At 40.4% G+C, this 115,443-nt stretch overlaps 5 protein-coding genes and 2 long non-coding RNA genes across 8 annotated transcripts; 1 reads left to right on the top strand and 6 right to left on the bottom strand.

The window, feature by feature from the left end:
• Positions 1-1,304: 1,304 nt before the first annotated feature.
• Positions 1,305-17,105, bottom strand: LOC119744561. The gene is made up of 2 exons (XR_005273575.1): positions 16,392-17,105; positions 1,305-3,705 (listed from the first exon to the last, which is right to left on the bottom strand). It is a non-coding gene; the product is annotated as an uncharacterized LOC119744561 (long non-coding RNA).
• Positions 3,483-10,596, bottom strand: LOC119744557. Its single transcript, XM_038220532.1, has 6 exons — positions 10,581-10,596; positions 10,311-10,382; positions 7,445-7,672; positions 6,102-6,468; positions 5,425-5,493; positions 3,483-4,978 (listed from the first exon to the last, which is right to left on the bottom strand). The coding sequence occupies exons 3-6, from the start codon at positions 7,614-7,616 to the stop codon at positions 4,642-4,644; spliced, it is 945 nt and encodes a 314-aa protein (XP_038076460.1). The 5' UTR covers positions 7,617-7,672; positions 10,311-10,382; positions 10,581-10,596; the 3' UTR covers positions 3,483-4,641.
• A 10-nt stretch (positions 17,106-17,115) lies between the features above and the next one.
• On the bottom strand, positions 17,116-28,927 carry LOC119744559. Its single transcript, XM_038220535.1, has 5 exons — positions 28,882-28,927; positions 28,324-28,545; positions 18,773-18,980; positions 18,047-18,118; positions 17,116-17,586 (listed from the first exon to the last, which is right to left on the bottom strand). The coding sequence occupies exons 2-5, from the start codon at positions 28,487-28,489 to the stop codon at positions 17,325-17,327; spliced, it is 708 nt and encodes a 235-aa protein (XP_038076463.1). The 5' UTR covers positions 28,490-28,545; positions 28,882-28,927; the 3' UTR covers positions 17,116-17,324.
• A 2,923-nt stretch (positions 28,928-31,850) lies between these two features.
• On the bottom strand, positions 31,851-32,540 carry LOC119745047 (uncharacterized protein K02A2.6-like). The gene has a single exon (XM_038221271.1). It carries the CDS (start codon positions 32,538-32,540, stop codon positions 31,851-31,853), a length of 690 nt encoding a protein of 229 aa, XP_038077199.1.
• A 7,261-nt stretch (positions 32,541-39,801) lies between these two features.
• Positions 39,802-43,805, bottom strand: LOC119746537. Its single transcript, XM_038223519.1, has 5 exons — positions 43,655-43,805; positions 43,051-43,272; positions 41,819-42,143; positions 41,103-41,174; positions 39,802-40,650 (listed from the first exon to the last, which is right to left on the bottom strand). The coding sequence occupies exons 2-5, from the start codon at positions 43,214-43,216 to the stop codon at positions 40,314-40,316; spliced, it is 900 nt and encodes a 299-aa protein (XP_038079447.1). The 5' UTR covers positions 43,217-43,272; positions 43,655-43,805; the 3' UTR covers positions 39,802-40,313.
• Positions 43,806-45,107: 1,302 nt separating this feature from the next.
• Positions 45,108-49,143, top strand: LOC119746058. Its single transcript, XR_005273687.1, has 3 exons — positions 45,108-45,432; positions 47,503-47,615; positions 49,066-49,143. It is a non-coding gene; the product is annotated as an uncharacterized LOC119746058 (long non-coding RNA).
• A 15,516-nt stretch (positions 49,144-64,659) lies between these two features.
• LOC119746059 (serine-aspartate repeat-containing protein F-like) lies at positions 64,660-102,790 on the bottom strand. 2 transcript variants are annotated; one of them, XM_038222830.1, is made up of 8 exons: positions 102,697-102,790; positions 86,181-86,227; positions 78,455-78,532; positions 77,510-77,588; positions 71,243-71,310; positions 67,439-68,152; positions 66,654-67,206; positions 64,660-66,407 (listed from the first exon to the last, which is right to left on the bottom strand). In XM_038222830.1, the coding sequence occupies exons 1-8, from the start codon at positions 102,767-102,769 to the stop codon at positions 66,337-66,339; spliced, it is 1,683 nt and encodes a 560-aa protein (XP_038078758.1). In that variant the 5' UTR covers positions 102,770-102,790; the 3' UTR covers positions 64,660-66,336. The 2 variants fall into 2 exon arrangements, with proteins under 2 accessions (XP_038078758.1, XP_038078759.1); XM_038222831.1 differs by lacking the exons at positions 77,510-77,588; positions 78,455-78,532; positions 86,181-86,227; positions 102,697-102,790 and adding an exon at positions 74,211-74,401.
• Between the last annotated feature and the right edge of the window lie 12,653 nt (positions 102,791-115,443).

Consider the following 115,443-nt stretch of genomic DNA (forward strand, 5'->3'; position numbering starts at 1 on the left):
GTGCACGTATTGATTCCAAATTCCAATTGCGTCAGCACTGAAATGAGAGGCGTTTTCTCTCGACCTCTAACCTACATGGGTGGAGTTGTATAACCCCTGACCAAAGATTAACTTCAACTCCATACTACAGACGGTTTGCAGATAATGCATCGCTGACGGCGGGGAATAAGTATTTACCGATACAAACTAAGTGTATGCAGGATTCACAGAATGAACACTAGGGGGCTCATCCGCAATAGTGTTTGACATAATATTCCTTCAGTTTAACTTTATCGCAGTTCATCCGCTTACTCGAGAAATTTTGAGATTGCCAATCGTGAACTCTCAATGCGCATCAGAGGTAGGGTGTTCCATGCTAATATGTCCCGCTGATACGCGATGAAAAATGTCTTGCAGGGGTTGTGTGGGTGTCTCTAAGATTTATACATCACTGACTTGACACTCTTAAAATACATAAATATTCATTCCTGCCTACACTTACACAAAGTGAGTCAAAAAAAGCGGAACCCAAACCCCCCAAAATATATTTCATATTTAAAAAAAATATGTAGCATCAAAAATAATAATGAATAAGCTACTTTTAGATGGAAAAAAATACCGAAATTGCTCAATATGTTCAAAGAATATCACCATTTAAACGCAACGACCGTAAAACCTTTCTCGTCCAAAAAAGCAATTTATTGTGTGTTTTGACTGTTTGGAACAACAAAGAAAATGACACAGAATTTCCTTTTTCAACAACTGTCACCACCTGTAGTGCACAATATCTTTATTAACAACCCCGGTTAGGCAATAAGACTTTGTTGAATATTTAAACGTTCAAACTGAGATTTTATCGCTGGTGATATTTAAAGACAATTGTGACGACGATTCTTGAAATCGCATTTTTTTTGGACGAGACAGGTTTTAGGGCCATTGTGCTTAAATTACCCTGTACAAAGTCGAATCCAGTATACGCCACATGTACATTACATTTATTGACACAAGGCTGTTTATCAATGGGACGGGGAATTCCCCTGAAAAGACCCGAGGCTTAGACTTTAGTAGACTGGACACCTGACCTCATGTAAGTGAGCAGGTCCCTGTCGGGATGCGGCGGTAGAGGGCGCTATCAACAAGATGAGTAGACGGGAATTACTTTGTCACTATTTGATGTAGGCCGACACCGACTGGATTGCGCTTATGACACTACAAACGTGGTGAAATTAGCTTGGGAAATAAGAAAAACGGGATGTGGGGGGGGGGGGGGGGGGGGGCTGGACATGCGTTCTGCCTCTAGGGGCGCTGTTATACATGGAGGCATATGTTTAGATATACATGTACACATGTAAACATCATCATGTACACAGGTGCCGTACACTGTGGTATTTTTGATTTTTTGTTCATTGTGACATGAACAGGCTGACTAACAACCAATATCTTACAGTAACAATTGCCCAGATGCCACTAAACAGTCAGGCTGCTTGTGGACCCACAATTATAACGTGGTACGAATTATTAAACCAGTTGAGTGAAAGGCGTTTACATGGGAATTAAATTGGATTGTAATTGAAATAAATCATATGTGACCAATACTAAAACGATCAAATCAAAACTGGTACTTTGCACTGGCTAATTTTGTCTATAGACCATGTGCAAAGTGACGTCATGGCGACAGCCACCCGCCGGACAACCCAAACATTTAGCCTATAAGTATTGTTGGCAGGAACACTTTTAAACCTTCAAGAGACACGCAGTTCAGAAGAAGAACCGTTTGCTGAAAGTTGGCATCACGTGACCACAACATCCAATATTGTAAACATATGTCACATAGTGTGCGCCTCTCTCCGTAATTCTATTGCTATTTTTGAATGTGAAGGTTTGGAACCCGTCAAACAGTGAGTAAAATCGTAGCCACAAATTGAAACGTACAACAAAATGTTCGTGTTCCCAAACACCACCAATGCCCAACCGCTAATTTCAGACTCGCATGTAATGCCCAGGCCCCCGTAATTACTCTCTTTTCCATATCCACGAACTGCTCAACTACCCAAAGCTCACAGTTTTCATCAATCCCTTTCAATTGCTAGTTTCAATAAAAACATTGGCGCATAGTTGCTGGAATTAAGATTTGGATAGCTTCATTACATTTTGACCTCATTTTTCTTAAAGGCGTTTCCTTTTTCTTTTCTTTTTTAATAAAGTGCCAATGTAGAGATCCGGCACATGATGTACTGAGCTATTTTGCATTTTACAAGTAGTGCTCAGTTAATAAGTCGCTCTTTTCAATGTAGGCCAAGGCCTCTATAAGAGGAATTGAAACAGGGATATTCTTATGAAGCACGCGCGGTATGCGCGCTTTCTTATCGTCAACACTTTAGGCTTAAAGTGTATGATACAGTACCGCTGGCAGTCGTCGGAACTACAGAGGGACATGATGAACGGTCACCACGTTTTTATACTTAAAGACCTTCTCCGAGTTCCCATCCTTCGTGTTTTGGGCAACCAGAAAAGCAGTGGGCTTGAGAGGCGTAAATATCGGCAGATTTTGGATCAAAATGTTATATTTCGACCGTGTGAAAAAAACTCGAAAAACCATTTACAACCAAACTTAGTTTACAGATTTTCAGAAATTCCAACGACGGCCATTTGTTTCCTTGAACTGAAGTTGCAGCAAAACGAGTCCTTTTTGGTGGTTGTTTCTGCAATGAAGTAAAGATGTGAAACTGAAAATGTGTAATCCTCAGTAGCTTTACTTGTAGTGTTTTCACAGACATTTACCGATTGCTGGGTCATTGAGCATACATATCCGTCTGGAGATCACTGAAAGGCAGTAGGTCCGTTTGATTATCGTCATGTCTTACGTTGAAAAAGAACAGTTTTAAGCTCTGGCACGAGCTTCTACATGTCCCTTTGTGGTTAGTTGGTCGGTCGGTCGGTAATTCACCAAACACGAGCCCTCTAAGTTTCCCATAAAAATAAAAAAATTCATTTTTCACAAACCCCAAAATAAATGAAATACTTCACCGACATTCTTTGTAACAATTCGTGAAGTTGTTAATGAAAATTGTGTCAATGGAGGCATGATGTGTGCAGTAATGCTATAGTCACGTGGTACACATCGTAGTATACAGCGTTCGCTCGTTCGCCGGCAAACAGGACGCTGGGCCTACTCTGATGAATTCACCTCTGATTGGATAGATTTTGCATGACCTGTGACCTGCAAGTCAACCCGGCCATGACCCTGCAAGGTTTAAAAACGGCCGTTAAGACTGATTCAATGCTCTTTTATTCCCATTTATAGATGTTTTTTTTTGTTGAAAAACGTAAAAATGTAGGAAAATCTGTAAAACGTATCTGTGTTGTAAATTTGCAATTCCCTTCACTTGCTCAGGCTCCGTTTCGAATTCACGAACGGTCAATGATTGCATTATGCAACGCTCAAAATTTGCCAACATTGTCTGCAATGAAAAAGAAATCACATCCGGTATGGATTGTGTACATTTCTATGAGAACGTTTTCGGATAGCATTTATGCGCATTGGCTTACTGCGGTCTATGTGTAGGCCTATGTTTATTATAGAAGTATAAAAAACGAATGACATGATTGTAAAAACCAATACGGATGCAAGATGGAAAAACGAACAGTCAAGCACAGTATATGAAAAGAAAAAGCAAAGTAAACATAAAGAGCTGAAATACTAATTAGATTGGTTTAAAATATTGCCTTTAAAAGGGTTAAGTGTCTTCGTAAGGATCAAGTAAAATCAAAGTTTCGGATTGTTTTGAACACGTGGCAAAAAGCAAATGAGAGGTTTGGCGAATTGAATGAGAATTAAAGTTGAAAATACTTTAAAACACTGAAATGAATGGGCGTCCCCATGCATGCTATATACAATGACGCATAATAAATTGATATGAATCTCGTCAGTTTTAAGGATCTTATATACAAAGAAAGGTGCAGCTTAGTGAGCTGGAAACAGAATGGCTATGACCCCGTCTAACTTTTTACAAAATGAACAATTATTCATAAATGGTTTCGCCCTTCTTAGGTGTAAATATCAATGGCTTCACCGTTGGGCAAAGTCCTTCAAAACGTTGGTACAATTTTACTCAAGGTAATTGACATTAATGTTAAATAAAAATAAAAATTTGTCTTGTAGGATAGCACTACTGCACATTTATTTTCACCTCCTTTTCGACAATGTTAAATTGTATCGCTCAAACCACATAAAAACGGCCTCCGGTTTTTCATAATTTCCACATTTGTGTTATCAAAACCTACATGTACCAACACTAAAGTGCAAAAATGTAGTCTGCAGAAGTTTTCTGTAAACCTATGGAAAGTAAATAATTGAAGGATTAGTAAATGATGACGTATATATAATGGAAGGACCAGTAAACGAGAACACAGTCGATTATTAACTCATATTGTTATCTTTTTAAAGGCAACCTTTTTTTGTGGTGAAAGAAGAAATTAAAATAAAACCAATTTTGACGTTGTCTTTCCAACGGTCCAAATGCATTATTTTTTTTTTGAAAAAAAAAAACCCCGGAGAACAAACAGTACAAACACTTATTGAACGAGTAGTAAACGAGAACCTAGTCGATTAACTCACAATGTTATCTTTTTAAAGGTCACTTTTTAAAAATATGGTTCCGCCTATTTTGCAGCATCCCCCTTCGTACTAGTGACCTTTTTACGGCGTCTTTTACTACTCTTATCTTCAGTCTTTTCCTCAGGTGGCTCATTGTTTTGGTCAACCTCGACCTCGGGTTTGATGGCTTCTTCGGCTGCGCTCCCCGACCCTCTAGTTTCATCTTTGGTGGTTGCGCCGACTCCCTCACTACTAGTCGGGAGCACTTCCTCCATAGGATCAGCCAACTCAGCCTCGTTCACATTTTCGTATACTGGGTTTTTATGGGCGAGTGCAGGTAATTCGGCTGGATCTTTGTGTGGTTCATCGGCCTTTTCATCGAAACGGATTTTGTATTTACATCTAGCAAAAAGTAAATAAACCAAAGATGTAGTCGAAGAATTTCATCAAGACACAATCTTAGTTACAAGACGTCACAAAAATGGTTTTCTAAACTTGAGGGGGTTTTACACAGTGGCGTAGCCACGGGGGGCGTGGGGTCACCCCCCCCCATGAAACCTTGTCGCCCCCCCCCCAGTCGCCCCACTGAGATTTTGAGTTTCTAAAAATTGATCTACATGACGCCCCCCATGAAATGTTCCAGCCCCCCAGCGCCCCCCACTGACAAATTCCTGGCTACGCCACTGGTTATACACTGCCAAAAAATATTCAATTAATGTTTGCCATTAATTTATCGAAGTGGCGCTTTATGATTGCGATCAAAATCGCTGTAAGTTAACAACGCATTTTAGCACTGTAAATCAGACACAGTTGAATTCATAAAAGATCAAGTAAAATTCAATACTCACATTGGTGAAGTTGGCGGGTCGTTGGAAGATTCGGCAATGCTGTTTTCCTTGCGGTGGTAAAGTTGCCAACTGACATTGACAGATATGAGACACAAAATATGACCCGGTTAAATGCGTGGTGTCATAAAAAGTAGGACTGACAACATGAAGAATTATTTGTTCAGTGGAGTGGCACTGTTTGTTAGGTTTTATATTAAACAGAAAATACAAGCGTCACACAAACACAAGGTAAAACACCAAAATTAAAGACATGCTTTTATAGAAATAACACTTTTCTCGGAAAACCATCAAACATTTATTAAAAGGTCTATTCAAATATTTGATTATAGATATTATTATCTGTCATTTGTTCCTTTTGTTATTGATTATTTGATCAATTAATTAATTGATGTTTGATCAATTGATTGATCAACGAATAAGTTGACTAATTGATTTATTTCAGGGATGGCGAATGGGTTGGAGCTGGGCTGAATTGACTGGATATATTATCAGGACATTGTCCTCCATCTCTAAAAAAAACCACGAGTCAACTAATGTTAATCTTGAGTGTACCCCAACTTTCCCTAAAGAAATAGCATTATATAGCGGCAAAATCATTGGCAATTGGCTGCCTTCCGAGGTTCCTTTTTCTCCCAGCCAAGGCCTATTAAGACTCTGACAACTTTCTCCATACTTACATTCGGTACACGATGGCTGCAATCAGGAAGATCAGCAACAGAGGCAGAAACAATAACAAAGGACAGCCCGCTGTGGTGCAGCGTGGCTGGATGGTCACATTTACGGTGACAGGTGTCTGTGTCGATCCAGTAGCAATCTGTGGCGTTCCAGTAGCAATATGTGGAGTTCTAGTAGCGGTCTGTGGTGTTCCAGTAGCAATCTGTGGTGTTCCAGTAGCAATATGTGGAGTTCTAGTTGCGGTCTGTGGTGTTCCAGTAGCAATATGTGGCGTTCTAGTAGCGGTCTGTTGCGTTCCAATAGTAGTCAGTGGCGCTCCGGTAGTGGTTTCATTCGGAGGGCAAGGTGCGCAATGCGGAATCACCGGGTCTGATATGAAGATACATCGTACACAGAAGTATTTATAATCATTAGTTATATAGGATGGTTCTAGTCGTCGTCCAAGACTGGATTTGGCCTTTATTCCCCTTTATACAGCCGGTCCGTGACAAGCGGTCGCTATCAACACGATGAATCAAGTCCAGTCTTAGCAATATTGGCAGCGCTACCCAGGAGATTCCGAGCAGACCTTACGCGCGCTGTATTCAAGCTAATGCAGGCACGTGGGGGTATGCTCGGAATTTCCCGGGTTGCACTGTCAATATTGCCACGACTGAATTGGATTCATTTAGTTGATAGAGACCCCCATCGCAACGGCAACTTAACCGCGTTTGTCACGGTACTGGCTACAAAATGGGGGGGGGGGGGGGGGGGGGGGGGGGGGGGGGAGGCTGGGGGGGGGGGGGGGAATCCAATCTTAGACCAAGACTAGTTCCCGCCAAACAACTAGTATTGATAATGTATGGACCGGGGGCCAGTCTGCTCGCGGAGACGGATGTGTTTGTAAAACTAAAACCGTGTTTGAAATGGTTGCAGACCCAAAAATATAAAAATATAAAAGTTTGGTTGGAATAAAACGTAAAAACTGAACTTTCCTTAACAGAAAAGAAATTGAATTTGTTAAGAGCACGAGGAACGCAACTATAATCGCTTTGACTACAAATACAGACTTTTTTACTACAAGTTACAGACTCTAGGCCTATATACATAAAAAAGTTACTCAAGTGCAGGCATCGCAAAGATTATTAAGCGAGCACAGATAACCACAAGGAATTTAGGACCATTTTGGTCTGTCCATTAGGCCTATATATCCACATATCACTCTATATTCACACATGCACAGACATGCAACACCAACCCACCAGACACCCAGACAGAGGGTGTCAAAAAGGGTTAAACCTTAGACAGTCAGACTCAGAGCAGAGAGGGGACTGCATAGATTAGTTTCTCTGTTTTACATACATACCACAGGTCCACCCCGGCATGCATTTCGTGAAGTTGAACTTGGTAATATCTGGTAGCTTGGGTGGCAAATCGAGTAATGGTTCAGCAGTAGTAGTTGTGAGGTTGTAGTTTCGGCATGCACAAGAATCCTCACGCACCTCTGGCACCTTAACGCACGAAGTACTTCCAGCCATAACTCTCCTGGTCTTTTCGTCTTCTCCGGGCGTTCCTAGAAGAATGTTGATGGATTCTGAAAAGAGGAGCGTGCGTTGTTTTTTAGACGACACAGATACCGTGGTGTACAGTGGCGTACGCAGGATTTTTTCAAGGGGGGTGTTTCAAAATTGGATGTCGTCATTTATGACGCTAGAAATGAAGATGGTAAATTGTGTTGGCGCCAGAAATAAAAAATAGTATCAGTGGGCTAAACTTTACGCTAAAATAAAAGTCAGGAGTTTGTGTTGGCGCCAGAAATAAAAGAGGGTATATTTGGACGGGTTAAACTCGAAGGGCCGGGAACCCACGACCATCAGTTATCTTTTTGAGCTAAAGCATAGTAAATCGGGAAAAAAATGTTCTGTGTCTTTAGAGTATGATGAACATATGAGTAAAGGGGTCAATGTGGGCAGTCCCCTCCCTCAACAGCATTTAAACCAAAACAAAGAAGAAATTCAAGAAAAAAAGGGACACGGGCTGCGGAAGTGCTAGGATCTGTTCTTGTTATTGGCTAAAATCACTCAGCTTCGTCCCCTGGATCTCATGATTCTCATCCGTTGGGAATCTTCGTGTAAACCGCCCCCACCCCCAAGGCCAAACTTTAGATACATATGCGCTCTGGTCACAGGGGCGGATTCAGACTGCCATTTGCCGGGGGGCCTAGAACTATTGTAATGAAGGGTCCAGGACCTGCGAAGCCCTTACGGCGTGGGGTCCGGGGCCCGCTTAAGGGCCCCGGAAAAAATTTGGATTTTAGATTCTCTGTGGTGCAATCTGAGGCGATTCCTGGCCACTTCCACCTTTTAGAAAACATTTTAAACATCGAAAATTCCATTTAAATTTGTTAATTTTTGTTGTTGTTTATAAAGTTTGTTACGTACTCAAAGTTGAGAACCATGTTCCATCTCCGTATTTTTTCACAATTTTCTATTTTGGAAAGGGACTTATGCCACTTATAGAGCCATTCGCTGCTGAAGGTACAAAATGGTGGGGGCACCGCTAGGGTGAAATTATAGCATAGAGGGAATTTGAATCCCGGGACATACCGTTATTTCGTTTTACCGTTTTGGATTTCCTCAAAAACAAAAACAGTAAACGAATCATCGACCGTTTTGTCGTTTTACAGTGTTATAAAACGACAAGCGGTATTAAGATTAATACGGTTTCTCCGTTTTATAAGTTTAGTAAAATTCATTATAGCATAACGATCAATGATTTTTGTTTTACAGATTACACAAATACAGACTGTTTTTTTATTCCAGTGTCATGGTTAACAGTCCGTGGTGCATTTTGTGGCGGTGGGCAAGGGGGTGGAGGGGGACCATGTTTTACACGAAGAAGTGTTACCTCGGCATAATTAATGCGTGATGTGATTCCTGGCGCGGACCCCGACCCCTTTCTCATGCGATTCAGTCAAGTTGGTGGGGCTTAAAGAATTCCAAGCAAAATGGCGCTGGAAAACTTCAAGGGAGGACATTACTTTTCACAATGGAAACAGGATGGTAATAAGACGTTTGATGAAGTTGCAGACATTTTGAAGGAAACTGGGGTTCAAGTCGACGCGGCTCTTCAATAGCCAATTTGCAAATTTTGTCGTGAGAACGAAATGTAAGGAGCGGGGCCCAGGCAATGACTCGATCCCAAGGACGCATTAATTAACATTCCGGTGCATTGCTTAATTGCCGAACCTAAAATCAAAAAATGGTCGGCAAGACTATTGACCGTTTTGTCATTGTCATGATTTTGTAAAACAACACTCTAAAAATAAAGCAACTAACCGTTTAACGCTTTCTACAATTAAAAACAACAACAAAAAGTATTTTTTGTGTGTGACTTAATACCGTTTGACCGTTTTACAAAACTGTAAAACGAGAAAACGACCAATGGTTCGTTTACTGTTTTTGTTTTGAGGAAATCCAAAACAGTAAAACGAAATAACGGTATGTCCCGGGATTAATTTGGCCGGAGGACCAATGCGAGCGCGGAGCGCGAAGCACTTACGGCGTGGGGTCCGGGGCCCGCTTAAGGGCCCCGGGAAATTTTGGATCGTAGATGCTCTGTGGTGCAATCTGAGGCGTTTCCTGGCCACTTTCCCCTGTTTTTTTTAGCAGAAGTTGTTTAAATTATGAGGGGATATTTTGTTTCATTTGTTTCAAATACATATAGGCCTATATACTCTTGCTCTTATAAAGTGTCTTCTGTATTCAAAGCTTAAAGTTGAGAACATGCACATAATTTGTAATTGTTCCGCGCTCGGTCACATAACTCTCTTTTCCCTCCATATTTTTACATGGCAAAGGGGGGTGTTTAACAGCCAAAACACCCCCCCTGCGTACGCGCCTGGTGGTGTATGCATTACGTTCAACTCACACCTACCTCTGTTTTCGTCCCACCCGCGTTTCCTCCAAGGGACCATAATAATTATATGCGGGATACATAATGCGGCTTGGACAAAGTTGCTTGCTTAATCACAGTTTTGCCTGGTTATTTCATCTGGCACTATGTGCAATCTGCATTTCACATCAAAATGTTGAGATGTAATTTTTGTGGGTTTGGTGAAGTTACCACACAAAATGGTGTTAGAAACAGCCAGTTTTTTTCTGAGCCGCATGCGTATCCCGTAAGTACCCGCACCATTCAGTGGCAGTCCCTAGTTTCACGAGTGCACTCACATGAAAACCGCCGTCAGTCAGGACTTGACATGCAAGCTCGATGCGGAGAATGTACTGTAGCTATAAACACATCTGGAAACACGCAAAACAAAAGTTGAAATTGTCATAGGCATATGGTATTATATACACACTAATAATATACTGCTGTATAGGCGCGGCCCATATTTAGATTGCCGTATGGGCAACAGTTCAAACTAAATGTATTAATTGGCACTTTGTACTGATCATTATCGCCCGTGCTTGATACCATTACGACCCGTTGCAGCCTACCGTCTGATTTCACGACTGATTTGCTTGCTTGTATGTGCTTTGGTCAACTGTCAGCCTGGTTTTATCATTACATTTCGTAAACATGTTTGCACAATACACAATGCAAACCACAGTTCAGGGTGCACATACATAAAATACACTCTACTTATCTGATTATAATGTGCCCTCTGGCCTGGAAGAAAGCCAGTACCAACCGCCCTGCAAACAGGGTGCTGGGAAGGGCTGATGAGCTTCACATAATCTTGTGAAGGAAGTATGCATGGCATTCTGGGTAACTTATCATGACCTATATAAAGGCATATAGCTGCAGCCGTTTAAGACCGCGGTTAACCTCGTCCCCAGTGCTTACTTTCTTTCCAACCTTGCTTGCAAGAGTAAATCCTGGGATGGGAACGCCTTACATATCTTCCTCTGATTGGACAGTGATACTCCAATACACATGTACATGTATATGTTTCATAGTATTGATATTTATTAACAATGCAAACCATCCTTATTTAACAAATGGGTCCCTGTCTCTTTAATATTATTAATAGGATACTAACTCATGAGTATGCACATACGATCTCAATAGTTTAATAACGTCGTCACGTATAATTGGGTCCCTGTAACACTAGTAAAAGAACCTATTAAAAAAATCGACTCACGTACATGTCTGTATGACATAAACTTGCAATGCATGGATTTTCCAATCACATTTTGAAATCTAGTACCAAAGGGACTATGCTGTAAATATGACGAATTATGGATCTTAGTATTACCACCAAACTATTATGTGCGCCCAGAACACATCGCCCACAGGGAGCTTAATTTGCATACGTATCCAAATAATTTTGGATATGCAGACGATCCAAGGAAGTGGTGAAAGCATACTGCTCGACTCACTGGGAACGAGGTTGCAGTAAAGTGCTTGTACATACGGTACACTCTGACATTTGATCTGGGCGGATTGTCCAACTGGAGCCACGATAGTCTATATTGTACTGGAAGATGATAAATTTGTTAAACGGCAACAGTGTCAAAACACCCATCAGGCCTATCTCTGCAGACCTCAGCACTGCTTTTTCCTAACACACATTTTTTCCCTGTCAAAACTACCTACAAAGAATAGAACATAATTATCCCTACATGAATATCATTCACTACATGCTTTAATGTTTCGTTTTACTCGGCCTCCGAGATGATGTTTGCTCCTGAAAGGATCCGAGACCGCGGTCTCCCGCGGCGCCAAAATCGCTCCACGTCCGTCTTCACGTTTTATTGCATTATGATTTTATTGTAATTGTCAAAACTGTACAATCAGCCTTCGACTGTGCCAATTTAACAGACAGATGGGAGCATTTACAGACAGTTGCCATGGTGCACAATTATCATGTGCGTAAGTCGACGGTGGACAGGGGGAACCCCCCCCCCCCCATTTTAAAGCAGGGGACATTGTTTGGTCCCCCCACACTTTTTCTTCCCCGAATAAAAATTGTAGCCTACTTTAATGATTTTATTGCTCAAAATACATGTAGCTGATTACTACAAACTCAAAACTTTAAAAGATGATCTTTTGCCGAAATAGGTTTTAGTGGTCAGAAATTGCCTCAGATTACACCACAGAAATTGCTTTCTATAACTGCATGTCTCCTCAACTATATCCCCCATTTACATTTAACTCCCCACATTTTCATCCCCAACACTACGCCCTACCAAATCTATGATCGGGCAAATCAGCTTGTAAATCAATATAGATGAATATGCCAATCTTTTTTTTCCAACTTACATACAGTCCTAACAGTTTGACAAGACGACAACTTGAAGGTCTGAACATTTAATGACTTAGGCCCACTACGCATCTTTTATATTACTTACACGGAGAGAAAGCGCCCATGCAGTTACCACCTTTCAAACGCACCGGTCCTCAGCTGCTCACAAGTCACGTACAATCATGATTTTCCGCTCATTTTTCGTACCATATTTTGAAACCAGAATAGTTATCACTGGAACTAGAAAAGCACATGGCGACTGTGGAAATGTAACGCGAGCTATTTATAGCCACGGGATTATGTGCACGTATTGATTCCAATTCCATTTGCGTCAGCACTGAAATGAGATGCGTTTTCTCTCGACCTGTAACCTACATGGGTGGAGTTGTATAACCCTTGACCAAAGATTAACTTCAACTCCATACTACAGACGGTTTGTAGATAATGTATCGCTGACGGGGAATAAGTATTTACCGATACAAATTAAGTGTATGCAGGATTCACAGAATGAACACTAGGGGGCTCATCCGCAGTAGTGTTTGATATAATATTCCTTCAGTTTAACTTTATCGCAGTTCATCCGCTTACTCGAGAAATTTTGAGATTGCCAATCGTGAACTCTCAATGCGCATCAGAGGTAGGGTGTTCCATGCTAATTATGTATCCCGCTGATACGCGATGAAAAATGTCTTGCAGGGGTTGTGTGGGTGTCACTAAGATTTATACATCACTGACTTGACACTCTTAAAATACATAAATATTCATTCCTGCCTACACTTATACAAAGTGAGTCAAAAAAAGCGGAGCCCAACCCCCCCAAAAATATATTTCATATTAAAAACAAATATGTAGCACCAAAAATAATAATGAATGGAAAGCCAATCTCATAAGCTACTTTTAGATGGAAAAAATACCGAAATTGCTCAATATGTTCAAAGAATATCACCATTTAACCGCAACGACCGTAAAACCTTTCTCGTCCAAAAAAGTAATTTATTGTGTGTTTTGACTGTTTGGAACAACAAAGAAAATGACACAGAATACTTGTTTCAACAACTGTCACCACCTGAAGTGCACAATATCTTTATTAACAACCCCAGTTAGGCAATAAGACTTTGTTGAATATTTAAACGTTCAAACTGAGATTTTATCGCTGGTGATATTTAAAGACAATTGTGACGACGATTCTTGAAATCGCATTTTTTTTGGACGAGACAGGTTTTAGGGCCATTGTGCTTAAATTACCCTGTACAAAGTCGAATCCAGTATACACCACATGTACATTACATTTATTGACGCAAGGCCGTTTATCAATGGGACGGGGAATTCCCCTGAAAAGACCCGAGGCTTAGACTTTAGTAGACTGGACACCTGACCTCATGTAAGTGAGCAGGTCCCTGTCGGGATGCGGCGGTAGAGGGCGCTATCAACAAGATGAGTACACGGGAATTACTTTGTCACTATTTTATGTAGGCCGACACCGACTGGATTGCGCTTATGACACTACAAACGTGGTGAAATTAGCTTGGGAAATTAGAAAAACAGGTTGTGGGGGGGGGGGGGGGTCTGGACATGCGTTCTGCCTCTAGGGGCGCTGTTATACATGGAGGCATATGTTTAGATATACATGTACACATGTAAACATGATCATGTACACAGGTGCCGTACACTGTGGTATTTTTGATTTTTTGTTCATTGTGACATGAACAGGCTGACTAACAACCAATATCTTACAGTAACAATTGCCCAGATGCCACTAAACAGTCAGGCTGCTTGTGGACCCACAATTATAACGTGGGACGAATTATTAAACCAGTTGAGTGAAAGGCGTTTACATGGGAATTAAATTGGATTGTAATTGAACTAAATCATATGTGACCAATACTAAAACGATCAAATCAAAACTGGTACTTGGCACTGGCTAATTTTGTCTATAGACCATCATGTAAAGTGACGTCATGGCGACAGCCACCCACCGGACAACCCAAACATTTAGCCTATAAGTATCGTTGGCAGGAACACTTTTAAACCTTCAAGAGACACGCAGTTCAGAAGAAGAACCGTTTGCTGAAAGTTGGCATCACGTGACCACAACATCCAATATTGTAAACATATGTCACATAGTGTGCGCCTCTCTCCGTAATTCTACTGCTATTTTTGAATGTGAAGGTTTGGAACCCGTCAAACAGTGAGTAAAATCGTAGCCACAAATTGAAACATACAACAAAATGTTCGTGTTCCCATACATCACCAATGCCCAACCGCTAATTTCAGACTCGCATGTAATGCCCAGGCCCCCGTAATTATTCTCTTTTCCATATCAACTGCTCAACTACCCAAATCTCACAGTTTTCATCAATCCCTTTCAATTGCTAGTTTCAATAAAACCATTCGCGCATAGTTGCTGGAATTAAGATTTAGATAGCTTCATTACATTTTGACAGCATTTTTCTTAAAGGCGTTTCCTTTTTTTTTTAATAAAGTGCCAATGTAGTGATCCGGTGTGGCAGGTAATTCTGTCCCCCCTGGTAAATGTGTCCCCCCGGACAGATCTACCGGGTCGTGACCCGGTAAATCTGTCCGGGGGGGACATTTTTACCTAGGTAAACCTGTCCCCCTCTAGGTAAATCTGTCCCCCTGCACGACGTTAAATGTGTCCCCCCTGGTAAATGTGTCCCCGTGCAACGTCACAAGTCTAGCACCCAGACTGTATATTAGTGAAGTTATTAACTGTTTTTGCGCGGCGCCTTGCTAAATTCGGGAATGGTGCTTACGTCAAAGCACAACTCCCGTTTTGATGACGACTTTGTATGGTGGGCGTGCGCGCGAGTGTACTGCACCGTACCTACGGGCTGCGCCAGGGCGCCGGGCCGCGGTCGGGGACGGGGACAACAGTGCACCAGCAGCAGGCCTGCGGCGCGGTGACCCGTGTCGCGTATAATTTTGCCAATTCTCCTCATTGAAGTCCGCCATGACAGTCACACGCGTATCGGCGGCTAATGCGCGTGCGCGTGCAGCAGAGTCTTTTTTTGGTGGTTGTTTCTGCAATGAAGTAAAGATGTGAAACTGCAAATGTGCAATCCTAAGTAGCTTCACTTTTAGTGTTTTCACAGACATTTACCGCTTGCTGGGTCATTGAGCATACATATCCGTCTGGAGATCACTGAAAGGTAGTGTTTGATTATCGTCATGTCTTACGTTGAAAAAGAACATTTTTAAGCCCTGGCAAGAGCTTCTACATGTCCCTTCGTGATTGGTTGGTCAGTCGGTCGGTCCCCGGAAAATTCACCAAAGACGAGCCCCCTAAATTTCCCATAAAAAAAAAAATCATTTTTCACAAAAAAAACCCAAACCCCAAAATAAATGAAATACTTCACCGACATTCTTTGTAACAATTTGTGAAGTTGTTAATGAAAATTGTGTCAATAGAGGCATGATGTGTGCAGTAATGCTATAGTCACGTGGTATACATCGTAGTATACAGCGTTCGCTCGTTCGCCAGCAAACAGGACGCTGGGCCTACTCTGATGAATTCACCTCTGATTGGATAGATTTTGCATGACCTGTGACCTGCAATTCAACAATGCCATGACCCTGCAAGGTTTAAAAACGGCCGTTAAGACTGATTCAATACTCTTTTATTCCAATTTATGGATTTTTTTTTGTTGAAAAGCGTAAAAATGTAGGAAAATCTGTAAAACGTATCTGTGTTGTAAATTTGCAATTCCCTTCACTTGCTCAGGCTCCGTTCCGAATTCACGAACGGTCATTGATTGCATTATCCAACGCTCAAAATTTGCCAACATTGTCTGCAATGAAAAAGAAATCACATTCGGTATGGATTGTATACATTTCTATGAGAACATTTTTGGATAGAATTTATGCGCATTGGCTTACTGCGGTCTATGTGTAGGCCTATGTTTATTATAAAAGTATAATTAACGAATGACATGATTGTAAAAACCAATACGGATGCAAGATGGAAAAAACGTTTAGTCAAGCACAGTATATAAAAAGAAAAAGCAAAGTATACAAATAATTAATAATATTAAAATATTACCTTTAAAGGGGTTATGTGTCTTCGTAAGGATAAAGTAAAATCAAAGTTTCGGATTGTTTTGAACACGTGACAAAAAGCAAATGAGAGGTTTGGCGAATTGAATGAGAATTAAAGTGAAAAATACTTTAAAACACTGAAATGAATGGACGTCCCCATGCATGCTATATACAATGACGCAAAATAAATTGACATGAATCTCGTCAGTTTTAAGGATCTTATATACAAAGAAAGGTGCAGCTTAGTGAGCCGGAAACAGAATGGCTATGACCTCGTCTAACTTTCTACAAAATGAACAATTATTCATCAATGGTTTCGTCCTTCTTATGTGTAAATATCAATGGCGTCACCGTTGGGCAAAGTCCTTCAAAACGTTGGTACGATTTTACTCGAGCTAAGCGACATTAATGTTAAATTAAAATAAAACTTTGTCTTGTAGGATAGCACTACTGCACATTTATTTTCACCTCCTTTTCGACAATGTTAAATTGTATCGCTCAAACCACATAAAAACGGCCTCCGGTTTTTTCATAATTTCCACATTTGTGTTATCAAAACCTACATGTACCAACACTAAAGTGCAAAAATGTAGTCTGCAGAAGTTTTCTGTAAACCTATGGAAAGTAAATAATTGAAGGATTAGTAAATGATGATGTATATATAATGGAAGGACCAGTAAACGAGAACACAGTCGATTATTAACTCATATTTTTATCTTTTTAAGGCAACTTTTTTTGTGGTGGAAGAAGAAATTAAAATAAAACCAATTTTGATGTTGTCTTTCCAACGGTCCAAATGCCTTATTTTTTATTTGAAAAAAAAAACCCCGGAGAACAAACAGTACAAACACTTATTGAACGAGTAGTAAATGAGAACCTTGTCGATTAACACACAATGTTATCTTTTAAAGGTAACTTTTTAAAAATATGGTTCCGCCTATTTTGCAGCATCCCCCTTCGTACTTGTGACTTTTTTACGGCGTCTTTTACTCCCTTTATCTTCAGTCTTTTCCTCAGGTGGCTCATCGGTTGCGCCGACTCCCTTACTACTAGTCGGGAGCACTTTCTCCATAGGATCAGCCAGCTCAGCCTCGTTCACACTTTCGTATACTGGGTTTTTATGGGCGAGTGCAGGTAATTCGGCTGGATCTTTGTGTGGTTCACCGGCCTTTTCATCGAAACGGATTTTGCATTTACATCTAGCAAAAAGTAAATAAACCAAAGATGTAGTCGAAGAATTTCATCAAGACACAATCTTAGTTACAAGACGTCACAAAAATGGTTTTCTAAACTTGAGGGGGGTTATACACAGTGGCGTAGCCACGGGGGGCGTGGGGTCGCCCCCCATGAAACCTTGTCGCCCCCCCCCCCAGTCGCCCCCACTGAGATTTTGAGTTTCTAAAAATTGATCTACATGATGCCCCCCCCCATGAAATGTTCCAGCCCCCCCCCCCCCCCCCAGCGCCCCCCACTGAAAAATTCCTGGCTACGCCACTAGTTAAACACTGCCAAAAAATGTTCAATTAATGTTTGCCATTAATGTATCGAAGTGGCGCTTTATGATTGCGATCAAAATCACTGTAATTTAACAACGCATTTTAGCACTGTTAATCAGACACAGTTGAATTCATAAGAGATCAAATAAAATTCAATTCTCACATTTCTGGTGAAGTTGGCGGGTAGTTGGAAGATTCGGCAATGCTGTTTTCCTTGTGGTGGTAAAGTTGCCAACTGACATTGACAGATATGAGACACAAAATATGACCCGGTTAAATGCGTGGTGTCATAAACTAACAATTATAGTAGGACTGACAACATGAAGAATAGTTTGTTCAGTGGAGTGACACTGTATATTAGGTGTTATATTAAACAGAAAATATTCACCATATATGAAATAACAAGCGTCACACGAACACAAGGTAAACACCAAAATTAAAGACATGCTTTTATAGAAATAACACTTTTCTCGGAAAACCATCAAACATTTATTCAAAGGTCTATTCAATTATTTGATTACAGATATTATTATCTGTCATTTGTTCCTTTTGTTATTGATTGTTTGATCAATTAATTTACTGATGTTAGATCTATTGATTGATTGATTGATCAACGAAAATAAGTTGACTAATTGATTTATTTCAGGGAATGGGTTGGAGCTGGGCTGAATTGACTGGATACATTTTTAGGACATTGCCCTCCATCTTTAAGTTCGGTTCATCTGAAAAACCACGAGTCAACTAATGTTAATCTTGAGTGAACCCCAACTTGCCCTCAAGAAATAGCATTATAGTGGCAAAATCATTGGCAGTTGGCTGCCTTCCGAGGCTCATTTTTTTTCTCCCAGCCAAGGCCTTTTAAGACTCCGACAACTTTCTCCATACTTACATTCGGTACACGATGGCTGCGATCAGGAAGATCAGCAACAGAGGCAGAAGCAATAACCAAGGACAGCCCGCTGTGGTGGAGCATGGCTGGATGGTCACAGGTGTCTGTTGCGTTCCAGTAGCGGTCTGTTGCGTTCCAACAGTAATCTGTGGCGCTCCGGTAGTGGTTTCATTCGGAGGGCACGGTGCGCAATGTGGAATCACCGGGTCTGATATGAAGATACATCGTATACAGAAGTATTTATGAAGCCCAGCCAAAAAAAATGAAATAGCGCCCTCTAGTGTTCACACTGGATGCAGTCTGAAAAAGCATGATCACAACTGTCATGGAGGCATCCATGTTTTCTTCACGTTCTGCTGCAATCGGCATGTAAAACGGGCCCAAAACGCTATTTTGAAGGCTCAATTCGACAGATGAAATAGTCCTGTTGAAACTGTTGGCTCTCAGGTAAAGCTAAACCTTTTGTAATTTTCATAATACATGATAGTAAAGATTTAGTTGAGAACCACATGTGCTCATTGTGCATGTAAATGATTCATATGCAATGCTAGTGTGTTATATGCAAAATAAGCAGATAAGGGTGGTTCAGAGTAATAAGATTTAATTATGTAGGGGATATTAAGCAGACTATTTAGGTTAATTTTGATCTTTTAGTACACTGTTTTGGACTTGTTCTGGATACAAATGAAGCTTGGGGGATGCAAATGAAGCTTGGGGGGTATGCAACTGAAGCTTGGGGGGGATGCAACTGAAGCTTGGGGGATCTCTAGGAAAGTGTGTGTAGATAATGTCCTGTTTTAGGGGATATGCATGTGCTTACATAATTAGCTTATAGATGGGGTATTCTTACATCATCCTTTGGGTTAGATATGTACTATTATGTTTTATAAATTGTTTGCGGTTAGGTGAAAGCTAAGATGCTTATGGGCTAAAAACCAAGACGATTGTGTTCATATTCTTTTATAAAATGTTTATTTTTGTCATAAATTGCTTTATATTGTAAGATAAGTTTTAGAGCTGACCGAAGATTTATTGCCTTGGTCGGTATCAAATTTACAGTTGTGGATGCCAACTTTTGTCACTTCTTGTTAATTTTTGAACTTGACAACCTGTTTACTGGAGCCCAAGTCAATTATATTGATTACTCCATGGAGCCTTGGGTAATGTAAAATTAGCTATGCCTAAGCTATATTGATAATTGAAATTGTTATCAAAGTATAGCAACATTTGAAGTTGTTTACAAAGTAGCATGTATACTATATGTCTGCATGGTTTTCTTTGAATCTCAGGTTTGGATCATAAGATTCAGCTCTCAGTTTTTGCTAAGTCCCAGCTCTCAGGTTCTGCTCAGCTGAGATTCAGTCGGCTCTCCATTCCCGACTCACATCCCAGCCGTCAGGTGATGAGCTGCATGAAGTGCAGGCCCTGGTCAGAGTGCCCCTGATCCGGACCATCTTCAGAGAGATTAACCTGTTGAGGGAGAGTTCTTCCCCAGTCGATGGTACGGAGACAGTCTACAGTGGATTCCGTTCTCCAAGGAGCAGTACACCTGGACTGGAACTCGAGCACGCGTGCAAATATCCTTTGGAACTGTCTGTTCCTTGTTAGTGGAACACAGAGCGAGGACAAAGACAGAAAATCCAGGATCCTGGTTCGCATTATGTACATGTACATGTTTTATTAAAGTTGAGCGCTCATTTTTTTCTTGTTGTTCTTAAATATCTTAAATCTGTATTCATACGGTCTAAGTAGTTTAATCCGATTAATCAAAAGTAATTTGTTGTTCAGAAATCCGTGTTGAATTAAAGTGTTAAATCAAAACGAAACAGATAGAAGTCTTTGTGACACTGGTAGTTTGTTTAAGTGGGTTACATTTATAATCATTAGTTATATAGGATGGTTCTAGTCGTCGTCCAAGACTGGATTTGGCCTTTATTCCCCTTATGCGGCCGGTCCGTGACAAGCGAGATGTTACTGAGGCAGTACTCCCACCTGGAGGAGAAGTACGAGTAACAGTGCAGGACACTGAGATTCTTTTTACTGTACACCGCCTGAACGTGATGGCTCGCCCTGAAAGAGTCACCGTGGCTGATCTGGGTGCGCGGGGTCTGTTGCCTAGTTCGAGTGATGCCCCTCGACCTAATTCAGCTGACGGAACCATGACAGTTGGCACCTCACGTGATGTCCAACAACCCACGTCAGTAGAAGGAACAACAGCAGCACTAAAAGAAGCTCTCACCAAATGTAAGATTACCAGTTCACGTAGATTGAATGCATTTTCTGGTGACACTTCAGGAGAGAGTTTTGAGGCCTGGATAGAAGTTGTACAAGGTCAGCTCGATGAGGAAGAAGAGGAAACTGAGAAGAAGAAACGCATCCGAGAGGCACTGAAAACCCCAGCTGCGAGTATAATCACTGACTTGAGACGGGAGAATCCCCAGGCTTCAGCAAAAGATTATATTGAAGCACTCGAGTTAGCATATGGAGACACTCGCACTGCTGATGAGTTAAGCATTCAGTTCCATTCTCTCCACCAGAAGCGGGGTGAGAAGATTTCTGTATTCTTGACTCGCCTGCAAGGAGTTCTCAGGAAGTTGGCCAGAAAGGGAGGAGCTCCGACAGACACCAAGAGCATGTTGCTGAAGCAATTCCTAAAGGGTACGCTGTACAATGAGATGATTCTCATTAACCTCAGGTTAAAAGAGAAGATTGAGACCCCACCATCCTACCTTGCTCTCCTCAAACAAGTAAGACGGGAAGAAGCCGAACAAGAGGAGAAGGTCAGTCAAAGGGGATCTCATGGGGATCCAGTGCCCCGGCCACCAAAAGAGGCAAAGCACAACAAGGTCATGGCCCAAGGAGAGTCGGAAGAGAGACCAAGACGTCCAAACTTCTGCTTCAAATGTGGCCAAGATGGCCATTACCGCAACAAATGTGCAAACCCAACTGATGTAGTAAAAGTGAATGAGGGCTTCATGAAGTTGCACTTTCCGGGAAACGGGAGAGGGCATCCCATGGAGGCCAGTGTGATGCCCGTCCAATAAGGCCAAGTACTGATATTCCGTAGGGTTTGGTAGGAGACTTAACCATCCGATCCTGCTATGTAAAGGGAGTCAAGACCAATGCACTGTTAGACAGTGGTTCGCAAGTAACCCTAATATACAAAAGCTTTCATGAGAGTCTGAATCTGCCGCTCTATCCACTGGCAGATTTGGTACTATTGCATGGTGGAGATGGAATGATGCCCTATTTAGGATGGACAGAAATAGATTTGAGATTTGATCATAGCTTCTGTGGAACTGAAAAATTATTCCGGACTTTGGCCTTGGTTGTGCCAGACACAAAGAGTTCTGCAAACTACCAACTAGTCATCGGTACCAATACTGGTGTTTTCCGGGAATGCTATTCTGCAGTGCAGGGCAGTCGCCCAAGAGCATCAGTGGATGTAATTTGTCAGAGTATCTATGAGGACATCAGGAGCCAAAAGAGGACAGGATCAGATGGGTTGATAGGGCATGTTAGACTTAAGTCTAAAGGTAGAGCCGTTCTCCCAGCTGGTACTACCTGTCAAGTCACTGGAGAAATCAGAAATAGATATGGAAAGTCAGTGACAGGATTGCTGGATTCTGCCATTCCAAGGCAACTACCAGGAGGAGTAGTCGTCTCGTGCTCTCTTGTCAACATTGGCCATGGTTTTGGAAAAATTAAAGTATGTCTCACAAATCAGTCCCAGTGTGATATCACACTGCCAAAGAAGTGCATTCTGGCTGGTGCTTACCTGACAACATGGACGAGTGACACTACTGAGTATGAGAATCAGAGCTTTCATGATGCTTCTGCAAGGTTCTCAAGGTTTGAAGTCCAGGGTTCTGCTGGAGAGAACGCACCATCCCAAACCGAATCTCCCATGCCGGAAGACAAATTTTCCAACCTGCCATTCGTATGGGGCCCAGTGAGTAGTGAGGAAAAACAGCGAATCCTCAAGATGGCTTATCAAAGGGCCGAAGTCTTTGCTAAGCATGAGTGGGACATTGGAGCTACCACAGAGGTCTATCATGAGATCCACCTGACAAATGATGAGCCATTTCGTGAAAGATCACGCCGTGTTGCCCCAGGAGACCTGAAGGACCTTCGAGAGCACCTTCAGAAATTAAAAGACATCGGTGTGGTGACTGAATCAAAGAGTCGGTTTTCGTCACCCATTGTCATTGTCAGAAAGAAAAATGGCCAAATTAGACTGTGCGTGGACTACCGCACTTTGAACTCAAGAACCACTCCAGACCAGTACACTGTGCCATTAATCCAGGAGGCCCTTGACTCCTTGCATGGCTGCAGTTGGTTCTCAGTGATTGACTTGAAGAGTGGTTATTACCAAATACCCATGCAACCGGGGGATAGGGAGAAGACTGCTTTTACTTGTCCAGTGGGATTCTATCAATTTGAGAGGATGCCACAGGGGATAAAGGGCGCCCCCGCGACGTTCCAGCGACTAATGGAGAGATGTTTGGCCGGTTTGAATATGGTGGAAGCATTGGCCTACATGGATGATATAATTATATTTTCCTCTAGTTTGGAACAGATGGAGGAGCGCCTTGGCCGAGTTTTTGATCGACTTCCTCAGTATGGTCTCAAGGTGTCCCCTGAAAAATGTCAACTTTGCTGTACGTCTGTAAAGTATTTAGGCCACATCGTTTCAAAAGAAGGCATCCAGACAGACCCAGCGAAGTTGGAGGCATTGAAGACCTGGTCTCGTCCAGACAGCGTCCGTCAGCTCCGATCCTTCCTAGGATTTGCGGGCTATTACCGCAGATTCATCGAAGGGTTTTCTACCATTGCCAAGCCCTTGTTCCAACTGACTGGAGGTGTTCGGCAGAAGACCGCCCAGACCAAAACAAGTAAGGGGTCAGTTGATGACAGAGTTCCTTTTCGAGAGAAATGGACCCCCGACTGTGAAAAGGCATTTCAGACCTTAAAAGTGAAGCTCTGCTCAGCACCAGTGTTAGCATTCGCTGACATGACTCGTCCTTTCATCTTGCATATCGATGCATGTCGGAAGGGTTTGGGAGCTGTGCTGTGCCAGGAGACGGATGGCAAACTTCGTCCTGTTGCCTACGCAGGTCGTAGTCTGAATCGAACTGAGAAAAACTACCCAGCTCATAAGTTGGAGCACCTGGCCTTAAAATGGTCAGTGACTGACAAATTCAGAGATTATCTGTATTCAGCAAGGGGAACAAAAGTATTTACTGACAACAACCCATTGACTTACATTCTGACATCTGCAAAGCTAGATGCCACTGGTCATAGGTGGCTGGCAGCTCTCTCCACATTCGACTTCACGATTCACTACAAACCAGGATGCTCAAACCAAGATGCTGATGCCCTCTCTCGACGACCAGTCATGGGCTCTGATGATGACTATTTGCATAATCAGCACGAGAAGATGCGTGTCCTTGAAGCACGCATGCGAGGGGAGAGCCACACCCCTGACCAGACCTGTGATAGGGAGATGATCAGTGCTATCTCTGCTCAGCATTTTACAGACTCAACAGTCAAAGGGTCGTCGACACCTGTTGATTGGTCAAGGAGTGAACCCTTGGTGTACTCATTGGCAGTAAGTGCTGATGCAATCCCTGGTTCTGGGCCGATTAAGACACTTCACAGGAACATGATTCTTCCCATTGGCCTACTCACAGGGGAAACGACCCATGTCCAGTTCCTGAGAAGCCACAGCGACCCAAGACAAGACAGTCCAAGAAGTGTGAGCCGTCCTCATCCTCTCATAGGGAGGGCCAGAATGGTGACTCTGATTCGGATGAACCCGAGGTATTCACCATTTGGCCAGCCATTGAAAATGGTTCACCCACAGAAGGACAAGTACCCCAACCAGCACTTCAAGTGGGACAGTCTGTATTGGATGTAGTACCTATTGACCTCAGTGACTGTGGCTCTCGTGAGGCCACAGATGTTTCAGATGATATTTCAGTATTGGATGCCAATGCTGAAGAATTCATCCCCCAGTCTCAGCCTTTGGAAGCTGAAGGTGTTGGAAAGCAAGAGGAGCTTCCACATGCATCAGACAGTTGCCAGCTGAATAATGACCCGGTGGTGGATTCTCCGGAGACTGAGACAGAGGACCAGTTTGTTGAGACTGCTGTGAAACCTTCAGAACCATCTAGTTTTCCTTTTGACCAGGAGAGTGAAAATCAAGCGTATGTCTATGAAACTCAACCCGATACTTACCAAGAGGTATCTCCTTTGTTGGAAACTGTGATTGAGTCCAGCTTTGATGATAACAAAGTTGATCAGCACAGTGACTTGTTTTCTGAGGTATCACTGCAGACAGGCCCTGTAGTGGACGGGAGTTTACCTATCATTGATGATTGTGTGGAAGTGGATAGTATACAGCCTGGCAGCTCTGTGCAACCCGAGCATGGACTAAGTCCTCATGAATCTGTAGTTGATTCTAATGAAGCAGTGGAGAGTTACTTCCCTGACACTATAAGCGGACCAACTGAAGATGACGTTAGCCAGCTGTCTGTTTCACGAGAGCCAGACCCTGATCATGACTCACTTTCTTTGACTGATGAGGGTTTGGACACGACACGACCTTCTAGGAGCAGAAGACCACCGCAAAGGTTCACTTATGACACACTGGGCCAACCCACCCAGGATGTTGTGGTTACTTCTTCCTCTGTTGGGACACTTATTCCAACTCTTCTTCACACTCTCTTTGGGACTAGAAGAAGGGAAAGCATCGGGACGATGCAGCATGTCTAGAAGGGGAGAGTGTAGCCCAGCCAAAAAAATGAAATAGCGCCCTCTAGTGTTCACACTGGATGCAGTCTGAAAAAGCATGATCACAAATGTCATGGAGGCATCCATGTTTTCTTCACGTTCTGCTGCAATCGGCATGTAAAACGGGCCCAAAACGCTATTTTGAAGGCTCAATTCGACAGATGAAATAGTCCTGTTGAAACTGTTGGCTCTCAGGTAAAGCTAAACCTTTTGTAATTTTCATAATACATGATAGTAAAGATTTAGTTGAGAACCACATGTGCTCATTGTGCATGTAAATGATTCATATGCAATGCTAGTGTGTTATATGCAAAATAAGCAGATAAGGGTGGTTCAGAGTAATAAGATTTAATTATGTAGGGGATATTAAGCAGACTATTTAGGTTAATTTTGATCTTTTAGTACACTGTTTTGGACTTGTTCTGGATACAAATGAAGCTTGGGGGATGCAAATGAAGCTTGGGGGATGCAAATGAAGCTTGGGGGATGCAACTGAAGCTTGGGGGGGATCTCTAGGAAAGTGTGTGTAGATAATGTCCTGTTTTAGGGGATATGCATGTGCTTACATAATTAGCTTATAGATGGGGTATTCTTACATCATCCTTTGGGTTAGATATGTACTATTATGTTTTATAAATTGTTTGCGGTTAGGTGAAAGCTAAGATGCTTATGGGCTAAAAACCAAGACGATTGTGTTCATATTCTTTTATAAAATGTTTATTTTTGTCATAAATTGCTTTATATTGTAAGATAAGTTTTAGAGCTGACCGAAGATTTATTGCCTTGGTCGGTATCAAAATTTACAGTTGTGGATGCCAACTTTTGTCACTTCTTGTAAATTTTTGAACTTGACAACCTGTTTACTGGAGCCCAAGTCAATTATATTGATTACTCCATGGAGCCTTGGGTAATGTAAAATTAGCTATGCCTAAGCTATATTGATAATTGAAATTGTTATCAAAGTATAGCAACATTTGAAGTTGTTTACAAAGTAGCATGTATACTATATGTCTGCATGGTTTTCTTTGAATCTCAGGTTTGGATCATAAGACTCAGCTCTCAGTTTTTGCTAAGTCCCAGCTCTCAGGTTCTGCTCAGCTGAGATTCAGTCGGCTCTCCATTCCCGACTCACATCCCAGCCGTCAGGTGATGAGCTGCATGAAGTGCAGGCCCTGGTCAGAGTGCCCCTGATCCGGACCATCTTCAGAGAGATTAACCTGTTGAGGGAGAGTTCTTCCCCAGTCGATGGTACGGAGACAGTCTACAGTGGATTCCGTTCTCCAAGGAGCAGTACACCTGGACTGGAACTCGAGCACGCGTGCAAATATCCTTTGGAACTGTCTGTTCCTTGTTAGTGGAACACAGAGCGAGGACAAAGACAGAAAATCCAGGATCCTGGTTCGCATTATGTACATGTACATGTTTTATTAAAGTTGAGCGCTCATTTTTTTCTTGTTGTTCTTAAATATCTTAAATCTGTATTCATACGGTCTAAGTAGTTTAATCCGATTAATCAAAAGTAATTTGTTGTTCAGAAATCCGTGTTGAATTAAAGTGTTAAATCAAAACGAAACAGATAGAAGTCTTTGTGACACTGGTAGTTTGTTTAAGTGGGTTACATTTATAATCATTAGTTATATAGGATGGTTCTAGTCGTCGTCCAAGACTGGATTTGGCCTTTATTCCCCTTATGCAGCCGGTCCGTGACAAGCGGTCGTTATCAACACGATGAATCAAGTCCAGTCTTGGCAATATTGGCAGCGCTACCCAAGAGATTCCGAGTAGACCTTACCTGCGCTGTATTCAAGCTAATGCAGGCATCACGTGAAGTATGCTCGGAAATTTCCCGGGTAGCGCTGTCAATATTGCCACGACTGAATTTGATTCATCTAGTTTATAGAGACCTGGGGGGGGGGGGGGGGGGCGGGACGGGAATCCAATCTTACATCAAGACTAGTTCCTGCCAAACAACCAGTATCAATAATGAATGGACCGGGGGCCAGTCTGCTCGCGGAGACGGATGTGTTTGTTGCTTAAGCTAAAACCGTGTTTGAAATGGTTGCAGACCCCCCCCCCCAACAAAAAAGACCCAAAAAAATATAAAAATATAAAAGTTTGGTTGGAATAAAACATAAAAAGTGAACTTTCATGAACAGAAAAGAAATCGAATTTGTTAAGAGCACGAGGAACGGAACTATAATCGCTTTGAATACAAATACAGACTTGTTACTACAAGTTACAGACGCTTTATAGGACTACATGTACATCAAAAAGTTACCCAAGTGCAAGCATCGCAAAGTTTATTATAAAGCGAACACAAATAATAACAAGGAATTTGGGACCATTTTGGTCTGTCCATTAGGTCTATGTATCCACATATCACTCTTTATTCACACATTCACAGACATGCAACACCAACCCGCTAGACACCCGGAAAGAGTATGAAAGGGTTAAACCTTACACAGTCAGAGCAGACTGAGGGGACTGCATAGATTAGCTGCATCAAAAAGTTACCCAAGTGCAAGCATCGCAAAGTTTATTAAGCGAGCACAAATAATAACAAGGAATTTGGGACCATTTTGGTCTGTCCATTAGGCCTATGTATCCACAAAGCACTCTTTATTCACACATGCACAGACATGCAACACCAACCCACCACACAGCCAGACAGAGTTTGAAAGGGTTAAACCTTACACAGTCAGAGCAGACTGAGGGGACTGCATAGATTAGTTTCTCTGTGTTACATACGTACATACCACAGGTCCACCCCGGCATGCATTTCGTGAAGTTGAACTTGGTAATATCTGGTAGCTTGGGTGGCAAATCGAGTAATGGTTCAGTAGTTGTGAGGTTGTAGTTTCGGCATTCACAAGAATCCTCACGCACCTCTGGCAACTTAACGCACGAAGTACTTCCAGCCATAACTCTCCTGGTCTTTTCGTCTTCTCCGGGCGTTCCTAGAAGAATGTTGATGGATTCTGAAAAGAGGAGCGTGCGTTGTTTATTAGACGACACAGATACCGTGGCGCATGCATTCCGTTTAACTCACCCCTGTCTCTGTTTTCGTCCCACCCGCGTCCCCTCCTAGGGACCATAATAATTATATGCGGCAAACATAATGCGGCTTGGACAAAGTTGCTTGCTTAATCACAATTTTGCCTGGTTATTTCATCTGGCACTATGTGCAATCTGCATTTAACATCAAACTATTGAGATGTAATTTTTGTGGGTTTGCTGAAGTTACGACACAAAATGGTGTTAGAAACAGCCAGTTTTTTTTCTGAGCCGCATACGTATCCCATAAGTACCCGCACCATTTTCAGTGGCAGTCCCTAGTTTCACGAGTGCACTCACATGAAAACCGCCGTCAGTCAGGACTTGACATGCAAGCGCGATGCGGAGAATGTACTGTAGCTATAAACACATCTGGAAACACGCAAAACAAATGTTGAAATTGTCATAGGCCTATAGTATTATATACACACTAATAACACTGCTGTATAGGCGCGGCCCATATGTAGCTTGCAGTACGGGCAACTGCTCAAACTAAATGTATTAATTGTACTGACTACGGAGGCGAGTGTACGGGAATCAACATGTCGTTTATTATGATACGCAGGTCAAGAGTCAAATGTAACTACGGTGTTCCATATGTGACATCTCCTTTTCTTTCAATTTTTGTAACACACAAAAAACAACTATATGAAGTGTCTGGGAAATTGTTTAGAGTCCAAGTGTGATTTAGACACATTTCCAACTGTTCATGAAGAACTCAACATTGATAGTTGTTACAGCTTCAAACTGACACGTTTTTTGAGTAAGTTCAAAGTTCAATCAACGGAATTATTTTCCTCCTTTTCTGAGAAAAACATAAAGGGGAAAAAAAACAATCTGTTCGGTTTTGCCATTCGCTTTTTGGCGGAACAAAAAAACATGAAATGTGAAAACTCATCACTTTTTTTTTTTTTTTTTTTACACACAATTTTTTTTTGTTTTTTGATGTGACTAAATGTTTTTATTTAATCACTGAACCGAACTGTGCATTAATAAGTAATCTGAAGAAGAATCTGTCTGAAGAAGAATCTGTCTGAAGGAGAATCTGTCTGAAGGAGAACTTTTGAAGTAGATCCTTTATAAGTCCAGGCGTTTTGGTGGTTTGCTGAGGCGTCCGCTTCTCGTAGGTCGGTGGGGCTGCAATGCTGGTTTCCGTTGTGGACTCAGGGGGTTTGGGCATTGGCTTTGGAGTTGGAGTGGGGCATCCTTCTGGGGGTTTGGCTGCCGGTGTGTTTGCTGGAGTGGCAACTGGTGTAGTGACTGGCAAGGTTACGTGGTCTGGATCTGCAGGAGTGCGATGAAGAGGCTTGTTAGCTCCATGGGTGGCAAGACGAAGATCCCGTCTGTTTCTCCTGTATTTTCCCATTGTGCTCGACCACATAAGAGCGAGGTGTTGAGTGATGATCAACAACTGTAGCTGGGAGCCATGCAGCGGTTTGTACCAGGAAGTGGGGCCATTCGGACTGGATCTCCAGAGATGAGTGCAGGAAGGTTTTGACCAGCTTTCTTGTCGTAGTAGAACTGCTGTTTGGTTTTGTCGTTGTCGAAGCACAGCAAGTGCCCAGCTAAAAACCAACGATGCAGCAACTGTCACAAGTTGCACCACTTTGCAGCAGTGTGCCGCCAACGCCAGGCGACACATCAGGTGGAAGAGAACGAGATTCTCACATCAGATAACGACTCTGCATCAGACAACGACTACGCACACCTGATCAGCTCAGTTGGAGATCAGAACGCTGATGAATGGTATGAGAATGTGAAAATAGCAGGCAAAACACTCCGCATGCAAATAGATACGGTTGCTGCCCAAAGCATATGCCATACAAAATCTACGTTAAAAGCTTGGCTCAAATCAGAAGTTAGAGCCAACAAAGCAGAATTTTGAGACCTACTCCAGTCACCCACTGGAAGTAAAAGGATGTGTGATGATGGCAACTCAATACAAGAACAAATCAGTCGATGTTCTGTATTACGTTGTCAGTTCCAACAAGAAACCGCCACTCTTGTCCGGAACAGCCAGCCAGCAGCTACGACTCATCCACAGAATCTTCAGCATAGACCGATTTCCAGAGCTGAAAAAAAAAACAACTGGCACACTCCCAGGAACGTACTCACTGAAAATCGACCCGACAGTCACACCGGTAGTACACGGCCCAAGGAGACAACCACAGGCGCTGAGACAGAAGATTATCAGCAAATTAGCAGAGATGGAGCAAGATGGCCACAGACTGGGTCAGCTCGATGGTGACGGTGGTCAAGAACGGCAAAGTCAGAATTTGCTCAGACCTGTTTAACGTGTGGACTGACACAAGCATGTCACAGTAACGAACAGTGCTGCTTTATTGTATGCTCTAGAACGCATGGAACACAGGGATGACTGGGCTAAAACTACGGTGCACTATAATTGCCATGTGATCTGTCTAATGCCATAACATCTCCCTTTCTTTGGAGTTAAATGTCTTGCACATATATTTTTCCACAACTCCTTTTTTTTCTTTTTCTTTTTTTCTTTTTTGAACGGCAACAACAACATTTTGCAAACAGCTGGATAAACACTACAGCTAAGAGTCAACACTTAACATGCTAATAAGTACAGACAATGCTGAAAAAAGCATAGGTAACAACAAATGTCCGAGTTCATTTGTGGGAGTTTTTTAACAGTTCTCCTTATGACCGTGGTCGTTTTAAGGTCACGTAGTCCTTTAGATATTGAGGACGCTTGGATATTCTGCCGGACCTAGTAACCACCTGTGGCTCACTGTGAGAGTCTGATGATTTTGCCACTGGGTCAAGTGTTGTGGGAGCTATGTCCATGATCAGGGCTTCACTGTCAGATGGCTTTCTGGGCGTCGTGTGTAACCAGTGTGTCCCTGAGGTGAACTCTGTTTCTGCGGTACCGTCGCCCATCTACCTCAACAATGTAGCTTCGAGGGGCAACCTTGTCTTTGATGACCCCAGGTTTCCAAGGAGCATGGTCGACCTGAGGGCGGGTTTTGACCCTTACAGGTTGGCCAACTACCAGCTGTGGGAGTGGTTTGGCAGTGCGGTCGTAGAATTTCTTGGCCTGTTGTCTCTTTCGCGCTATCCGGTCTGGCACAGCTTCCTGGATTTCTGGTTTGTACAGTGTGTTGTTGCACGGCATAAGGGTTCTGCTTCTGCGTGACATGAGGCATTGGACCGGAGAGCTGTTCATCCCAGGTGTTGGAGTGTTACGCCACTCGAGAAAGGACTACCACATGTCTCCACCATCGCGTTTGGATCTTTTGATGAGACCTTTTGCGATCTTGACGGCGGATTCAGCTTTGCCATTGGCTCTGCTAAGGTGAGGGCTTATAGTGATGTGGCGAAAGTCCCATTCGCGAGCAAATTGGCTGAATTCACGAGAGGCAAGGTTTGGCCCATTGTCACTGATCAACGTAGCTAGTATGCCGTGTGTGGCAAAGACTGGTTTGGTTTTCTTCACCAGAGTCTCCGTGGTCATGTTCTCCAGTTCCACAACTTCTATGAAGTCGGAGTACAAGTCGACAAAGACACAGTACGACTGACCGTCTAGCTCGAAACAGTCAGTGGCAACAACTTGCCACGGCACTGTGGGTAGGGGATGCGTCATCAGAGGCTCTTTGCAGTTTGCTGGTTGGGCCTCCTGACAAGAAGGGCACTTCTGAATGGCTTCAGTCAGTTCCTGGCTCATATGTGGCCAGAACATTATCTCACGGGCTTTGTTGATGGTGCTCTGGGTCCCTAGGTGTGATGCATGGGCTCTGACGATAAGATCACGTCTCATATTGGTGGGTATCACAACTCTGGTGCCTCTGAAGATGATACCATTCTGTGTGGCTAGCTCATCCCGGTAGGGCCAATACTCGCGGATACATAGGGGTACCTCCTGCTTGTTGCTTGGCCATCTCGTAATGACCATGTTTGCCAACGTATAGAGGTTGTGTCTCTGAGAGTCTCCTCTCGGATACGCTGGAGTCTCTCGTCTGAGACAAACACGTCAGCCTCCATGTTGATTTCTGCCAACTCCTCCTGGAAATGTCATTCTTCTGCAACCTGGAAGATGACGTATGGTGGCGTGTCACTTGTGACTTCTCGTTGAGGCTGCGATGCTCGTGAGAGGGACTTTCGAAGGGAGTATTACCCCATCCCGACAGTTGAAGAAATAGTAGCGGCGGTTCCAAACACCAAAGTATTCTCCGTCATTGATGCCAAATCAGGATTTCTTCAAATCAAACTCGACTACGAGTCCAGGCTGTTGACAGCATTCAACACGCCAGTTGGACGCTACAGATGGCTGAGACTCCCATTCGGCATCAAAAGCGCACCACCCTTACAGAAATGTCCCATGAGCATCCCATGGGATTCCCATGGGGTCCCATGGGATTCCCATGGGACCCCATGGGACCCCATGGGAAACCCATGGGGTCATCGAGAACACCATGTAAGTTAAAATGATCACCATGGGAGATTTTATGCTCATCATGGGAAACCCATGGGAACACCATGGAGATTGCATGGACAACATGGGAACACCATGGGGATTTTACGAGCTCCATTGGAACACCATGGGAACACCATGGGGATTTTATGAGCTCCATGGTAACACCATGGGGATTTTACGGACACCATGGGAACACCATGGGGATTTTATGGACATCATGGGAACACCATGTGGAATTAAAGAACACCATGGGAACCACATGGGAATTTATGGACACCATGGGAACACCATGGGAACCCCATGGCGATTTTATGGACACCATGGGAACACCATGGGGATTTTATGGACACCATGGGAACACCATGCATTGGGATTGTATGTCACCATGGGAACACCATGGGGATTTACTGGACACCATGGGAACATCATGGGGATTTTAGACACATGGGTACACCATGAGGATTCGGACGCCATGGGAACACCATAATGTGGGTGATATAAATTATGGACACAATGGGAACACCATGGAGATTTAAAAGGCAGCACGGGGACACTGCCGGGTTATACTGGAGAACATGCATGTGCCATGGAAAACCATCATAGACCCAATTGCACTCCCAAGTTATAAGAAAACCTTTCTTTGATTAATTACTTATTCGCCGGCCTTGCTGTAAATTTGAATTCAATTAAAAATATTTCCCTTGTGGCCATAGAGGTTATCAAGAATTCTATGTGTTACGCTGACCATGGGAAACTCCTGTGGATGTTCACCAATTGAACACAATGGGATAAACACCATGGGACACCATAGGAACACCATGGGACCACCATGGGACATTTTTGTGAGAATCGCTTACAATAACGAGTGTTGTAATTGCACATTTTTGAATTTTTTCTGTTGATAAGTGAAGTAAAATGATGCATACAGTATTTTTTATGTGGAAAATGTGTCATTCAAACTTTGGATAATATTGATTCACATGTTATTATGATTGGAAACATTTGTGAGAAAATAAATTGGTAACACTGTGATAATATGGTACGACTTGACAAGTGGTATGGGAGCAATAATGTGGTGTTCGGTCATAGAGTGCATAAGCCACTCCATTTTAATTGAGTGGAACAATCCCTATCGGAGTTCCGTGATGTGCTTTACCTATTCGGTGAATAGCACTCAACACACAGGGTTAAAATGTATTAAGAAAGTTGTTATTGAAAAATACCATGGAGCAATAAATCTTTTGAGAAATGAAAGGAAACCATACTTGGGAAAAACCCATACAAAATTTCCCATGGGAAAACTCCCATGGGAAAAATCCCATGCTACATGGTGTCCAATTCACCATGCAATTCCCATGGGGTCCCATGGGAAAATTTCCCATGGGAATTACATGGGAGATTTCTGTAAGGGCAGAGATGTTCCAACGCATCATGGATACTATGCTCGAAGGCATAGAAGGTGCTCGTGCAGTGATGGATGACATACTAGTTGCTGGCAGATACGAAGCACACCATGACAAGATCATGAAGAAGTCGTCAAACGAGCAACAGAGTGGAACCTCAAGCTAAACTTTGACACTAAGTAAAACAACGGAGAGTGAAGTACGTTGGACACGTGCTAACAGAGAATGGTCTCCAGCCCGACCCTGATAAAGTGAGAGCAGTCCGAGAACTACCATTGCCCAAATCCAAAGAAGACATCCGACGGTTCCTTGGAATGGTACAGTACCTGGTTAAGTTCATCCCGAACCTTAGCGCTATCGATGCTCCACTGCGAGAGGTCACAAGCAAGGACACAGAATCCCACTTCTGACACCATGATAAGTACTGACTACGGAGACGAGTGTACGGGAATCAACATGTCGTTTTTTATGACACGCAGGTCACGAGTCAAATGTAACTACGGTGTTCCATATGTGACACTTTGTACTGGATCAGTATCGCCCGTGCTTGATACCATTACGACCCGTTGCAGCCTACCGTCTGATTTCACGACTGATTTGCTTGCTTGTACTTGCTTTGGTCAATTGTCACCCTGGTTTTTATCACAACATTTCGTAAACATGTTTGCAAACTACACAATGCGAACCACAGTTCAGGGTGCACATCCTTCAAATACATTATACTTATCTGATTATAATGTGCTATCTGTAACAAAAACTTGCAATGCATGGATTTTCAAATCAGGCATTTTGAAATCTAGTACCAAAGGGACTTTGCTGTAAATATGACGAATAGTGGATTTTAGTATTACCACCAAACTATTATGTGCGCCCAGAACACATCGCCCACAGGGAGCTTAGTTTGCATACGTATCCAAATATTTTTGGATATGCAGACGGATCCAAGGTAGTGGTGAAAGCGTACTGTCCGACTCACTGGGAACGAGGTTGCAGTAAAGTGCTTGTACATACGGTGCACTCTGACATTTGATCTGGGCGGGTTGTCGAACTGGAGCCACAATAGTAATAGTAGTAGACTGGACACCTGACCTCATGTAAGTGAGCAGGTCCCTGTTGGGGTGCGGCGGTAGAGGGCGCTATCAACAAGATGAATAGACGGGAATTACTTGTTCACTATCTTTATGTAGGCCGACACCGACTGGATTGCGCTTATGACACTACAAACGTGGTGAAATTAGGCGGTCGCTGGGGCATATTTTTTTCCTAGGAGGGTTAGGGGCAATGTCATGAATAATTCAGTTTTTCCTTTGAATCATTGCAAGACTTATGTTCTCGTTCTATTTTCCCCTTAATTTAAAATTATCTCAGTGATGAATTTGGAGAAGAAAAATAGCTGATGAAAATGAGCAGCGACGACGTGGATTCGAACCAGGGATCTTTGTATCCATAAGCTCATCTCGCTATCCACTAGGCTACTGTGTGGAAGCTCGACGACAACCGTTCTTTAAAATGCTTTAATGTATTGTAACTAGTTGAGTAACTAACAACAATGCTGTTGATGTCATTGTCCGTTCTCATGGATAAACATAATTTTCCCATCGAAACTACTGAATTATTCATGACGTTGCCCCTAACCCTCCTAGGAATAAAAATTACGCGGTTGGGGGATGGGGGTGTCGGGGGGGGGGGGTCTGGACATGCGTTATGCCTCTAGGGGCGCTGTTCATACATGAAGGCCAATGTTTAGATATACACATGTAAACATGATTGTGTACACAGGGGCAGTACACTGTGGCTTTTACATTAACAGGCTAACAACCAATATCTTACAGTAACAATTGCGTAGGTCTACCCAGATGCCACTAAACAGTGGTTGCTTGTGGACCCACAATTAACGAGGGACGAATTATTAAACCAGTTGAGTGAAAGGCGTTTACATGGGAATTAAATTGGATAATTAAATAATTAAATCATATGTGACCAAAAACGATCAAATCAAAACTGGTACTTGGCACAGTGGCTACTTTTGTCTATAGACCATGTGCAAAGTGACGTCATGGCGACAGCCACCCGCCGGACAACCCAAACATTTAGCCTATAAGTATCGTTGGCATGAACACTTTTAAACCTTCAAGAGGCACGCAGTTCAGAAAAAGAACCGTTTGCTGAAAGTTGGCATCACGTGACCACAACATCCAATATTGTAAACATATGTCACATAGTGTGCGCCTCTCTCCGTTTTGCACTTCTACTGCTATTTTTGAATGTGAAGGTTTGGAACCCGTCAAACAGTGAAATCGTAACCACAAATTGAAACGTACAACAAAATGTTCGTGTTCCCATCACCAATGTCCAACCGCTAATTTCAGACTCGCATGTAATGCACAGGCCCCTGTAATTATTCTCTTTTTTCCATATCCACGAACCACTCAACAACCCAAAGCTCACAGTATTTATCAATCCCTTTCAATTGCTCGTTTCAATAAAAACATTCGAGCATAGTTGCTGGAATTAAGATTTAGATAGCTTCATTACATTTTGACCTCTTTTTGTTTAGAGGCGTTTCCTTTTTTTTTTTTTTTTTTAAATAAAGTGCCAATGTAGTGATCCGGCACATGATGTACTATTTTGCATTTTATAAGTAGTGCTCAGTTAGTAGGTCGCTCTTTTCAATGTAGGCCAAGGCCTCTATAAGAGGAATTAAGACAGGGATATTCTTATGAAGCACGAGCGGTATGCGCGCTTTCTTATCGTCAACACTTTAGGCTTAAAGTGTATGGTACAGTACCGTTGGCAGTCGTCGGAACTACAGAGAGACAAGATGAAGTCACCACGTTTTTATACTTAAAGACCTTCTCCGAGTTCCCTTCCTTCGTGTTTTGGGCAACCAGAAAAGCAGTGGGCTTCAGAAGGGTAAATATCGGCAGATTTTGGATCAAAATATTATATTTCGACCGTGTGAAAAGAAACGAAAAAACCATTTACAACCAAACTTAGTTTACAGATTTTCAGAAATTCCAACGACGGCCATTTGTTTCCTTGAACGGAAGTTGCAGCAGAGTCTTTTTTTGGTGGTTGTTTCTGCAATGAAGTAAAGATGTGAAACTGAAAATGTGTAATCCTCAGTAGCTTTACTTTTAGTGTTTTCACAGACATTTACCGCTTGCTAGGTCATTGAGCATAAATATCCGTCTGGAGATCACTGAAAGGTAGTGTTTGATTATCGTCATGTCTAACGTTGAAAAAGAACATTTTTAAGCTCTGGCAGGAGCTTTTACATGTCCCTTCGTGGTTGGTTGGTCGGTCGGTGGGTTTCCGGAAAATTCACCAAAAACGAGCCCCCTAAATTTCCCATTAAAAAAAAAAAAAAAAAAATCATTTTTCACAAAAAACCCCAAACCCCAAAATAAATGAAATACAACACCGACATTCTTTGTAACAATTCGTGAAGTTGTTAATGAAAATTGTGTCAATGGAGGCATGATGTGTGCAGTAATGCTATAGTCACGTGGTATACATCGTAGTATACAGCGTTCGCTCGTTCGCCCAGCAAACAGGACGGTGGGCCTACTCTGATGAATTCACGCTCTGATTGGATAGATTTTGCATGACCTGTGACCTGCAAGTCAACACGGCCATGACCCTGCAAGGTTTTAAAACGGCCATTAAGACTGATTCAATACTCTTTTATTCCAATTTATGGATTTCTTTTGTTGAAAAGCGTAAAAATGTAGGAAAATCTGTAAAACGTATCTGTGTTGTAAATTTGCAATTCCCTTCACTTGCTCAGGCTCCGTTCCGAATTCACGGACCGTGTGAAAAAAACCCGAAAAACCATTTACAACCAAACTTAGTTTACAGATTTTCAGAAATTCCAACGACGGCCATTTGTTTCATTGAACGGAAGTTGCAGCAGAGTCTTTTTTGGTGGTTGTTTCTGCAATGAAGTAAAGATGTGAAACTGCAAATGTGCAATCCTAAGTAGCTTCACTTTTAGTGTTTTCACAGACATTTTCCGCTTGCTGGGTCATTGAGCATACATATCTGTCTGGAGATCACTGAAAGGTAGTGATTGATTATCGTCATGTCTTACGTTGAAAAAGAACATTTTTAAGCTCTGGCAGGAGCTTCTACATGTCCCTTCGTGGTTGGTTGGTCGGTCGGTCGGTCCCCGGAAAATTCACCAAAAAAAACGAGCCCCCTAAGTTTCCCATAACAAAATTCATTTTTCACAAAAAACCCCAAACCCTAAAATAAATGAAATTCTTCACCGACATTCTTTGTAACAATTCGTGAAGTTGTTAATGAAAATTGTCACGTGGTATACGTCGTAGTATACAGCGCTCGCTCGTTCGCCCAACAAACAGGACGCTGGGCCTACTCTGATGAATTCACGCTCTGAGCGAGTGGATAGATTTTACATGACCTGTGACCTGCAAGTCAACACGGCAATGACCCTGCAAGGTTTAAAAACGGCCGTTTAAGACTGATTCAATACTCTTTTATTCCCATTTATAGATGTTTTTTGTTGAAAAGCGTAAAAATGTAGGAAAATCTGTAAAACGTATCTGTGTTGTAAATTTGCAATTCCCGTCACTTGCTCAGGCTCCGTTTCGAATTCACGAGCGGTCAATGATTGCATTATGCAACGCTCAAAATCTGCCAACATTGTCTGCAATGAAAAAGAAATCACATTCGGTATGGATTGTGTACATTTCTATGAGAACATTTTCGGATAGAATTTATGCGCATTGGCTAACTGCGGTCTATGTGTAGGCCAATGTTTATTATAAAAGTATAATAAACGAATGACATGATTGTAAAAACCAATACGGATGCAAGATGGAAAAACGTATAGTCAAGCACAGTATATAAAAAGAAAAAAGAAAAGTATACAAATAATTAATAATATTAAAATATTACCTTTAAAGGGGTTATGTGTCTTCGTAAGGATAAAGTAAAATGAAAGTTTCGGATTGTTTTGAACACGTGGCAAAAAGCAAATGAGAGGTTTGGCGAATTGAATGAGAATTAAAGTGAAAAATACTCTCAATGGGCGTCCCCATGTATGCTATATACAATGACGCATAATAAATTGACATGAATCTCGTCAGTTTTAAGGATCTTATATACAAAGAAAGGTGCAGCTTAGTGAGCCGGAAACAGAATGGCTATGACCTCGTCTAACTTTCTACAAAATGAACAATTATTCATCTATGGTTTCGCCCTTCTTAGGTGTAAATATCAATGGCTTCACCGTTGGGCAAAGTCCTTCAAAACGTTGGTACAATTTTACTCGAGGTAAGCGACATTAATGTTAAATTAAAATAAAAATTTGTTTTGTAGGATAGCACTACTGCACATTTATTTTCACCTCCTTTTCCACAATGTTAAATTGTATCGCTCAAACCACATAAAAACGGCCTCCGGTTTTTCATAATTTCCACATTTGTGTTATCAAAACCTACATGTACCAACACTAAAGTGCAAAAATGTAGTCTGCAGAAGTTTTCTGTAAACCTATGGAAAGTAAATAATTGAAGGATTAGTAAATGATGACGTATATATAATGGAAGGACCAGTAAACGAGAACACAGTCGATTATTAACACATATTGTTATCTTTTTAAAGGCAACCTTTTGTTTGTGGTGAAAGAAGAAATTAAAATAAAACCGATTTTGACGTTGTCTTTCCAACAGTCCAAATGCATTATTTTTTTTTTGAAAAAAAAAAACCCGGAGAACATACAGTACAAACACTTATTGAACGAGTATTAAATGAGAACCTAGTCGATTAACTCACAATGTAATATCTTTTTAAAGGTCACTTTTTACAAATTTGGTTCGGCCTATTTTGCAGCATTCCCCTTTGTACTAGTGACCTTTTTACGGCGTCTTTTACTACTCTTATCTTCAGTCTTTTCCTCAGGTGGCTCATTGTTTTGGTCAACCTCGAGCTCGAGTTTGATGGCCTCTTCGGCTGCGCTCCCCGACCCTCTAGTTTCATCTTTGGTGGTTACGCCGACTCCCTTAATACTAGTCGGGAGCACTTCCTCCATAGGATCAGCCAGCTCAGCCTCGTTCTCATTTTCGTATACTAGGTTTTTATGGGCGAGTGCAGGTAATTCAGTTGGAACTTTGTGTGGTTTACTGGCCTTTTCATCGAAACGGATTTTGTAATTACATCTAGCAAAAAGTAAATAAACCAAAGATGTAGTCAAAGAATTTCATCAAGACACAATCTTAGTTACAAGACGTCACAAAAATGGTTTTCTAAACTTGAGGGGGTTATACACAGTGGCGTAGCCACGGGGGGCGTGGGGTCGCCCCCCATGAAACCTTGTCGCCCCCCCCCCCCAGTCGCCCCCACTGAGATTTTGAGTTTCTAAAAATTGATCTACATGACGCCCCCCATGAAATGTTCCAGCCCCCCCCCTCCCAGCGCCCCCACTGAAAAATTCCTGGCTACGCCACTAGTTAAACACTGCCAAAAAATGTTCAATTAATGTTTGCCATTAATGTATCGAAGTGGCGCTTTATGATTGCGATCAAAATCACTGTAATTTAACAACGCATTTTAGCACTGTAAATCAGACACAGTTGAATTCATAAGAGATCAAATAAAATTCAATTCTCACATTTCTGGTGAAGTTGGCGGGTCGTTGGAAGATTCGGCAATGCTGTTTTCCTTGTGGTGGTAAAGTTGCCATCTGAGACAGATATGAGACACAAAATATGACCCGGTTAAATGTGTGGTGTCATAAACTAACAATTATAGTAGGACTGACAACATGAAGAATAGTTTGTTCAGTGGAGTGACACTGTATGTTAGGTGTTATATTAAACAGAAAATATTCACCATATATGAAATAACAAGCGTCACACGAACACAAGGTTAACACCAAAATTAAAGACATGCTTTTATAGAAATAACACTTTTCTCGAAAACCATCAAACATTTATTCAAAGGTCTATTCAATTATTTGATTACAGATATTATTTTCTGTCGTTTGTTCCTTTTGTTATTGATTGTTTGATCAATTAATTTACTGATGTTAGATCTATTGATTGATTGATCAACGAAAATAAGTTGACTAATTGTTTTATTTCAGGGAATGGGTTGGAGCTGGGCTGAATTGACTGGATATATTTTTAGGACATTGGCCTCCATCTTTAAGTTCGGTTCATCTGAAATACCACGAGTCAACTAATGTTAATCTTGAGTGAACCCCAACTTGCCCTCAAGAAATAGCATTATAGTGGCAAAATCATTGGCAGTTGGCTGCCTTCCGAGGCTCATTTTTTTCTCCCGGCCAAGGCCTTTTAAGACTCCGACAACTTTCTCCGTACTTACATTCGGTACACAATGGCTGCGATCAGGAAGATCAGCAACAGAGGCAGAAGCAATAACCAAGGACAGCCCGCTGTGGTGCAGCGTGGCTGGATGGTCACATTTACGGTGACAGGTGTCTGTGTCGTTCCAGTAGCAATCTGTGGCGTTCCAGTAGCAATCTGTGGCGTTCCAGTAGCAATCTGTGGCGTTCCAGTAGCAATCTGTGGCGTTCCAGTAGCAATCTGTGGCGTTCCAGTAGCGGTCTGTTGCGTTTCAACAGTAATCGGTGGCACTCTGGTAGTGGTTTCATTCGGAGGGCACGGTGCGCAATGTGGAATCACCGGGTCTGATATGAAGATACATCGTATACAGAAGTATTTATAATCATTAGTTATATAGAATGGTTCTAGTCGTCGTCCAAGATTGGATTTGGCCTTTATTCCCCTTATACAGCCGGTCCGTGACAAGTGGTCGCTATCAACACGATTAATCAAGTCCAGTCTTGGCAATATTGGCAGCGCTACCCAGGAGATTCCGAGCAGACCTTACGCGCGCTGTATTCAAGCTAATGCAGGCACGTGGGGGTATGCTCGGAATTTCCCGGGTAGCGCTGTCAATATTGCCACGACTGAATTTGATTCATCTAGTTTATAGAGACCTGGGAGGGGGGAGGGGAATCCAATCTTAGATCAAGACTAGTTCCCGCCAAACAACCAGTATCGATAATGAATGGACCGGGGGCCAGTCTGCTCGCGGAGATGGATGTGTTTGTTGCTTAAGCTAAAACCGTGTTTGAAATGGTTGCAGACCCCCCCCCCCCCCCCAACAAAAAAGACCCAAAAATATAAAAATATAAAAGTTTGGTTGGAATAAAACATAAAAACTGAACTTTCATTAACAGAAAAGAAATTGAATTAGTTAAGAGCACGAGGAACGCAACTATAATCGCTTTGAATACAAATACAGACTTGTTACTACAAGTTACAGACTCTTTATAGGACTACATCAAAAAGTTACCCAAGTGCAAGCATCGCAAAGTTTATCAAGCGAGCACAAATAATAACAAGGAATTTGGGACCATTTTGGTCTGTCCATTAGACCTATGTATCCACATATCACTCTTTATTCACACATTCACAGACATGCAACACCAACCCGCTAGACACCCGAAAAGAGTTTGAAAGGGTTAAACCTTACACAGTCAGAGCAGAGAGGGGACTGCATAGATTAGTTTCTCTGTTTTACATACGTACCACAGGTCCACCCCGGCATGCATTTCGTGAAGTCGAACTTGGTAATATCTGGTAGCTTGGGTGGCAAATCGAGTAATGGTTCAGTAGTTGTGAGGTTGTAGTTTCGGCATGCACAAGAATCCTCACGCACCTCTGGCACCTTAACGCACGAAGTACTTCCAGCCATAACTCTCCTGGTCTTTTCGTCTTCTCCGGGCGTTCCTAGAAGAATGCTGATGGATTCTGAAAAGAGGAGCGTGCGTTGTTTATTAGACGACACAGCTACCGTGGTGCATGCATTCCGTTTAACTCACACCTGTCTCTGTTTTCGTCCCACCCGCGTCTCCTCCTACTCCTTGGGACCATAATAATTATATGCGACAAACATAATGCGGCTTGGACAAAGTTGCTTGCTTAATCACAATTTTGCCTGGTTATTTCATCTGGCACTATGTGCAATCTGCATTTGACATCAAAATATTGAGATGTAATTTTTGTGGGTTTGCTGAAGTTACGACACAAAATGGTGTTAGAAACAGCCAGTTTTTTTTCTGAGCCGCATACGTATCCCGTAAGTACCCGCACCATTTTCAGTGGCAGTCCCTAGTTTCACGTGTGCACTCACATGAAAACCGCCGTCAGTCAGGACTTGACATGCAAGCTCGATGCGGAGAATGACTGTAGCTATAAACATATCTGGAAACACGCAAAACAAATGTTGAAATTGTCATAGGCCTATGGTATTATATACACACTAATAACATACTGCTGTATAGGCGCGGCCCATCATAGCTTGCAGTACGGGCAACTGCATGCTCAAACTAAATGTATTAATTGGCACTTTGTACTGGATCATTATCGCCCGTGCTTGATACCATTACGACCCGTTGCAGCCTACCGTCTGATTTCACGACTGATTTGCTTGCTTGTACTTGCTTTGGTCAATTGTCACCCTGGTTTTTATCACAACATTTCGTAAACATGTTTGCACGATACACAATGCGAACCACAGTTCAGGGTGCACATCCTTAAAATACATTATACTTATCTGAATATAATGTGCTATCTGTAACAAAAACTTGCAATGCATGGATTTTGCAATCAGGCATTTTGAAATCTAGTACCAAAGGGCCTTTGCTGTAAATATGACGAATTGTGGATTTTAGTATTACCACCAAACTATTATGTGCGCCCAGAACACATCGCCCACAGGGAGCTTAATTTGCATACGTATCCAAATAGTTTTGGATATGCAGACGGATCCCAGGTAGTGGTGAAAGCGTACTGTCCGACTCACTGGGTACGAGGTTGCAGTAAAGTGCTTGTACATACGGTGCACTCTGACATTTGATCTGGGCGGGTTGTCCAACTGGAGCCACGATAGTCTATATTGTACTGGAAGATAATACATTTGTTAAACGGCCACAGTGTCAAAACACCCATCAGGCCTATCTCTGCAGACCTCAGCACTGCTTTTTTCCCTTTATACATATTTTTTTCACCGTCGAAACCAGGCTCTAAAAATAGAACATAATTATCCCTAGTGAATGATATACATTATCATTCACTACATGCTTTAATGTTTTCTGTTCACTGGCGAATCTCAGTATAAATCAATATAGATAAATATGTAAATCTTTTTTCCAACCTACATACAGTCCTAATAGTTTGACAAGACGACAACTTGTCTTTATACCATGTGCCCATTAATGCAATCTACGCATTATGTGCCCATTGTACGGGCTTGCGGGATTGGTTTTCATATTTCACGTTCAAATCCGACTCTCTAAACCATTTTGGGAAATGGTTACTGACAACAAATTATCCGAAATTTTAGGGCCAGTTTTGTTTTCACCTCAAAGGGGCACATTTATGCTCGAGGGGCACTTGGTTAAAGGGGGGGGGGGGAGGGGGGGGGGCAAGCGCTAACTTCAGACTTGCACGGGCGCTGTAATGCGCAGCCCCCCTAAATTGTCTATTCCATATCCACGAACTACTCAACTACCCCAATCTCGCAGTATTTAATCTCTTTTTATTGTCCGTTTTAACAAAAAAAAAAACCAACCGCGAATAGTTACTTGAATTAAGATTAAGATAGATTCATTACATTTTGGCCTCGTTTTTCCCCCTAAAGGTAAGTAGTGCTCAGTTAATACGTACGTCGCTCTTTTCAATGTAGGCCAATTAAGGCAGGGATATGTATTCTTTTGAAGCACGCGTGGTATGCGCGCTTATTAGCCTCAACACGTAAGCAATTAAAATGTATGGTACAGTACCGTTGGCAGTCGTTGGAACTACACAGAGACATGATGAACGGTCACCACGTTTTTATACTTGTAGACCTTCTCAGAGTTCCCATCCTTCGTGTTTTGGGCTACCAGAAAAGTAGTCGGCTTCAAAAGGGTAAATATCGACAGATTATGGATCAAAATGTTATATTTCAACCGTGTGAAAAGAAACGAAAAACCATTTACAACCAAACTTAGTTTACAGATTTTCAGAAATTCCACTGGCGGCCATTTTCCCCCTTGAACCGAAGTTGCAGCAAACGTGTCCTTTTTGGTAGTTGCATCTGGAAGAAGCAAAGATGTGAAACTGAAAATGTGTAATCCTAAATAGCTTTACTTTTGAGTATTTTCACGGACATTTACCGCTTGCTAGGTCATTTAGGTAAAACGTACATATTCGTCTGGAGATACTGAAAGGTAGTGTTTGATTAGGCCAAAAAAAAATAGTCGGTCTCTGGTCAGACCAAAGTTCCGGTATTGATGTGGTGACGCGGTTTTTTTATTTGGCTTTTTTTTCTTTTTAAGCATGGATTGTACAGACAAGGTGGGTACTATTTTTTGCTTTTTTGTGACCTCATATACATTGGTGTCCTCCATAATTTGCCTTGGTGTCCTCCATCAGGTGCGGTTTCCCCATTCCTTGGTACACAAATTTGAGAAGTTGCGGCAATAGAGGGCGCGGTTGTAGCTACCGCGGACAATTTGAAGAAAAGAAAGGGTTGACGCGCATGATTAAAATCGACGCGCGTGCTGACCAGAGACCGACTTTTTATTTTTTTTTGCCTTATCGTCACGACTTATTTTTAAAAAGAACATTTTTAAGCTCTGGCAGGAGCTTCTACATGTCCCTTCGTGGTTGGTTGGTCAGTCGGTCAGTCCCCGGAAAATTGACCCATCCCCCTAAGTTTCCCATATAATACTAAATTTAAATTTTTCACCCCCCCCCAAAAAAAACCCCAAAATAAATGAAATACTTCACCAACATTCTTTGTAACAATTCGTGAAGTTTTTTTTAATGAAAATTGTGTCAATGGAGGCATGATGTGTGCAGTAATGCTATAGTCACGTGGTATACATCGTAGTATACAGCGTTCGCTCGTTCGCCCAGCAAACAGGACTCTGGGCCTACTCTGATGAATTCACGCTCTGATTGGATAGATTTTGCATGACCTGTGACCTGCAAGTCAACACATCCATGACCCTGCAAGGTTTAAAAACGGCCGTTAAGACTGATTCAATACCCTTTTATTCCAATTTATAGATTTTTTTTTTGTTGAAAAGCGAAAAATGTAGGAAAATCTGTAAAACGTATCTGTGTTGTAAATTTGCAATTCCCTTTACTTGGTCAGGCTCCGTTTCGAATTCACGAAGGGTCAATTATTGCATTATGCAACGCTCAAAATTTGTCCACATTGTCTGCAATGAAAAAGAAATCACATCCGGTATGGATTGTGTACATTTCTATGAGAACGTTTTCGGATAGCATTTGCGCGCATTGGCTAACTGCGGTCTTGAACAGCTGCACCCAATGCTTTATACATAGGTCATGATAATTTACCCAGGATGCCATGCCCACCTCCTTCACAAGATTCTGTGAAGCTCATCAGCGTATCCCAGCGTTCTGTCTGCACTCAGTTTTTCTGCGCGAAAAAACACGCAATATTTTATGGGAGACTTCGGGGGCTAAGTTTGGTCAATTTTCGGGGACAGATTGGCGCAGTGTGATTTTCGCGTGGGAGGCCTGGGGAGGATATATCCCCCGTCCACGTTTTGACCAGGGATGGGCCATTAGATCATCCTCCGATTTTTGTGAAGAGAAACAAAAAATGCTGATTTTGATAATTTCCAACTGTCCAAAAGTCCAAAATGTTAAGGCTTAAAAAAAGAGACCAAACAGTACAAAAAATTAAAATGCGCAGTTTCAATGTAGGTGAAGAGACGTAGGCCTAAGCGCGCAAGTTTGTTCATGTGGTATCCACCCCCACCATTTCCACGGCCAGGCATTTTTTTTTCTTTGTGGCAACAGTGTTCCGTGTAAGAGTGACATCGTTATCCTCGCATTTCTCAGTGGGCTGTTGTCATGTCGATTTCCACTGCCACTCGAATGTCATTTTCAGTGCCTTGAAGTTCATGAGGGTCTTTACTGATTGTTCTCTTTGTTCTCATGTTCATTTTTGTTAGCCAGATTTTGCATCCCTGATTTAGCTGGACCAGTCGCTTCAAATGTTGGCAACAGTCTCCAAAGATCTGCCGACTTGGAACGGGATGTCGGGATTGGCAGTCCGTCTCCACTCCTTGGTATGTGGTATTTCTGTGTACAGTTTTGTTTTGTCAGTGTGAAAGCCAAACTTTGTGCAGGCTGACTACAAATTCCTAGCGCCCCCAGGTCCCTCCCCGCAAAACCCAGAGATTTTACGCTTGCCAACGAAGTGCCTTTCTAACTTAGTATCTTTTTGAGTAATTAAACAGAAAAGGAATGTAGAGGCGATTATTTTTTTCTCGATTCTAATCCCTTTTATTTCCTTAAACGTATACGGCTGCATATAATGTGAATGAATTGTAGTCTGGTCCCTGATCTTTCCGACGCCTTCCCCGACGCCCAGCTAGACGTCTAAATTGTAAGTCAGGAAATCGCTGGGGCTAAAACAAAAATGGCGGCCCTTTTGCAAAGCTCTGCTTCGTTTCCGGGTTGTCTTTACATTTAAAGCTTTTAATGTTCCGATCAAATTAAAAAAAAAATCAATTGCTTTTTGATCATAATGGTTATGATATACAGTATGATATTTCTGTAAGAAAACATTGACTACTGTTAACCTGGAATCTTTCAAGTTAGGGACCCAAATAGCGCTGTTAGCAGGCGAAGCCGAAAAAGAGACCATGCCAGGTAAAATCCAGGTAACCGTCGTCAGATTCAAAATCGATCTGAAGGCATTCTAGATGCACAAAATCATCATTGAATAAATTTTTGTTTTTAAATGCAAACAATAAATATTTATTAGCAATTTATTTATAATTTAAAAAAAAACATGCATAAGGTAAAAGAAACCTATTTTACTTCTGGAAATAACTGGGCGCTATCCGAGGGTATCGATGACATGCATTCGGCAAGACATTTTCGGACAATATACACAAATTGTACAGATACTACCGGTTACCTGACCTAAGATTCATCAGAAATAGCTAGAATCTTTTGGTCTGGGAACAATAAATTGGTGAAAAAAGCCGCCTTCTAGCGTCAAAACAGGTACAACCCCCTTCTTTTTAAATTGACAGCACTTGCCCCCCTCCCCCCGGGATCCCACTAAAAGATTCCTGGCTACGCCACTGCTCTGCATCTCAGATTTGTTGTATTCCCAACCGTTGATGCTTTGTGGGATAAAGCAACATCTTACTTTTTTAAACAACCACAAAAGTGACATAGGAGTACTGAACTTTCACAAAATTGTAATTGAAAAAAAATACGTGTTTCTATGATGTTGTGAAAGTTTTGGTACATTTTGGAAAATACTTAATATAAAACAGGCAGAAACGCCACAAGTTGCTGCGATTCCTAGGAAAACTGTTTGATCAAAATGCCAACATAATTTTACTTGCACAGTTGGGGAAGTAAACTCCGAAGCCAAGGTTCACTGGTTTGCTATTTGTCGATAGTGTGATATTCTTGACTCTTCTATGTGTCCTTACACACAAGTGTACCCTTAACGTGAAAGCAACATATTTAACACAAAATGGATTCTTTTCGTGACAGATATGGACGAAACTACCCCTTTTCGGACCAGCAACACATGAAGACTTTTCATTAAAGTCGGAGACGGGAGGTATTAATGCGGTGAGTTTCAGTTCTTTGCATGAATCACAGTGGGGACAAATTCAGACCTTTGTTTATTCAAGAGATAAAATAGGAATTCAAAGTAACTGAATTTTTCCTCACTGTTAAACAAACTTGGCTGCACCGATGAGAGACCTCCAGGAGGATTTCTGCCACGGGATCCCGTCTAACAGTCATCGGGCACGTGAAGCTTGAAAAAGCTTGAAAGATTCAATTAAGTGAGTAGACTCATCAGTTTTGGAGAAGATGTATTTATTTTAACCCCCTAGTTTCACTTTGTGCAGTAAGTCTCATAGATAGTCTTGTCAGAGCCGCGTACATCGGTTTCGTATATCGCAATAAAAATGCCTTTAAAAATACTATATTCCCAACAAATTAAACATGGTTGCAAGCTGATGAGCAGGGCAACAAGATGCACCAACAATCAAGTTCGTAGACTCACTAGTGTTGGAAAAAATTGAAGATGTATCTATTTTAACCCCCTAGTTTCACTTTGTGCAGTAAGTCTCTTAGAAAGCCTTGTCAGAGCCGCGTACATCGGCATGATATATCGCAATAAAAAAGCACTTAAAAATACTATATTCCCAACAAATTATACACGGTTGGACAGCTGATGAGCAGGGCAACAAGATGCAAAAATATGTTTCACACATATGTTTGACATTTTGAGCTATTTGTATTTGTATTCGATGTTTCATCGGTATGTTTGCATTCGATCTTTTGCAATATGCATTTGATATTTCATTCGATGTTAAGAGTCAAAGTCTGGTTACTAGACCGCGAAAGTCTGACTATTGTGCCTAAAGTCAGTGTATGAGACGTCAGGGGATCGCGTAAAGTGATTAGAGCCAGACCTAAACGGTAAAAACCGGAATTGTGGGTAATTCTTTAAGCATACGCAATGCGTTCATCGTTGTTTGGGCAGTACCCCCAGCTGTGCCTGTACTACCCATAGTGTTATGTGCATCATATATGCATTGAGGAGTGCATGACACATGGTGTGAGCTCCAAGGCCGATGTGCACCTGTCCCGTTTAATGATCCAGTTACCTGATAATTTGTTAGCATAAGCTAATGTAAAATTGGGCAAAATTAGATGTTTATGAAAAAAAAATCAAATTGTAAGGGGTTAACCTTGCATTTTTTAAAAGCAAAATCGGGAAAAATCAGATTTTTCTAGAAAATTGCAGATTGTATGGGGTTAGATGTTTATTAAACATTTCAAATTGTAAGGGGTGAACATTGCATATTTTAGCGAAATTGGGCAAAATCAGATGTTTCCGAAAAATTAAGGCCAAACAAAAATGTCTCCAGTTTCTGGTATGCGCGCGCGTCGCCATAGGTATGCGTGTCGGCAAAATGAAAAAGTTTTTTTTTTCAATGAACGATGATGTCTCAAAACCGCCAAACTCACTCGTTTGCCTGGAATCCTGCTGCTGCAAAATTTTAACGTGTTTTTAGATGGGGTTATGATCGAGAATAAGCTTTATGTGGCCTCTCTGGTCTCCCATAATATTTGCACTAAGTTTAGTCGGGCACCATTTGCAGTCATCAGCCGACATTTGAAGCAAAAAAAAAACAGGTAAAAAAAAAAAAAGGCGTGTCGCCGCACCACTTTTTGAGCAAGCTCCATACCAGCAACCGGAGACTTTGTTTGGGTCTAACCTTGCTTTTTCAGTAAAATTTTGCAAAGTTAAGATGTTACGAAAAATTTCAAATTGAAAGGGGTTAACCTCGCATTTTTTTTAAAGCGAAAATCGGAAAAAATCAAATGTTTCTGGAAAATTGCAGATTGTAAGGGGTTAACCTTGCTTTTTGAATAAGATTGGGAAAAATTTGATGTTCATGAAAAAAATTCAAATTGTAAGGGGTTAACCTTGCATTTTTTTTAAGCAAAAAAGGACACAATAAGATGATTCTGGAAAATTGCAGATTGTTAGGGCGTAACCTTGTTTTTCTTGCAAAATTGGGCAAAAAGAAATGTCTATGAAAATTTTTAAATTGTATACCTTGTATATTTAGAAAAATTTGGCAAAATCAGATTTGTATGAACAATCTAAGATTGTAAGGGGTTAACCTTGCTTTTTTAGCAAAATTTGGAACATATTTTACTAAAACTGGGCAAAATCAGATGCTTCTAAAGAAATCCAGATGTAAAGTTTCCCCAAAAACAGCTGTTGAAAAAGAGCCCAATGTTGAACTTTACTGAGTCTGAGGTCTATCGAGGGGACGATCCTTATTTCAACTCCCGGAGATTCACTGACAGTCTCTATTTTTCTTTTTAAGAAAGTCGACATAGCTGAAGAGGGAGGTGAAAATCTATATGTGCCCAGATACAAAGAGTAGAAACCTACGCGTCTGCCTTTTGAAAATACACAATTGCGGTTTTCATTGTTGCGTAATGATCCGCCTAGCACACGACTGTTTTGCACATTAGGCTGTGTTATGCAGCTTCCTAACAAACCAAACACACTGGGCTCATTATATCGACTTTTACCCATGAAGGTAAAGCAAATGGACCCAGTAATCTTCCTGGCGCGTTTGCTCACCTATAAAGACAACTTTTCTCAGTTTAAGGAAAATTCTAAGGTAACGAAATGGCCGAGTGGTTACGATTCGTCGTCCACGGTTAGCGGAGTCCCGGGTTCGAATCCCGCTGGTGTCTTTTTGGTTTTTAACGTATGAGTTCAATTATTCACTATAAGAGATTTAATTTCCCGTCGTAAATTACCAACAGTACCTTAGCTTAATCGGTAAGCACTGCTGCTGGTACTGTCCGCGAGTTCCAGGTTGGCGCCTTCGTACAGGTTCAGGGCATGTGGTCCACTCGGAGGATCAGGGCTTAGGGGCCGCCCTGTTCCTCCCTTAGCTCTTTGCTTTTACATGGTGCCTGGCCCTCCGGGGTTATATGGATGGATAGGGAAGGAAGTGTGTATTGGTCGGGGACGCCGAGACCCCGGAAGAGAACTAAGGGATCGGCTGGGGCATTGTTATGGCTCAGACCGATCCCTGAAAGCTTGACTAGCACATAACTTTTTGATTTTTTTTACCCTCTATCTTTTATACTTTGGTTTAGTTTGATATCTACAGCTGCTCGGCAGGTCTACGGGTAGTATTTAAGTTGAAACAAAGGTGTATGTCATAAATCAATGAATATTTCGTAATTGACTGTAATCAAAACGGAGTTTCGTTTGATCAATTTGACTATCAATATATAATGACGCGATTGCCAATTGACGTAAGAAAAGCCATAAATTATACCGGGAAAGAATAAAGATGTACATTGTAATATGAATATATTTATACATCTTTCAAATAACGTGTCTTTAATTGTGAGCATTCCAAACAATACAGTAATTCGCAATAGTAATAGAATGGTATATGATAGCACGATCAATGCGTTTCTATTAAATTTAAAAAAATATATAATTTAGGCGCCTATGTGTGAAATATTCTACATAAATTTATATTTATATGAAAAATCTCAAACTGTAAGGGGTGAACCTTGTATTTTTAGCGAAATTTGGCAAAATCAGATCTTTCAGGAAAATTTCAGATTGTAAGGGGTTAACCTTGTTTTTTTTTTTAGTGATATTTGGCAAAATAAGATGTAAATCAAAAATTTCAAATTGTAAGGGGTTAACCTTGCTTTTTGTAGTAAAATTGGGCAAATTTAAATGTCGATGAAAAATCTCAAATTGTAAGGGGTGAACCTTGCATTTTTTAGCAAAATAGGGCAAAATCAGGTGTTTATGAAAAATGTTAGATTGTAAGGGTTAACCTTGCATTTTTAGCAAAATTGGGAAAAATCAGATTGGTATGAAAAATCAAAAATTGTAAGAGGTTAACCTTTGCCCAATTAGGGCAAATTCAGATGTTTCTGGAAAGTTGCAGATTGAAAGGGGTTAACCTTGCATTTTTAGCGAAACTGGGCAATATCAGACTTTTATAAAAAATCTCAAATTGTAAAGGGTGAACCTTGCATTTTTAGCAAAATTGGGCAAAATCAGATGTTTCTGAAAAATTTCAGATGTAAGGGGTTAACCTTGCTTTTTTAGTAAAATTGGGCAAATTTTAATGTTCATGAAAAATTTGAAATTGTTAGCGGTTAACCTTGAATTTTTTAGCAAAATACGGCAAATCCAGGTGTTCATGAAAAATTTAGATTGTAAAGGGTTCACACTGCATTTTTAGCAAAATTGGGAAAAATCAGATTTGTATGAAAAATAAAAAAATTGGAAGGGGTTAAAGGGAAAATACAACATTTGCAAATGTCAAAAAATAAAACTACCAAATCATTTTGAAATACCTTGCTGGACTGTTAGTGAATGACAGTGTAAAGCATCCTGTAAAATCATGGCACCTGGTATACCGTCATTTTCAAGAAAAGTGGTATTTTTGTATCAATTTCCAACGCTGATCGGCCGATCAGCGTTGGAAACAACTGGCTTTTTTTCAAATACTGGCCCCAATTGACCTTTGCACTTGTTTGCAATCTATTACAAACCTATGAACGGGTACGAGCCAGCTAGACTGGTTCCCTGACCTTACAATTCCCCAATGTATGTAAATTGCTCTGTTTCTTCTTATATGGAGTCAGGGAACCAGACTACAGGAAAACGATCGTTTTTCTTGGTTTTTATAGCATTTTCGAACCCAAAACCTCAAAAAAGTCAGTGTAACTATATTTGCTATATATTTCCAACCCCCAATTCCATCCATTTCTGAAAATTACAGCAAAAGCAAATGATGTATATTCCTTTAACCTTTGCCAAATGAGATGTTTCTGGAAAATTGCAGATTGAAAGGGGTTAACCTTGCATTTTAATCAAAATTGGGCAAAATGAGATTTTTATGAAAAATCTCAAATTGTAAGGGGTGAACCTTGCATAGTTTAGCAAAATTGGGCAAAATCAGATGTTTCTGAAAAAAATTCCGATGCAAGGAATTAACCTTCCTTTTTTTTTGTGAAATTTGGTAAAAATTAGATGTTTATGAAAATTTTTCAAATTGTAAGGGGTTCAGCTTGCATTTTTTTTTTTAAGCGAAATTGGGAAAAAAAATCTGATGTTTCTGGAAAGGTAGATTGTAAGGGGTTAACCTTGCTTTTTGGATAAGATTGGGAAAAATTAGATGTTCATGAAAAAAATTCAAATTGTAAGGGGTTAACCTTGCATTTTTTTTTAGCAAAATAGGACACAATCAGATGATTCTGGAAAATTGCAGATTGTTAGGGCTTAACCTTGTATTTCAAGCAAAATTGGGCAAAAAGAAATGTTTATGAAAAATTTTAAACTGTAAGAGGTGTACCTTGTAAATTTAGTAAAATTTGGCAAATAAAGATTTGTATGAACAATCTAAAATGGTAAGGGGTTAACCTTGCTTTTTTAGCAAAATTTGGAGCATATTTTACTAAAATTGGGCAGAATCAGATGCTTCTATAAATCCAGATGTAAAGTTTCCGCTAAAAATACAAGGTTCACCCCTTACAATTTGAGATTTTCCATATAAATCTAATATTGCCCAGTTCTGCTAAAAATGTCAAGTTAACCCCTTACAATCTTCAATTTTTAAGAAACATCGGATTTTTCCCAATTTTGCTTAGAAAAGCAAGGTTATACCCTTTCAATCTGCAATTTTCCAGAAACATCTGATTTTGCCCTAATTTGGCAAGGTTAACCCCTTACAATTTTTGATTTTTCATACCAATCTGATTTTGCCCAATTTTGCTAAAACTGCAAAGTTAACCCCTTACAATCTGAAATTTTCCATAAACACCTGATTTTGCCCTATTTTGCTAAAGATGCAAGGTTAACACCTTACAATGTGAAATTTTCCATAAACATCTGATTTTGCCCTATTTTGCTAAAAAAAAATTCAATCTGAACCCCTTACAATATGAAATTTTCCATAAACATCTAATTTTTACCAAATTTCACTTAAAAAAAAGTAAGGTTAATTCCTTGCATCGGAATTTTTTTCAGAAACATCTGATTTTGCCAAATTTTTCTGAAAATGCAAGGTTAACCCTTTCAATCTGCAATTTTCAAGAAACATCTGAATTTGGCAAAGGTTAAACCTTACAATTTTTGAATTTTCATGAAAATTTGATTTTTCCCAATTTTGCTAAAAATGCAAGGTGAACCCTTTACAATCTGAATTTTTTTGTGAACATCTGGTTTTGCCGTATTTTGCTAAAAAATGCAAGGTTAACCCCTAACAATTTGAAATTATCAGATGTAAGGAGGTTAACCTTGCTTTTTTAGTGCCCTAATTTGGCAAAGGTTAACCTCTTACAATTTGAGATTTTTCACACAAATCTGATTTTTCCCAATTTCACTAAAAAAGCAAGGTTAACCCCCTTACATCTGAAATTTTTCAGAAACATCGGATTTTGCCCAATTTTGGTAAAAATGCAAGGTTCACCCCTTACAATTTGAGATTTTTTATAAAAATCTGATATTGCCCAGTTTTGCTAAAAATGCAAGGTTAACCCCTTTCAATCTGCAATTTTCCAGAAACATCTGATTTTCCCCTAATTTGGCAAAGGTTGACTTCTTACAATTTTGGATTTTCATACAAATCTGATTTTTTCCAATTGTGCTAAAAATCAATTTTATCGACTGAACGATAAAATATCTTACACGCAGCGCGAATGGTTTTTTTGTTAAATGATTTATTGGAGATCATGAATAATGCATTAATGAGCGGATTGGCTATCCCAGCAGCAACGTGGTTTGACAGAGGCAAGGTGTGGGTTGTTGTCACGTGGAGAAGACCACTTCGTTGCAGTAACTGAATGTGGAAACATCGTTATCCCGCCTCCTCCCCTTCGCTGCCTTTTTTATTAATTATCCGAAGTATTCGGAAGTAAGTGCTCTGAAAACTTTTGCTGCCACTTAGCGGTTTCTCGGCGCTTCTTTGCGGGTTTTTTTCCCAACGGAATTTTGACTCTTTTCATTTTGGCAAGCAGGTTGAGTGGGTTTACCCTGAGGGTTTTTTCACTCCGCAAAAAGTGTGGGAAAGCGCGACTGTGGTCGTGGGACAGGGTTCGGCAAGCCATATTGCAGGGTCGCTGAGCCTGTCCAGTGAAATGTTCTGACATTGATTTATAATTGTTTAATTCCAAACCTTTACAACAATAACCCAGCCTGTGCCGGCTAGGGTTTGCTTCCACGAAGTCGGTTCCGACCGCGAAGCATTCCAGTTATTCATGCCAGCGAACTTTGTGTTTCAATTAAGGAAATTACTTTAAAAGTTTTTACAAGTGTCCTATCAATTCGGAGCAATTTAGAAGGGGCGTGGATATACCACAGATGGTTTTCGGAGTGGGGGACCGTTATTACCCCAGGTACGGTTTAAAGTGGATCCGGAGAGGGAGCCCGGTTATGTACCCCAGGTTCGGTGGGCCTGATCAACCCAATGGTTTGTAAGAGCCAGTTTGCCCAAAGGATTTCAGCAATGAAAGACTGGTATCTGGCCGTCTATTTATATTGGTGGTGCGTATGGTAAAACGGAAAACAAAACATGCTTTGATTTGGCATGAAGATTTAATAAACACATTCAGGCTGCGGCAAATCCAATATTTTGGTTAATGATGTTTTGATTGTACATGTATTCGTGTCTGAGTGTAATGCAAGGTGAACCCCTTACAATCTGACATTTTTCATAAACACCTGATTTTGCCCTTTTTCGCTAAAAAATGCAAGGTTCACCCCTTACAATTTGAGATTTTTCATAAACATTTAAATTTGCGCAATTTTACTAAAAAAGCAAGGTTAACCCCTTACAATTTGAAATTTTTGATTTACATCTTATTTTTCCAAATATCACTAAAAAAAGCAAGGTTAACCCCTTACAATCTGAAATTTTCCAGAAAGATCTGATTTTGCCCAATTTCGCTAAAAATACAAGGTTCACCCCTTACAATTTGAGATTTTTCATATAAATCTGATATTGCCCAGTTATGCTAAAAATGCCAAGTTAACCCCTTACAATCTGCAATTTTAAAAAAACTTCTGATTTTTCCCAATTTCGCTTAAAAAAGCAAGGTAAACCCCTTTCAATCTGCAATTTTCCAGAAACATCTGATTTTGCCCTAATTTGGCAAGGTTACAATTTTTGATTTTTCATACAAATCTGATTTTGCCCAATTTTGCTAAAAATGCAAAGTAAACCTCTTACCATCTGAAATTTTCCATAAACACCTGATTTCGCCCTATTTTCCTAAAAAATGCAAGGTTAACCACTGACAATTTGAAATTTTCCGTAAACATTTAAATTTTCCCAATTTTACTAAAAAAGAAAGGTTAACCCCTTACACTTTGAAATTTTTCATACACATCTTATTTTGCCAAATTTTACTACAAAAGCGAGGTTAACCCCTTACAATCTGAAATTTTCCAGAAAGATCTGATTTTTCCCAATTTCGCTAAAAAATGCAAGGTTCACCCCTTACAATTTGAAATGTTTCATAAACATCTAAATTTTACTAAAAATGCAACGTGACCCCTTACAAGCTGCAATTTTCCAGAAACATCTGATTTTTCCCAATTTTGCTAAAATGTAAGGTTAACTGCAAACTTTTAAATCAATACATGAAGTGTCCCATTTGACTTTTTTAAAACAAATTATTTTTCCAGTTTTTAGGGTAAAGGAATTTTCTCTTTTTCCTTTCTCTTTTGTTGTTGCTATATTTTGCGAATTAACTCATTCGTATGGAATGCTCATAGTCGATCAAAGAATATTTCACACATAGGCGCCTAAATTATATATATTTTTTAAATTTAATAGAGACGAATTGATCGTGCTATCATATACCATTCTATTACTATTGCGAATTACTGTATTGTTTGGAATGCTCACAATTAAAGACACGTTATTTGAAAGATGTATAAATATATTCATATTACAACGTACATCTTTATTCTTTCCCGGTATAATTTATGGCTTTTCTTACGTCAATTGGCAATCGCGTCATTATATAATGATAGTCAAATTGATCAAACGAAACTCCGTTTTGATTATAGTCAATTACGAAATATTCATTGATTTATGACATACACCTTTGTTTCAACTTTAATACTACCCGTAGACCTGCCGAGCAGCTGTAGATATCAAACTAAACCAAAGTATAAAAGATAGAGGGTAAAAAAAATCAAAAAGTTATGTGCTAGTCAAGCTTTCAGGGATCGGTCTGAGCCATAACAATGCCCCAGCCGATCCCTTAGTTCTCTTCCGGGGTCTCGGCGTCCCCGACCAATACACACTTCCTTCCCCATCCATCCATATAACCCCGGAGGGCCAGGCACCATGTAAAAGCAAAGAGCTAAGGGAGGAACAGGGCGGCCCCTAAGCCCTGATCCTCCGAGTGGACCACATGCCCTGAACCTGTACGAAGGCGCCAACCTGGAACTCGCGGACAGTACCAGCAGCAGTGCTTACCGATTAAGCTAAGGTACTGTTGGTAATTTACGACGGGAAATTAAATCTCTTATAGTGAATAATTGAACTCATGCGTTAAAAACCAAAAAGACACCAGCGGGATTCGAACCCGGGACTCCGCTAACCGTGGACGACGAATCGTAACCACTCGGCCATTTCGTTACCTTAGAATTTTCCTTAAACTGAGAAAAGTTGTCTTTATAGGTGAGCAAACGCGCCAGGAAGATTACTGGGTCCATTTGCTTTACCTTCATGGGTAAAAGTCGATATAATGAGCCCAGTGTGTTTGGTTTGTTAGGAAGCTGCATAACACAGCCTAATGTGCAAAACAGTCGTGTGCTAGGCGGATCATTACGCAACAATGAAAACCGCAATTGTGTATTTTCAAAAGGCAGACGCGTAGGTTTCTACTCTTTGTATCTGGGCACATATAGATTTTCACCTCCCTCTTCAGCTATGTCGACTTTTTTAAAAAGAAAAATTGAGACTGTCAGTGAATCTCCGGGAGTTGAAATAAGGATCGTCCCCTCGATAAGACCTCAGACTCAGTAAAGTTCAACATTAGGCTCTTTTTCAACAGCTGTTTTTGCGGAAACTTTACATCTGGATTTTTTAGAAGCATCTGATTTTGCCCAATTTTAGTAAAATATGTTCCAAATTTTGCTAAAAAAGCAAGGTTAACCCCTTACCATTTTAGATTTTTCATACAAATCTGATTTTGCCAAATTTTAGTAAATATACAAGGTATACAATTTAAAAAATTTTTTTTGCCCAATTTTGCGAGAAATACAAGGTAACGCCCTAACAATCTGCAATTTTCCAGAATCATCTGATTGTGTCCTTTTTTGCTTAAAAAAAATGCAAGGTTAACCCCTTACAATTTGAATTTTTTTCATGAACATCTAATTTTCCCAATCTTATTCAAAAAGCAAGGTTAACCCCTTACAATCTGCAATTTTCCAGAAACATTTGATTTTTTCCGATTTTCGCTTTAAAAAAAATGCGAGGTTAACCCCTTTCAATTTGAAATTTTTCGTAACAAGGTTAGACCAAATAAAAAAGTCTCCGGTTGCTGGTATGGAGCTTGCTCAAAAAGTGGTGCGGCGACACGCCTTTATTTTTTTTTACCTGTTTTTTTTTGCTTCAAATGTCGGCTGATGACTGCAAATGGTGCCCGACTAAACTTAGTGCAAATATTATGGGAGACCAGAGAGGCCACATAAAGCTTATTCTCGATCATAACCCCATCTAAAAACACGTTAAAATTTTGCAGCAGCAGGATTCCAGTCAAACCAGTGAGTTTGGCGGTTTTGAGACATCATCGTTCATTAAAAATAAAAACTTTTTCATTTTGCCGATGCGCATACCTATGGCGACGCGCGCGCATACCAGAAACCGGAGACTTTTTTTTTTGGCCTTAACCCCTTACATCTGAAATTTTTCGGAAACATCTGATTTTGCCTAATTTCGCTAAAATATGCAATGTTCACCCCTTACAATTTGAAATGTTTAATAAACATCTAACCCCATACAATCTGCAATTTTCCAGAAACATCTGATTTTTCCCGATTTGGTAAAAAAAAAATGCAAGGTTAACCCCTTACAATTTGATTTTTTTTCATAAACATCTAATTTTGCCCAATTTTACATCAGCTTATGCTAACAAATTATCAGGTAACTGGATCATTAAACGGGACAGGTGCACATCGGCCTTGGAGCTCACACCATGTGTCATGCACTCCTCAATGCATAGATGATGCACATAACACTATGGGTAGTACGGCACAGCTGGGGGTACTGCCCAAACAATGATGAACGCATTGCGTATGCTTAAAGAATTACCCATAATTCCGGTTTTTACCGTTTAGGTCTGGCTCTAATCACTTTACGCGATCCCCTGACGTCTCATACACTGAGTTTAGGCAAAATAGTCAGACTTTGTAGTTTTGGAGAAAATTTAAGATGTAATCTTTTCAACCCCCTAGTTTCACTTTGTGTAGTAAGTCTCACAGATAGTCTTGTCAGATCTGCGTATATCGGCTTCGCATATCTCAATACAAATGTCCTTAAAAATACTATATTCCCATCAAATTATACATGGTTGTAAAGCTGATGAGCAGGACAACAAGATGCAAAAACAATCAAGCTCGTAGACTCACCATTTTTGGAGAACATCGAAGATGTATTCATTTTAACCCCCTAGTTTCACTTTGTGCAGTAAGTCTCTTAGAAAGCCTTGTCATAGCCGCGTACATCGGCTTGATATATCGCAATAAAAATGTACCTAAAAATACGATAATCCAAACAATTTTGAATGGTTGGAAAGCTAATGAGCAGGGAAACAAGATACAAAATTAATCGAGGTCATAGACTTAACAGTTTTGGAAAAAATCGAAGATGTATTCATTTTAACCCCCTAGTTTCACTTTGTGCAGTAAGTCTCTTAGAAAGCCGTGTCAGAGCCGCGTACATCAGTTTCGTATATCGTAATAAAAAGACCCTTAAAAATAGTATATTGCAAAACAAATTGTACATGCTTTGAAAGCTGATGAGCAGGGGAACAAAATACAAAATTAATCAAGGTCGTAGACTTAACAGTTTTGGAGAAAATCGAAGATGTATTCATTTTAACCCCCTAGTTTCACTTTGTGCAGTAAGTCTCATAGAAAGCCGTGTCAGAGCCGCGTACATCGGTTTCGTATATCGCAATAAAAAGGCCCTTAAAAATAGTATATTGCAAAACAAATTATAAATGCTTTGAAAGCTGATGAGCAGGGGAACAAGATGCAAAAATAATCAAGTTCGTAGATCCATAAGTTTTGAAAAAAATTGAAGATGTATTCCTTTTAACCCCATAGTTTCACTTGGTGCAGTAAGTCTTATAGAAAGCCTTGTCAGAGCCGCGTACATCGGCTTCGTATATCGCAATAAAAATGCCTTTAAAATAGTATATTCCAAACACATTATACATGGTTGGAAAGCTGATGAGCAGGGCAACAAGATGCAAAATCAATCAAGTTCGGAGACCCAATATTCTGAGAAAAAAAATCGAAACTGTATCCATTCTAATCAATGTAGTCAATGTTTGCATAAAACCTGGCGATATAAGTCGTACTAAATGAACCTTATAAAATGGAATATCCTGATAAACGTTGTATTGTCGGGAAACGGGTTAGATATGATTATTTGCAAAAAAGTTTCACAAAGTAAGATGAGAAGTCCTCAGACGTAACAGTTTTTGAAAAAAAATCCAGTTGTAGCTAATGTTAACATCAGATATCTGTTTTGTGCGCTAAACTCAATTATTTTTTTTTTTGGGGGGGGGTTACATGGATTTCTTAAGAAAATAGTTTTCCAAAAGGCCTTTCTAGAATTGTTACTTACTTGCATCTCAATTCATGAAAACTGATATATCGCTTGACGTGATAAAGAAATATCGTGCTAAAAATTGCGGCAACTTTTCACTTCCGAATATCTACAACACATGTGAATTGTAAAACTCGGTGCGCTCGTACAAAGAGAAGAAGGCTGTTGTTTTGTGGCGACCACTTAAAAATAGGAAACTAAAATGTTTCTTTGGCAGTGGCGTAGCCAGGAATTTTTCAGTGGGGGGGGGGGGGGGGGCGCTGGGGGGGGGGGGCTGGAACATTTCGTGGGGGGCGTCAAGCAGGGGCGTCAATCGCTTCTCAAAAGTGGGGGGGGGGGACAAACCTTTATCATAACTGATGTAAGCGCGAAGCCCTTACGGCGTGGGGTTCGGGGCCCGCTTAAGGGCCCCGAAAAATGTTAATTCTAGATGTTCTGTGGTGTGATTTGAAGCAATTTCTTACGACTTTCCTCCATGCTTTAACTGATATTTTCTTGGCAAAAGATAATTATTTAAACATCGTTTTCGAGGTTCGAGACATGGAATCAGCTATCGGTATTCTGAGCTATTGGTGTGGGGTTCGGGGCCCGCTTAAGGCCCCCCCCCCAAAAAAAAAAATTGGATTTTCGATGCTCTGTGGTATGATCTGAGGCAATTTCTTACCACTTTAACCAATAATTATCTTAGCACAAAAGATAATAATTTAAACATAATTTTCGAGGTTTTTTCTCAGTTAAAGGCATAAGAAAATTTTGTGAACCTTGTTTTCGAGGTTGGAGTCATTGAATCAGCTACCAGAATTCTGAGCTATAGGCGTGGGGTTCGGGGCCCGCTTAAAGGGCCTCGAAAAATGTTTGATTCTAAATGCTCCGTGGTGCTATCTGAGGCAATTTCTGACCACTTTAACCAATATTTTCTAAGCAAAAGATACTCTGTAGTACATAATAGGGCCCATGGCGTCATGTAGATCAATGATAATTTTTTTAGAAACTCAAAATCTCAGTGGGGGGGGGGGGGGGGGGCGACTGGGGGGCGACAAGGTTTCATGGGGGGCGGTCGCCCCCCCCCCCCCCCGCCCCCCCCCGGTTGCTACGCCACTGTTCTTTGGCCTATACATTTTTTTGAATTAACCGGAAGGAATCATTACCATTTACAAAAACATCTCAAATGACGGCGGATAAGGACTGCATTCAAGCCAGGTCGACTGAATCTAGAACCCATTGGCCGTGGGTAACTATACATTTTCGTTCTCATGCAAGTACGCGATGTGAAAACAGACGTCAACATAAAAATTCTACCTAGGAACGAAAAAGCAGGATGTGAAACGCAGTTTGTAACTAATTTGTTCACCTATCTTCAAGTGATTTTTTATGTAACGAGTGCCTTCTTTTAAACGAGTCCTCTATTTTCACAAGTGCTATAATTTTTACGAGTGCGCACCCCTTTTAAATTAGCACTCTGTTGCGCAAAATTCTGCATTTTTGCCGCCATAAAAAGCGCCATCTATTTGCCGATGATGCACATGACCGTCCACCTTCAACAGCGCCCCCGTAGAAAGGTGATGTCCACGCTTGCTGTATCCCGACACGAGCTGATCTTTAAAATGGAATATTCCTGACAAACTTTACATTGTTGGAAAGCTGGCTGAATGGGCAACAACATTCAAAAATCACAATGTCTTAGACCTAATAGTTTTAGAGACAATTACAGGCAAAGCCAAAAATGTTTACATCCGAATTTTTTCCCGATAAACCCAGAAACAACCCCCGTCAGCGGCGCGAGGTATATGCTTGACCAAGGTCGACCTTAACCCTAAAGGGGCCGGGTTATTTTGACCATCTCTCAGCCGGGGGGGGGGGGGGGGGGTGGCGGATTCCGCCCCCCCCCCCAAGATCTCGGCCATCAAATGACAAAATTTTTGGAAACTCAGCACATGCATAGAGCAACTCTTCCTAAACATGCCCAAGAAATTTCATGACTATAGGTCAAAGGGTTTTGGAATTATGGCTAATTAATTATTCATATGTATGAATGGCAATTCTGCTCGGTGTGCACAACATATATGCGAAAATTCAGTTTTCACGGCGCGTAGCGCCGGAAAATATTTCGCTACGTGCCAACCCGTGGTCCGATTTTTATGTTTTTGTTATCAAAAGATGCGCAAAGCTCGAGGCTAAAAAGTCATAACAGCTCGGGTCGCGAAATTTTTTTTTTAAGAAGCTATGGCGGAAAATGTTGAGGGGGGGGGGGCGGATTCCGCCCCCGGCCCCTTTAGGGTTAAGGAATTACTGATTGGAATAGTCAAGACAATTTTTGCATTGTGGGAAACTTGGTGTGATTGGCAACAATGTTTGCACAAGTTCTCAGACCCAATAGTTTTTGAGAACATTCCGTTGAGGCCATTTTGGTTTCATCTCCAGGGGACACATTTATTCTCGAGGGGGCACACAAATGTTCACAAGAGGGGCACTTGGGGAAATCTTGGGGTGCCCCCCCCCCCCCCCCCCGTTCAGCCGCCCCCTGCCCTGAGCTTTACATTGTGAGACATCCGGAAATATGTTGGGTTTTTGTCGACCTAAAGCAACTTTAAAATGTAATATTCCTAACTTTCTTCGGCAAAAGAATATGTGTATTTTTTTTAGGGGGCAGGGGATTTTGTCCTTTTTTTTTTTACATAAGAGAGGAAATGTTACTAACCTCAAATCATACGGCAGTTACACGCAAATTGAAATATTTAATTCGAATTTTGCCAATATATCTTTTCACAACATCTGACAATAATTGATGATTTAACGCGATATTTTGAAAAACACCGTTTTAAAGGACACAAGTCAAAAAAATAACACAAATATATTTCGAAATGTCATTTGAAAGAGAATACTGCATCCTTAAGTTATCATTTTTCCATTTTATCGAATAATCTTCCATATCAACTAAATTAGAATAAATACGTTTTTGTTAATTTGGTACAAGAACGACAGTATTTTTAAAACAAACATTATTCCTGTTTCCTGATTTTAGAATTATGACCTTTTCAAACTTTTATTCAATCATATCGTTAGGAATGAATTTCTCAATATATTTCATAAGTTGCACAAAATTAATTGATAAAGTTGAACGTTTATAATACGTAGGAATTTCTGCTCTTAATATCCTATACTTAGTAATGACGACAAATTATACACAACAGAGATAACTTTTATTGTTAAACTAAAGCTTCAACTGCAAGCCTCAAAACAACTCTGAGTAAGAACATCATCAAGTAGGTTAATTAATATCACCAATTAACGAAAGAAAACTAAAAAATGATGTGAGTAATGCCTTAACCTTATTTTTTTGTCTGTATATTTTTGAAATTTAATGAAACATGGCATATCTAATGGCATTTTCTGTACATTACAGCAACCCAAAATCTTCATTTTTATTTTACGGGATTTTTTTTTCTATACAATCTCAAATCTATGAGGACTTTAAAAGCACGATACATATATCGTCAAGGTATTTTCTTTCAATTTCTAGCTTTTAATTTTCACTTCAATTGCCACAAGGGTATATTGGTAATTCTACGAGTTCATTGACCCCACATCAAGAACACACTATGAAAATATAAAAATAAGAAAAGGTTGGTGAAGGGAAAATGTTCACTGCCAATCCACAAATATTACGAAAACTGTACTGTACATTATTGCGATGAATACAGTGATAGTGCAAAATGTTCGATTTGTGCTCCACACAGTGCTTTTAAAATCACTCAAATATTCGGTGACATATATTTACATAAACTTCCGATCAAAAGTTTTAGAGAACTCTTTCACAACCAATTCTATTGTGTGCAATGAACGTAATATAATCGTGCCAAACATTGTGGACCTACTACAAAATAATAGCATTGCACAACAATATAATTTTAACTTTCCTAGACTGTTTTGAAGTTTCGTATGTATTTCGAGAGAAAACAATTATCAGTTCATATGTCACGTGCAGATTTCCCTCTACTAACCACAGTGCCTGTAAAATAATCAAAAGAACTTTAAAGTGGTTTTTACGTGCAATGTCTATATCATTGAAACTGACGTTATAACACTATTAATGCAGGGCAGTGAAGAGCGATTTCTTGTGCATATTTTCAAGTTTACATCCGGCACATTAAATTATCATCATAATGTCGATTTTAGTTCACTCATATAGAAGCAGTCATTTTTCATTGCAGGCAGAATTTAACCAATTTAACAACACCATAAGTGATCGTCTTCAAACCATTTAAAAATAATGCTTGAAATATTATATGTTATACGATGACTTTGTCATGAATCGTTTTGTTAATAATTCCGTGTACATGATGCCGTGCATCTCCGGCCGCGAGGTGGCGCTGTTCAGTCATTATCTGTTGGATTTATCTGCTACGTGCTGCAGCTGCCCGATGAAGTCATCTTCGTCCACCACGTCCTGATCTGTATAAGAGGAAAGAAATACAAAGAAAGCGTCCGTTTATTTTTATTGTTTTATAATGAACGTTCTCTCAGAGTTGTTGTCAACCACTAGTCAAATCACAAGTCAGTCCACGACCCAGTGTTGTACTGGAGTTCATCACAAGTCGTACAAAAGTCCTTTCATTAGTCATCACAAGTCCAGTCACAAGTGACAAGGGTGAACAAAAACAAAGGAATGCTTTGTTACAATTCTTGTCAATAGCTTACCGTTTTCAGTCTTGGTGAGGGCCTCCAGCAGTTCCTTCTCGAGATCGGTTATTGTTTGCTTCTTTGCCTCTAACTTATCCTGATCATCGTCATCTTCTTCTTCGTCATCATCGTCTTCGTCATCATCGGCGGCGGCGTCCTCAGTGTTTCTCGCCTGACCGATATCTTCCAGCTCTTGCTCCATGTCCGTGCCAGAGTCCTTGGCATCCTCTTCTTCCTTGACACCGATTCCAGCATCATCATCCTTCTCCTCCTCCTCCTCGTCTTTTTCGTTATTCTCGTTGTCGTCGTCAACATCTTCAACTTCACCTTCATCACCATCGGCAGCGACGAAATCTTCTTCATCACCATCATCGTCGTCATCGTCTTCGTCGTCCTTGCTAGCTTCCTCGAGGATCTGGCTGATGACATTTGCACCGTCATCATCATCTTCGTCGTCGTCATCGTTGTCTTCAGCTCCCTCGCCGAGTTCATTTGGATCTTTGAACTCTGTTTCATCGTCGCCATCATCGTCACCATCGTTGACCTTTTCCCGGGTGACAAACGCCTGCAGCTGAGGTATCAAAAAGGAAGTATACACAATGAAAATTATTTTTTGTATAAAAGCAAGATTTTATTTTTGAAATGGAGTTCCCAATATTTATGATTGCCAGTGCTCGTTTGTTGTATTGGTTTCGTGAATAATTCTTGTGGCGTTTGGTGTTGTGACAATGATGGTTTTGTGGGTGTTGTTTTGCTATAGTTGTTAACGTTGTGAGATGATGGTGATGTTGTATCTCACTCACCATATTGTAGATTTTGCTCACGAGTGTTTCTGTCTCCTCTTCGACCTCTTGTGGTGACAGTGCTGCCTCCTCACCATCGTCATCACCGTCGTTGTCATCGTCATCATCCCCGATTTCAGCACCATCTGCGGTGCCCTGTTTGTCATCATCTTCATCAACTTCATCATCATCGTCGTCATCATCGTCGTCGTCGTCAGCCGCCTGGTCCTTGAACTCCCCAATGACTTCCTTCTCAGTCGTGTTAACGTCTTCTTCGTCGTCATCGTCATCCTCGTCATCCTCGTCATCGTCATCACCATCGTCGTTATTGATGACTTCCTTGGCCACACCATCACCGTCTCCCTCTTCATCGACATCGTCGTCATCTTTGTCTTCCTCTTCATCAACTAACTCTTCTCCTTGCTTTAAAAGTTTCTCTTCAATATCATCATCCTCGTCGTCATCATCTTCGTCGTCGTCATCATCGTCTTCATCATCATCATCAACGACCTCTTCTTCTCCGATGTCCTTCTCCTCTTCTTTGACATCACCAACATCCCCATCATCCCCATCATCATCCCCATCATCGTCATCATCACCATCCTCGTCATTGTCTTGGTCAGTAGTGACATCAGCATCGGTATCCATAATCTCGACTTTCACAGGTGGGGAGTTTCTTGACAGCATGCGCAGATCTTCACCCAGCTGATCATTAACGTCAGCTATCTCCTCAACCTGTGGAGCATGAATAAATCCCATGGTTAACATTCTGCAAGCGTGCATCGATCATTGTAGTCGAGTCCTCACAAATCCTTTTGGTTCATCACAAGTCAGTCACAAGACTTAGTCGTCCAAAGGTCAAGTCACAAGCCATTCAAATGAACAGGGACAAAGGCCTTCAATTGTTATCGTTCACCCCTTGTTACCTGTGACCAGATTTGCGATTGACTCTACGGTGCGACATTGTAAATGTGTCAGTGAGTCGAATTAAACAAAATGTGGCTATGAGCTGTGAAACTGAGCGTGACCTGCAGTGAGCTCTCTATGAAAAAGCTTAGGTGTTTGGTAAATATTTTGATGGTTTCAAGTATAAAATAATAATCTATTTTTTATTTTCGAAAACGAGTAAATCGTTAGGAAGGAGTGCGGTATATTCATTGCAATGTGAACAGCACCTCATTCCCATGTTTGAATGCATTATTCCATCGATTTGCCCTCCATCTTTCTGGGCGCACCCGATTGTAATCATTAAAATGGTTTAATGTGACACCATTTTCACTTAAAACAAACAAAAAAATGTGCGACTCGCTTGTGCCTCGCAAAGATTAAATTTAAACTCGATTCGAGTCTGCTGCTGCACTTAGCTCCACTCTTAAAAGATTTTACGATTGGATTTGGAAAGATCCATGAGCACTTTTTGGCATATGATACCTTAATTATAAGCACAAGTTCACTTTTCTGCATTCATTGCTAACTCTCCAAACAGGCATGGAACGTGCAACAAAAGAGTAAAATTGTCGTCTGATTGTGAACAGAAAATCTATTTAGTTATAATGTGTACAAGAGTCTCCTTAAAGGCATATATGATCATTTGAGTTTCATGCATTTTTATTCGTTTGCAATAATAACGCCGCTCAAAATCCAAAGAAGAATAAAAAAACCTAACCTGTTGAAGTTTCAGCTCAGTAGATATTACAATTTTCGAGATAACAGTAAAAAACAATGCACAGCGTTTTCTTCACGATGCATGATTTCGTCCATGTAATGTTATTTTCAAAAATCCGTAAATTGACTGATTGTTGGAAATCACCTGCGTTTCTAGATTTCTGCTTATGAATGACTGCAAGCAGGCGGAATACTTTCACGAGGTCGTTAGCACCATAACAACCCCGTCTTTAATCCAAGCAAGCTTTTTTAATACTAAAACGGAAGGTTACTTTTTGGATAAATGCAATTGATCCTATGTTCCCGCACGTTTTAAGAAATAAACTCAAATTAACTTGCAATTCATAATATGAGATGGAGGTTCTCATTTTGTAAAAAAATAAAGCTGTTGAGGTTGAATAAATCTTAACGGTAGCCATTTAGTGATTTCCATAAAAGTGCATGCTGTTTTAAAACAACGGACGTTCAACTTTTAAAAATAACAAGTATCTTTCGAGGCACTGAAGTTACTTTTGCACATGCACAGTAGGCACATGAAAAAAAACCATTTTTTTTTATCCTTGGCACAAAAAACATTCCATGTTTGTACTTCATAATTACATTTGGCATGGCAGTTAATGAAAGAAAACAAGGAATTATGTACGAAGGGCGATTCTCTGTTGACTCTATCATTTCGGATATAATTTTTGGGAATCCTGTCTATCTGCTATTCTAAAAATGAATGTTCAATTTCCAACTTGAGATTTCGAAGTTTATTAAAGAAAAGCACCTTTCCCGCAGGGATGTAACGTCGGAGAATACGTCTACGAATTCTGGAGTTTGTATTTTCATGAAAAAGGGAATCCCATTTGAACAGAGTCTGAAATCAGCGCTGAAATCAACCGAGAGTGCCATCTTTTCAGCTTTCCAAGAGAGCTTTTGCTCGAAAGCAATCTCTCAGTCATACGGATTATTTTGGCCCGACAGTATCGCGGTGATCTTTTCAGAGTTTGCCATCGACCTCTGAGGACTTTTGTTTGGGTGGCGACAACGCTCGCCAACAGTGCCATCGGGCCCCGCCGAGACACCTGTCCCCCTTTCACCGGACAAGGACGAAAATGAACCCGGGAGAAAAGGGGGCTAATGAATAGGAATCCTCGTTCCCTTCACCGGAAAAGTCTCCAAAATACGGTCTGAGCTACTCCATTGAAAGTGTATCGTATCGTACCAGTTCATAGAATATTTCATGTTCAGGGAGTTGAATCAAATTTTTCTAGCCTCCAGCTTTAGACAATTTCGAATGAGGTTTAGGGGGATGTTGACTTGAGTTTAGGCACGTATAAACATCCGCTAATATGGAAAATTTATGAAATTCGGGAAGATGGATGAAATTCGACGATCACAGAAAATAATATTCTTGCATCAAATTAAACGCAAATTGTAATAAACATAGAGTAATACGTATGTAATATGTATGTAATATACACGATACATTTTGATTGCGTTACTGCCGGAGCTGGTTTTGAGCTTAATAACGGTTGGATTAGTGTGACTTGCGTTGGGAGAGTACAACTATTTGTTTTTACAATGTTTTCGGGGATGGTTGAAGTCAATGTAAAGTTTCTGTTCTCGATGGCAAAACTAACAGTTTAAATAGTTACATGATGACGGCCTGAGAAAGATATGACGACGTATCTTTTGTTTATGCAACGTTTTGTCCTTTTTAAAGTTCTTTTGATTGCAATTTTCGGCGTTCCACTTTTCCTCCATTCAGTGTTGATTATTTTGTCAGAATCAACTTGAATTTGTCTTCTGTTTTTTTAATTATTTTAATTGCAAGACATTAATTGTTACAAAGTATTTGACATGACACAATTCATACAGCTTCAAGTAATTTAAAAAAAAATCCTGCTTTCGCCGAGGTGTACTTGTTGTTTAACATGATCAGAAACATAGATGGGCACAAACAGCACACGAATAAAGACAAGTAGAGAACATCACCACGAGAAAAATAAATCAGTCAGAAATGAAGATGTATCGGTACGAGATGCCTCGACAAGACAGATAAACGACTCTCCGTAAGTGTCACCGTAAAGACACTTAACAGTCATTTTGGACATAATGTTTGCATGGAGTAACTAATGACGTACTTTAACATGGCGATTAATCATGATCGCTTACCCTTTTAGAGGGGACGTTGACATCGTTATCTACGTCTTCTTGCCCATCAACGACCTCTTCATTTTCGGCTGTAATTCGCAAAGAAAAAAATGGAGATAATATCAAATATACCATTTATATTAAACAAGTTCTTGGGCCCTTTGCACGTGTGAGTTCAAAAGAGCGAGGGCATGCTATGAATAATAGCTCAGTAATACAAAAAAAGGGGATTTTTTTTTTTTTAGAATCCCCGAGACAAGGCATATTGTTTCTTAGATAATTCAGAAGATTCAAAGAAAAGGTTAATTTAAGGAGCCCCAGATTGCGAGCACGGTTAAAAACGTTATTAATCCATTTTCCCATTCGCGTACAGGCCGCTAAACTTAATCGAGCACTGAATCTGGGGTCAAGTTAACTGTATTGAGAAATTGACAGAATTTCCAAAATATCCTAACATTATGAATTCACTTTTCGAAATGAAGCACATCAGAAGGGTGATTCTGCTTACTCGGCCTTTTTTTTCTTGTTTTACGTCCAATACTTTTTTTTCACAACAAGTCTGTTACTTCATTTCCGTTAATTCCTGTGGAATTTGTAAAAGATAATTTGAAATACACAAACTAAACTGTTATCTGTGAGGAGACAAATAGATTGCTGAGGTCAAGTTAAAAAAAAACAACGAAAAAAGAACACAAGCAGACGAAAACACATTCATCTAGTTGAATAGAGAAACAGGCATGCATGTGCAATAAATGACCCGAAAAATATACCGGTGCAAATACACTACATTCTCTCAATGTACATGCTTTTTTATTTCATTTTGGGTTGTGCTAGAATAGAAATAAATGTTGGGTTGGGTTGGGTTGGGTTGGGTTGGGTTGAGTTTGTTTCCGCACTCAAAAGGGGACGTTGAACAATAGAAGACAATAGGGTCCCCAATTCCTGAGAGGTCCCCAATTTGGATTCGTGTACAAAACATATGGGGAGGTCTTCAAGAGTACAAACAAAAAAGGGACAATAGGGGGTCCCCGATTGCAGGCACACTTGTGTGGGTTGGGTTGGGTTGGGTTGGGTTGGGTTGTTGGGTTGGGTTGGGTTGGATTGGGTTGGGTGGGTTGGCTTGGGTTTGGTTGAGTTGAGTTGGGTTGGGTTGGGTTGGATCGGTCTTGGACAGTCGTTTGCAATGTTAAAGAGTCATTTGCAATGTTTTGAATGATTTCCCCTCACTATACACTGTTTATTTCATCACTATGGGAGGCTCGAATATTATCCCAGTAAAACGTGTTAGCATTCTAGGTATCAAAATGGATTCCACAATGTCATTTCAGCCACACATTTCACAATCGCCTGCAAACAATCTCAGAAAATTCGTAAACACCTCTCAAAACGCAGAGCAACTGGTACATGCCTTTGTTACCTCTCGCTTTGACATGTGTAACTCTCTTCTCTTTGATATTCATCAATAACAATTGAACCAACTCCAACGCAGACAAAATACCGCAGCACGCCTTATTACGTGCTTATAATTATGCCTATCATGGTGGGAAATAATGTGCACCGCGCATGGAATCGAATAGAACACAGGATGAAATTCAAAACGGGAAGACTGTACATATCTCGATGAAAAAAACCCAGTCTTGCGCTGATGGTTATAGAACGAACGAATAAAGTGAGCACCCTCCACACTCCAGAAATACTTTCCGGTCAGACATTTCGAGCACATAGCCACAGCGATGCCGGAGCCATTTTGTATGGCAGTCAGCGCCAACACAACCCGACACTGCATTATTCCCAGGGTGGCGTACGTACCAACTGTAAATGTCACACACATCCATTATCTGTCTCCTATAGTATCTTTGACGTGATGCCAAAAGTGTAGTACTGATACATCGCTTTGAATAATACATAATGCATCGCTTGGATTCAATTTCAAAAGGCAGCTCAACTCAGGCATTAAGTTTTACCACAAAATGAGCTCTTCAAATCATACATATTACCGGTTCTTAATTCACCAAGTGAAACATCACACCCTAATTATTTTCAAATGAGATTGCATCTCCTCTTTCAGGAATGCACACACTGGATTAATGTGTATTGGAACTGTTGGATGGATAGGCAAACCATCTGTTAAAAATATATTTTCAGCTCGTTTTATAATACCCCTTGAACGTAGCAAGTAGTGAAACGCAGACGAGGCTTTCTGTAATTTCACTCTGCAACAAAATACATTTGGAAGAATATGAAGAAAACTAGGGGGGGGGGGGGGGGGCTCGTGCCATATTTTCAATGGGAAGCGCTGATAAAATCCTACAATCAGGAACACTATATTAACTAAAAGTGAACAAATCCACCTTTCTCATTATTTTAGGGGGAGACTGTTCCCATGTACGTCCAATTCTTACATTTTGCTAGTGCATTTTTTTTAATGGAATTTGTTTTTTTGGGGGGGGGGGGCTAGACAATTTTTTGGGGGCTGAAGTCCACCAAGCCCCCCCCCCCCCCCCCCGTAGAACCGCCACTGCTTATACTTTGGTTTCATCACGTTTTACATGTTTAAATCATTAATTGTCAGGCCATTTTTTCGCGGGTGCGGCCTCAAGACACGACAGGGAATGTCATTTATTTCGTCATTAACAATGATCGGTAAAACCAGCAGAAATGAATCATGCAGCAGAGATATAGTCGAGCCGATCACAAGTCTACTCACAAGTAAATCACCAGTCCAGTCTAAAGAATTCATTAACGAGCAATTACCAAGAATGACTTTGTCAAAGCTCATTTGAATAGCTTGTTATTTCATAACAAGCTATTGGGACTAGAGGACTTATTGGGACTAGAGGACTCGTGATGGACTCGACTTCATCCCTGTTCGTCAGTTTATTCTATTTCCTAAAGGCACCTTGAACGAAAACCAGTCGTAGAGCGCTGAGTAATTGCGAATCTTGAGAATAAATCCAAACGCCCTTTAATCAAATTACAGCAATCTTACCTGCTGCTGAAACCAAAGCAACTGCCACCAAAAAGACCAAACCAATCTTGACCACTCCTCTAAGCGTCATGACTACCATTCTCCTCAAGTCAACAACGCAGAACCCGTCTTACAAGAATGATTTCAGATCAACATAAACACAATTTCTAAATCCATGATCTTGACAAGACACACCAGTGACAACAAGATAGACAGTTAAGATGGCACAGGCACACAGTCTGATAATGCGTCAGCCTAGCGCGATGCGTACATCACCACTTCCTAAAGGTCGCTGACTTCTAAGGATTCCAAAATATTTCGTTCATCAGAAAAGCAAAGGGTTCGCTCAATGACGGCCATCTCTGTAGGAAAACTGCAACTGCGTATTTAAAGCTATAGTCCATCATTTGCAGCCATCCGAAAAGTAATTGGCGTGATTATTGTTGAAAAACAAACTTGGTTGAAAGATAGTAAGGGAACTAAACTCCCTGTGAAATTATTCTTTCTGGCAAGCTGTTATTTTGAAGTAATCAACGAAAGAAGAGCTTTCCAACGGTGCGTGTTAAGACGCACCGTAGGAAAATTTAAATTAGTAGTTCGTTTTGTTATTCGGCGAAGCGTGCGCAAGCATTGGCACGTCGCTTGTTGCTTGCAATGTGTTCGAAATACGACGCAGCCGATGCGCGTTATGCAAGTTCACGCTCAAAATGCCGATGCACGTGGCTGGTCTGTAGGAAATGTCGTCATTCGAACGAGCCCTATGCAATATACAGATACAAAATTGATGCAAACGATGCATTATCTTTTGAAATTCAATCCTTCTATGCCTTTCAATCATTTCACCATCCAAACCTTTTAATCATTTAGTTATTGTAATCGTAAAAAGTGTATTCTATCACTTCACTATAATGTTGATTAGTAATGGTCGGCAGAGACTGTTCCACTGTTACTTTATTTTCACGAGTGTGTATGCCCAAAATGTACTGACATTGTCACATGGGAACCTACGAAATTTGAAAACATTAATTTCGTGGTTTTCAATCGAATGAATTCATCCCCTGACTTGAATCCCGCCAAGACCTGCACGTGTAGCCGCTTCATGCATGTTGCAAGTCTAGTTCCAGAGACCTACATCGCTATTTGACTATCACTATCATCATCATCTTCTTCTTCTTGAGTGTTGGTATGTGGATCTTAGACCGACGTGCAGGACGGAGGCAGCGAGCACATTGCTGGCATAGCAGGGGAGGTTGGGGTTCTCCCAACGGCGGTTTGATACACCCGGGTACGGTCAGGGCTAACCGTGTGTGGAGATGAACCATGCCAGATGATGACTTCAGTGAGATGCTAAGTACATAACTGTGCTTGGTCATGACTACTATGGCGTATACTGCCAGACACTGTATCTCCGCTGGTAAGCATTCAAATCAAATTGAACCGTGGCCAAATCGCTGCAGCAGAAAAGCATCGGAGAAGTTGGGCTAACAGTATGCGTATTTCACGTGGGGGGGGGGGGGGGGGAGGCGGGGCGGGGAAATGTGCTAATATACAGTAATGGTTCTCGAATGAAGGTCCTGCTTGTCACAACTTTGTGGGGGAAACCCTCAATTCATCAAATTTTTCATGTGCCATGGATTTATAATTTACACTCAATCCGATTGCCTTAATTTGGAAATAATTTTTTGTTTTCATTTATGTATTTTTTTTTGTTAATGGGGTTCCAGACAATGTTGGCGGTAATATAAAAAAGGTGTGTTTTTTTTTTGGGGGGGGGGGGGTCGGTAGCTCAAAATAGGGTCAGTCGGAAATGAAAACCAGAGAATTAAACAGGGATGCCCTAATATAAAAACAAATCCAAGTTTTGCCCGTTTGATTTGAAGTTTAAACAGAGATATTCAACTTCAAGTGATATTTCATAACTACTTGACTCCGATGTGATAATATACACGATGTGCATATATTACAGTGACTGGTTGTTTGCTCAAGTTCATTCAGTACCGTATTGCGCAACATCAGTGATATCATTTCAAAAAGACTAGTGGCACCTGTGCGTAAGAGAAAATATTGCATTTAGTGCTACAGCTATATAGAATAACGGGTGAAAAACCTTTCCATGATGTCAGTAACCGCAGTCACTTGACGCTAGACAAGTAACATCAGCACAATCACTTAATTCACGTCTGCAATACTTGCGCTACATATTGTCTGTCGCCTCTTGGCCGCGTCACCCCCGGGAAAACGCGGCTAAGCGCACATGCGCATTCTCTCCTTTTCACGGACAATAACAGGAAACATTTCTGTCCCTTGTGATTTCTTTTTCCCCTTTTTTTGGAGACAATTTTATTCATTTTTTAAAGAAATAATATTAATCACCGTATACTTAATTCAGTCGTTACTTGCAGATCTGACGATAAAACAAGTTCATCTCATGATATGGTCCGGATTTCAAGTAATGAATATTGAAATATTCACGACCGATAACAAAACCCTCTTGGATTTTCTTGTGTTTACCAACACAACGAAAGGCAATGGTAAACTCGAGATATTCCTACTAATAAACGATTCGACAATGATTCGGATTGCCATTGTTTAGGCCAAGTTGCAAATTACGACAGCCGAATGTCATAGTTTCCATTGCTTCTTATTACTTAATAAAATGATTCTCCTGCATTTTGCTCGATTTCTTTTGCCACAGACAAGCAAAATACAAGCGCTTTTCGACCGATCAGTTGCAGCTTAAAATCTTCTATATGGTCCTACCCATACATATCGACTAGATTGTGGTAATGATAAATAGGGCGCCATCCAAATGCAAACAAATGTGATTTAAAAAGAATATAATATAGCTTCGTTTGCGAGAACAAAGTGCCCAAACATTTGATTTCATTTTCTGAAAAGTTAAAAAGACATTCTGCAAACACTTAAGCAATGAAGAAAAAATCAGTTCCTCAAAATAAAGTGCTACCATTTCTGTAGGCTCTGTATTTTGTAGTCATCCCTTCAACACTCAATCATGATGGATAGCTCAGAAAAGTGTGCGACCAAAAGTTAGTGCTTAAAGTAAGGTCTGAACAGATCACTGTCTTTGGAAAACATGCATGAAACATGAAAGCGGTCGAAATAGCACATCTCACAGGTTAACAAACAAACACTAATGCATGCGCAATACGACCGATGAGTCCGTGTTTCATATTGAGTACACAAATCACACTACACCAGTACTTCAACAAAATAGATTCTACACGATCACAACATGCCCATCATTATCTTGCGGGTATCTAGCAATAACATATATCCAATATAATGATGATTTTTAATACCTTCTTCGTTGGACTCGCTCTGTGTGAGTTCTTGTCGGAGGTCCGAAATCATTTTAAGTGAGTCCGGCTCTTTGAAGAACTGGAAAAAGTTGATACAAGAATGGAATAATCGAATTCAATCCTTATCATAGAGACAACTCACCACGTTATGCACCTATCAATTGACTCCCCCACCCCTTCTCCTCCGGCCTGCCCCGCCCGAGATGTAGGGATTGCCACTTTTGAAGGTAAAATTGGGGCAAAATACAAGCGTCTATCTCGACATGCTGCTGCTGCTGCATGGGTTGGGCCCCCTAAACTGGTTGCCTGCCCATCTGGTATGCCAATGATAACAAATGGCCAATACTCCCACCCTAGGGTTTGAAAAACCTGACCAATGCCCGACAGAAGACCCGGGGCAGCGTCGAGGGGGAGGGTGTGAAAAACAAGTTGATAGGTGCATCACGCCTTGGCAAAGTGATTTTAGGGCACGAACAATCGTAACAATACTATAGCGCCCCCTCTTGATCGGTTATCAAATCAAAGATATCAGTGTTTGGATCGACATGCTTCTCCGTCTCGCGCCATTTCTTGACTATAGTTTGTAAATTTGGTTACTGAAACCTCTAGTTTGGCAAAACGAATGGTGTTAAAATGACACTGTTATCTGATTATTGGCGACGTTCGGTCTCGGCGTTTGCTCGAATTTTGTTTTTGGGTCATTCTAGTGTGACATTTTTCCTGTCCCTGTTACCTTGGTACTTTGTAAGTTGCCAATCAAGTGTCACTAGAATGACGTCAAACCTTTTGGTGTTAGTTAGGTATAGCTCGGTATTCATAGTCACCCTTGAAAGACGACTGCTTTAATGAGTGCATCAGAATTATAGAATCATAGATGTAAGATGTGACAGGGACAGGAAACAAAAAGTGGACCCCAAATTTCTAGAATGACCCGTATCATCTTACCTCATGGACACAGTCGGGGAGTCCGGTGGGATGCTTGAAGATGAGCAGCACGCAGCCATACTTGGTCATCTTCGGAACCTTCAGAAATAAACCACAAATAGTATATAATTATATTATGGGGCCGTCAATATGATTTTTCTTTAATTTAGTCCTTGAAACGCACTATAAAGTGTTTCACTTATATTTTTTGGTTTTGCATTGTCATTTAAAACGGTGTTTCAGTGTATTTTTGGTTTTATTCAAATACTACGACTTGATAAAACAATTCTGTTAACAGGAAGGGCTGAAACGTAATGTTTTGGTTACTATTAAGTCTTATTTGATAAAAAGGGTGTCTAAATACACGGAAAGAAAATAAAAGTATCCCACTTTGTATTTATTTTTGGGAGGGGGGTTGGAGTAGACCAAACACTTTAAACAGCACATCGAGAGAATTATAGAAACGTAAATGACAATACAAATTAATCACAGATCTCAGCAAGTTTCAAGATATTATTGCATAAAAAACAGGAAAAGGATAAATATTTATGTAACACTCCTCGTGCACGCAAGAGACCATAATATTACTCTTTTGTTCATAATGGCCTTGATTCCATGAACTGAGAAGAAATGAATTCACTATCGAGACAATTAAACAACAATAAAAACCATAAAAAGCTGTAGTGAGAGGGGAAGCTATAAATAACACGGCCTTTCTCTCATCAGACACAATCGGCGCGAAGAGTCGGCTCGGAATCGATGAAAAGCCGCATCGTTGACTTCAATAATAAATTTATGAGGACGGCGGTATCAGACTTCGAACGTTTTCGTTGAACTCTGCACTACATAGCCTGGACCCCACTCTGAATATCGCAAGTTCCAAGATTGTCTCGCGTGAACGAGATGCGCCCAGGCTATAACGGAGGCGTGGCTTGGCAGATGGACTTCATTTAGCAATTTTTTTCACTAATGGGTAACGCATGGATTAGTCTCTTCATCACAGCGTATAAAGCTTTTGTATATGGCCAATAATTATATATTAATGGTTTTCACTTGTAGGTTTTTTTTCCGGTTCTTTTATCTATCGGCTAAATTAAAACATATTAATCTTATGAGTGTAAAATGCTCTTAACTCCTACGCCATGATTTGAGCTTTTGAATTGTATAATTAGTCGTATCCAATAGTTTATACTTGAAGGCTTTTCGATTCATGTGTGAGATTATCCTTCCCAGCAAACAGAGGAACTAACTCATTAAAGAAATGTACTCGTTGCTATAGAAGATGGCTGGAAAAGACAATTGCTCATAATATTTGATGGTGTCCATTCAAAGTGTTTGAGAAACAATATTATCATTATCTGAATCACTGAGACAACGGATTTTTATTAACTGCACATTTCCCCTGAACAATACTGAAAAAAAAAACCGCTCTGGGTGCAGGGCTTTATGATAAATAAAAACAAGAAAAGGTACTCGGGAAAAATGAAGGTAGGAATTAACATTCTTCGTTAAACAGACAAATCATAAGTTGGCGAAAACAAGCACTGGTGCTAAGAGGAATTCCTAAGAGATGCAGCAAGTGGGAAAAATGAATATTATTTTGTTCTACATCTAGGTAGTGCAACATTTTATTGATAAGAACGGGCAGAAAGCCGAGGTTTCTATCTCAAACACTCTGATTGGAGGAACCAGGTTGGCCAGACTAGTGTCGCAATGACCATGAAAATATCTGTACAACAAACAAAGGGTGGCAACAGACCTACGGTGGAAAAGAGGCCAACTCCACACCAACCAGATTAGCTACACGCTTCTGCATCCTGTCCAATAAAGATAGGTGACAGGCAGAAGCTCCTGCCAAGATGTGGCAGCAATACTCCTTAAGGGGACGAATTGTTGTGATGAGAATTCAAACTATCCTAACCAAACGGTGAAATCAAACTGCATTTTCCGCATCTTATTTTTTACTGGGTCCAACACCTTTCTTGATTGTAAGATACTCTCCATACATCAATCAATTGCATTCGGCTAGATTTCTGCACTTTTACCTCACACCTCTTTCGCAAGTCACTGTTATGAATTATGAAGAAAGGTTTCCTCTGATGTGTGAAGTACGAATCGAAATGCAAGCCTATTTCACGCGTAATCATTCATATTTCAAAGGGAGACAGTAAGAAATTGATAGGAGGATTTTCTCGAAGGCCGAAGATCGAGTGCGTGTCGAGTCAATGTATGCGTCTGCCTATTGTTGGTAGAGAGACCCGTTCGGGGTGGGGAAACGATCCAAGGTTAGCTATTAAAGCCAAAGGATTTGAGGCTGTGGCCTTAAACTTGGCTGGAATAATTAGTTCTCGTCGCCCGCAAGTATGTTGGAGCTCCGAGTTTGGTCTTTGATTGATAAAGGCTAATGAACCATATAAATTTATGGATGAATGGTCATTCAATTGATGAGTGCGTCACAACCCAACAGGAGTTGTGAGCTGCACGTGGCACTTACATAAGAAACACAGGGAACAAAGCAGAAAGCTGAATGCCAGTTAGTACGTGGTTACATAACCATGAAAAGGCAAATCATAAGTACAATGGAAAATTCACTGAAGCCTGTACAACCATGACGTTCAGGGAGACATGTGAAGCTTCAGTAATAGTTGTGCCAGCAACAAATTGAGACAGCAACCATTTTTTTGCATGGCAGATTCAAATTTTCACCGCCACTGCCCCACCATCCACTCACAAAAGCTATTATAATCAGCATCACCCGGGGTAGGAGTTCTTAAGGTGTAAATTTATAATGAATTAAGTTGCAATGAGTATGCGAGGAAAAAGAAGATCAAAGGAAATGACAGATAAAGGTTAACTTAAATATTATGAATACAGCTCACGACAATAATTACTTGAATTAAAACGTTTTGGTAGTTGACAAGGCGTAACGTCAACAGGTCTTCAACCAAATAAAATTGTCATCTGATATTTTCTAACTATCGAGATGAAGTAAACAAAAGACACTTGATTATTAACAAAGGTCAATAATCTTATAAATCAGATTAAATTGTGTATGTATTCTATGTATTAAAAAAGCTAAAGCAAAAGATGTGATAATTTTAATTTATTAATAAAGTAAAAGTTATATTTTAGAATTATGAAAGGACTCCTTAACCCCACAAGTCATGCTGTGATTCAACATTACTTATTTGGTGAATAAATGACCAGTAAAGACATAAATTAAACTAATGAGGGCGCTAGTTTTGTAGTGTGCACAAACAAACGTGAATCAAAGGTTGAAGTTGTAAGTTTACAAATGTTACCACTATTCAAAAAATAACTTTTACGATCTGTTTTTTTTCCAGATTGAATTAAAGATACTAAAATCATTCAATTAGCGATTATGTTTAGCTGTTTGTGCCTTGAAAATTGCGTCATACGGCGCCCCTATTTGTTAAAAAAAATTGCCTATTGAGAATTCAGTGCCCGTCTTCGGATCATACATTATGATCCACTGAGGAAAAGCAGCTTTTGACTCGAGGCTCACAACCCAGGCCAAGATTTCTAAAACATGATAACGTTCCATTGAAGCTGGTATAACCATGCTCGAATTAAAATTAATGTATTATTCCCAATGAACTATTAGGAATTAAGAAAAAACCTGTAGTTTTTAACAAAACCGAAAAGTGAACTTTGCATTTGAAATGACCATACACACAGTTCACAATGTATTTGGTGTTCAAAAATATTGCTTTGGGACACATGTTTTTCACACTTTTAAATGAATTTTTACCTATTAACCAATTGTTATGTGCAATACCTCATGAAGCCTGTAAGGCAGCACTTCCAGTTTTAACCCATTTTAGTTGTACCACGCCCTAAGAACACAAACTATACCATAATTTTGAAGAGCACTAAAATGAAATATAAATATAACGATCTTTTCGCATACGTCTCGCTTCATGGAATCCATACAACAGAGTGATATCACCATCCATCCCAAGCATGAAATATGCAAACCGTCGCGTCCTCTGCAATGGCATAGGGATAATTAACGTGAGATATCGTTGTTGTGTTTCGGCTATTTTAGTATCCGTTGCTAGGCAGCCGGAGTGTGGAGACGCGTCGCCAATACGCTGTTGTATCGATTACCAAATATCCTGTCCATTCAACGTCGGTGTCTGTTGGTCGGTTCAGCCCATGCAGAGGAAATAATTTGATTTTACGCGTATGCCGTTGGAGACACAACCACCAAAAACCTGACGCCCACGCTTAGTCAGGGGAAAGGGGCGGGGTCAGTGGAAAAAAGGGAGGGGTAGCTTTACTAGCGGGCAGCCTCTTTTAAAGGAAATAAAACATGCACACAGTTCTGTTTTGAAAGTTTTCCAAAATGTGTTTGCATGAGTAAGTGATAGTGGTAGTCAGGGTTATTTAAGTAAACTTGTTGCCAAGTTCGGCATCTGTTTTAAAATCATCTGAAGACAGATTGTCCTATTTATTTCGTTAGGGCTTACACATTCTGTGGTACGAAGTGTTCAGGTTTCCCAACCACTCATTACACTCTTGCCCTTTCCACTTGTTCAGCTTTTTGTATATAGCATTAAATTGAGGTTCATCTATTATTAAAACGGCCAATTTGCAAGATATAGGGAGCATCTAATCACCTCAGGAGGTATTATTACTCTTTATTTCACCATCTTCAATGAGGAACATGTCATTTCGCCTGTTTCTGCCTCGGGGTGAGTCAAAACATCAAGCCGCATTTATGCATTATGATTATTATGCTCTCTGCTAAGATATATGTCGTGTTGTTGCAGGAAGAAACATGAACACGATGGAGACAAATATTATATTCTGTTCGCTCAAAACCAACAAAATCATTGCAAGATAAAGGTGCATCCACAGCTTCACAATGCAGTCAATCTTTCCAACTGACCGCACATAGGCGCCAAGGCGGGATGCGAACCTCACAAAAGCTTGAAGAAAACAATTCCGAGTGTTTTAAACTTATGTTCTTCCGCGGATCCGGACCGCTTTCACAAGGGTTTATACAGTTGCGTCTCCCTTAATGCTATTCGTGTTTTTGCTCGACCAGGGGCCAGCCCAGTGTCTTCCTTGTACCTATCTCACTGACTGACCGACTGACTGGCTCCCCGACTCCCCGACTGATTGGCTCCCCGGCTGTGACTTGTGACTAAGACGGTTGTAGAATGATGAAGAGAGCCGGGCAGTGCTATCTTATAGAATGACCCCCTTTTGATACACCAACTGACTGAGCTAAACCTGGCCCATTGGACGATGCATGCAAAGACTTCAAGTGAATAACCATTCCGAATCGATTGAGCACCATGTTGTGCACTCTGGTATCATCTTTACTAGGCTTGCCATCTTTTGTTATGAAGAAGAGAAAGAAAAAATACACCCCACAAGGAATCAGTTCATGCGCACTTTTTTTAATTCAGATTTTTTTTATGCGGAAGTCACGTTCGTTGTCGAATGTATATGGAATCCGGTACCGGACAACACAAATGTTTTTAATCATGATTATTTTGTTCTCATCATGACTCCGGTAAAAAAGAAAAAAAAAAACAAGGATCACCATGACGATGATCTTGGATCGGAATTCAACGGAGAATAATGGAGCACCTGGTTTTTTTTCCTTGGCAGTTCACAATGCACTGACGAAAAGGATCAAAGGAGAGAAAGAGCGGACGAGGGGAGAGAGGCATGACAGACATGCTGACTCGTTCCAACAAATACGAAGTAGGGAAATCAATTACCAGTGGTGCGACACGCAACGGATGCACCATCGGATTGGACTTCATCCAGGCAGCCCTCGGTTTTGGAGTCCACACTTCAGCCCGAGTCATTAAAGGCATGTAGGATCATTTAAGTTTGCTTTTCATTTTGTTCGTTTTCAATAACAACACCACGCGAAGTCCAAAGAAGAGTATACTCAAAGCCATCCTGCTGAAGTTTCAGCTCAGTTAATCGCACTTTTCGAGAAAACAGTGAAAAACCATGTACAACATTTTGATCGCGAAACACGATTTGATCAGTAGCACTCTTTATGAAAAAACCCCCAGCCAATTGACGGATGGTTAGAAATCTAAATTTCTTGATATCTTGATCTTCTACATGACAGCAAGCCAGACGGAATATTTTCACGGGGTATTTAGTTCCGGTACGATCTTCTAACCAAGTAAGTATAAGTTTCTTGGTAATATTTCGGTAGGTTACTTTTGGGATAAATGCAAATGATCATATGCTTTTTAAGCTAAGTCCGAATGCAGCCCATCTCGAGGCTCACTTATTCCTTACCTAATCAGCTTGGACATTAAAAATTAATAACACGGATTGGACATAACTCTTCATAGGTGAGCTCAATTATTTATGCCAGAAAGGCATATAGTGTGGGAGGTATCAATACAATTTTGTGATGGTTTACCGCACATGACTGCTTTCAGTACTGACATTTTACCAGTTTCGGTTCAAGATACTCTGTTACCTGGGTAACCACGTCCCCTCTTAGGTCAGACTCGATTGCAAGTCGGTAATTGGCCGTGTTTTATTCGTTTGTTACCGCGACCGCGTCGCATTCTCGATCTGGACCAACTGTCACGCTCAGTCACATACACGCAAGTGCGGCATATACTATGCGCGTTTGCCGACTCCAGAACGAACTATAACCTGAAGTTATGGTGGTGAATGTGGGGGTGGGCTAATGAAACTTGTGACAACGTTGACTAAACTCTTCTCCAAGTGTACATTTAGTATTGTCATCTTTCCGGACCGCAACCATAACATTCATTTGGTGCTGTGTGCTGCATGGAAATAATAATTGACGCACAAACCAATATAGCGCTTGCCGCCAAAACGGGATATTAAACAATCCCATGCAAATACCCTGCCGAGCTGTTAGTCTTTTAGTGAATTGCGTTCGTCTCCGGCTCCCCAAAATTGCTTGGGATGATTGATATTCCTGACGTCACAGAGTGTAATTTGGTTAATTACAAGCACAGACGGGCGATTATTTTCGATTGGAAACGGACAATTGTCTCGCTGAAATTGTTTTAAACCTCTGCGGGGGAGGGAACAGTGTTCGCCGTGCGCATATTGTACGCCGTGAGATCATTTAGAGTTTAATTAATTAGTTCGCCCACCCACCGCAGATCTTGGTATTGTGTACTAAGCTTTATGCGAGTAATTCAGATCACAAATGGGTCATTCAATAAATTCTGGGTCCAAAATGTGACATTTTCCCCGTCTATGTTACCTTGGTTCTTTGTAATTTGTCACTCACGTATTATCAAGGATGACTTCAAACGATTTTTTATTTGTTGGGTAGGCAGTTTGCTTTTCATAATCCCTCTTGGAGGCTGACGGCATTAAGAAGTGCATTAGAATAATAACATTATAGACGGCAGGTGTAACAGGGACAGGGACAGATTTATCGAATGACCCAAATCTGTCCGGATCCGGCATCGCGTGTGGTATCGCCCGAGAACACTCAATTCAAATGGGGATGATTGAAAATGAGGAAAGAAAAGAAATACAAAACAAAGGGGATGCATGGGTTTGATTGAGCACATGGCAGTATACGAACGAACTACAGTATTGCAATAGTCTGCACTTCAGGTACACACAATCCTGAAACTTTCGAATGTTAGAGTGGACGTGCCTGAAGTGCCTTTACTGATAAAGCGCCCTAAGGTGTCAGGAAATAGAAAATGGACATTAAATAAATCAAACGGGAGTTTGAACCTACCTCATTTCCAGCCTCGGTTTCAGGATCATCGTTGAGTGGCAGCGACCCTGTTAATAGAGATGGAAACAAGTGTAAACAAGTGTTCATTTTAAAAGGAACAGGAGAAAAATCTGAATTGTAGGCCTACTTTGCCACGGGACAAATGAAGAATGCTGATAAAACGCGATATCATAAAAATGTTTATTCAGAAGTATTACATTGTAGCACTAAAATGTCGTTCATTTCGTAAAGTCAAGCAAGATAATTTTCTCACAATTTGAGGTCAATGGAAATGGGAAGATTGTTTTTACAAGAACGAGAGACTTTAATCACACACAGCCTAAATAAATAAAGAAACAAACAACCCAACAAACAACCAAACTAACTAACTAACAAATAAACTAATAAACAAACATTTGACGACCATTTTTAAAGAAATATTACATAACTGATGCAAAAAACTTCAAGATTGTTGCATCCTACGGAATTCATGATCTCCCTTGATTTTATTTCAGAAATGTCATGAACTGTATAAATTTGTTCTTCTTATCATAGGATTATTCAATTTTATGGTACAAAATAAGTCATCTCCACCGGCATTATTGTTATTACATGAATATTTATATTTGTGATTTATGATCTAGGAATAAACATTTTACGTTGTCACAGGTATCCCATGCCTTAGGCTGAATCACTTAAGCCATTGATATATACATTTATTTCCCACTTGTTTGTAGCAAACCATAATATAAGGATAATGAACGACTAACTTATATTGAATTAAATGCGATATTAAGCCCTCTCGAAATGAATAAATTTGAAACACTCAAACCTGTCACAGCATTGGAAATGTCATCAACGATTAATAGCTTACCGACATATGGCATAAATACTGGGAGTTTTCAGTTTCGTGTTTTGTCTTTAAAACGTTTAAACACCCCAAACAATATCCGAAATCATCACTGACACATACACGTACATATGCACATTGTATAGCATTCTACAACTTACAAATGTCAAATGACAATGACATAATGTGCATACTTTTTGGAAACCGAATTACGAAATGGCAGACTCGCAAAAAGACACACGAGGTGATTATCAGACACTGATCATTTATTCCCACGCATGTAATCCTTTTGTTTAGGGAACAAAGACTCTCTGATAAGACACAGAGAAACAATGAAGAACCCATCCACGCAACGCCTCTGTAGAGCTATATTTGTAGCGTAATTAGACGATGATTAAAAAGCCAATTGCTCTTCTAATTAGCTTGATGCCCTACTGGCTGATCAGTATGGTAATGAAACGGGTTGCAATTGCCTGAAGGGGGGGGGGGGACCATTACGGAGATGAAGCTCCGGAATATGCATGGAAAGCCAGACAAGCAAACAGGCGGGTAGACGAACAGACAGAGTCTCCCATGTGGGCTTTTAATGGTGGTTTTGGGAAGAAAAGTAATGAATGTTTTTTTTTTAACCAATAAATTTCATGAACTACTAAAAGAGAAAACGGTTCTTCGATTCCTTTATGGATAAATACGTGATGTGGTTTCCCTAAAAGGCATAACGAAATAAAATGAGAATGTTTTCTTTCGCTGTCGACAAAATGCACTTGAAAAAAGGGGTTATAGTCTCTCTCAACCGCATTCATGCAATTTGTTTGAAGACCCTTACACGTTAGCTAGCTCGCTTCACTGACAGCGTAATTGCCATGTCTCACCTACTTTGAATATAATGTTTAGTTCCTAAATGCATCAGTCTGGTTCTCATTCAACAACATGAGCATATAGTGCACGGCTCTTCTATGGTTATAGGTCTGAAACACCCATCAGTACCTTTCACACATTTGAGAAGTACAACAACCCTGATCGTTGACAACTGAGATTGCCTTGCATTTATAAGGCGCTATCTGGTTTGCACTGAACGAGAAATCCAATTTTCCAAAACCACCCAAAGCGTGTTTGCACATTTTGCAGTGCAAGGGCAGACAAACAGGTTGATGGTGTTTTAAAGCTTCGTTTACCATCTCATGATTATCTTCTCAACGTAACAGCCGGTATGTTCACACAGTAGATGAGCCATGCAAATGTTTCACCCTTCTTGTCATCACGCGTCATACCTGTGCCCATGCACAGCCGGGTTGAGACATAGGAGGCCCTGGGCTTAAGATATGCCGATCCCAGTCTCACAAAAAACAAGAACTCTTTTTTCCCTGAACTTTTGTCGATGAGCTTCAAATTCGTTAATTTAAATATTATACTATGACCGTTTTATATCTTGCTATGGAAACCATGTAAACAATAATTTTAGTGCCATGAATGGAATGTTGTCTGACAGTTAAAACAAAAATGTGGTGTCTGGAAAATCGGGCAGGGGGTTGCATAACGTGGCGTACTCGAATTAGTCCGGCAGCTCGGTAAGACTATGGTACATGTTTAATCGATTGTTTTTCTTCATAAATCAATTGATATGTTTTATTTATGTTACCAATTTCGAAAACAGGATTTGGTGCAGTACATCAATTCGCGATGATTAGTATCATCATCAATTTTAAGAATTGAACCCAGGGTTGCGGGTTCCTGAAGTCCTGGCTGTTCGAAAAGGGGGACTTTTACCTATAAAGATGAGTTGAACAATAAACTTCAAATTATTCGAAATAAACGGGACGATGTAGTGATGAATTTCTGCTTAGTTTTTCTCTACTATCTCCAAAAAATTGAAAATTCACTCAATGCAATCCCACTAAAACGAGGAACAAGAAGAAGACTTCGGGTAAAATTCATAACATCAATTTTTTTCACTCGAGTTTGCACTGCAACTTATTCTTTCCATCGTATTCCAATCTCATTTTGAAAGTGATTTTCACTCTAGGGAGGTAGAGTCAAATTTGTTATGTACACCTGCAAGGCCATATTAAGGTTATGGGAGGCCCTGGGCCCAAATTTGGGAGGCTCAACGCAACGCACAAGACATTTTCTCCCGAGTTTCCTCATAGGCCTATGTCGCCGAACCTATTTGCCGATGAGCTCAAATTCATCAAGTTAAAACTGGAACTTATTAACTTCCATAACACTCACTATAGAAACCTTGTGAAGAAATTTGGTGTCATGAAATTTACGGCTCAAAACAAAATTGACAAGGGGCATGATGTAAGAAATTACTCCACAAAATCGGAAAATGGGATGCCTATAACGTGTCGCATTGACCGGATGTCCAATTTACACCAGTAAGGATTTCTTTGAAATTGAGAAACTATGATGGACCATTATTTTCTATACAATGACACATCCATCGACATGTTTTGTTTGGGGCCGCAGTTTAAATGGGCTCACTGCGCACTTTAAAATATTTCGCGTCGGAAATAATATAAATTCAACTTTTATGTGTATACTATAGGTATATTTTGAGCTTGCCGGAATTTTCACATCCCGTGATTTGGGGGTAAACCTTTTGCACATGTATGCAAGGCACTAGAGAAGAAAACATTCAAATTGGGCTATACTTAGGAGCTCAAGTAGACTTGCTATCAGTGACGTGAACACATGTAAGTAATTGAGGATACACGGATTTCACAAATTGGCCAAGCTAAGGTGCGTTCTCAAATTATAGCGACTTGTTTGTTCCTCTACCAAAGGAGAAAATGTGGGAAGCATGTTGTGAGAGTACAGTAAACCCCTCCGCCTTAAGTGTGGGTGGCCCTGGGCCCTAGGCCCGATAGGACCGTGTGGTAACTAGTACACCCAAGGATACAAATTTGAGCACACTATACTGTGCCCACGAATGCATTCGCGCATGCGCAGTCATTCTTGACATTATTATTTGCCAAATGCAATTGGCAAAACCCAACAATACGTGCACCGACGTAAGAATCCCATCAGAAGCGAAAATGAATTCATCAGAAAAGCTATATTGCGTGAAATAACCCGAGCTAATTCCGCTTTTGCTCCTCAAAGAATTAATAAGATCTGCCATTGAAAAATCAATCCGGCCTGTAAACTGGGCAAATTGAGCGCAGAAAGCCAATTTAGCTTGTCTACGAACCTCGGTCTCTGTAATGAATAGAAATATCGCGTGTATATTAAAGTCGTTGGTTACCTATTTTTTTTTAAGCTCGGGTGGACTCGTTTGTGCAGTCAACGAAACAGTAACCGTAAAAATATTGTTGATGAAATTAACTGCTATGTGAAGTGGATCCATGACTGTTGTGGTCGTTCACTTTTATGGTACATTAGCTGCATTTGTCCGATGATATAACCAGAAAAGGAACAAACATTTTGAAAAATGTGGCACAATTTAAACATGGGATGTGAAATAGTATATACTATACGCCGAAATACTAAGCTGAAGGATAAGAGGAAAGAAGAATCTGATTTAACGATGATAAGTTATGCTATCTTGATCAATTCATGAGATGTTTAAAGTCTCAAAAAGTAAAAAGCAACTGCAAAACACCGTTCTGAAGTGTGGTGGGTGAAAAGATGAACAATTTTTGCCATTGTTTTTCCATCATTGGTTTGTGAAACAAGACAATCGTGAAATATGAGCATAGAACTCAAAAATAAATTATTAATTAACGATGATCAAAGAAAAACGCGTCAATGCGCCGAGAAGTATAAGCTTAATGGTTGAGGACAATATTAAGGGGACTTAGAGAAATTGGAAGTGAACAGCAATTGGCTTAAAAGCTCGGCAAGCCGACGGTGCGTTCTGCTTGGTAAACTGTGCGAGCAACGTACACGCAGAGAAAAATGTCAAAGGCCGTAAGTCTACATATTCCAGCTTTAGTTCCTTTTCCTGGGAATTTGTTTATTGGTATTTTTTTCCGAAGGGACTTGCAAAACAAAAGAAAAGGCAAGAGGGCGTAGGTATCACATAAATGTCAAACGTGGATGTCGCACTTGTGCAAACGTCTGAGGGGAAATGGTGAATTTTGTTTTTGGGGGTGGGGGAGGAGACGATTTGGGTTGTATTTTTTTTGGTAGGATTTAAAGATGAGTTCGATAAATCCAACTTTCTATCGAGTGAACGTTGTTCTGCCGTGCCATGGCCAGTGCCTTTTATGCTAAATAATTCGACTTTACGTCTTTCTCTGATATAATTAAACATATTACATTTATTGTTTTCCCTAGGACATCCTTGGAATTCGAGTGACCCTATTACCTTCAAAATTAAGCTCTCTATATAAAAGGGTGACCAAAAAAACCCCAAACCCTGAAACATTTGCCTTGTTTTTCAAAAACGTGATTGGTGAATTTATATGTTTTGGATATCAGATTGAAGCTGAAATATTTTTCTCTCAAATTCTGAGAAAAAAAATCATGAAAACATCACACTGGGTTACTGTGATATCTGTTTATAATCCGATATCCAAACTAGACAAATTCACAGATCACGTTTTTTAACAAAAGGCAAATGTTTGATGTCGGTTGAATTTCTGGGGGTCATCCTGTACTAACAAGAGACCCCTTAATTCGTGTGTCACCCTCTTCCCAGGTTTTAAAAGGCGAGGGAGTCATTCATCTTCCTAACAATGTGATCCGTGTTAATATCACGTTCATCTTTCTCGGACATTGTGAGCCTGAGCTTCACTAGCGCAATGGCGCACAAAGCAATGTATTACGTTTCATTATCATGTGTCTTGGCAGCAACTACTTATGGTGTTGGAGACTTGATGTGTTTTATTAGTCGTTGGTTAGCAAGGAGGCTTTTGTTTCTTTTCCATTTAATCACTTTTTATCACCAACTCTAGACTGGTGTTTGATAATCAGAAACGATGCCATATTCGTCGCACAAAGTCATGTTGCTGTATACCGTGTCACTTGCCGTAAATGTATCTCGCGATTTATACTTGGTCTATACTTATAGTTCGTTTGTACTTTCCCTACTCAAATGCTCGCCGTAGAGTCTCGATTAGGAACTTCAGACATCTTTGTGAATCCTTTCATTAACTTGATGAAAAATGACGCCAGCAGAAAAGTAGCCTTAATTTAAAATGATTGGGTTTCGTTACAAGCGTCGAGCCCAAGTTTGATCATCAGTAGCATTACGTGCGAAACGTAACGAAATATAGTACCTTGCAGTGTACTGTGGGACTCGTTTGCTTCACTGAAAAAGGAAAGTAAGATACCATTTTGTTGTGGTTATATAATTACACATTTTATACACATTTCAAAGTGCATTTTCCTGATGTTAAATTAGCACTCCTTCTTCTCCTCCTTCTTTAATTGCCTTAAATTCTACTTTCTATGTCAAAAGTAGTCACAATATGCGGCTGAATGGAAGGTTATCTATTTAACATGTGGCTGATAATTATAGATTGTCATAACAGTTTGCCACTCATATTTCCTCAAAATTGACATTGACGACCAAATATGATGAATTGAATTAGAATTTGTTCGTTCACGCCATGAAATTAGCTTCCAGGTCAAACCAACGAGATAATATAACCATCATCTCCGGTAATGGCTCACCCACGGAACGCATCTCCCTGTTCATTGACAGTTTTCTCAAACCCCTTGTCCCACAGATTTCGTCATACATTCACGACACCCCAGACTTCCTACGCAAGCTTGAAGGAATTAAGGACCAGATTCCCAGCACAGCCATCATTGGGACTTTCGACGTCTCATCTCTGTACACCAACATCCCACATGAGGAGGGTGTTCGTGCTTGCTCCTTGGCTCTGGCCAAGGCAGGACACACGACTCCTCCCATCAGTGATGTTGGCACCCTCATGAGACTTATACTAACGAAGAACAATTTTTCCTTCCTTGGTGAACACTATCTACAGGTACACGGCACTGCAATGGGCACTCGCATGGCCCCGTCGATGGCTTGCCTCTTCATGGGCGACCTCGAAGAACGCATTCTTGCCTCGGCCCCATGTCGCCCTTGGATCTGGTGGAGATATATTGATGATGTTTTTTTCATCTGGACCAGTGATGAGGACAGTCTCTTGACCTTCACTAACCACATCAATTCCTTCCACAGAACCATCAAATTCACATCGGAGTTCTCGGCTCACCAAGCCCACTTTCTGGATGTCACCGTCCGCAAGCAAGGCAACTCACTAACCACTGACCTGTATTCCAAACCCACAGACACCCACCAGTACCTCCACTCCTCCAGCTGTCACCCCAGGCACTGCAAAACTGGCATAGCGTTTAGCCAGGCACTCAGACTCAGAAGAATTTGTTCTAATGATTCCGATTTCTCCCGCCATACACAGATACTGAGGAACAACTTGGTGGCCAGGGGTCACAGCTCTCGCCAAGTTCATCGTGCCATTGCCAGAGCTAAAGCTATCCCCAGAAATCTAGCTCTCACGGGAAAGGCCCCTGATGCCATGGCCAAACCCATGATTCCCTTGGTTACCACGTTTCACCCCAATCTCCCTCCCCTTCGCAAAATCACTAATGACAATCATCATATCCTCCATACTTCAGATCGCCTTGCCCGCGCCATCCCCAACGGCCCCACATTGGCTTACAGGCGTCCTCGAAATCTACGGGACTTGATTGTTCGAGCTGAAGTCCCTTCCTTAGATGCATCCCCTCCCACCCAGCATGGTACTTTCAAGTGCAGTTCCAGATGTGTTGTCTGCCAGATTCATATCCAGGAGTCTGACTCCTTTTCTGGCTACTCTTCTGTCACTACCCACAGAACCATTGGTAACATCACTTGTAACACCTCTAATGTCATATATCTCATTTCTTGCAGGGTCTGTGGAGTGCAGTATGTAGGTGAGACTAAGAATACGCTCAAGAAGCGTTTCTATGCCCACCGGTCAACGGTCAACACCAAGAAATTAGACACCCCTGTTGGTCATCACTTCAACCTGCCTAACCACTCCATTTCTGATATGATTTTGCAGGGCATTGAATCTCTTGGCCATCGCAAGGACTCAGTTCGCCTCAGCAGAGAGAAAGTGTGGATGAATCGTCTTCGAACTATTCAACCACATGGTCTCAACATCCAACTTGGAAATGACTAATCCTTTTCTTCCTCCATTGTCTTCTGTTACAGATAATCCACCTGGTCTTCCTTGTTTGTGTTTACCCATCTTCCCCCATCTTTCATCCCTTTCCACCTCCATACTGTCCGCCCCCCCCCCGCATCATCCCTTCACTCTCACACTCTTTTGTCCGCTCCCACTCCCTGTGACCTTTGATCCTTCCTCTTTCTGGTCCCTCCCCTGTTTACACAAGACCCCTTGTGGTTTGCCCTCTCCCTTTGTTTCTTTGTTCTCTCATCCACCCTCCCCTGCATCTTTCCACACCTTCCACACCTAATCCTCCTTTTGTGTTTCTTCTTTCAGCCCTGCATGTTTGTGTGCACCCCCATGTTAATGTATGTACCTCTGTCATTTCTGTTTTAGCCTTCTGAAGAAGAACTTGCTAAGTTCGCAACGTCAGGCCACATTAATTTTAAGATTCATTATGAGAGCTCTGAAAAACTGTCACATTTGTTTCAACCAAAATTCAATCCCTTGCTCAACATTGTTCATCTTCTTTTGGGCAACCAGTCGGCTTTCTACTTGTTTCTGTTTGTATTACTGTTAAATATGCACAGAACAGAATTTTATCATGGCAGTAACAGTAACCTATAGGAGGTGAATGGCTCGATAACGTGTGGTCAAACCAGATGTACTTGTGACCCGTGCGCACTTTCCACCGCGTAAAAGTGGCCTTGTCCGCCGACAAAATAATCCAATCTTCGGCAGGCCGCTACGGCACAGACGGATCGCGCAATGTGGTTTATACACGGAATTCGGTCGGTATATCTCCCCCAAACGCGACTATAAGATAGCAAATATTGATTTATGGGGAGGAAGGGGTCGATGAGCGCATGACTACACGCGGGGGGGGGGGGGGGGGGGGGGGTAAGCAGAGAAACCTCCCGCGGTTGACGGGACTGAGAAGGGATGAAAGCCGGGAGCCGGGGAGATGGTGGGATGTGATTAGAGAAAAGACGGGAAAGCTTGGGAGGGAAGACAGTAGGCTATATACAGGATAATGAAGATGATCGCATCGGGAACGGCCTTCAACGCTTAACTGGTTGGGACGGCAATGGCATAGAGGATGCGAATAAGCCAAAGTGGCCTATATAACTTGGAATTGGGAAGACCGTGAAATTATTTTATTTGAGGGGTAAAGCGCCACCAAGAGTTAATACTGAACTTATGTCCCGAAGGGGTACACATATTTCTTAATCCAATATACACTAAGACACAAGCGAACTCTTGCATTATTTCAACTCCCCTCATTGGATTACTACACGATTTCCAACAGAGGATTTCCAACATGTTGGCATTTAATTTTAGACCCAGCCTTCCGTTGGTGCACTACATCAACTATAGCCTGATTCGATTTAAACACGTTTTCCAGCTAAGGAAACGTTTCTAATCGGGGACCCAATATAGTCCCCTCACGTCCTTATTTTCATTTGTTCTGCCTGATCGAATGTACACCATAAACACACATGCATAGCCTACTCGTCACATCAAGGAGCGACGTTTCCACGAACGAGCTGCATTTCCTAATATCCCGTTATCGAGCCAGAGAAAGTTTGTCCCATCTTATTTGATCGCCGCGAACTAGAAAAAAATCCCTGATCTGATTACCTCGATCTCCGCAACAAACCGTAATTCAATAAGCGAGCCGCTGCACGCTTTGTTTCATTAGATTGGGTCCATCACCCCGCCGTATCCACATCGTTGCTAAAATAGTCTGGTCTCCCCGCAAGTGTATTATATCAATTACCATTACGGCACTGATGAAAACGGGCAGATTAGATTTATGCGCTAATTAAATTTCTAACATGGTTATGATTGTAAAAAAGAAAAGAAAACAGGGATACAAATTTAAAAAAAATACGGTTGGCCTGACGTGGAAGCCGGATTTTTTGGCATGAGAGAGGAAATGTGATAAAACAATACACAGATTTTGTCGTCAATGTCAATTTTGGAGAAATTATGAGCGACAAACTGTCAGTATGTTTAAATGGCAATTAATATTATCAGCTACATTACGGATATTCGTCCATTCAGTTTTTACGTGTGGCATATGCCGCATGCTTAATCACGACTACTTTGGACACAGAAAGTGGAATTTATGGCAATTAAAAAAGAATGACACGCCAGTAAAAAAAAGCGATGATTTCACAAAATGTGTAGTTATATAATAACAAGAAAATTATTTCTTCGATTTATTTTTTTCAGTGAAGAAAATTAGTCTCATACAGTACACTGCAATGTTCTATATTTCGTTAAAATTAGCACGTAATGTCCAATCTTGTGTTCCACGCTTGTAACGAAACCCAATCATTTTAAATTAAGGCTACCGCTCTGCTGGCGTCACTTTTCATCAAGTTAATGAAAGGATTCACAAAGATGTCTGAAGTTCCTAATCGAGAATCTGCGGGAGAATTTGAGTAGGGAAAGTATAAACGAACAATCGCGTGATACATTATACGGCAAGTGGCACTATACACACGGGAACATGTGCGATGAATGTGGCATCGTTTCTGATACATGATCAGCGACCCGTCTAGAGTCGGTGATAAAAAGTGATCAAATGGAAAGAAAAAAAAGAAGACGAAGAAGAAGAAGAAAAGACGCGTTGCTAACCAACGGCTAATGAAGCACTCCAAGTATCCAACGCCATAAGTGGTTGTTGCCAAGACACGTGATAATGAGACGTAATATATTGCTTTGCGCACCATTGCGCTAGTGAAGCTCATGCTCACAACGTCCTAGAAAGATGAACGTGATATTAACACGGATCACATTTTTAGGAAGATGAATGTCTCCCTCCCCTTTTAGAACCTCGAGAGAAGGTGACACACGTTTCTATGGCCTGGTGAATGAAAGGGCATGAGAAACGGATAATGTTTTTGCTTAATATTCGGGGAAATGGCATGTCAAATTTTTGCAGCCGAAGGGGGGAGATTGTTGAATATCATCCTGCCAAAACGTAATCTTATTTAAATGATGTCCCAGAAACGAGTTTGGAGGAAAACAAGTGTGGAAAATACCAATTGTAAAACAAAATTCCCAAGATAGTTAACGTTATGCAAGCAATCTTTCAGTAAGCTTTTTGTATCATCATAAGCCTTAGGGTGATTTTATCATGACCAAAATAAACAAACGACATTATTTACTACAACATCTAACAAAATGTAAACTATTGGTAACATTTAAAATTGGAATATATTTTCGGTGTAGCGCCACACAACGAAAATTGCAAGGGATTCCAGTTTAGGAATTTAGAATATAAGTGTGTGAGTTTATTTTCCCAAATACACATCACGTTCGCCTTTAGAAATTACATATTTAGACACACAATAGTTATTTGTTCTTGAAAGAATACTTGTTCAGTTGAAAGATCCCTGCACCCTCAAAAAACAGCCATGAATCATAAACAGTATTGAAACAAACGTCATCAACTATTACCGAATGTTGAGATATAATAGTTTTTGCAATTCGGTCAGAAGTACCATTTTCCTCAACATTTATGAAACAGTCGTCTGGCATTAATTAATTTATTAGTGTCAAAGGACACTGCACGATGAATTTCTTCTTTAAACTCACATTTTGATATCTCGTCGTCGAAGCAGCAGTATTTGAGATATAACTATGTGAGTGTCAACTGTACTGAATCAATGAGGCAGCGAGTGCCTTTATTGGGCACGGGCCGCTCATCATGTCAGGCATATTCATGCGTGAAAGTGATGCTGAGGTCATGGCGAGCGAAGAATTTCCATCCACAAAATTATAAGAGAACATTTTGCCACGATACAGCCAGGGGCTCAGCTGGCTAGCGGGCTTCGCGCAGTGCCAACGGCTGAGAAAAACGACTTAGTCGCGGTTGTGCGCTTGCCTTAAATGAGGGCAACTAATCTTGGATTACATCCGTTAAAGTGAAGAAGGCCATGAATTGTTTGACAACAAAATGACCCCTCATGTTCAGAAATTGCAATGCTTCAGTCGTCGGAAAAGGAATCGGTCACGTGGTTTAACTTAGGTTTTGTCATCAAACTTAATTTCTTCCTCATTTTGTTTCAAGAAAAGCAGACAAGAAGTGAACGATTTGAATTGAAGGATAACACAGCCATCTTGGAAATTATACGGGATATGGTACTGGTTAGTTTTTTACACGTCACTTTTGGTTATTTTCGTTTCTTAAAATGTACTTACGAAACTACACATGATCAATGACACTTTTAGTTGGTAGGACTGATTTAGTGATGTTCCTTTTTAATAAAAAAAATAAATTGCGTGCAGCAAATATCTACAGTGTAATGGTGACGGGACGAAAGCCACGGTTTATAGATAGCCGCGTTGTCGCCAAGATGAAAGAAAAACGGTTTACTTCGTGGTTTAGACGTCCCCTCATAATGCCTTTCCTTTTCCTGTTTTCCTGACTTCCGTGAGCTGATACCTAAGCCTAACTTGACCACTCTCCAGCGTGTTCCTACACCGTGGCAAGCTCTTCCTTGCTCCGGGCAAGGTAGTAAGGATGGTCGCGCATCACTAAAGAGCGGCATATCTCCCGTATCACTTCCGACCACTCTCGCATGCATGGGTATTGCTTTATCCATAAAATACTCTAAAATGCAGCCGGGGGCAATGCAGGCTTATGGAAGACATTTCGCATATTCATACCTGATGAAAAATTTGTCCCATTCTTGATATTAATAACTTATTCATAGACAGAGGTGGCTTACAAGGAGGGGCGGATCTAGCTTTCAGGAATAGAGGGAGGGTTGATCTTGGGAGGGAGTTGAGTGAAGGCGGGCATTTCCCAGGAAAACTTGGAAATATAGATGCTTTCTCCTACATTTTAAGGCAATTTGATAATAAATTTATAGGAACTTTAGCATTCCATTTGTTATTTTGGTCCCATATTATATAGTATCATAACTTTAGTCTGCGGCTAACGGGGGTGGGGGGGGGGGGGTGGGGTGGGGGGGGGGGGGGGGTTGGCAGCAGTAGCACCCCCCTCCAAGCGCCCCAGATTCGCTACTGGCATGACAAGGGTTGTATGTCTTCACTTTAAAGCAGCATTCTATCACTTATTTCGTGACGCACGGCATGTTCAAAAGAACAATATAAGCTACTTCAAAATAGCACTTTTGAAATGGTAGAGAACATTTAGGGGAATAACTGAACAAGTCCCACCGTGTGTTCTTATTCCTCCATGGGCTCACAAGTCAAAAAAACGGGAGTCTCGTTCTCATCAGTTCGCTAGTATAGACAACACGATCCAAACGACGCTATATAACTGGTGAACTGAAAGACGAAATGGGAATTGTCACACTTTTATCTTGATTCATGGGGCCATCACAGCCAGGGACTTTGAGTTCCGTCTTGGGCATCGCATCAGACCATCTCCCTCAGGATATCTGAGGAGGACTGGCTTTGCAGCCTGGAACGATTATGCAAGGGGATAATACTGATTGAGTGTCTTGTCCCTTTTTTTCGCGCGGAACATTATTCGGGTGATAATTTCAGATTGAATGTCATGGGGTCGTAAATAATTTACGGACGAACTGCTTGGCTGGGTTGATCCTCTGTACTCAAAGTGAAAACCATTCGCAAGCTATAGCTGATTCAGTCATGGGGTTAGGGATCCAATTCAGATTCGCATTCAGCTTGCGTCAGTGAAGGACAAAATCCGATTTCAATTTACACCTCTAGGGCGCAACAACATTTAACTACACTCACATAATTGCTTTTTGCCAATTCTTTTCAAATAATGAAATTCAGAAGATACCACTCCGAACAACTATATTAATGGCCTATAACTTAGTGTAATCCAGTGGCGTAACTACGGGGATGGGGGGGGGGGGGGGGCACTGCCAGCTGAGGTCCGTGGCCCTAGGTTGCCACCCCCTCCCATTTAAAATCTTGAATTGCACTAAAATAATGTATTCGTTTCCTTCAGTGCCACCCCCTCCCCCCCCCCGGAAAACTGGTGCACCCCCAGGTTCCCCCTAGAAGTTTAACCATAGTTACGCCATTGGTGTAACCCACAATGAACATTAGGCCTACATGTACACGATTTTATGCATTTTCTTCATACCAATCATATCTGTATAGACTCTTTAAAAGAAAAACCGCTCTCCAGCGTTGTCAAAAATATTGAGAACGAGATAGTTCGATTTACAATCCTCCTTTTTTTTGGGGGGGGGGGGGGGGACACCACCCAGTGCCAAAATAGAGTCCGCAATCATGCCCCCGCTTTTCCAATTTTCAAAGCTCTTTTTTCAAAGCTCGTCACAGTGTAGCATTCGAGGTACCTGTGATGGCCAATCGATTTATCATCCGCTTTGTAAATTTTCGACAAAAAAGTACAGCCTAGAGTATTATTGCTGTGGTATGGAATACAGGGGCAGTATCTTGTAAAAAAAAACCCATCATTTTCAGTGTCATTGATGACATGATTTTCATGATATGCCCATGCAGGGAAAATATTTGAATGGGGAAGGCTGTAAGCATCATAGATAAAAATCCAACTTGACCAACATAGTGTATCGTCCATTTTTTTCCTGTTTATATATTATTTTCCCCTTGAGAGCAACTTACACAAGATTGCCCTTCAATACGCAGATAATCAATGTCATCCTTCAAATTATTTCGATCCTTGGAGGCCCTTTGTCGCCTTCGCGTCCGCATTGCGACTGTCGCTAATGAGGCCCGAAGGTGACTCATAAAATTGGCAAGACAGCTTAAATGGGAATCGGGTTACCTATAACGTTATAAACATACGTTAAACCATAGAGCAAGGGAACGGTACCGCGTTAGTTATAAATGGATGGATGTAATAAAATAGACCGAGAGATTATTCGAAAAGCGTACAGCATACAGCATTAATTAGTGAAGTAGAATGTTTGGTCTCTTATGTGATTTCGAATAATCCAGAAGGACGCATCAGCCGCAACGCTATCAGAAAGTGTGTGGCATGAATTTTGTTTATTTATTGCAAATTTTCAGGCAATACAACAATTATTCACTTTTAAATTAGACATTGAACCATACAAAATCCGCCTTCGTTTACTTTTGAGTAGCCCAAAATAAAAAGCACTTATGTCAGAGGGTTGATGAAGTCCAAAATATTGGGTTTTTTTGTTTAAATAAATCATACTGACTGTTTTTAAAAGAGCGAATTGAACAGTGACTTAATATGTGTGTCATGCCTTACCTTTACATTGACCCAAACCTAATAGTTTTTAAATTTCAAGTACTACGAATTTATAACCGACGCATAAAACACAGAATTGTATTGACAAGCCAGCCGATGAAATATTCATCTAAAAGCTCTAATATCTTATACGGACTTTAATTTGACTACAGCAGATTGTATCAAATACTCATACCTCGACTAAACAGGTCGTGTTCACTTCTTAATCACGAATATAATGTAAATTAATGCAAATATATCATATTATTTGATTGATTCGCAAAACAACATAATAAAAAGACAGAATAATTAATTCAAGATAATAATAATTATACTGGAGTCTTATATAGTGCACTTATCTACCAACAATTAGGTACTCAAGGCGCTTATTCTTCTGGCAGTGCGGAAAGGGGGGGGGGAGGGCGGGTAGCAATAAATGTGTTTGTTCAGGAGCGGGTCTTCATTGTTCCTCGAATAAATTTCCATCGGTGTTCTCTGTGTGCAAAATTGGCAAGTTTGTGATTGTTTGATAACATGAAGATGTAAGTAATATCATTTTATAGCATCAGCGTTAAGCATCGATAAGTTAACAATGATCCATGTTATATATAATAAAAAGAAACATGTGCAAATGTGATATGTATAAGATTACTGTAATTTCCAATTTAGTATATTGTGCATCTTGAGAAAGGTTTGAATTTACGTTCACCGTTTGAAATCTTGTTCAGAAGATATGCATATTGATGTCACCCTGGACAATAGAGGCATGTAATTATGATGAATTCTGTTTTCCGAAATGTAAAGGCTGTGGCACGAGGCTTCAGTATACCTCAAATATTCTTATATTTCAAATGCTTTGCAACATACCCGTGAAAACACTCTAACAAAAAAAACACGATTGTGCACTGTTACAATTACGAGGTTTTTTTCCCCAGAGTGTGACTAACGTTGAGCCTCTAGCTACCTGAAGCCTAATGCTTGCGCCGACTGGTTCTTTCACGTTCCATTAGGGAAACTGAGGAATACTCCTACTACATGTAAAGTCTCTTGGTGGGAGGAGGGGGGGGGGGAAGCAAATGTTTATTTAAGCCCTCGCTAGTCGAGAAAGACGGCACTGATCCATCCGATTTACAAAACCGATGTATTATTAGACCCAGTAACTAGGGCGCTACAACTCAGCCTTTTTTTCGAATTTTGACTTTGGTCGGGAAAAAAAGGGTAAGGGAAAAAGAGTTAATTCTAGCGCCCCAGTTACTGGGTCTAATGCTGGCTACTAGGTTTATTGCCGTCCATTTAGTTATCAAACTACATTTAATCAGATCAAAATCATTTTTTTTTAAAGCCTGTACTTACGGGCTCGGGTCCAGTGCACGGCCAGCAGCAAAATCAAGACGAGACTGCCGAGGGTCCAGGGAAGTCGACGCATCGTGGGCCACGGATGAGGCAAGACTTACGACCGGGGATCAGCAGACGTGGGCGTGCGGCGGTGCGCCGGTGAAAGCTGCAAGCAGGCCAAGCGTCAGGTAAGCTGGTGAATCCTTACAAGTTGTTGAGATTCAAGGGATGGCTGGTGTGAGGGTCTGAGCAACGCAACACCTCAGTCGTGGCTCGTTCTAGACAAAGTGTCACAGTCACCACACGGACTGCATTTGCATCTCAACCCGACTCGGCCCAAGGGATGCAATGCAGACCAGCCTGACCATGCTCTCCATATATTATAAGATGCGTCATACATAGTACAACCGCCGTTGCCATTGCAGACCGCTATCACCCTCTGCTCATCTCATGTTTATTCCAGCGAGCATAATTGTGTTCCAAAGCTACGCGCATGTGCTATCGGTCTGAAAGATGACGGTTGCTAGGCGACAGATTGCTCCGGTACCTTCGTGCGTAAGTAGGCATTGTGCGCTAGGTGACGAAAGGCGAAGCGGTTGGTGAAAGGCAAGCAGATCAGGTGTCGGAAATACATCTTTTTTAAAAATAATTTTCCTTCTTAATTCATAATTAACGTAGAATAAGAAGTGTTTGGTCTAATAAGGTTTAGACGTAATCCTGTTGCGTGATGGGACTGAAACCCCATCTTCCTTTGGTTTTGTCTTCGTTCTTCTTTCGTGTTCGTATTCGTATTCTGTGTTTTGTTTCAACCTAAACCCATGGACAAAAGGAGGAATCCTGTTCACACTTAATGATCTGGTAGGCCATGCTCTGATAAAAAAATCCTGTCGCTTGGCGCATGGCCTTTACTTCCGAGGTTAATGGAAGGTTCAAGTTGGATGTATTCAATAATATCGAAAGCAGCGTGAATATTACCACAAACGGAATTTCTCCTTAACTATTCAAGGGATGACGATTAAACTTTGTACAAACATGCACTATTGTTCCAAGATGTAACAAAACGTGTGGCGTTATCATGACGTCATCATATATCAAATTGCAAGCGATTTAAGGTCACAACTTGACAACATACTTTCAAATATAATAACTTGAACTGAATTTATTACTTGGTTCAGTTTTGTTTGTGAGGTGGTAGTAACTTTTAAACTTTATAACCGTTTAAGTTGTTTCAAATTATTGTTTTAATTGTACGTTTTCTTATCATGTTAATGTGTACTCAATTTTATTGTCTTCTTTTTTTTTCTGGGGGGCGGGTGTTTGTTTGTTTGTTGGGTTGTTAGGATTGTTGGGTGCTTGTTTGTCTGTTTGTTGGCTTGCTTGCTTGCTTGTTTTGTTTTTGTTTTTAGCATGTTAGGGATGCATGTACTTATTTTTACTGTTTATATTATTCACAATAGTTTTTTTTAACTTCGTTTTCGTTTATATTTGCATGTAGGACTTATTTTGTGATTTTATTCTTAAATTAAACTTCTTAATCTGCACTTTTGTCTATCGTCGTTTTCATATACACATTTATATTGTTTATGTTAAACCCGTTCATGTCTCTTTTATTTAATGATTATAATTTAACGGTTATAGTTTTATATGATCTTATTTCCTATCTGTTTTGATAATTTTATACACTTTTAATCCTTTAAATTGTTAGTTTTTGTTTTTATTAATTTTTAAATTATATGCTCAGGGCCCCGTGGAAGACCACATTATTTTGTGAACGGGCTACCCTGGTAAAAGATCAGAAATAAATAAATAAATATATAAATAAATAAATTTAAATACTCCAAACTCGAAAAAGACGTTTAAATGATGATCTTGTGCTAAAACTTTGGCAGTTGTCAGAAATTGCCTCAGATCGCACCACAGGGCGCCTATAATCCAATTTTTTCAGGGGCCCTTAAGCGGGCCCGAACCCCACGCCGTTTGGGCTTCGCACTCATATAATTAGTACTGATCATGATACGCATGTATGTACCACCCCACTTTGAGAAGCTTTTCGAATGTCAACGGCCGGACTTTGGTCATCCGCCATCCCCCACCCCACCCCCACCCCCACTCGCCGCCACAGATTTACTCCACTGCCCCCCACTGGCTGTCATTGCACTCGCGTGGTCACGATTCTGATCATGCCACCGGCTGACGTTAATGTGACATTGTATTATAATGGCATCATTCGCTAGACTTAGCGTAAGTACAAGAAAAGATGAATTTTCCCAAGCTAGCTAAGGGAGCTGAATTAGAATCAGACAAACAAAGTTCCCTCGTAAATGTTTCTAAACGGGTCAGTAGTTTGATATAAATAAAAAAAGGTAGGGGAAACTTGCTAGAATTTCACTCAATCAGCCCGATATGTCAGTGCCGGCCGAAAGACACGCGACGCGAAACAATGAGACAGAATAAGGACGAGCTCGGTAAGATAATTGCTCGTAGTGACTCTGAATAGTCAACTGCTCGGTACATAAGAATGATTGTAGAAAAGAGTTACGTAACAGCATTATGTGTATAGCACGGGATGCTGATACATCTTTCGTGCAGCTATGAAACACAAAGTAACTCTCCCACTGCGGAAATAAGGATTATGTTTTAAACGCAAAGAGAAAAGCACCAACTGAAACAGCCTAGTTGTTAGGCTGTCTGACAGCGGACCCAGGGTTAGGGGTTCGAAACCGCTTGGTGTCATTTTTTGGTTTTCGATGCCCGCGGTTCTGTCATTTAAAAGTATTAATTTCCCGTCGTCATATACCAACAGCAGTTAGTTCGGTCGGTCGGTAAGCTGACTCACAAGTTGGGACTGTCTGCGAAGTCCAGGTTGGCATCTGCGTATAGGTACGGGGTTCTTTTGCTGACTCGGCAGCAAGGCTTAGGGTGCCACCTCGTTCCCTCCCTTTATGGTGCCTGACTTTCGAGTTACATGGATGGACAGGGAAGGAGGTGTGGTGGGCCGGGTACCGAGTCCCAGAAGAGTTCTATATGGAAGTCGGTAAGGGGCTCATTGAGTTAGGGTCATAAGTCCGACTCCTGAAGACTTGGCCATCGCCACATAACTTTTTGTTTTATTTTCTTTCTTTTCTATCGGAGGACAATGGCAAGAATGATTAATTTGTTATACTGAGAGCTGGTAGTGTAAACGTTCGAAATTAATTTTTAAAATTGCTCGAAAAAATACAAAATTCAATCCACCTATAATGTTTTTATTTCATTATCGCAAAACTGCATGAACATGCTCAGTAACTTTACGCATACCTTTTTCAGGCCTGTACCCTGATCCCAGACTGCATGGGGGGGGGGGGTCTTTAAATCCTATATAGTGAAATGTTTTATATGCGAGCGCAAAACCCTCCAAGGCGTTTTGGATTGCAGATGCTCTGTGGCGCAAATATCAAAATTGTAGCTTGACTCTCTATCAAAATATGCTCTCGTCATTTTGAGTCATCACCAATAAGAATCAGCTCAATTCGTAACTGTACGAGCGAGCTTGTGCTTGTGTTTTGCACAGCTGTAGCTGTCAACCCCCGTATATGAAGCGACTTCGCGCGGCAGATTGTGCCGACATGACAGAATGTACAATCTTTTGCCATGGGTTGCAGAACCTGATTTTAGCTTCGCAGAGTTTTGAGCAGCGGTGTTTATTATTTACATTCTCCACTTTGATTTTATTCCCTCTTCCTTTCCCCTTCCTTCTCCATTCTTCGGAACACTGGTGCCTAGGGCCTACGAAACACTTAATCCGGGCCTGAATGCCAGACGTAGAATGTCTAAACAACACCAAAATGTATGGTTTTGAAGATACGCCTTTCCACTTTAAATTAGACATCAAACGTCCAAATCTGATAACTTTTTTACATAGTTATGAGTAATTTTCCAAGACCGGTCAAATTGACATGGGGACAAAGTTTTCAATTTTAGGCATTGGACAAATGCAGCCTTATTGCCTCTGTGTGGATATTTGCCTAGACAACAAAAATATGTTTAGCGAGTAAACACAATTTTAAACACTTCCTTGCTATCATCTCATGCTAAATGTTTAGCATGTAAACATGTTTACAAACTGATAGCAAGAAAGTGTTTAGAATTGTGTTTACTCGCTAAACACAATTTGTGTGTAGGCCAGGCAAATATCTACTCAGAGGCAGTTAGGCTACCTTTGTCCCATTGCCTAAAATTGAATACTTGGTCAAAATTATCAGATTTTGAGGTCCAATGTCTCATTTTAAACTTGAAAGGCGTTTCTTTCAAACCATACCTATATTATCTGTGTTGGTTACACGTTCTACGTCTGGCATTCCGGTTTTTTTTGGATAAACACTGTACATCTATATCCTGAAGAGCGTCCCTTAGTGTAAAGCAGTGTCCAGACTCCCCCCCCCCCCCCCACTCCCAGCTTTTCGAAATTCCATAGCCGGGCAATTTTTGGATTTTGGTCATCCCCATCCCCTCCCCACCACTCGCCGGTACAGATTTACGCCACTGAACAGGTTTTTTTGTTTGTTCAATAGTGAGGCATCCGTGTTGATGCTTTGTCAGTAATTGGGACCACTATTTATGTGGCGCGCCCTCTATTGAAAAAAAAATGAGTTGACTGTTTGGCCCAAAAAAAAAATATTAGGTCTCTGGTCAGACCAAAGTTCCGGAATTGACGCGGGGACGCGGCTTTTTTTTTTTTTTTTTTGCTTTTTTTTTTTCTTCAAGCTTGGATTGTACAGACAAGGTGGGGTACTATTTTGCTTTTTTTGGTGTCCTCATGTACATTGGTGTCCTCCATAATTTGCCTTGGTGCTCTCGATCATTTGCCTTGGTGCAATTTCCCATTCCTTAGTGCTCTTTGGTAAAAAAAAATTGAGGAGGGGCGGCAATAGAAGGCGCTGTTGGAGCTACCGCGGAACATTTTGGGAAAAAAAAGATTGACGCGCATGATTAAAATCGACGCGCGCGCTGACCAGAGACCGACTTAATTTTTTTTTTGGCCTTAGGCATGCTTGTTTCCGTTCGAGCCCACTATTTTGTTTAGCAGGCTCTTTTTTTGACCGACAAACGTTTGCGGGTAAATATCCTTGCATTAAAGTGAAACAAACGAATTTCCAATTCAGTAAAACAGTTATTTCTTCCTTATTTCCTCCTTTGCAAGTGGAATGAGTTGCTTTTGTTCTATGAAATTTGACCTTCTCTCGGATTGTATTTTTCGCGTTTAAAACACTATATTGTTTTAATTGGTTTAATTTTTTGACGATTTTTCACCAAATTCAATCTCCTGATGTTACGCATCAAGACCAATCACTACAAAACATTTCAACAAAATTTTAATTCGTTGATTGATGATTCTTTTCCCACTAAAAGAATGTCTGCATAGTGTGGAAAAAAGTCTTCTTTTTTGACCAAATTTCATTAAAAAAAAGCAATGCTTTGGTGTTCTTTTTAAATTTTGGCCAAAAAATGAAATTGCTTCAAATTGCTGGAAAGATTCCTGAAGGACCCTAGGAGGCATTCCAATTTGATTTCTGGACAGATAAGCTTTCAAAAGGATATTTTGACAAAAGTTTGCACTAATATCAGTCAAAATTTCATTGTTTTCTCCGAAAATTGATGACATTTGCCAATATCTTTAACATATTTGGTGTTTCAATGTTGATTGATGCTCCACTAACAATTAAAAAAAAATCTGCATAGTTCGGAGAAAAGTAATTTTTTTGGCCAAGAGAAGCTAATTAATACCTGGTTTTGGGGTTTTTTTTTTTTCAATTTTGGCCGAAAAATGAAATGCTTCAAATTTGCTGGAAAGATGCCTGAAGGACCCTAAAACAGATTCAAATTTGATTGCTGGACAGGTAAGCTTTTAAAGATATTTTGACAAAATCTGCAGTAAAATCAGTAAAAAAATGTTACTCGTTTACCAGACAATAACTCTCGAAATACCTCATGTATCGAACTAAAATTACATCTGGTGATTTGACATTCGGTAAAATCGTTCAAAAAATAAAATTCTTTCTCCAAAAATGGGTGATTTTTGCCCAAATCTTCAATATTGTGCATTTGGAGAATTGAGTGATGTTCCACTTGCATCCAGATGAATTTCTGCCTTGTTTTGAGAACAGTCCATTTTGGGCAAATTTTCACTGAAAATGTATGGCTAACCCCTTGCATTTTGTTTTCAATTTTGGAAAAAAATAAAATTGCTTGAAAATTGCTAGAAATACCTGGCACTAGAACGCATTCCAAATCGATTTCTGGACCGATTTGTTATTCAAGAGAAAATTCTGTCGAAACTTTAAGGTAAAATCGCTCAAAAAACTTTTGTTTTTTCTCCAAAAATGGATGATTTTTGCCCAAATCTTCAATATTATGGGTGTTGGAGTATTGAGTGATGTTCCTCTTGCATCCAGATGAATTTCTGCCTCGTTTTGAGAAAAGGCTAACCCCTTGCACTTTTTTAAATTTTGGCCAAAAATGAAATTGCTTGAAAGTTGCCTTAAGGGCCCAAGAATGCATTCCCAATCGATTTCGGAACAGATATGCTATTGACGGGAAAATTCCGTCGAGAATTTAAGGTAAAATTGCTGTAAAATTAGTTTTTTTTTCCAAAAATGGTTGTTTTTTGCCAAAATCTTCAAATTGTTCGTGTTAGAGTATTGATTGATGTTCCTCTTGCATCCAGATGAATTTCTGCCTCTTTTTGAGAAAAGTCAATTTTTGGCCAATTTTGACTAAAAATGTAAGGCAAACCCCTTGCATTTTTTTCAAATTTTGGCCAAAAACTGAAATTGATTGAAAGTTGCTAGAAAGATGCCTTAAGGGCCCCAGAACGCATTCCAAATCGATTTCTGGACAGATACGCTATTAAAGGGGAAATTCCGTCGATAATTTAAGGTAAAATTGCACAAAAAACTATTGTTTTTATTCTCCAGAAAAGGATGATTTTTGCCCAAATCCCCACAATTGTGCGTGATAGAGTATTAATTGATGTTCCTCTTGCATCCAGATGAATTTCTGCATCGTTTTGAGAAAAGTCAATTTTTGGCCAATTTTGACTAAAAATGTAAGGCTAACCCCTTGCATTTTTTTCAATTTTGGCCAAAAAAATGAAATTGCTAGAAAATTGCTAGAAAGATGCCTAAAGGGCCCCAGAACGCATTCCAAATCGATTTCTGGAAGAACATGCTATCAAAGGGGAAATACCGTCGAAAATTTAAGGTAAAATTGCACAAAAAACTATTGTTTTTATTCTCCAAAAAAGATGATTTTTGCCCAAATCCCCACAATTGTGCGTGATAGAGTATTGATTGATGTTCCTCTTGCATCCAGATGAATTTCTGCAATGTTTTGAGAAAAGTCAATTTTTGGCCGATTTTGACTAAAAATGTAAGGCTAACCCCTTGCATTTTTTTCAATTTTGGCCAAAAAATGAAGTTGCTTGAAAATTGCTAGAAAGATGCCTAAAGGGCCCCAGAACGCATTCCAAATCGATTTCTGGAAGGACATGCTATTAAAGGGGAAATTCCGTGGACAATTTAAGGTAAAATTGTACAAAAAACTATTGTTTTTATTCTCCAAAAAAGGATGATTTTTGCCCAAATCTCCACAATTGTGCGTGATAGAGTATTGATTGATGTTCCTCTTGCATCCAGATGAATTTCTGCATCGTTTTGAGAAAAGTCAATTTTTGGCCAATTTTGACTAAAAATGTAAGGCAAACCCCTTGCATTTTTTTCAATTTTGGCCAAAAAACTGAAATTGATTGAAAGTTGCTAGAAAGATGCCTTAAGGGCCCAGAACGCATTCCAAATCGATTTCTGGACAGATACGCTATTAAAGGGGAAATTCCGTCGATAATTTAAGGTAAAATTGCACAAAAAACTATTGTTTTTATTCTCCAGAAAAGGATGATTTTTGCCCAAATCCCACAATTGTGCGTGATAGAGTATTAATTGATGTTCCTCTTGCATCCAGATGAATTTCTGCATCGTTTTGAGAAAAGTCAATTTTTGGCCAATTTTGACTAAAAATGTAAGGCTAACCCCTTGCATTTTTTTCAATTTTGGCCAAAAAAATGAAATTGCTTGAAAATTGCTAGAAAGATGCCTAAAGGGCCCCAGAACGCATTCCAAATCGATTTCTGGAAGAACATGCTATCAAAGGGGAAATACCGTCGAAAATTTAAGGTAAAATTGCACAAAAAACTATTGTTTTTATTCTCCAAAAAAGATGATTTTTGCCCAAATCCCCACAATTGTGCGTGATAGAGTATTGATTGATGTTCCTCTTGCATCCAGATGAATTTCTGCAATGTTTTGAGAAAAGTCAATTTTTGGCCGATTTTGACTAAAAATGTAAGGCTAACCCCTTGCATTTTTTTTCAATTTGGCCCAAAAAATGAAGTTGCTTGAAAATTGCTAGAAAGATGCCTAAAGGGCCCTAGAACGCATTCCAAATCGATTTCTGGAAGGACATGCTATCAAAGGGGAAATTCCGTCGACAATTTAAGGAAAAATTGCACAAAAAACTATTGTTTTTATTCTCCAAAAAAAGATGATTTTTGCCCAAATCTCCACAATTGTGCGTGATAGAGTATTGATTAATGTTCCTCTTGCATCCAGATGAATTTCTGCCATGTTTTGAGAAAAGTCAATTTTCGGCCGATTTTGACTAAAAATGTAAGGCTAACCCCTGCATTTTTTTCAATTTTGGCCAAAAACTGAAATTGCTTGAAAGTTGCTAGAAAGATGCCTAAAGGGCCCTAGAACGCATTCCAAATCGATTTCTGGAAGGACATGCTATCAAAGGGGAAATTCCGTCGACAATTTAAGGAAAAATTGCACAAAAAACTATTGTTTTATTCTCCAAAAAAGGATGATTTTTGCCCAAATCTCCACAATTGTGCGTGATAGAGTATTGATTAATGTTCCTCTTGCATCCAGATGAATTTCTGCCATGTTTTGAGAAAAGTCAATTTTCGGCCGATTTTGACTAAAAATGTAAGGCTAACCCTTGCATTTTTTTCAATTTGGCCAAAAAAATGAAATTGCTTGAAAATTGCTAGAAAGATGCCTAAAGGGCCTAAAGGGCCTGGAACGCATTCCATATCGATTTCTGGACAGATATGCTATTAAAGGGGTAATTCCGTGGACAATTTAAGGTAAAATTGTACAAAAAACTATTGTTTTTATTCTCCAGAAAAGGATGATTTTTGCCCAAATCTCCACAATTGTGCGTGATAGAGTATTGATTGATGTTCCTCTTGCATCCAGATGAATTTCTGCCATGTTTTGAGAAAAGTCAATTTTGGCCAATTTTGACTAAAAATGTAAGGCTAACCCCTTGCATTTTTTTCAATTTTGGCCAAAAAATGAAATTGCTTGAAAATTGCTAGAAAGATGCCTAAAGGGCCCCAGAACGCATTCCAAATCGATTTCTGGAAGAACATGCTATCAAAGGGGAAATACCGTCGAAAATTTAAGGTAAAATTGCACAAAAAACTATTGTTTTTATTCTCCAAAAAAGATGATTTTTGCCCAAATCCCCACAATTGTGCGTGATAGAGTATTGATTGATGTTCCTCTTGCATCCAGATGAATTTCTGCAATGTTTTGAGAAAAGTCAATTTTCAGCCGATTTTGACTAAAAATGTAAGGCTAACCCCTTGCATTTTTTTCAATTTTGGCCAAAAACTGAAATTGCTTGAAAGTTGCTAGAAAGATGCCTAAAGGGCCCTAGAACGCATTCCAAATCGATTTCTGGAAGAACATGCTATCAAAGGGGAAATTCCGTCGACAATTTAAGGAAAAATTGCACAAAAAACTATTGTTTTTATTCTCCAAAAAAGGATGATTTTTGCCCAAATCTCCACAATTGTGCGTGATAGAGTATTGATTAATGTTCCTCTTGCATCCAGATGAATTTCTGCCATGTTTTGAGAAAAGTCAATTTTCGGCCGATTTTGACTAAAAATGTAAGGCTAACCCCTTGCATTTTTTTCAATTTGGCCAAAAAATGAAATTGCTTGAAATTGCTAGAAAGATGCCTAAAGGGCCCTGGAACGCATTCCAAATCGATTTCTGGACAGATATGCTATTAAAGGGGAATTCCGTGGACAATTTAAGGAAAAATTGTACAAAAAACTATTGTTTTTATTCTCCAGAAAAGGATGATTTTTGCCCAAATCTCCACAATTGTGCGTGATAGAGTATTGATTGATGTTCCTCTTGCATCCAGATGAATTTCTGCATCGTTTTGAGAAAAGTCAATTTTTGGCCAATTTTGACTAAAAATGTAAGGCTAACCCCTTGCATTTTTTTCAATTTTGGCCAAAAAATGAAATTGCTTGAAAGTTGCTAGAAAGATGCCTAAAGGGCCCTAGAACGCATTCCAAATCGATTTCTGGAAGGACATGCTATCAAAGGGGAAATTCCGTCGACAATTTAAGGAAAAATTGCACAAAAAACTATTGTTTTTATTCTCCAAAAAAGGATGATTTTTGCCCAAATCTCCACAATTGTGCGTGATAGAGTATTGATTAATGTTCCTCTTGCATCCAGATGAATTTCTGCCATGTTTTGAGAAAAGTCAATTTTTGGCCGATTTTGACTAAAAATGTAAGGCTAACCCCTTGCATTTTTTTCAATTTTGGCCAAAAAAATGAAATTGCTTGAAAATTGCTAGAAAGATGCCTAAAGGGCCCTGGAACGCATTCCAAATCGATTTCTGGAAGAATCTGCTATTAAAGGGGAAATTCCGTGGACAATTTAAGGTAAAATTGTACAAAAAAACTATGTTTTTATTCTCCAAAAAAGGATGATTTTTGCCCAAATCTCCACAATTGTGCGTGATAGAGTATTGATTGATGTTCCTCTTGCATCCAGATGAATTTCTGCATCGTTTTGGAGAAAAGTCAATTTTTGGCGATTTTGACTAAAAATGTAAGGCTAACCCATTGCATTTTTTCAATTTTGGACAAAAAAATGAAATTGCTTGAAAGTTGCTAGAAAGATGCCTAAAGGGCCCCTAGAACGCATTCCAAATCGATTCTGGACAGATATGCTATTAAAGGGGAAATTCCGTCGAAAATTTAAGGTAAAATTGCACAAAAAACTATTGTTTTTATTCTCCAAAAAAAGATGATTTTTGCCCAAATCTCCACAATTGTGCGTGATAGAGTATTGATTAATGTTCCTCTTGCATCCAGATGAATTGCTGCCATGTTTTGAGAAAAGTCAATTTTTGGCAGATTTTGACTAAAAATGTAAGGCTAACCCCTTGCATTTTTTTCAATTTTGGCCAAAAAATGAATTGCTTGAAAATTGCTAGAAAGATGCCTTAAGGGCCCTAGAACGCATTCCAAATCGATTTCTGGAAGGACATGCTATCAAAGGGGAAATTCCGTCGACAATTTAAGGAAAAATTGCACAAAAAAACTATTGTTTTTATTCTCCAAAAAAAGATGATTTTGCCCAAATCTCCACAATTGTGCGTGATAGAGTATTGATTAATGTTCCTCTTGCATCCAGATGAATTTCTGCCATGTTTTGAGAAAAGTCAATTTTCGGCCGATTTTGACTAAAAATGTAAGGCTAACCCCTTGCATTTTTTTCAATTTTGGCCAAAAAAATGAAATTGCTTGAAAATTGCTAGAAAGATGCCTAAAGGGCCCTGGAACGCATTCCAAATCGATTTCTGGACAGATATGCTATCAAAGGGGAAATTCCGTGGAAAATTTAAGGTAAAATTGTACAAAAAAACTATTGTTTTTATTCTCCAGAAAAGGATGATTTTTGCCCAAATCTCCACAATTGTGCGTGATAGAGTATTGATTGATGTTCCTCTTGCATCCAGATGAATTTCTGCATCGTTTTGAGAAAAGTCAATTTTTGGCCAATTTTGACTAAAAATGTAAGGCTAACCCCTTGCATTTTTTTCAATTTTGGCCAAAAAAATGAAATTGCTTGAAAATTGCTAGAAAGATGCCTAAAGGGCCCCAGAACGCATTCCAAATCGATTTCTGGAAGAACATGCTATCAAAGGGGAAATACCGTCGAAAATTTAAGGTAAAATTGCACAAAAAACTATTGTTTTTTCTCCAAAAAAGATGATTTTTGCCCAAATCCCCACAATTGTGCGTGATAGAGTATTGATTGATGTTCCTCTTGCATCCAGATGAATTTCTGCAATGTTTTGAGAAAAGTCAATTTTCGGCCGATTTTGACTAAAAATGTAAGGCTAAACCCTTGCATTTTTTTTCAATTTGGCCAAAAAAATGAAATTGCTTGAAAATTGCTAGAAAGATGCCTAAAGGGCCCTAGAACGCATTCCAAATCGATTTCTGGAAGGACATGCTATCAAAGGGGAAATTCCGTCGACAATTTAAGGAAAAATTGCACAAAAAACTATTGTTTTATTCTCCAAAAAAGATGATTTTTGCCCAAATCTCCACAATTGTGCGTGATAGAGTATTGATTAATGTTCCTCTTGCATCCAGATGATTTCTGCCATGTTTGAGAAAAGTCAATTTTCGGCCGATTTTGACTAAAAATGTAAGGCTAACCCCTTGCATTTTTTTCAATTTTGGCCAAAAAATGAAATTGCTTGAAAATGCTAGAAAGATGCCTAAAGGGCCCTAGAACGCATTCCAAATCGATTTCTGGAAGGACATGCTATCAAAGGGGAAATTCCGTCGAAATTTAAGGAAAAATTGCACAAAAAACTATTGTTTTTATTCTCCAAAAA

Source organism: Patiria miniata, unplaced genomic scaffold (assembly GCF_015706575.1).
Source record: "Patiria miniata isolate m_02_andy unplaced genomic scaffold, ASM1570657v1 HiC_scaffold_7, whole genome shotgun sequence".
Classification (NCBI taxonomy): domain Eukaryota; kingdom Metazoa; phylum Echinodermata; class Asteroidea; order Valvatida; family Asterinidae; genus Patiria; species Patiria miniata.

What these genes read in the sequence shown, in the direction of transcription:
- LOC119746059 (XM_038222830.1), bottom strand. Translation starts at nt 102,769, where the DNA reads ATGCGTCGACTTCCCTGGACCCTCGGCAGTCTCGTCTTGATTTTGCTG. An exon ending in GAGCGAGTCCAACGAAGAAG is followed by an intron (nt 71,311 to 77,509) that starts GTATTAAAAATC and finishes TGCGAATTACAG; the next exon opens with CCGAAAATGAAGAGGTCGTT. An exon ending in TCAACGTCCCCTCTAAAAGG is followed by an intron (nt 68,153 to 71,242) that starts GTAAGCGATCAT and finishes CATGCTCCACAG; the next exon opens with GTTGAGGAGATAGCTGACGT.
- LOC119744557 (XM_038220532.1), bottom strand. Translation starts at nt 7,616, where the DNA reads ATGGCTGGAAGTACTTCGTGCGTTAAGGTGCCAGAGGTGCGTGAGGAT. An exon ending in GCAGCCATCGTGTACCGAAT is followed by an intron (nt 5,494 to 6,101) that starts GTAAGTATGGAG and finishes TGTCAATGTCAG; the next exon opens with TTGGCAACTTTACCACCGCA. An exon ending in GACCCGCCAACTTCACCAAT is followed by an intron (nt 4,979 to 5,424) that starts GTGAGTATTGAA and finishes ACTTTTTGCTAG; the next exon opens with ATGTAAATACAAAATCCGTT.
- LOC119744559 (XM_038220535.1), bottom strand. Translation starts at nt 28,489, where the DNA reads ATGGCTGGAAGTACTTCGTGCGTTAAGTTGCCAGAGGTGCGTGAGGAT. An exon ending in CATGCCGGGGTGGACCTGTG is followed by an intron (nt 18,981 to 28,323) that starts GTATGTACGTAT and finishes TCTTCATATCAG; the next exon opens with ACCCGGTGATTCCACATTGC. An exon ending in GCAGCCATCGTGTACCGAAT is followed by an intron (nt 18,119 to 18,772) that starts GTAAGTATGGAG and finishes TGTCAATGTCAG; the next exon opens with TTGGCAACTTTACCACCACA.
- LOC119745047 (XM_038221271.1), bottom strand. Translation starts at nt 32,540, where the DNA reads ATGGTCATTACGAGATGGCCAAGCAACAAGCAGGAGGTACCCCTATGT.
- LOC119746537 (XM_038223519.1), bottom strand. Translation starts at nt 43,216, where the DNA reads ATGGCTGGAAGTACTTCGTGCGTTAAGGTGCCAGAGGTGCGTGAGGAT. An exon ending in CATGCCGGGGTGGACCTGTG is followed by an intron (nt 42,144 to 43,050) that starts GTACGTATGTAA and finishes TCTTCATATCAG; the next exon opens with ACCCGGTGATTCCACATTGC. An exon ending in GCAGCCATTGTGTACCGAAT is followed by an intron (nt 41,175 to 41,818) that starts GTAAGTACGGAG and finishes TATCTGTCTCAG; the next exon opens with ATGGCAACTTTACCACCACA.